The sequence below is a fragment of the Sorex fumeus genome, unplaced genomic scaffold, assembly GCF_029834395.1.
Source record: "Sorex fumeus unplaced genomic scaffold, SorFum_2.1 ptg000072l, whole genome shotgun sequence".
Lineage (NCBI taxonomy): Eukaryota > Metazoa > Chordata > Mammalia > Eulipotyphla > Soricidae > Sorex > Sorex fumeus.
The window spans coordinates 29,897,300-30,041,478 of record NW_026606129.1 but is presented as its reverse complement, the minus strand read 5'-3'; positions in this window follow the sequence as shown (position 1 = coordinate 30,041,478).

Sequence of the window (144,179 nt, the reverse complement as noted above, 5' to 3'; positions counted from 1 at the left end):
GCTATCGCTCCAGCCCCATAGGAATTATATACTTTAAAAAATCATAGTATAGGTAATGTAGTTACAGTTGTGTTAAAGTTTGTAGTCTTGTACAAACTCACAGCACCACACCCCCACAACCAAAGGGCTATGACCCTCCACCATTATTACTCCATTACCTCTAGTTCAATCTTCATTCCCCTTTCGCTTTTATCCCAAACTGCACTGTAATCACTTTTGTAATATAAGACCAGTGGTTTTTCATTGAGGAACACTCAACTTTTTGGATCAGGAAAACCAGTATAACTGAAGGATGATTAATGTATTTTAGCTTGTAACTGGTTCAATAGGTTTAATCTGAATGGGATAATACTGTCAGCTAACTAAATTGAAGAGGCAGGTCATACTTTTCATTCCTGCAGTGTCTTATAAGGAAAGCTCAAGCAAGCGTCTTCCTCCTGGCTGGTAGGCCTTGACTTGTCTTCAACATCCATTTCTAGGTACACCTACTGCTATTCCAAGCCTTTGGGACTCCTGATTTCCTTAGGGACAGGGCCCAAATGATTCATTGGCCTAATTCAGATAGAGGGAAAAGAAGGGCCAATTGATGTCCCTCTTGCAAGAAGACTCCTTAGTCTCAGGTGTGACTGCTGTGGATATGTTTTTTTTATGCACTGAGAGAAACAGCTACTCCACTGGAGAGGCAACAGGACAGCACACATTCCTCCTGAGCCCCAGGTTTTCTAGACTATTCAGTTCCAGAGGGTTCCCTAGGAGTGACCAACTGACCTTGCTCAGGGAGATTTAGATAAGTGTGGTGATATTAATGCTGTAGGTCCTAGGGATCCTTCCAACCTTTTCATATAACGTTCTTGTTCCTTCTTCTTGTTCTTAAGACAGTCTAAATATATTATTTACTAGGGCTGGAGCGATAGCACAGCGGGTAGGGCGTTCGCCTTACAAGCGGCCAACATGGCCGACCCGAGTTCAATTCCTCCACCCCTCTCGGAGAGCCCGGCAAGCTACCGAGAGTATTCAATATGCCAGACACAGTAACAACAAAGTCTCCAATGGAGACGTTACTGGGCCCGCTCGAGCAAATCGATGATCAACGGGAGGGCCTTTATAAGATATTATTTTCTCTTGCTCTCAAAATGCCTAGGTTCTCAAAAAGAAATCCTTTCCTTATCAAAGCAACTGTCTTCACCAAGGGCCTCAGAGCTTTGTTTTGACACTCAGAACTACCCTGCTGCTCTTTCCTTTTCTCTCTTGATTTATTTTTTTATTAAAAATATAGCACAGCGGTAGGGAGTTTGCCTTGCATGCAGCCAACATGGCCGACCCGAGTTCGATTCCTCCACCCCTCTCAGAGAGCCCGACAAGCTACCGAGAGTATCTCACCCGCACGGCAGAGCCTGGCAAGCCCCCCGTGATGTATTCAATATGCCAAGCACAGTAACAACAAAGTCTCCAATGGAGACGTTACTGGGCCCGCTCGAGCAAATCGATGATCAACAGGAGGGCCTTTACTTTACTTTACTTTTACCATGATTTTCTCTATTGGTTCACAATAGAGTATTTACTCTATTTGTCAATAGAGTAATACTCTAATAGTATTTTCTCTATTTGCTCATAATCTTACCACCAGTGCGACCTTCCTTCAGTCAGTATCCCCAAATTTCTTCCCATTCTCCAGTTCACCCTATTGGCAGACACATAACAAATTTCTTATTGCTTGCTAAAATAAATTTAAAGGACTGGTAAATGAAATAGTCAGACAATAAATCAATAAAAGTCAATTTGTGATGATTGATTGCCATATGATTTTGTATGTAAATAAATTGAAATTACTTAATGCAATATAATGCCTATTCTCATTTATATAAGTTAGTTTTCCACTCTGGGACCTAAAATATATCGCATTAAATTTTAATTTATACTCGCTCTTATTGTGTTAATTATCATGTACTCCCTGTCCTAAATAAAACTTTGTTTGTATGCTACTGTATTTTAGAATTTACTTCACTGTCACTGTCACTGTCCTCCCATTGTTCATCAATTTTCTTAAGCGGGCCCAGTAACATTGCAAGACTTGTTACTGTGTTTGGCATATTGAATACATCACGGGTAGCTTGCCAGGCTTTTCCAGGCAGGCGAGATACACTTGGTAAGTTGCCAGGCTCTCCAAGAGGGGCGGAGGAATAGAACCCGGGTCGGCCAGGTTGGCCGCATGCAAGGCAAATGCCCTACATGCTGTGCTATCGCTCCAACCCCCAGAATTTACTTAAATTAGGCAAAATCTTAGAATGTAAAATTTAGTATAAGTGAAAGTAATTAATAGAATTTTTAAAAGTGAAAATCTAAATAGGCCATAAAAAGTACAGAGTGCTTTATCCAAGAAATATATTATAGCTACTGCTTAAGTATCTGAGCTAATAAGTAAAGTATTGCAATAAAAATCTCTATGGATGTAAAAAAAAGTATAACAAAAACACCTGGCCAGACACAAAGCATTCAATATAAATTAGAAGTTAATTCTGGATGGAACAATAAAATTTCTTACCAAGCTGGAAGTATACCTTTCTTAATATAGTTGAGGGCAACTATAAGAATCATGAGGAAGAGCTATATTCAATGCCACATAGTGGGAAGTGGCATTAGAGAAGCTCCTTTAACACATTGTTCAAAACTGGTTCCTTTAAGGTCTGGCAGAGAGACAGAGAGAGGAGAGGAGAGGGGATGAATAGAATAAGTGTGGTGATATTAATGCTGTAGGTCCTAGGGATCCTTTCAACAATGAGAGGAGAGGGGATGAATAGAATTCAGCAAAAGAATTTATTAAAAACTCCCGCATGAGGTTTGAAGGTCTTCACGGAGGCCAGCAAAAGTTGCACCGTGGGCAATAAATGTTTAGGATTTATAGGATTAAAACGAGGGCTAGATCAATAACACAGCTGGTATGGTATTTGCCTTGTATGTGGCCAACCCAGGTTGGATTCCTCCACTCCTCTTGGAGAGCCTGGCAAGCTACGGAGAGTATCCCACCGCATGGCAGAGCCTGGCAAGCTACCTGTGATGTATTCAATATGCCAAACACAGTAACAAGTCTCACAATGGAGACATTACTGTACCCTCTTGAGCAAATAGATGAACCAAATCAATGGGAGGACAGTGCTATGATGCTACAGGGTTCAAACGAAAGCCAGGGTCAGGGGAGTCAAGAAGTGGATACCATTTTAATTGGTATTCTTGGGCTGCTGATGGTTATCAGCTATTATTTTACTGGGTATAGGGTACCTGTTGTAACAATTCCAGAAACTAGGACACCAATGAAATTGTTACTGAATATGGGTGCACCTGGTATAACAATTTCAGGCATTCAGCCCCCAGTGAAGTTTTTCCAGTGAACTGCAGGGTTGCTGTTGAGCGACCTCACTGTCTCAGCCTCTGCCCCAACCTTACAGTTTCAAGGCTACAAATTCCCTAAATCTTGCCTGTGCATTGAGAAAACAATAGTCAAAAAAATCTTGGATAAGAATTTCCCAGAATTGAGGAATACTGGCACAGAGATCTAAGGGGCCCAAAGGGGCCCAGCGATAACACACTCTAATAGGAAAACTCCAAGTATGTTGTACTAAAAGACAGGAATAGAATATTGGAAGTGGCAAGATTAGAATATGAATTTACTTACCAAGGAAAATCCATATAGTTCATAGCACATCTATCAAATGAGGCTCTATGAGCCAGAAGAGAATGGAAGTATATAATACATGACTCAACAAAATGAGCACCTATCAAGAATATTGCACCTATATAGATCCTTATTCAGATTAATTTAAAACTCCTTTTTTCGACTATGGAAAGAATTTAGATTAGCTATCTATTTCTGATGTTTGCAAACTGCCCAGATAATTACAGAGAGATTGGGGCCTTGTTAGATAAATTAGCCAAAGTATTGCTCATCTCAATTTCCATTTCAGACATCACTTTGTTGTGACTTGAATATAGAGATGAAATTGAGATGATTTCACCCAACAGGAGAAATGTGCAGGCAGACATTTCCTATAGGAATAATATTCTTGGAAAGCAGGACCAGAGTTTTCATCTTGTCTTTTAGAGATTGCATTATGGTGACTGTTCGTGCATCTTCTCCTTAGGGACAGAGAAATAAGGAAGGTCCTTCTGACTGGGAGAGAAAGAGAGAAAGGATACATTCAGAAACCAGGAGTGGGCTGAGTAGAAAACTGTCTGTTTTTCATGGAGATTCTAGTTATCTAGTCTTAATGGGTCTTTAAAGGAAAACGATGTTCAATTTTGACAGGGCATGGATCTTCCATCCTGAACTATTCAATTTTGTTTTCCTTTGTTGTTCCTCTTCAGTTGAACTCCAGTTTTTAAATTTAGGTTTCTATCTTTCATCTATAGAGCAACACATCTCAGGGACACTGAATTTTACTTCACAAATGGCACAGGTCCTGATTATGTTCACTCAGAGTGGGAATCACCTGATGCCCAGGTCCCCGATTCTTTTTTTTATTAGTGAAACACCGTGAGGTACAATTGAAGACTTACAAATTTTTGTGCTTGGGTTTCAGTTATACAATGATCAAGTACCCATTCCTCCACCAGTGCCCATTTTCCAACCCCACCAATTCCAGTATCCCTCCCACCCCCCGCCCATCTCCCCATCCCACCCTGCCTCTGTAGCAGGGCACGCCCTTTTGTTCTCTCTCTTTTTGGGTGCTGTGGTTTGTAAAGGAGACATTGGGTGGCAATCATGTTTGGTCTATAGTCTACTTTCAGCAAGCATCTCCCATCCTGGGAGAATCCAGGTCCTTGATTCTTAAGGGAGAGCCATGAAAAAAACCAGAGTTCTAAGGCTTAGATGTGACAGATGTGACCATCTCATTCAGCTCTGAGGATGTAGTCAACAGTGTCAAGGATGTAGTCAAGGGGTTCCACCTATTTCAACCCAAAGAATCTTAGCTTACCTGTAGAGAATTAACAATACTCAAAGAGATATACAGCCCAAGAGAAGGACCACATGGAGGGCTGGAACCACAGATCCCGGAGGAAAAAAAAAAACAGGTTCCAAAAGGAGCCGAGATCACCGGGAAGTCCCAGATGGGGTAGGTACCGCATCCCGCCTCCCCCAGATGGAACCCCGGTGACCAGAAGCCTCTACAAGCACAGCTCGAGTATGTGGGAACTAGGACTTTTTCTCAAAACATCTCTCTATATACAAAGTGATCAATGGGAAGTAAACCACCCAACCTTTCTCCCTGAAAATCAGAGTTAAGTTTGGAGCACGGCCACAGCCCCAGAAACACAAGGACTTAATGCAGAACCCAGCAGCTTCGAGCAGAAAAGTGAACGGACTATGCGTTAATCCAGGCCATCATGTCTGCCCGGAGGGGAAAGGGTGTTGCCCCATTCGCCCTCTCCTCTCTGGAACGAAGGATGGTGGCCGCATGGGAGCCTTGTGGACAGCAAGTATGAGCTGGGGGTGTGGGGGCGACTAAAACCTCATGGGAAGGGGGGCGTTCCGGTCCGTCCTTCATGCCCTACCGAGGTCACCAGTTGCCCCCCACGAGCGGCTCTCCAGCACGGCCACGACTCCAGAACACAGAAACCAATTTCTTAACTATCTGACTTTCAGTAGAAATACTTCCAGGGTCAATAGGTAAAATAGCAGAAATCCAAAACCAACATTTAATTCTTGAACCCAGCTGTAGAAAGCAAATCACTTCACAATACTTTTTCAGCATGTCTGATTTGGGGGGGGGGGTAAACTCTAAATAATAGTGGTGAATCTTTTATTGAAACAGTGAATCTAATCAAAGCAGATAGAGTGTTAACTAGAATTCATCTGCCTCACAGGGACTGGGAGGGGTGGGGTGGGGTTTTATTGGGGTTCTTCATAGTAAAGGTAAGGTAAAGGTATTGGTAAAGGGAAATGTGTTTGATATTTGCATGACTGAGACCTAAACCTGAAAGCTTTGTAACCTTTCCCACAGTGATTCAATAAATAATTTAAAAAAATCAATACTCAAAGATAATAAGCCTTTGAAGCATTAAGCACAGAGCATGCATTACTGTCTTTTGGGAATATCATGTTTTCTTTATGACTAACCCTAGTAAACCTGCCTTTAGGGCTGGGTCCATATTCCTGTACCTGTTCCCATCTAGCATGTGTGTTCATAAATCTCTTGCTGCCTTATTACTAGTATGTTCCAGTCCCAATCTTTTCTGAGCCATAATCTCCAGGAGTGGGAAGAATGTGTACGTGCATAGATCTCATGTGCTCATATATGAGTATAGGTTTATTTCCTAATTCAGGAAGTAATATATAGTTCCTCATATAAGTTATATAAGATACATGCGAATATAATTTATAATAGTTATATCTATTTATATTCATACAATATATTACAAGTAATATAACATGGATCGTCTATACTTAAATCTATAGCTATATCCATGTACTATATATTACCATACAACTTCATGTATATATACATATGTCTTCACCTATAGGTATATTTAATCCTTATCTATTATATTCATTGGGACCATTAGAGCTTGTGTTCAGGAACACCTGTGTATGGAATAAATTGAGCCAAAATATTGACTTCATTTGGGACGAGAGCAGTAGTACAGTGGGTAGGGCATTTGCCTTGCACTATGGCTGACCCGGCTTCGATCCCCAGCATCCCATAATGGTCCCCCAAGGACTTCCAGGAGTAAGTCCTGAGTGCGGAACCAGGAATAGCCCTTTGAGCATTACTGGTATGACTCAAAAAGGAAAAACATAAGATTAGTGTTATTTGTTGAATCTGCAGGCACAGGGTAGATTTTATTTTGGGCTCTTGGGTGTATATATCTTACGTCCAGAACCCTTAAATAATTTCTCTTCTTGAACCTGATTTTCTTGAACCTCTTGAATCTCACTCTCTGGCTGCTTCCCTTGCTTTTCTAATGGTTCTCTTTTGGATGGACATAATTTGTATCTTTCTGGTTTATGGACCCACAGTGAGGTCCTTTGTTTTTAATTCCTTAAAAATCCAGAAGTCATTTCTTACCAGCATTCCCTTTGTGCTTTGTCCTCCCTACTATCACCATACACATGCAGTCCTGGGGTGTTGTTTGTGAAATGTACCTATCTTGGAGGTCTCACCACAGATAATTTATTATAGAGAATTGGGTAGATGCCCATTTATAATTATCAAAAGCAATGTAGTTCATTTGATTGAAAAAAAGTGCATTGAAAATCCTTACAGCTTAAATGATGCATCACATTTTTTAAATAAATACGTGACTAATGCTGTTTTAAGGCTGAACCTATTCACAGCTGAGTTTTAAAGATTACATTCATTTTTCATTTCAGGTTACCACTGACAATTTATTATATACTCTCTGTTGAGAGCAGGAGGTCAGAATACTGTTGGTTACCTTAATGCCTTGATGTTTGGGTTACATTTTGGGGGTTTGTTTTATTATTCAAAATGAGCAGAAAGTTCATAGAAAACCAAGAATTTGGGAATCAAACATTGTTGTAGCCTAGAAGAGAAAATAAGGAGTTTCATGCATCAGCTGTGAAAGCAGAAATAATATTTTAAGCTCTACTAGGATATAATTATAGGAGCAGTTATTCTAACCTAAAGAATATTGTATTTGGCTCCTAGAAAGCCGGTTTTCTCCCCTGATCTGCGCGGGACGGGCACAGAGGCCCAGCTCTGGGCAACCAAGCTGAATGGCTCCTATTACAACCAGGTACAGCCCGCCCCCAAGGGCCTGGGACCCTCTGTGTGCATGCACAGCTAGCTCCACCTCCTAGAAAGCCGGTTTTCTCCCCTGATCTGCGCGGGACGGGCACGGAGGCCCAGGTCTGGGAAACCAAGCTGAACGGCTCCTATTCCAACCAGGTACAGCCCGCCACCAAGGGCCTGGGACCCTCTCTGCGCATGCACAGCCAGCTCCATCGACATACCCAACTCCTCGCTCAGTACCAGGGATTCTTTCTGGAGAAATATTTTCCCACTACATATGCCATAGGAACCATAAGCTACCTTCTTCGATGGAAACTTCTCTAGTTTAGCTCAGTCATGGGAACAGAGTAGCCAATAACTCATAAGCCTATCTTAACTCACATTGCATATCAAGCAGAATAGTAACAGTGAACGTGAAGGACTAAACCACACTTTTCACAATGGTAAAGCAACGCAAAAGCCCACCAAAATTTCTTATTGAAGAGTCTAGCCCAGATGACACCAACAGTACTGCAGTGTTAGACATCCTCTCTGACAAGGAATTCAGAAGGGAGCCACTTAGGATACTTAGGGAACTAAAAGAAACAATGGAAAGCAATGCCAATAGAAGACAAGAGGATTTGAAGGCAGAAATGAGGAAAATGCAATCAGAAATGTCAGACCTGAAAAATCTCGTAGGCGAATTGAAAAACTCAGTGGAAGGCCTCAGCAGCAGAATAACAGCTGCTGAGAAAAGAATCAGTGAGCTCGAAGATGAAGTTCAGAGACTCTCCAGAAAAGAGCAGAAAATGGAAAAGAGACTCACAATTAGGGAACAGATGGCAAGAGAAGATCGTGATGAAGCCAAGAGGGGTAACATAAGAATTATTGGAGTCCCAGAGGGACAGGAAGAAAACCTTGATGAAAAAGAAACTGTCAAAGACATTATTGATACAATGTTTCCAGAGCTGAAGAAAACTTGTGACCATATTCAGGAGGCCCGAAGGGTACCAGCTAGAAGAAATCCGAATAAAAATACCCCAAGACACATCCTGATCAAAATGACCAAAACCTTAGACAGAGACAAAATTCTGAAAGCAGCAAGATCGAAGAAAGAAATCTCTTACAAAGGAGCATCCTTAAAATTCACAGCTGATTTTTCTGATGAAACCCTCAGGGCCTGAAAACAGTGGTGGAACATAGTGAAATAACTCAATGAAATAAATGCCTCCCCAAAAATACTTTACCCAGCGAGACTCTCATTCATAATAGAAGGAACAACACACAGTTTCACAGACAACAGCAGCTCAGGAAGTTCAAAGACTCAAGACCATGGTTACAAGTACAACTAAATGGGCTACTTTAAGGCAAGAAAGGCCCCTCAAATACACCAAATTTCAACAGAACAATGGGACAAAATCCTATAACAATAATCTCTCTCAATGTCAATGGGCTAAACGCACCAATTAAAAGACATAGAGTGGCAGGATGGATTAGAAAATTGAACCCAACATTCTGCTGCCTGCAAGAAACACATCTCAATCGTCAAAGCAAACACAGACTCAGAGTCAAAGGCTGGAAAACAATCCTACAGGCAAACAGCTCCCATAAAAAAGCTGGGGTAGCCATCCTAATATCAGACCACATCGATTTCAGAGTGAGGAAGGTCATAAGAGACAGTGAAGGCCATTTCTTATTGATCAAAGGATCTGTACAACAGGAAGAACTTACAATAATAAATGTATATGCACCTAATGAGAGACCAGCAAAGTACTTAAAACAACTACTCATAGATTTGGAAAAAGACATCAATAGCAACACAATACTAGTGGGAGACTTCAACACTGCTTTGTCACCTCTTTATAGATCAACCAAACTCAAGCTTAGCAAGGACATACTTCATCTGAGGGAAACAATGGAAGAAAGGGACTTAGTAGATAAATACAGGACACTTCAGCCACAAAAAGCTGAATACACATTCTTCTCAACCGTACATGGAACATTCTCCAAGATAGACCACATGCTTAGCCTCAAAAAATGCCTCCAAAAAATTAAGAAGATAGAGATTGTTTCGACAATCTTCTCAGACCATAATGCGCTGAAATTAGAAGTAAATCACATACAAAAACAGAAAACTAAATCAAACACCTGGAAATTAAACAGTGCTCTACTGAACAACGAGTGGCTTAGACAGGAAATCAAAGAGGAAATCAAAAGATTCCCAGAAACGAATGAAAATGAGAACACGAGTTACCAAAACTTATGGGACACAGCAAAAGCTGTCTTAAGAGGAAAGTTTATAGCTCTACAAGCATTCCTCAGGAAGGAGGAGCGAGTACACATAAGTAACCTAACCTCACAGTTTAAGAGCTTGGAGAAGGACCAAAAAAAGGAGCACAAACCGAACAGGAGAAAGGAAATAATAAAACTCAGAGCAGAGATTAACGAGATGGAAACCCAAAAAACAATCCAAAAGATCAATGAAACCAAGAGCTGGTTCTTCGAGAAAATTAACAAGATTGATAAGCCTCTAGCAAAACTCACAAAGAAAGGGAGAGAGAAAACCCTAATAAACCGAATCAGAAATGAAAAGGGGGTCATTACAACAGAAACTACAGAAATTCAAAGGATCCTCAGGGAGTACTTTGAGAAGCTTTATGCCACGGAACATCAAAAGCTCGAGGAAATGGATAAATTCCTAGACTCCTACAGACTCCCAAGGCTGAACCAAGAAGACCTGGAATACCTGAACAGACCTATCACCATCAAGGAAATTGAAATGGTAATAAAAAGTCTCCCCAAGCACAAAAGTCCTGGCCCGGTTGGATTCAATAGTGAATTCTTCCAAATCTTTAAAGAGGACTTACTCCCAATCCTCTTTAAGCTTTTCCACGAAATTGAAATATCAAAAACACTTCCAAACAGTTTCTACGAAGCAAATATCACACTGATACTGAAAGCGAGAGAGATACCACCACAAAGAAAGAGAATTACAGACCGATATCCCTGATGAACACAGATGCAAAGATCCTCAACAAACTACTAGGAAATAGAATCCAACTACTCATTAAAAAGATCATACAGCATGACCAAGTAGGATTCATCCCAGGGATGCAAGGATGGTTTAACATTTGGAAATCAATCAACATAATCCATCATATCAACAAAAGAAAAGATAAAAAGCATATGATTATATCAAAAGATGCAGAGAAAGCATTTGACAAGATCCAGCACCCCTTTATGATGAAAACCCTAGCCAAAATGGGTATAGAGGGGACCTTCCTCAACATAATTAAAGCCATCTACCACAAGCCTACAGCAAGCATCATCCTCGATGGGGAAAAACTGAGAGCCTTCCCTCTAAGATCAGGGACGAGACAAGGATGCCCACTCTCTCCACTGCTGTTCAATATAGTACTGGAAGTACTTGCAATAGCGATTAGGCAAGAAAAAGATATTAAGGGCATTCAGGTAGGAAAGGAAGAAATCAAGCTCTCACTATTCGCAGATGATATGATACTATACTTAGAGAACCCAATAACCTCCAACAAAAAACTCCTAGAAACAATAGACTCGTATAGTAAAGTTGCAGGCTATAAAATCAATACCCAAAAGTCCATGGCTTTCCTATATGCAAACAGTGAGAGAGAAGAAATCAACATGAAAAAAACAATCCCGTTCACAATTGTGCCCCAGAAAATCAAGTACTTAAGAATCAGCTTAACTAAGGAAGTAAAGGACCTGTACAAAGAAAACTACAAAACGCTACTTCAGGAAATAAAAGAGGACATGAGGAAATGGAAAGATATCCCCTGCTCATGGGTCGGGAGACTTAACATTGTCAAAATGGCAATACTACCGAAAGCATTGTATAAATTCAATGCAATCCCTATAAGGATACCCATGACATTCTTCAAAGAAATGGAGCAAACACTCCTGAAATTTATATGGAACAATAAGCCCCCACGAATAGCTAAAGCAATTCTTGGGAAAAAGAAAATGGGAGGAATCAACCTCCCGAACTTCAAACTGTACTACAAAGCAGTAATAATTAAAACAGCATGGTACTGGAACAAAGGCAGAACTGCAGACCATTGGAACAGGGTTGAATACACTGACATCTCCTCTCAATCATATGATCATCTAATCTTTCATAAAGGTGCAAGTAATGTGAAGTGGAGTAAGGAAAGCCTCTTTAGCAAATTGTGCTGGCATCACTGGACGGCTACATGCAAAAAAATGGGCTCAGAACTCTGCCTAACACCATGTACAAAAGTAAGATCAAAATGGATTAAAGACCTCAACATCAGACCAGAAACCATAAGGTACGTTGAAGACAAAGTTGGCAAAACCCTCCACGACATTGAAGCTAATGGTATCTTCATAGATGCCACGCCACTGTCTGTGCAAGTGAAAACAGAGATAGATAAATGGGACGATCTTAAACTACGAAGCTTCTGCACCTCCAAAGAAACAGTGACCAAAATACAAAGACAGTCTACAGAATGGTAAAGGATATTCGCCAAATACACATCTGACAAGGGGTTGATATCCAGGATATACAAAATACTGGTTAAACTCCACAAGAAGAAAACATCCAACCCCATCAAAAAATGGGGCAATGAAATGAACAGAAACTTTCTCAAAGAAGAAACCAGAATGGCAAAAAAGCACATGAGAAAATGCTCTACATCATTAATCATCAGGGAGATGCAGATCAAAACCACAATGAGATACCATCTCACACCTCAGAGACTGACCCACATTCAAAAGGACAAAAGGAACCAATGCTGGCACGGATGTGGCGAGAAAGGGACACTCCTTCACTGTTGGTGGGAATGTCGACTGGTTCAGCCCTTCTGGAAAACAGTATGGACGATTCTCAAAAAATTAGAAATTGAGCTCCCATTTGACCCAGCAATACCACTCCTGGGAATATATCCCAGAGAGGCAAAAATGTGTAGCCAAAGTGACATCTGCACTTGTTTGTTCATTGCAGCACTCTTTACAATAGCCAGAAACTGGAAGAAACCTGAATGCCCAAGAACAGATGACTGGTTAAAGAATCTTTGGTACATCTACACAATGGATTACTATGTAGCTGTTAGAAAAGATGAAGTCATGAAATTTACATACAAGTGGTACAACATGGAAAGTATCATGCTAAGCGAAATGAGTCAGAAAGAGAGGGATAGACATAGAAAGATTGCATTCATCTGGGGGACATAAAGTAACAAAATATGAGATTAATACTCAAGAATAGCTGAGATCAGCACCAGGAGGATTACTCCATAGCTTCGTGGCCAGTCGGGCATTCTAGAGGAAAAGGCAGCTCAGATAGAGAAGGGAACACCAAATAAAGGGTGTTTGGAGGATCCTCCCAAGAGGGGAGATGCATGTCGAAAGTGGACTATGGACTGAACATGTTTGCCACTCAATGCCTCTTTTGCAGACCACAACACCCAAAAGGAGAGAGAGAACACAGGGGATTGCCCTGCCACAGAGGCAGTGGGGGATGGGGGAATGGGGGGGCGGGATATTATCCATGGTGGTGGAAAATGGGCACTGGTGGAGGGATGGGTATCTGATCATTGTATAATCAAACCCAAGCACAAAAAATTGTAAATCTAATAAAAAATATAAAAATAAAAAAATGAATATTGCATTTGAATTATATCAGCTGGAAGATGGGTTAAGTAAGTAGTTATCATGACTGAATTTAAACTTATCTTTAAAGATAATTCAATAATCTAATTTTAGAGACATTATTTTGCAAAATTCTCACAAGGTGAAAAACACATCCCCTATTTCTTACTAGGTCTAATAATAATTTAGTGCATGTGTATCATCCTCTAACATTATTGTTCTGATATCACCTTAAAGTTCAATAACATACTGTCTTGCTGAAGATAGTAATTGCCTGTTGTCTGTCATAAGATATAGTGATGACCTAGACAAAAATGTCAAGCTATAGCTAATCCTTCATGTCCTCTTGGCCAGCAGTTTTAATTTAATTATTTTAGAATATGGAATAACAGCATATTAGATGATTAGACAGTTATGGTGTATCTGTTTTCTCTGAGTTTTTTCTCTTATGGAAGAGATGACAAGCAGTAGAAAATCAATTATGGAGACCTTTATACTTTTTCAACAGTCATCAGGGTTTTATATCCATAATGTTATTTGTGTGGCTCTTAATCAACAATACTTAAACTCTATTGCATAGAGAATTGCCTGCCAAAGTTTTTGACAAATTGCCATCTTTAGGCGACACCCCAGCTCAAGATCTCAGCATTTCTTTTGTGAGCTCCCCAGGGAAGAACTATTGATCATTGTGATCTCTAGGGCACAGCGTTTGAGATGCAGTAAACACACTCTCATGGTCATAAGGCAGGAGTGAATTTTGAGAAATCTTTGAATGCACGCCTACTAATACCCAAATTTAGTACTCTGTGTCATCTTGGTCTCTCAGGATATTGGAGTGCACCACAAAACAACTAATATTTCTAAACTGCCCTGCACTCTCTGTTAACAGCTTTTATTTTACTTTTACTTTGGAATTTCCAGAATCTGTACCAGGACAAAGACCAACTATGGTACTATTTTGGTTGGGGCCCAGTACTTGTAGGATACATATTCCTGGGTTATTGGGTGTTTACAAATCCCCTAGGACCCCAACTGGATAATGAGCTGTTTATTGAATCAGGTTTTCTTGGGGGCGGGGGACTTTCCCAGAAACTGATACTGGTTGGATCATCTGTAATGCTGAGTCCTACTCCTTGCTGAGTCCTGAGGTAGCCCAGGCCTCCTACCTGCCTTCCTGGTCTGCTGGGCTGTGGTCATTAGCATTTAGATAAATAAAGGGATTAGGTTCCTGGGTCTGTGCAGCCAATTTCCTTTTGCCATTTTTAAACCTTAGAAGATTGCCTGATGTGACAGAAAACATTCCGAGTGAGACTGAATTTTAAGGAGGAAATGAAGCAGGTGGCTTGTGTGAGAGCAACAGAGTAGAACGTGAACTTTATTTGTCCTCTGGTTATTGAATCTGCAGGGACGGCCATGCCAATTAAGCTGCTTCTTGCAACTACAATCCACCCAGAGCCTAGCCTGCTGCTGAATAAAAGGTGCCGATATGGCGGAGAGAGAAAAAGGGCAGGGTGGGATGGGGGAGATGGGGAGTGGGAGGGATACTGGGATCCGTGGCGGCGAGAAATGGGCACTGGTGGAGGGTTGGGTATTTGATCATTGTATAATTGAAACCCAAGCACAAAATTTGTAAGTCTACAGCTGCACCTCAAGGTGTCATACTAATAAAAATTTTAAAAAAAAGGTTCAGCAAAGAAAGTGGGAGACAGGTCTAGGAGCTGGGAAAGGGCCCCCAAAAGAGGCATCATGCTCTCCGCTGGCTAGTGGGAGACTGCAGACAGTACAGTAGAGGGATGATGCCCTCATTGGAAAATATTGGAAAATGCTTTCCAATAGCATTTTGCAGGTAATCTCAGCAGCAACTTCTCTCTGGGCCGACAGCTAGCACTGAAGGCTGACAGCTGCGATAGGAAGAGACTGGAGGTTGGGGATCCGCTTCACCACACAGGTCTTTCAAGTTCGCAGAGCTCAGTTGATTTGCTTCCCCTAACAATCCATTTCCAGGTGGCAATGGAGGTTGCGCTTGGCTGGTGATGAGGACTGCCAGAATAGATGCCCCTACAGAGCTGAAGGGTGGTGACTTTCCGCTGCTTGATTTAAAGTACGGAGCGGTCTTGGGGATGTGGACCAGAGTTCCAAGAAATCACTGTACTTCCAGGAAGGCAGTTTGTGACAAGGTCTTACCCTTTGCTTGATCCTGCCATCTATTTGAAAGATTGTACTGAGCCTCCAGAGTACAAACGAGTGCTGGTGAGCCATTTCTAAGAAAGGAAAGAGGAACATTGTGAGAATAAACCTCTCAAGTGCCACTATCCTAGGATCGTGGTTAAGTGGCTAGCCTCAGGAACCAGACCCACCTGTGATTATAATTCAGGTGTCTCACTCCAGGGAGTAACTTTGTCTCTTGACTATTGGCTATTATAAATATAGGAGATAAAGTGTTAGCAAGAGTAGTAGTTCTTAGACTTTATTTGTGTCAGAGTTAACTGAAGGTCTTATTCAATATAATTCCCTCCCTACCCAGAACTTCTGATTCAGTTGGTCAAGGAACGGCTTGACAAACTGTTTCCAAATAGTCTCCTAGTGATGCTGATGTTGTCTGTCTGAAGAACATTTGTTAAGTCATGTTTACAGTACTTGTCTGAACGTCGTCATGTTATAACACAGAACAATATCCTTGTTCTCACGATGGTATCCAGTTGAGAGTGGTAGTGATAAATAAGTAAAGTTAGAGTAAAATAAGAATTTCAATTATCATTAAATGATTAAAACTGGTCAATTATTTGCCATGTTTATTAATTTTATTATACATGCAATGGTCAGTATAGAATTTACCAATATAGTGGTATTTGAGCACAAGTGTGAATGAGGTAAGTGACATCCTTGGAATTCTAGGGAAGCATATTTTAGGCAGTGAAATAGCCTGACCAAAGACCCTGAAGTAGGTGTGTGGTATGTGTTTGAAGATGAGTGCAGCATAGTGAAGACCATTAGAATATGATGAAAGGTGACAATGGAACGGAGTGGGACTCTCCTGACATCAGCAATGTGACTGCAGGAATAGGAGATCCCCAGAATATCAGAATGGGTGATATAAATGAAAAGTCAGTGGGATATTTGATCACATATGGCACATATTGTTGACCCATTATAAAATATTTTGTCAACTGTGCTTACAATGGAAGTGGAGAGATTATGTAAAAGGCTATTTCAATATCCTGAGTAATACATAATGTTCTTTTGGACCGTGGTTGAGAGAAGAGGTTAGAATTCTGGATAAATTACGTAGGAAGAGCTAAGAAGATTAATAAAATTGATGTGGATAAATGTCATACAGAAAGGGATAGCACTGTCCTGCCTTGTCCTGTTCTCCCTTTGTTCATCGATTTGCTTGAGCAGGCACCAGTACAATGTCTCCATTGTGAGACTTGTTACCGGTTTTGGCATATAGAATACAACACGAGGAGCTTGCCAGGCTCTGCTGTGTGAGTCGGATACTCTGGGTAGCTTGTTGGGCTCTCCAAGAGGGACAGAAGAATCGAACCCAGGTCAGCCACATGCAAGACAACTCCCTACCTGCTGTGCTATCGCTCCAGTCCAAAGGGATAATAAAAATTATTCTAAGGGGGCCAAAAAGATAGTACAAGGGTTAAGTTACTTGTTTTGTACAGGGCTGACACTGTTCAATTTGAAGCACCGTGTTTCCCTGAGCACTGAACACCACTGTGAGTGATCCCTGAGCACTGCCAAATGGGGCCCCAAACCAAAACAGAACCAAAAAGAATTTCTCAATTTTTTTATTCGAATCACTGTGAGATACAGTTACAATGCTTTCATGTTTGAGTTTCAGTCATACAATGATCAAACACCCATCCCTCCACCAGTGCACATTTTCCACCACCAATGTCCCCAGTATACACCCCTCCTCCCAACCTTCCCCCTCCCTCTGTGGCAGACAATTTCCCCCATACTCTCTCTCTACTTTTGGGGATTGTGATTTGCAATATAGATAACAAGAGGTTATCACATTTGGTCCTTTATCTACTTTCAGCACAATCTCCCATCCCAAATGATTTCTCCATCCATTATTGACTTAATGATCTTTTCTCTATCCCTGCTGCCTTCTCCCCCAGCTCATGAGACAGGCTTCCAACTATGGATCAATCTTCCTGGCCCTTGTGTCTATTGTCCTCGGGTGTCAGTTTCATAAAAGGTAAAGGCCCTCCCGTTGATCGTCAATTTGCTCGAGCGGGCCCAGTAACGTCTCCATTGGAGACTTTGTTGTTACTGTGTTTGGCATATCGAATACTCTCGGTAGCTTGCCGGGCTCTCCGAGAGGGGTGGAGGAATCAAACTCGGGTCGGCCATGTTGGCCGCTTGTAAGGCGAACGCCCTACTGCTGTGCTATAGCTCCGGGTCAGTTTCATATTAAGTTATTTTATATTCCACAAATGAGTACAGTCCTTCTATGTCTGTCTCTCTCTTTCTGACTCTTTTTACTTAGCATGATACTTTCCATGACCATCCACTTATAAGCAAATTTTATGACTTCATCTTTCCTAACAGCTGCATAGTATTCTACTGTGTAGATAGACCAAAGTTTCTTTAACCAGTTGTCTGTTCTCAGTGCACTCAGTTGTTTCCAGATTCTGGCTATTATGAACAATGCTGCAATGAACATACAGGTGCAGATGTCATTTCTACTTTGCGTTTTTTGCACCCTCAGGATGTATTCCCAAAAGTGGTATTGTGGGGTCATATGAAAGCTCAGTTTCTGAATTACTCAAACTTCGGCTTGGATATTTGCAAGGATGACATTGTTGTTGTCAAGGTAGAAACAAAGTGTTCAGGAAAAAGTTAACTCAGCAAGCATAAGATGTGCCACCTCTACATATTATAGAGGCTAGTTTAAATTCTGGCTCTTGGACAGCTCCTGGGAGATAACTTCTGACTTCTTGGAGCAGTTTACTAGATATGAGTACTTTTATGTATCTCAGATCTCAGGCCATGCTGTACCAATGACCAGATAAGTTTATGTGATTTATGGTGAATGCCTGTTTTTGCTCTGGGGAGCTGAAGTCTGAGTCTGTGAAGTGAGTTATGTGGTGAAAGCATCTCTGTACAAATGACCCCACAATAAAATCCAGCAGCACCAAGGTTTAGGTGACCAACTCTGATAATTCTGATTGATAACACTAGAAATGTTATCATACATCATTTATGGGCAGCTGAAGTATTTTGTTTTCCACTGGGAGGTAGAAATGGTAGTTTACATCTGTTTTCCATGAACTGTATGAACCTGTTCACCTTACTGAACTTATTCTGTCTCTTTTCAGTGTAATAAGCCATAGCCATAAATATCCAGATTTTCTGTTTTTGGGAGTCCTTTTGGTGAATAAGATCAAAATGTTATGCGGGACTCCTGACATTCTTTATCCAAGGGAAAACTGAGAATTTTATTTTGAACATTTGTTAATTTTGAGATGCTTATTTGAGATATTAATGATGTCTACTAAAGAGTAGTTTGTGATTCAGGAAAAAGATTTGAACAAGAGGTAAAAGTGTAAGAAAAGATTGTAGTGAGATTCTGTTTATCATGACTTATTAATGTCTTTTTCATCTTTTCACCTGAGAAATGCAGCATTGAGCACTGTCAGAAACACTGCATTTTCATAGCTTGCTTAAATTTTGTTTGTTTGGGGGCCATATCTGGCAGTGCTCAGGGCTTACTCCTGTCGTAGTTCTACTATCTGGGATCACTCCTGACAGGACTCAGGGGTCCATATGGCATGCCAGGAATTGAACTTGGTCAATGTGCAAGGCAAGTGCATGATCTGCTATATTATCTCTCCAGTCTCTGTATTTGATTTTTATTCAATTTTGTTTGTTGCACATTCATAAATCTTTTATTATTGCCTTTTTTTTTATCAAGGTGTTGAATGTTTTTAATTTTCTTTGGATATTTTCCCTTTGTCAGATCTATAGTGTGCAAATATTTTCTCCCCCTCAGAAAGATGCTATTTTTGTGATCATTTTTTTTCAAACTTTTAGTTTGAGGTAACGCCTTCTGTCATTGAAGTCAAATCCCCAAATCCATCATAGAAACTAATATTGTGGAACACATTATTTGATCTCTTCAATGTGTTTGGTGGTGTCAGATTTAGCGTCATTTGTTTTAATTTCTAAGAAGCACGTTCCCATTTGGTTAAAGTAAAAGGTGTGACATTTTCCTGAATTTCTGGGAAGTATGGAAATAAGTGGATCTGAGAGGGGCAATGGCCATAAGAAACTGAATTTATTTCAAGTCATTCTCTTTTTTCCGCCCCCTCTCTCCGGTCATTATCTGTTACAGCTGCTAACAGTTATTGCTCGAGGTCTTTCTTTGAGGGGTAACTCAGTGGCAGGAGGGTTAATCCTACTTATGCCACCAATGACACTGGAAAATACATAAGATAGGTTTCTCTGATGACCCCTACATTGTTGTACTTTATTTTTTTTCACTTTTTAAAATTTTTTTTATTTACATCGTGCTTTTTTAAAAAATTTATTTATTTTTTAATAGTGAGGCACCATGAGGTACAGTTGTAGACTTACACATTTTTGTGCTTGGGTTTCAATTATACAATGATCAAACACCCATCCCTCCACCAGTGCGCATTTCCCACCACCACGGATCCCAGCATCCCCTCCCCCCCCAGCCCCCATCCCACCCTGCCTCTGTGGCAGGGCATTTCCCTCTCTCTCCTTTTGAATGCCATGGTCTGCAAAAGAGGCATTGAGTGGCAATCATGCTTGGTCAACAGTCTACCCTCAGCATGCTCTCCCATCGTGGGCGGATCCTCCCAACACCATTTATTGGTGTTCCCTTCTCTTTCTGAACTCCCCCTTCCCCTAACATGTGTGGTTGTCCTCCGGGTCATTGAGTAAAATTCCTGGTACTAATCTCTGCCATACTTGGGTGTTAGTTTCCTATTTTGTTACTTTATGTTCCCCAGATGAATGCAATCTTTCTATGCCTATCCCTTTCTTTCTGAGTCATTTCGCTTAACATGATACTTTCCATGTAGTACCACTTGTATGTAAACTTCATGACTTCGTCTTTTCTAACAGCTACATAGTATTCCATTGTGTAAATATGCCAGAGGTTCTTCAACCATATACTTTGTTGTACTTTAACATTGTGAAAAAAATCTTTTATTTTACTTGCCAAGAATGTCATCATATGGGCAAGTAGGCTCAGGAGCACTGACTGTAGGCTCCAATGTGGACATTCTCAACACTAGATGTTGATGCTTAGCACTGCTGGAAGTCTGCCTCTTCTGTTTATGCCCAAAGTCACTCAGTATTATGTTTTTCTTTGTACTAAAAGATTTTTTAAGATATGAAACTTTCCATACAAAAAATTTCCAGAAAAACTAGGTCAAGTTGGTCACTGTAGTTAACCTTGAGACACATATTTAACTTTTATTTTCTCATCTATGAGGCAGGAGGCATAATGATATCTACTTTATGATATTAATTATGAGGTGGTAATAATGATTTAATGTGACACTAAATTAAAAAGAAATAGAGTTGATGCCCTTTTTTTGTTCTTTTCCTATATGTTTTTAGGAATGGATTTTGCCATGGTCTAGAACTCTACTGAAGTTTTGGATTGGATTGTAATTAAGCAATCAGTTGAGCTGTTGAGTGATGATTTCTCAAAATAGCATACAATTTATATTGTGTCTAGCAACTTTGAAAAGCCCTTTAACACTTTTGCCATATTCTATACCAATAAAGGTTCTACATTTTGTTGAGAAGAGGTAGAAAATTCTGACAAGCCCACCACTGTAGAGGAAGAATCAGAACCTCAATTAGATATCTTGCCTTAAAATTTGGGGTAGAACTGTTTATCGATATTTTAGGATGAAAATGATTATCTCTGAAATGATACCTTACATAGTTGTAATAAGTAACACCCTGGAATATGCATTTTTACTTGAAGGTTTTGTCATCCATAGTCAACCCATAAAATATCTTCTCAGGTATTCAAACAGAGCTCTTGAAGGGACAATAATCAATGGGATGGAATATGAAGAGATAGAAGCATATATATATATATACATATATATATAAACAGTACCAAAAGTGGTGCAAATAATTTCAATTAGGATCTGTAAAAATAATCTCCAGCATCTAAAATGATTTTGACATATAATAGTGGTGAAAGAGAAAAATGAACCAGGCTTCCAAAAGAAGAGTCTGATTAATCATTGCTACTTAAGCATGGCTTATGTTGGGCATTATTGATCTAGCATAATGTGAAGTGAAATCTTGGCTCATAATTAAGTCCACATTCTTTCATCTGAATAGGTCTTCTCACCTTCTAATGGTATCTTGTTCACTCTCTTCCTGTGTTTTATCATCTATTAAAAATACTGAACCTAAATAAAATGTCTAGAGAGCATTTTCCTCACACTTACCTTTGAAGCTTTTGACTGCACACCCACTTGTCTTCTTTTGCCTGAAACATTCTCTCTAGTCCCGATTTCAAAAAGGTCCCACTTTTCCAGTATTGGCTTCTTAACCCTCACTTATCCTGAAGATGTGGGGTTTAGAATTTCCTTTCTTCAGGATAGTCTTCTCTGCTCTTCTGAAACTGAGTCAAATTCCTCTTCTCCATTCTCTTAGAACATCTTTACCTTCCTTATCCTAGTGCCAGTCATATGTACATCACAAGCCTGTTGATTTATCTGCCTTGCTAACCATATAGAACATTCTGTGATGCCAGGTGTGCTCCCTCCCTCTGCTCACACCTTAGCACAGAGTTGACACGCTTAGGAAATCTTGTTAATTGAATGAATGACTAGATGAATGAATGAAGAGTTTCTGTAGAAGAAAGGGCTGCCACTTTGAATGTGAAAATGAGTCTGGCTACAGTCTGGTGCTGGGGCCAGGAGCCTGTGCTGCAGGTGCACCCATAGTACAACCTGAGCAAATGAAACCTGCTTCCTGGTTCTGGGTCCCTGCTGGGACTTGAGGTTAGCTATGGAGCTGAAAACAGAAAAATCCAAATAATTCAAAGTGAGTGAGCCAAAGTGAATTTTAAATAGTTCTTATTAGGGTCTGCCTTCTGTATGCTCAGTGACCACAATGAGCTAATTGGAAAGCTAACAAGCCCCTGCTTTCGGCTAATATCTGGCTTGATTGCAGTTCATCATCATTATTGCAGACAAGAGGAGAATTCAAATGAAAGTTTCCACATTAATACGGCATTAGGACGTGCAGGCTGGAAACTGAAATCTTCCGATGCCCCTCCCAAGCACTTGCCACTCTTTTTTTAAAGGGGAGGATTGAGGATGAAGAACGGGGTTTGGCATCCATCTTTTTTATTTTTTTCCCCAGAAATTCAGGATGGCCTAAGTTCTGACAAACTACATTGTCGATTTCTAGTCAGGATGGCCGAGCGGTGTCAGGATGGCCGAGCAGTCTAAGAGAAAAATATTGCCATAGAAAACTTACCGATCCCGGAAACTTTTATTTAGCAATTCATGAATCGGGCTGCTACTCGGATTGGGGCCCAGCATCCTACACCCAGATCCTCCAAATTCCAGTAGGCAGGGGTCACACCCACCAATTGGCCCCCTGGCGCCATGTAATCCCATCAACGGCCAAGACCCAGAGACTATAAAAACCAGTTCCTGGAACCGACCAGGGCTCCGGCAGCTGAAGACCTCCAGGACCAGCCACCACCATGCTGAGACCACTCTCCGCACACATGAAGGTACTGGCAGAGGGACAAAGCCACGCGGGTTCCGGGGCCGAGATCTCCAAGCCTACTCGGATTGGGGCCGAGCATCCTATGCCCAGATCCTCCAAATTCCAGTAGGCGGGGGTCACACCCACCAACTGGCCCCCTGGCGCTGTGTAATCCCATCAACGGCCAAGACCCAGAGACTATAAAAACCAGTTCCTGGAACCGCGTGGCCGCATTTGTGACATCTTATTATGACATCTTATTATCTCATTCCTACTTTGGACAAACTGGCAGGCTATCGAATGTAGCCTGCCCACACGGCAGAGTCTGGCAAACTCCCTGTGGCGTACCCAATATGCCAAATACCATTAACAATGATGGGTCTCAAAGAGCCTTGAATATAATCTCAGGGCTAGGATGAAAGAGACGTTACTGGGGCCTGCTGGAGGCAATCGATGAATAACAGGATGATTTGTGATTTGTGATTTGTGAATCAGGCTGCAGCCAATCTAGCCGATAAAAAAGAAGTTCTAAGAATTGGATCAAATGAGGGATTTTTATAAATCAAAGTGAGCAGAAATAAGGAACTATGCTAGGTACTTGATGTTTTGTTAAGGCAGGATTAGTTTCTTCCTATGCTACAAAGGTAAGGCAGCTTGTGTTGTGTGGGTCAGTGCTGGCTGGTTCATCTAGGCCATCTTTAAATTACCTTTTTAATTTTCCAACTTGGCATCAGTATTCGGTCCTTGATTTTGGACTTAATCTGGTTGCTATAACAAGAGTTAAACTTTGATGCATCATGAAGCCTCCTGCAAAGTAGACTGAGTGAGTTTTATCTGAGGGCATTTTTTTCTTTGTATCTAATTTTTGAGAGTAGGGCTTCCCAGTTTGTTACAAGAATGAAGGAGTAAGTGAATGACTGGAGTCTTCTATGTTGAGTGGACACAGTGAAATGAAGGGAAGGCTGTGGTCAGTTCTCACATAGCTAGTCCTGTGTCAGTGATACCCAGTAAAAGAAGACTTTTACTTCTTTTTGCAACATGTTTGTGAAATGTTCTGTGTTTTTCCATAAGAATGTACAACTTTTACCAGATGGCTGACCTTAAGTGAGGTCTCAAGGGCCCATACTTCTCCTCATCAATAGAATGGAAATAAAATTATGCATTTTACCAGGTTATTATGAAAGGTAATAAGGCATGTAAAGTATTTTTCAAATAGCAGACAATCACTATTAATTTCCCTTTCATTGATAAATGTTTCTAGGTACTTGAATGGAATTTTTAAAGACAATAGCTAATCTTTTCATGAAACTTTTTGGTTAGTTCTTATTTCCTGAATCAAAATGTGGGATACTTATACATGAACTTTCACCAGAAATTCAGAATCCAGTCAGAGTAACCACTAGGCTATAGCCCAACTAGAGAGGGAAAGAGGATGGAAGTGGGGGGAGAAATTTTCAGAAGGAGGAACTTATCACACACCAAGTGCTGAAACTTGGTGAACCAGTGTTCTGCAGTCTGAGGCTTCCTGCAGTCTGAGGTGTATGGAGAAGAGACCATACACCCAGCAGGAATGAGAAGCCTCTTTCATCTCATTCTACTTTCAGGAAGAAAGGAACACCTAGATGGATGTCTTTGTGTGGAAGTGATGCTAGTAGGTGACAGTGGAGGAATAGGGTTCCCCTGGTGGCTTATGTGAAGTGGGAAGGAGAGGGGTGGCAGTCTTGAAATGGAAATCTACTGCTTCCTTCTCAACCCACCTCTGTCACCTGGGGAATAGTGCCTGGAAAACTTAGGACCGAAGAGAGTTTGCAGCGAGTCCCTTTTTTTGTACAGGGTCACAGTAGAAAGATTCATGTCCCTCCAGTCCCAGGAGGCAACTGTCAAGCTGTGACTAAAGTCCACTTGTTCTGCCCAGTGTGGGAGGATCCCTGCTACCTGATTTCTTGGGTAACAGAGCGTGTGGACTCAGGCTGGAATGAGGAATTGCTCTTTGTAGGAGAGAAAAGTCTTAAATATTACCAGGGATTTCAGGTCTATCAATTTTCTCTCACAAAAAAATTATTTCAGGAGGAGATGAAGAGTGAAGGATAACAAGCTTGTTGGGATAAGTAAATGGAAGGAAAGAGAGGGGTAGATGCAGAGACAGAGTTAGTTTATAAAGAATTTTGCCACTCCTGCCCCCAACCGTGGTTTCAAGGGGGAAGGTCTAGGAGCAGTTCATCATCTTCTTTAGATATTCTTTTCCTAGCCTTTGTCCCATCTGTGGAGCTTCTTCTCCCAGAGATTTATCTGTGCTTGGGTCTGGAATTCTGCATCTTAATGATTTGCAAGGCTCCTAATACGGGTCTTTTGTGTAAAAAGTTGCCATGCCTTCAGGCAGGTTAGGTTTCTGACACTGTTTTCCCCAACATGCAATGCCAGTAGCCCTTCCCTGCCACTGCTCAGTGCACTGACACCCCACACCCCAATCCCATCCCACATTCCTCCTACCTGCAACAGAAGGTTGTTACCTGTAGAAGGACCTTTGGAAATTTCACAGCTTTGCAATGTGCCTGGGTGGGGATGAAGCTCCAGTTTTATCTTTATGTGGATCATCTTTATTGACTGGCATATTTCTTTGCAGTGTCTTAAAATTGCAACATTGAGAATGACAAAACATGCAAAAATGAATCATAGGTAAAAATGATAGTTCAGAAATGACAAAATGGGCTGTAGGTGGGATGCTGTTTAAAACGGAACATGAACAGTAACAAGCTTTTTTAAATTTTTTTCCTCCACTCCACCTGATACCCAATTTTTTTTTCTAGGAATAGAGGCAAAAATTGATGTGGGAATAACATGCTCTCCAATCACATAGGCCAAGTGAGGAATGAAATTATAAAATTGTGAGAAAAGAAAAGGAAAGTCGGTAAGGCCAGGGATGTGGTTACAGTGAATACCAGGAATTTTAGTGCTGAAGCATGCACTGTATTATCTTTTCTTCCAAAGAGCCTGTGATTGGGAAGGAGGAAGCATGCAAAATCTGGAGGAGAATGAGAAATGCTATATAGTTGACTTTTACTTACATAGAGTCAGCCAAAGGCAGACATTCTGGAGAAGATATTGGTCAGAGATTTCACTAGTATAGTTGATGTATTTCACTAGTATATTTATGTAGTAATCAGTTCTAATTTAGGGATTTATTATTATTTGAGTGTTGGGTTTGACCACACCTGGTGCTCAGGGTTTAGTCCTAGCTCTGTGTTCAAAGATCGTTCCTGGGGACCATATATGGTTAGGGGGTTCAAACCAGGTTCTGTCATGAGCAAGGCAAGTGCCTTACCCACTGAACTATCTCTCTAAACCCCATCCTCCCTTTCACCCACAAATGCAGGGATTCAGAATAATAATCATTTGGGTTAAAGAGGGATATATGAGTAGAATGCTAGCCAAAGGCCCAGGTTCAATCCTTAGCATTGCACACTGTTCCCTGAGTACCACCAGGAATGACTATGAGCACCAAACTTGGCGTAGCCTCCAAGCATAGCTAGGTATGGCTCCCAAACCAAAAATAAAAATCTAAACAGCAATTATTTACCTTTTTAAGTATCTTTTAGTCAATCAGTTAAGATGGAGTCTGCTTCAAGTTGTGTTACTGGGCTTAGCTTTTTACTGCATTTTGAGGTTAGGCCTCTTTCATATGTGTTCATTCTGGGATAGAGAATAAGAGGGCAGTAATAAACCTCAGAAACTCTTCTCACTTTGATACAGTGCTGGGAAGAGGCAACTGATGCCCTTTATTGGTATCATTGGTACTTGGTACTTGTTATTTCTCTGTGTACTAGTCTTGGCCATTTTCATGATTAAGGTCAGTCCTTTATTGGTATCATTGGTACTTGGTACTTGTTATTTCTCTGTGTACTAGTCTTGGCCATTTTCATGATTAAGGTCAGTCCAAAAAGGGTGGAAAAGTATACTGTGCTTCTATTAAAACTGTTCAGTGGTGTGATAAAGGGTTTGGGCACAGGATGGATCAAATGGTATCATCAATCCAATCTACCACAATTACCCTTGTCTAATCTCATCTCATGCTTTATGAAATATCCAGGAAGAAAGGCTGGATAGATGTTTTATTTTTCTATTAGGGACAGACTCTTGCAGTGTCCGGAATGCCATGTCACATCTTATCTCCCTAGGAGTCCACCCAGGGTTTACCTACTCACCGAGGTGATAATCTGTTTTATCAACTAGAGGTATGTTCAGTCCCTGGCATCATATATGATACCCTAAGCATTATCAAGAGTGAGCACAGAGCCAGAAATAATCCCTGAGCACAGCTGAGTGTGGAACAAAACCAAAAATTGAAAATAAAATCACTTCCCTAAAGTCATGCAGGTACAATGCCAGAAAACAATCCTAGTGTAATCTTAAAGACACGACAACCTCATTAATAGTTTATGCATATAAACTGCATCTTATGCATCTAATTAAAACCAAAGTGTGGGGACTACCATTTCATGTTGCAACAAGAAGCAAAAGCTTTCTTTTGCTTGGTATCATTGACGTGTGGTAAGCTATGCAAGAACTGACTGCAGAAACTAGGTGAAAGAGTCTTTTAATTTTCAAGAGTCTGAAAATGCCAAATGCCACTTATGTGACATAGTTACTCTGATGTCAACATACAAAAGATAATAAGATACCAGGAGTTTACAAAGTGTGGAACTTCTAAGACCTCTTGCTTGAGCTTGCTGCTGCTTTTTATTTATAACCATATTATTATTATTACTTAAAATTTTCCTAATAAGTGATGCAGAGTACTTTTTTCCACATGCTCTTTGGCAATCTGCATATCTTGAGGAAGTTTCTGTTCATCTCTTTACCCCATTTTTTTATATTTTTATCTTGTGACATTAATATTTTAATTGACTAGTGTTTTTAATATTTCAGATATTACCCTTTATCAGATGAGTGATTGGAAATATTTTCTTGGAGTCTGTGGGTCTTTTTATTTTGCTCATGATTTATTTTGCAGTGTAGAAACTTCAAGTGTATGTAGTACTATTTGTTTATCTTTGCTTCCACTTGCTTGGTCAATGGCATTGAATCCATGAGGATACCTCTACCTAGCTTCAATGTCATGAAGTGTATTGCCTATGTTTTCTTCAGTATACCTTGTCAACTCAGGTGTCATATCAAAGTCTCAAAATTACTATGATTTCATTTTGTGCATGGTGTTCAATAGGGGTCTGAATATCCTGCTTTATCTATAAATGTGTCACTTTCTGCTTTCTACTTGGGGTTTGTTTCTGTGTTTGTTTCCACAGCTGACTGCCTATTGGTTACTAGATAGCAATTTTGTGTAGAGGAGAAAAAGAACCAACACCATTCTCAACATTTCCAACTGGGGCTAAAATTCAAGAGTTACTCCTTTACTGATTTAGTGTGAGGAGAAACTTACTTAAGAAAGGTGGTATATATAAAAAGAAAGATGGCGGCCGCACGGGAGCCTTGTGGACAGCCGGTTTGAGACGGGCTCGGCGGGAGCGGCGGGGACCTCATGGGAAGGGGGGCTTTGTGGGCCGTCCCCCACGCCCCACCGAGGTCGCCGGCTGCCCCCCACGAGCGGCTCTCTGGCACGGCCACGGCCCCGGAGGCACAAGGACTTAGCACAGAGAACCAGCCGCTTGGAGCAGAAAAGCAAATGGACAATGTGTTAAACACCGCCACCAAGCCTGCCCGGAGGGGAAAGGGTGTTGACCGGCCCGCCCGCTCCTCTCTGGAAAGAAAGATGGCGGCCGCACGGGCACAGAAACCAATCTCGTAACTATCTAACTTTTAATAGAAATTCTTCCAGGGTCAATAAGTAAAATAGCAGAAATTCAAATTCATTTTATCCTTAAACCAAGTTGTAGAAAGCAAATCATTTCACAACGCTGTTTCAGCATATCTGATTGTGGGGGGTGGGTCATAAACTCTAAACAATAATTGTGCATCTTCTATCGAAACAATCTATCTAGTCAAAGTAGATAGAGTATTAACTAGAACTCATCTGCCTCACAAGAATTGGGAGGGGTGGGGGGAGGTGGGGGTCTATTGGGGTTGGGGGTTAAAAATAAGTATTGGTAAAGGGAAATGTGTTTGATATTTACATGACTGAGACCTAAACCCGAAAGCTCTGTAACTTTTCCCACAGTGATTCAATAAATAAATAAATTATAAAAAAAAAAGAAAGGTGGTATATAAGCTTCTATCCTGGAGGACCTTACGATAGACAGATTGAATTGTCCATCTATGTTTCACAGTTTAAATTGCTTCACTAGAGCAGTCACTATCGTTCACTTTAGGAGAGTGGTTTATTGCAAAACTTGGTGAGCATCTATAAGAGAATTGACAAGATGCAGTTCAGGGTTGTGTGAGGAAAGCGCATTTGCATGTAATGACTTCTAGTTCCCATTTTATGAATATGGATATGTTTAGTGAGAGGGAAATTCTCATATACTTGATTAAATTCATCAGTAGTTAATTTTAAAAAGTATCCTTACAATTACTTTCTCTTTGAGGATCAGAATATCAGTGTATTTTGCTTCAGGAAAGTGGTAGATTCTAAACAGCTTTTTCCTCTAACACTTGCCACCTCTAGTGTCTTTGCCAATGGCTAAGACTCTGTTGACCTTTTTCCCTTTTTCTTTTCCTTTCTGGTTTCTTAGCCCACACTTTGTCTTGGTCAGTGCTTACTCCTGACTGTTCTTTCATGGGTAATTCCTGGTGGGTTTCTGAGTATCATATGGGGTGCTTGAAGATAGGAGGTCAACTGCCTTCAAGCAGAGCTCTACTTGCTGTATTATTATTCTGGCCAAGGTTCCCTTTTTTAAAATTTGCCCTTATTATTGCCTTTAGTGTCCCAAATAAAAGATTGCCTTAACTTTAAGGTAACTATACTAACTAATTTTTCATTTCTGTTTTGTCCCTCATTAACTTTTTATTAACATTTTATTAACATTTAAGAAAATATAACTAAATGGAGTCAAGATAAAAAATGAGATGAATTATTATACAACTACTCCCCATATAAAGCAGAGGATTTTGCTTGTGCTTAGTTTCACAGTGCCCCAACTCAATTGTAGCACTACACGATAGCACTGTCATCCCATTGGTTGTTCATCGATTTGCTCCAGCGGGCACCAGTAACATCTCCATTGTGAGACTTGTTGTTACTGTTTTGGGCATATCGAATATGCCATGAGGAGCTTGTCAGACTCTGCAGTGTGAGTGGGATACTCTCGGTAGCTTGCCGGGCTCTCCAAGAGGGATGGAGGAATAGAACCAGGTCAGCTGCATGCAAGGCAAATGCCCTACCTGCTGTATATCGCTTTGCCATCTCAATTGTATATTTAAAATGAAAGCGCCATCTCAACTTTCAAATAACAATCATACAATGATGCAGACTTTTATATTACCTAATAATAAGACATTTTTATTATGCCCATCTGTATTTTCTAAAGATTTAAAATAGGATAGAGTTTTATCCGGCCCAGTTTTCCACCATTGGACAGATACTAAATGAGGGTTTTTTATCTTCTGTTAACAGAAGGTGTCTAATGTCTTGATAACATTTATAATATTTGTTTTTTTCTTTTAATCAGGAATTGGAACCTAGATTTATAAGCCAGGCATCAATTGATACTAATAGATATTGGTAAGTGATTATTTTCTATTCTATCATTTATGTGCATTAATTAGTTGGTCTAATTTTATATACAATTCTTCTCTTCCTTTACTGTGGTTACCAAGTGATACTGTTCATAGAGGAAAGATAGAATAGTGTTTGATTTGTTCATTTTATTTTTTAGTTCTTAAACTAATGAATTTGTTTCTGTCATCCTTTGAAGTAGGCAGTATTTTTGACATTCGTTCATGACCTTAGATATTTGATGAACTTGCAATTTGTTTTTATTTATGTATTTTTGGGGGCAGCCATACCTGGTAGTATTGGGGACCACCAGAGTCACCCCTGCTGGTGCTAGATTTAGGGTTAAATCCAGAGCCTTAGACATGGATTTAACCATGTGCTCTACCACTTGAGTCACATCCTCATTGAACAGTTCTTGTCTTTACTGAAGCTCATACAATAGAAAATTTATCAAGTTGGAAGTTCTTTAAATTGACTTAGGAATCGTTTTCAGTTTGAATCTACTGGCCTCTGGTTTCTTCCTTATTATCTGGCAGTAGTGATTGAGCTTGTCTTATATTTCTTCTGGCGTTGATGGCATTGTTTACCAGGTTTCTTCATTGCCTTTCATAAGACCAGACTATACTTATGGGATAGTTTTCCACTTGCTTTTATTGTAAATATTGCTCATGGTTTATAGATATTGTTACTAGTTGCTCTATTTCTATGTGAGGATTTGGTAACAAAAACTACCCTGTCTTTCTTATGGTTATATACAGCAGTTCTTGCTATTTAAAATAAAGAAATATTAAAGAACATAAAAACATAGCCTCTCATTTTAAGTAGTAAATGAGAGAAGACATGCGAAAGGTATGGAAAGCTCTTTTATTAAGTGTGATTATTTCTGTTTTTTTCAATGACTTTCTCTAAATAAATTAGAGCGTGTGCTGGAGCGATAGCACAGCGGTAGGGCGTTTGCCTTGCACGCAGCCAACATGGCCGACCCGAGTTCGATTCCTCCGCCCCTCTCGGAGAGCCCGGCAAGCTACCGAGAGTATTCGATATGCCAGACACAGTAACAACAAAGTCTCCAATGGAGACGTTACTGGGCCCGCTCGAGCAAATCGACGATCAACGGGAGGGCCTTTACTTTACTTAAATTAGAGCGTGTAAGCATTATGACCAAATTATCAAAAGTTTATCTTGATCCACTTGTTTTTAATGAACCCTTAGGAAAGTCATGTTAAAAATCAAATAAAAACAACAACAACAGTGAAGAAATAGTCTTTTCAAATCATTACTCATTTCCTCTGCTCTTTATATTCTTCTTTTTCATTATCATTTTTTCTTTTTAAAAACCTTTAATAAAAATTTTCATCCATGGAGCTTAAGACAATCAGATATAGGAACTGAGAAAAAGAGTGTCCTAATCTCTGCATTATTAGTAATCACCCAGCAGGATCCGTTATATTTAGTATGGGAATAATATAGAGCCAAACAAAGTATGTCTGTAGTTTTAATATGTTTCAGTAAATTGACTGAAGGCCTTTGATTTGGTTGAGACTGAAGCAGTCATTGAAGCCCTAGCCAAAAAGGGCGTTCAAACTCAATACATCAGGATCCTCCGTGAGCTGTATTACGGATTCACCACCAGGATCTCACCATTCTGCAAGGAAGTGATCATCGACCTAAAGAGAAAGGTTCAGCAGGGTGTTGCCATTTCATTGAAACTCTTCAGTGCTACCCTCAAGAACATCATGTGATGAATGGAATGGGAATGAATGGGAGTGAAGATAGACGGTTGGCAACTGCACCACCTCCCCTTCACTGATGACATTGTTCTAATAACACCACACATTAGTGGCACAAATGCTGGTGACTTTGACCATGAGTGTGGAAAGATTGAACTGCAGCAGAATCTCACAAAGACAATGTTTATTAAAAATGGACTAGTTCCTGACATTTCATTTGCTCTCAATGAAACGAACATCTCCAAATGCAGCAGTTATATGTACCTAGGTCAAGAACTCAACATGATGAACAACCTGGCACCTGAGCTGCACAGGAGGAAGAGAGCAGTGTGGAATGCCTTCAAGAGCATCAGAGAAATAGCTAAGAGGACAAAGAACCTATGGCTCCAGGCACATCTCTTTACTCCACTGTTCTCCCTGCACTAACATACGCCTCAGAGACCTGTGCCTTATGAAAACAGGATGAGAATGTTATTTGGGTCACCCAAAGAGGAATCGAAAGAGCTATGCTTGGAGTATCACGCTTCACTCAAGTGAGGGAAGGAATTCAGAGTTCCAACCTCCGTCGACGATCAAGAATCAGGGACGCTCTCTCGTTTGCCAAGGCATCAAAAATCAGATGGGCTGGACATGTAATGCAATTTGGAGATGGCTGACTGGATTCCACGTGACATCAAAAGAATGTGTGGCTGCCCACGTATGAGATGGTCAGACTTCTTCATCAAGACTCTGAATAAATGGTTTGAGGCTCTTCATGTTCCTGTAGCAAGCAGATGCCATTGGGCTACACTAGCACGTGACAGGGACAAATGGAGACGTTACTGGTGCCTGCTCGAGCAAATTGATGAGTAACGGGATATCAAGTGATCAATAACTTGATTAAGTTTTGTCTATGTAAGTTGTTTCTCTAATTTTCTTCTCTTGGATAATGAATAGTTTTTTATTCTGTGTGATTCTTTTCCCCTCTCGGAGAGCCTGGCAAGCTACCGAGAGTATCTTGCCCACATGACAAAGCCTGGAAAGCTACCCGTGACGTATTCAATATGCCAACACAGTAACAACAAGTCTCAAAAATGGAGATGTTACTGGGCCTGCTCAAGCAAATCGATGAACAACGGGAGGACAGTGTGATTCTTTTGGGACCTTAATAATAGAACACCTACCACCTTTAAGAAGTGTGAATATGTGATTTGGAATTACCAATAATATTATTCTTTGTCTTAACTACAGTGATAAATGAAAATGTGAATAATTGACCCTCAAATAACTAAATTAGAAACATCGCAGGGGTAATGTGCTCTGATTGTAGGACATTGAGTTTTTGTGAATATCTTGTATCTTACATGAAAGAAAACTATGGAAAGTATAATGATACTCAGAGAGAAGCAGAGCTTCACATAAAGAGTTATATTATTTTTTTTCTAAAGTGAAATATGCACCTGATCTTTTAAGGTACTAAATATAACACTATTTTTCTCAGAACTCTAGATAAGATTTATTTGAGAAGATTCCTGAAAAAGAATAGGATGAGAGCGTAAAACTTAATTTTTATTTAAAAAGAGAGGTCTAGGAAGAAAAAATGGCATTAGAGAGAATGGGAATGAAAGATTTAAATCTAAGGGTACTAGGAACAGAACACAAGCAATTCTAAGACTAAACCCTTACAAACCTAGTATGGTAGATTGTATTCTGGTTACCAATTATTTATTTTACCATTTTTTTCATGTCCTTTGCCATGTAAGTTTATGGTACACTCTCATCTCCCTTCTCCTCCTCCCTCCCACCCCTGCAATGTGAAAAGGACTACTTTGTCTCTTAGCTTTGGGTTTGGGCATATGTTTCAATTTAGTCAATGGAATAAGAAATAAGTGATGATTTCTAGACCAAGGCTAGGCATTAATCTGATTTGTTTTGCGTTTTTCTCTTCTTTGTATCTCATCTATATAAGAACATGTCTCCTAAGTTTTAGAAGAAGAGTGTGAAGCATGCAGAGTCGTACTGGACTCAGGATAGATAAGTTGACTTCCATTGAGGATAAATGGATGAGCCTAGCCAAGCAACTAAAACCAGCCAGTTAGCCGATCTGTAAGAATACATCATTCTTGCTGGAACCCAGTGAGCCTTGGTATGGTTTATTTCATCACATTGTTATAATCATGATTAACTAATATGCATATCAACATATAACTTACAGATAACTTGGTTTGTCATAGTGGATGCTTGTGGGACCAATAGAGATAGGGTAGGAGACTTGGGAATTCTTTGAAGAATAGGGCATGAAGCAAAATCTGACTTTCTGCCTAAGGTGGAACTGAATAGAACTAATAAGAAATTTTTTATGGTTAGACAGAGATGTATAAATTGGATCAAATCTAGTGGATAGAAATGAGGGAATAAGACTACAGTGTATAAAAATAGAGTATGTCTTATTTAATTTTGTCTATAAAATGTGTATTTTATTTGTGCTATCCCTTGCTTGGATAACTGTAGAGTCAACTCCTTAAATATTGTTGGTGACCAGTCTTCGTTCTCTCTTGATACTTTGGCTCTAATAATCTTGTTTTCTCTTGCTAATGTCAAAGACAGAAAAGCATGAAGTTCTTAAGGACCTCCAAGTGATGGGCTACATAGATATGTGGGATTTTATTATTCCATAAATGGAAAAGCCAAGTACTTTTTCAGAATGATTAAGCTCAGCAACTAATCCATTATTAAGGTAATTACTTTTTAATTTGCTGAAATGTTAGAGCACAGCTGGCTGTGACATGAAAAAAAAAAGATGGCTTGTGGGTATTAGAGGTAAAGGAATTAAACCAAGTATGACAACAGCAAAATGTTCTGTTCCGTTATTATAACAGGCCTGGAGGTATTCACTGTTCATTCTCAAAAGAGAGTAATCTACCTTTAGTGTGTTAAACCTATACAATTTTCATAGCTGCACTCCTGGGAACTTCTCCCAGCCTCTTAGAGTAACCAGAAACAGTGGGTTTCCCTTTATTATTGACTCAGATCACAAGGTGTGACCTTGAGTCACTTCCTCTATCAGAGTTCATTGTGCTCATCTGTGAAAGGTAATATTATGAAATGATCTTTTAGGTCGCTTCTGTACACTCAAAAGATGCAAAAGAGGACACCAAACTGGAACTTTGTGGTGGTTAATGAGAAGATAATCTTGTTCACTCTTTCTGGGCAGGGAATTATGAAGCTCTTCAGACCCCATTTCACAAATCTCTGCCTTCACAAGAAGGTCTTTAATAGGTGCACACTATAGAAAGGGAAATATTAGAGTTAGGGCAAGGCAGAAACATTTAGAACCTCAAGGAGGTTGTTATACCTCTAGAGAGGTATAATCTCTCTGAACTGCAAACTTCTTGATTGTTCCTCCATACTACTATGCTTTAGTTTAGGACTGATTTTGGACTTAACATGACACATATAGTGTCTGCCTAGATTTAGATAAAATTGGATGTCAATCCATGATTTGCCACTTCTACACTGTGTTACTTTTAGTCCAATTATTTAACCTCTGAGCTTTTACTTTTATATCATTCAAGTCATAAATATAATACTTGCACCAAAATGTTATGTTTCAGTTTTAATACATCTAGCAAGAAGTCATTGGTTAAAATCTAGACCGATTCACCTATGGTGGGGAAGTGGGTAGGGATATATGTTTTGGAATCTGGAAAACTTACAGGCTGGTAAAAGTATAGTTAAAGACTTTAAGGGACACCAAACATGATGACCTCTCAGTGTCTGTATTGCAAATAATAATAATGCCTAAAAGTAGAGAGAGAGTATGGGGAATATTGTCAGCTATGGAGGCGGAGGAGGGTGGGAAAGGAAGATATACCGGGGATATTGGTGATGGGAACATGTGCACTGGTGGAGGAAGGGGTGTTTGATCATTTTGTGATTGTAACCCAATCATGAAAGCTTGTAACTATTCACGGTGATAAAATAAAATAAAAGACTCTAAGGGATATTTAAGACAAAAATTTATCTTATGGTAACAAAGGAGTCGTTTGATCATTGGTATCAAATATGTACCAATCTCTGGAAAGAAAACACATGATAAATTCCAAGGGATGAGGCCTTAGGCAATCTTAGAAGCTATTATGAATTCTATGAAGGGCTTGAGTGAGATTTTGTTTGTTCCTGGACAAACTTATGAGAAACCAAGACCAAACTGAAACCTGCAATTTAGAACTGTTCCTCATTCCTGCCCTTTGCTTCATGTCATTCCAATAATGAGAGAACCTAGAGAAGATCTGATGCCATTCTCATAGAGTAGAAAAGATACTGAGCTCAGAACTAGAGGAACAAAACAAGCTGAAGACCCAGTCTTTGCCCTTCATCATCCATTTGAGCAAGAGGACTTGTGACAATGTGCATGAACTGCAACAGTTCCTGGCTCCATACTTATCTTTAGGGCTTAAAAATTGCTGTAGATACATTAACACTTTCCAAATAGAAAATTTCTCTGTGGTCATTCCTAACATAGATGCATATTAAAAAAGAAAGTTTTGGGAAATGTGCCAACATAGATAAGTTGATTCAGTATAAAGCCATTGCCAGCATTAATAAAGCCTTAGGAGACTTCTGAGCATAGCAAAGCAGTTGTTAATTGACTCTATCTCTGACCTAATTATTGGAGAACACTGAAATAGCAAATTTAGTGCACTTTGTTACACAATGACATGCAAACATTACTGCTTAAGGGAGAGGGTATTTATTCTCTACCCACTTTCCCATATTAAATATATGAAAATTGGTCACGATCACGATCATGATCATGATTATCCTGTTGTTCGTCGATTGTCTCGAGCAGGCACCAATAACGTCTCCTTCGTCATAGCTAGCCCTGAGATTTCAGAAGTGTAATCAAGTAGGTGTCCTATCAAGAGTATAAAAATTACCCTTAAATGGAATATTCTTCCTGCCCTGAGATTTTAAAGTGCCATATTCAAGGCTCTTTCAGGGTTAGGAGAAAGAGACCCATCATTGTTACAGGTATTTGGCATATTGGGCACGCCACGGGGAGTTTGCCAGGCTCTGCCATGTGGGCAGGCTACATTCGGTAGCCTGCCAGGTTGTCCAAAGTAAGAACGAGATAATAAGATTCCAGGAGCTGGGTTTTATAGTCTCTAGGTCTTGGCCATTGATGGGATTAACTGGCGCTGGGGGCAGTTGGTGGGTGTGACCCCTGCCTACTGGAAGATGGAGGATCTGGGTGGAGGATGCTCAGCCTCGATCTGAGCAGGCTTGGAGATCTCAGCCCTGGGACCCGCATGCCTTTGTTCCTCTGCTGGTACCTTCAGGTGTGTGGAGAGTGGTCTCAGCATGGTCGTGGCTGGTTCTGGAGGTCTTCAGCTGCCGGAGCCCTGGTCGAGGTGGGGAAGGAAACTCAACCCACTCCCCTCCAAGGGGCCCCGGCGAGAACAGCCAGGCGCTGGGGCAGGAGACTTTGCTGAAAATTGGTGTTTTGGTAAAATTAAAGTAACCTGGAAATTAATTTCAGAAGTGTAATCAAGTAGGTGTCCTATCAAGAGTATAAAAATTACCCTTAAATGGAATATTCTTCCTTAATTCAGTAGGGATAAATTATTAGGATAAAAAGGGCAACCAAAATCCACCATCACTTGAAGACTGTTCTAGTTAAAAAAACAATTAAAATTATGATAATTAAATACAGAATTTTGTGACAAAACTGTGAAACTTGGGATAAAGTATGTGATAAGCAAAAGAATTTTTCCATAATCAAAGCTGATATCAAAGAAAAAGAAAAATCAGAGTAGACCAATTATTAATGACATAGTGGAATGTTATCAAGGAGCTACAGACTTGGTAAGCACTCATCTAATTTTCTTACTATAAATTAAAAATCACTGATAAAACACTTGGATAGAAGGATGGCAAGAAAAAAAGAGACAAATCTCACAAATTATTATTCAGAAATTGCAATAAAATAACTAAAAAGAGGAATTGCAATGGCTTAAAATTAACTTTTACCAATAGTAATAGTTTAAACACTAAAAGTTATGATGCTATAATAACATACAGACTGAAAAAAACCTTTTTATTTTAAATTTGTTATAATTCTAAATTAAATAACAGTACCTCAAGAAGGCTATTGAAAATCAGCATGATGTGCCAATTTCTGAAGTATGGTGCCATTTGGAATGTAGACAGTGTATCGTAGAGAGGAGAAAACAAACTTAATAGAGGAAACTAGGGAAGGATAATGTTTTGCCTAATGTATAGGTTCTCCTTTCTTGATTTACTACCACTTTTAAAAGTTGTAATGTTCTTTTATTGCAAGTACCCTGGAATAGAAGGACACTGCAAAATGACTTTAGAGAGGAAAAAGTGCAAAATGACTTTAGAGAGGACAATAGTTGAATATATAAATGAAAGAAGCTTTTCCAAGGCTTGAAGACCTAGAAGTAGTGACTTACAGTATACCAAGATGTGACAGAAATGCCATTTAGTTTGAACATAGCTATTATTTCACAATGTCTGCAAACATCAAAATATCATTTGTACACCTTAAATATATACAATTTTTGTTTGTCCATTACATATCAAATTTGAAGAAAATACTATCATCCTCCAGTGCCAAATTGATTTCTAGAAACTTTATGCCAAGTTATTTTTTGCAACAGCAGTAAAATTAATTCTGTTTTAAAATGATGCCAATGAAAGGATTTCCATAATCTCTCATGGTAAGCAGACATTAGTATTTATCACTTATAAAATCAAATCCATTCATTTCACTATTAATATTCAGCAGGGAAATTAGAATTTCAGTTAGGATAGAGACATTGAAGTTCAGAGCTGATGAGCACATTGCAGAATTGCAAGCATTTGGATCTTGATAGTAACTCATTATGGAGATAATTTTACTCAAACTTAAATGAATTTGACTAAACACTTTACTTTTCCTGGTATTTTATTAACTCATTTAAGAACTGTGTTACCTCATCTAGTGGAAATAAATGGAGACAATGACATATACCATAGGGTTGTCAGAAATTAAACAATTTATATAAGGTGTACAACACTGAGTCTGTCATAACATGCTTAAAAGTGGTATTTTAGTCAATTACATTACAAATCTAGGATCAAGTTTATTATGTAGCTTTAACTAATAAAAATTGTAATTGTGATAAACATGACAAATATAAATAGCTCTCTAACCATCCTATTTACATAGATTAGGCATTCAAAGATATTTTCAGAATGAAATTGAATTGGGTGTGTGTGTGGTGGTAGGTGGGTGCATGCTAAGTCAATGGAACTGATATTTTTTTGAATGCAAGACCTAATTCTGTTCCAGATCAATGCCTGAGTCCTATCATTACCCTTCTCAAGTGGAAAAATGAAAAAAAGCAAGCACAGGCAAATATTGGGCCAACCAAAGTTTATTTTTCATGTTCAGCAGGAAGAGAAAGAGCCCGGAGGGAAGCTGCTCATTGTCTTTTACAGGGGTCTCACTTTTAAGCATAGCAAGACGTAAGATCTCTGCCCCCAAGTTTCTCATAGTGTGTAAAGGAGGTGTTTTCCTTGGCACATACCTCACGTGGCATCATGCCTTCACATATGTTGCATGTTTCATTAAGCACACAAAATATGCACTCCTGGATGTGATTTTTCAGTACTAAAATATGGGAAAAAATTACAAGGAGCCAATACCTGAGTTTTCCCTTAAGACACAGGTTTTGAGTCAAAGCCTCCTCTAATTCCCCAGCGGGCAATGGTTCCATTGAAATGTGGGAGGAGATAGGAAGAAGACTAGGTGTGGTCTTGCCTTCAAATGATTTACATGTTAGCTCTGGAGATAAAAGGAACCAGAACACAAGTCATCATCCCAAGGAAGGGAGTGGAGAGTATTATGAAAAAATAGAAGGAAGGGAATGTTAATGCTATCCACCTCCAAGTAAGGGAACTGTAAGAGATCTCTATATAAAACAGAAATTTGTAGCTACCTATTGTGTTGGGAGAGTATTCCTGGAGGAGATGACATCCAGTGGGTGGAAAAAGTATAGGCTAACAGTAAACGAGACACCAAAGGAAGAATGGACCATTGTAGGAAAGATATGGGGAGCATCAGGGAAACTATGGGTCTTAGGTGGGATAATAGTTAGTATTAGTACTCACCAGATCCCCTTGTCTGCAGTTGATCCTGTCACTTGTGACTTTCTCAGGATAACTACTCTGGCTGAATGAGTCACGTCACCAGAAGAAGCTGGGGGTTAACACTTGCACTCTTAGTGCCTCAAAGTGCCCCACATAGCCACAAAATCCTGGCTTCCCTGCCAGAGTAGGGGTATCTCTGACAAACAGTATCTGCTCTTTTGAGAGCTTTTCCTATATAGTTTGGAGGCAGTTATTCCAAGGCTCAAATTTCCTCAGGGCCCTTGTTTAAATCTCTCCCTTTCCTAATTCTGCTTCTGCTACTGCTTTTCCCTGAAGAATTCTTCCTTAGTTAATCAATCATTTGCGACTGAATAGCCCTCTCAGCCTCTGCTCCAAGAAGCAGACCTAAAACACATCCTACTAAAAATGAAGGTTAATCATTGTAATTGCTGTGTAACTCAGCACCACTGCCAAGAGAAAATTTGCAGATATTGTATTTAATTCAGAATCATTAAAGACCACTCATTTCAAACCCAAGCTGTTTTCTTATAGTTGGCATTATAAAACTGAACACATACCCCAGGATTCTAAAAAACATTAGTGTTTGTAGTATGTTTATTATTACTTGATTAGGCAACCAAAGAATTGTTCCCATTCCGTCAAGCTGGGCATCACTCTGACAGTGTGGAGAACCAGACTAGTTCCTTAAATATTTGAATTTTTGTCAATAAAATCGGGTGGCGGGGGTGGCAGATCTCTTGATGGTTGCTATGGTTGCAACAACTGGGAGTATTAGAGGTTGCAAGAACTGGGAGTTTTACATTAAAATGTTCTCTGGTCCCATCCAGGGAGTTCCTTATGAAGGAAACCGCATATATTTATGTTTTTCTCACCTGAGTTTGTATCTGTGCAGTTGTGGGCTCAACTATTAATTTAGCAGTTTAGGACCATCCATCAGGAAAATAATGAGAGGCCTGAGTGATAATACAGCAGGTAGAACATTTACCTTGCATGCAGATGACCTGGGTTCAATCCCTGGGACCCCATATTGTTCCCCAAGCACTGCCAGGAATGATTCCTGAGAGCATAGCCAAGAGTAGCCCCTGAGCACCACTGGGTGTGATTCAAAAAAAACAAAAAAGAAGCAGAATATAATATAAGAACTGTTGGAATATTAGTAATAGATTCAAATTAGGTAGATAAGCCTATATTAGTTTACATATAGACAAAACAGGTTGGAATTGAGGGAGTTGAGGTTAGAGATAATCTTACCATTTCAAATCTGGGCTATTGTGACCTTTTTCTTTATGGAATGTTATATTCAAAGTTTGGCTATTTTTTAAATTTATTTACTTATTTTTGTTCAACATCTGGCAGTGCTCAGGGATTACTCCTCTCTCTGTGCTCAGGGACCCAGATGTGGGGCTGTGGATCAACCAGACCAGTCATGTGCAGTCATATACTATTTCTCTGGTCCCCAATCTCCACACAGGAGTGTTTCCCCTAAAAATGGACTTCTAGAATGTTGTTAAGGGAAAGAAAAAAATTGAGAAAAATATAATACCTCATGGTTGAGAAAGTTATATAATCACAAATTTCGTCATGATCATCTTCATGAACATCATTAAATTTAGGAGAGACCATTTAAAAATATTTATTTTATTTATTTTACAAAGCTCTTCATGATTGGATTTCAGTCATACAATGTTCCAACACCCATCCCTCCACCAGTGTACATTCCCAGTGCTAGTGTCCCCAAGATCCCTCCCATCACCCCCCACTCCCCTACCCCCTGCTTGCCTCTATGGTACTTTTCTTTTCTCTCTCTCTCTCTCTCTCACTTTTTAGAGAAGACCATCTTTTTCCAGACAAAATAAATAAATAACCAAAGGAAATTTAGGAGACAAAGAAGGAATTCGCTGAGAACTGTTAGTGTTTTGTGGAGTTGGCTCCCTGACTCAGGACTTTTTTGAGTGTCCCTTTCCCTAAGTTGAGTTTTCAGGGCCTGTGGTCATCCTCAGGGGTATTCAGAGTCTGTGGTTCACATTCTTTTGAGAGTGTGTTTGTGGGGAACTGACCAGGGATAATTACCTTTCATGCAACTGGTGTGTTTTTTCCTCCCTGACAAGAACATGGACGAGAAAAAAATTTTTCATTCTTCTTTGAAATCAGGATGCATGTCGAAAGTAAACTATGGACTGAACATGTTTGCCACTCAATGCCTCTTTTGCAGACCACAACACCCAAAAGGAGAGAGAGAACACAGGGGATTGCCCTGCCACAGAGACGGGGGGATGGGGGGATGGGGGTGGGAGGGATATTATCCATGGTGGTGGAAAATGGGCACTGGTGGAGGGATGGGTATCTGATCATTGTATAATTGAAACCAAAGCACAAAAAATTGTAAATCTACAACTTAAAAAAAAATAAAATAAAATAAAGGGGGAAAAAAAAAAAAGAATCTGAAAGAAGTGATTTTCTTTTCAAAATGAAGTGTTCTGGCTCCGCCTCTGGTTCTTGAGTTCTTGGGAACCAAAACTGATAAAATACAGGCTTAGAACTAGGTCTACGTCCAGAAGTTGCTTCCTCAAGAAAAAATTTATTTTTTATGGGTCGCTTGACGCCCTTATACAGGACTTTGCTTGTCTTGATGATAAATATGACCAGTTCTGTCATATTAACAGGGATCTATTGAAGATGGGGAATCATGAGGGTGATGCAGTAAAAATGGGAAATAGAGGCCCTCCAGTGACTTTCTTGTCATTGAGATAGCATATAATATAGATTAGATTGAATCAGGAGCTAAGGTTCAAGTTTGTATGTCAGGCAAAGCTGTTGAACACTGACAATGTTCTGGGATTTCATCTAACATATTCTAAGCAAAGTGACTGAAAATTTCTTTAAAACTTCTTGTGTTGGCAATGGCAAAAAACTGAGAGCCTTCCCTCTAAGATCAGGGATGAGACAAGGATGCCCACTCTCTCCACTGCTGTTCAATATAGTATTGGAAGTACTTGCAGTAGCGATTAGGCAAGAAAAGGATATTAGGGGCATCCAGGTAGGAAAGGAAGAAATCAAGCTCTCACTATTCGCAGATGATATGATACTATACTTAGAAAACCCTAAAACCTCTATCAAGAAACTTCTAGAAACAATAGGCTTGTTTATAAAGTGGCAGGTTATAAAATCAATGCCCAAAAGTCCATGGCTTTCCTATATGCAAATAAAGAGAAGAAAAAGACATGAAGAAAACAATCCCATTCACAATTGTGCCCCAGAAAATCAAGTACCTAGGAATCACCTTAACTAAGGAAGTAAAGGACCTGTACAAAGAAAACTACAAAACTCTACTTCAGGAAATAAAAGAGGATATGAGGAAATGGAAAAATATCCCCTGTTCATGGATCGGGAGAATTAACATTGTCAAAATGGCAATACTTCGCAAAGCACTGTATAAATTCAATGCAATCCCTATTAGGATACCCATGACATTCTTCAAAGAATTGGAGCAAACACTCCTGAAATTCATATGGAACAATAAGCCCCCACGAATAGCTAAAGCAATTCTTGGGAAAAAGAAAATGGGAGGAATTAACCTCCCTAACTTCAAACTCTACTACAAGGCAGTAATAATTAAAACAGCATGGTACTGGAACAAAGGCAGAGCTGTTGACCAATGGAACAGGGTTGAATATACTGACATCCCCCCCCCCCAAGTATACGAGCATCTAATCTTCGATAAGGGGGCAAGAAAAGTGAAGTGGAGCAGGAAAAGCCTCTTTAACAAATTATGCTGGTAAAACTGGACGGCTATATGCAAAAAAATGGGCTCAGATCTCTGCCTAAACTCCATGTACAAAAGTAAGATCTGAGTGGATTAAAGACCTCAACATCAGACCGGAATCTATAAGATACATTGAGGAAAATGTTGGCAAAACCCTTCATGACATAGAAGCTATAGTGTCTTCAAAGATGTCACACCACTGGCCAAGCAAGTGAAAACAGAGATAGATAAATGGGACTATCTTAAACTAAGAAGCTTCTGCACCTCAAAAGAAACAGTGACCAAAATACAAAGACAGTCAACTGAATGGGAAAGGATATTCGCCAACTACACATCTGATAAGGGGTTAATTTCAAGGATATACAAAATACTGGTTCAACTCCACAAAAAGAAAACATTCAAACCCATCAAAAAATGGGGAGATGAAATGAATAGAAACTTTGACAAAGAAGAAATCCGAATGGCTAAAAGACACATGAGAAAATGTTCCACATCATTAATCATCAGGGAGATGCAGATCAAAACCACAATGAGGTATCACCTCACACCACAGAGACTGGCCCATATCCACAAGAACAAAAGCAACCGGTGCTGGCGCAGATGTGGTGAGAAAGGGACACTCCTTCACTGTTGGTGGGAATGCCGACTGGTTCAGCCCTTCTGGAAAACAGTATGGATGATTCTCCAAAAACTAGAAATTGAGCTCCCATTTGACCCAGCAATACCACTCCTGGGAATATATCCCAGAGAGGCAAAAAAGTATAGCCGAAGTGACATCTGCAATTGTCTGTTTATTGCAGCACTCTTTACAATAGCCAGAATCTGGAATAAACCTGAGTGCCCGAGAACAGATGACTGGTTGAAGAAACTCTGGCACATTTACACAATGGAGTACTATGTAGCTGTTAGAAAAGACGAAGTCATGAAGTTTACATACAAATGATACTACATGGAAAGTATCATGTTAAGCGAAATGACTCAGAAAGAAAGGGATAGACATAGAAAGATTGCATTCATCTGGGGAACATAAAGTAACAAAATAGGAAACTAACACCCAAGTATGGCAGAGATTAGTACCAGGAATTTTACTCAATGACCCGGAGGACAACCACACATGTTAGGGGAAGGGCGAGCTCAGAAAGAGAAAGGGACACCAAATAAAGGGTGTTGGGAGGATCTGCCAACGATGGGAGAGCATGCTGAGGGTAGACTGTTGACCAAGCATGATTGCCACTCAATGCCTCTTTTGCAGACCATGGCACTCAAAAGGAGAGAGAGGGAAATGCCCTGCCACAGAGGCAGGGTGGGATAGGGGCTGGGGGGGGGGGGAGGGGATGCTGGTGGTGGTGGGAAATGCGCACTGGTGGAGGGATGGGTTTTTGATCATTGTATAATCGAAACCCAAGCACAAAAATGTGTAAGTCTACAACTGTACCTCATGGTGCCTCACTATTAAAAAATAAATAAATATAAAAAAATAGAATTTAAAAAAAAAACTTGTGTTGGAACAGAATCTTGAGCATGCTCTTTTGCCCATGCATTGGCAGTTGCTGCATCCTGCCAGCTGGGGGATGAACCACACCCAGAGGAGGATCCCCCATGATTATGAATGGTCTCCCTTCCTCACCTCCTGCCTGGGAGAGTCAGCTTGCAGGCCAACATCAGAGGGACTCTTCAGTTATTTTAATTAGTAAAATGACCCAGTCATTTTGGGGTTAGTTGTAAAACCAGCAGAATTTGGAAAGGAAATAGAAGAGAACTTGACTTTCCACCCATTTTACTTGGACGATGGCTATGTTGGAGCTCTCATTTTCTTGTGTTCATCTCTTCCTTTGGTGAAGCGAGAATCCTGAACAAAGTCCATCATCCTGCCCCTAGTTCACCTAATTGAGACATCCTGACTTTGTCATGTTTCTAAGAACTTCTGTTAAATAGTTTATTCCTTGGGCCACCACATTTCTCTTCCAATGTAGTCTTGTTTTTCTTGATGGCAAAAATCATAGTATAAGTGCATCTGCTAATAAAAGGCATTTCCTCTCCCTGGAGTATCTTGTTGGATATGACTCGATTCACTACTTAAATGTAATGGCCTAAAAAATAAGACTTCAGAAAAAAAATAAAATGAAATTGATGGAAATACCTTTTCAGTGCACAAAATGCAAGGCATCTGGTGGAATTCTATTAGCCATTTTTTCAACTGGGGAGAAAGATTAGTTTCTTCTGCTTTCTCTGAGTGCAGTGAAGGGAAGGTTGTGGTTTTGGTTGAGAAAGCACTCTTGTTAACCAACCATATTTTTAGAATTTTTAGATATCTAACTTACTGACTTGAGTTTATAATTTAAGCATGTAACCTTTAGGAAAAAATAGTCCTTATTTCTTTAAATTTCTCATGCATAATTTTAGCCTAGAGGAAAAATTTTTGGGAAGTTTATCAAATTCTGCCTCATCATCAGTTATAGAGCTATTCAAAGAGGAAAGAGTGATGTTTTATTCTTAATATTCTGATATTTATGTCTAGATTTATACCCCTAAATTATATTTAAAAATCCTTAATTACATACAAATGAAAATTTTTGAATTCTACATATTTAACAGTAATTCATCCAATATATATTACTTAAAGTCTATTTTCTTTTTTGAGAATTTATTTAGACTGTATGCTAGGGTATGAGGCAATTATCTGAGATATTGCAGAGACAGTACTTTGAAACAAGCTAAAGTAGTTTTAGCAGATTGGTCCCATTTATAGAATGAAATAGCTGTACCCAAGCTGTTCTGAGTGTTGTCTGATAAAGCCTGTAGTATATATCCTTTCCAAGGAAATAGCTCCTCCATGAATGGAACCTATGCTTTCAGAGTTTATGACCTCTTCATAAGAGGTAAACACAACTGATAACTAACTGGAATGATATACAACTCTGGTCATATGGACTCAGAACCTTTCTGCGGATCATCATGTAGAGCTCCTCATGGGTTCAGATGGAGACTGCATTTCAGCTGAGATCACATATTTGTTCAGCGCTTTACCTGTTTATTCTGCTCTTCTTAGGTCTTCATGATTGATTTTTATCTTAAGTGCACTAAATCACTTGTACTAGAACCCCATCCTTGATTTTTCTTCTAGAAGACACAATGCAAGATCATACTATTTCTATACAAAAATTATGGCTTTGTCTGCATTATAAAAATTGTGGCTATGGCTGGTTCCGGAGGTCTTCAGCTGTTGGGGCTCTGCTTGGGGTGGGGAGGGAAACTCACCCGCCCCCTCCAAGGGGCTTCTGGGAGGACAGACAGGCATGGGGGCAGGAGACCTCTGGAACCAGCCACAGCCATGCTTTAAGATCACTCTCCAAACTCTCGAATGAGCCTCATGCATGAACTAACCAGCAGAACAACCCAGGTGTGTGGGACCAGGGCTGAAAGCTCCAAGGCTGCTTGAATTGGGATGGGGCCTCCTCCACCCAGATCCCCCATCTTCCAGTTGCTAGGCGTTACACCTGCCAACTGCCCCTGGCACCATTTAATCCCACCAATGACCAAGATCCAGAGACTATTAAACCATGCTCCCAGCACTAGACCTCTAACTAGACCACTAACCAACTAGACTTCTTATTATCAAGTTCTTGCTCTCAGAGAACCTGGCAGGCTACCAAGAGTATCCTGCTCACATGGCAGAGTCTGACAAGCTCCCTGTAGTTTATTTGATATGCCAAAAATAAGAATGATGGGTCTCATTCCGCTGACCCTGAAAGAGCCTCCAATGTGGCATTTGTTAAAATCTCAGGACTAGGATGAATGGAGACATTACTGGTGCTTGCTCGAGGAAATTGATGAACAATGGGATGACAGTGATACAGTGATAAAAATTGTGCATATTGTTTCTGAAAAATATTCATGGGTAAAATGACAATATTAATAAATGTAATTTCCACACATACCCATTATTGACATTGACAAATATTCTTTCATTCAAAAATTTATTAAGTAACTAGTAAATTTATGGTCTTTAATGGATAGAATCTTCTACCTTCATAATGTTGTTTATCCTTCTATATTATTTTTGTGTGATTATTTGATATGATTTTGTTAATTAGATCACAGCAAACATGATGCAAGCAGTAGTTTGGCAACACTTTATATTTCCTTATTCTCTATCTTGTATATACGCTTGCATTTAGGGCTTAGAATGTGGAGATACTACTATGCCAAGCTACCCAAAGTCTAGAAATAACAAGTTCTTCCTGTGAGAACAACTTTGATTAAAAACCAACTGTCCAGATCCCAATGATCTTCTTTAATTCTCACCCGCCAAGCAAGTAATTCCCTCATCTATTTTTTTAGGGGTTGTGAACATAAATAATTTGCTTCGTAACTAGAAAGTATATATATATATGTGTGTATATATATATATGTATATATATATATTTAATTCCAGGCTCTTACCATATTTGATTAAAATAATTGCTAGGCCAATTTTAAAAAACAGAATTTTTTTAAATTATTTTTTTCTTTAAAGCTGTTCACTGTGCATAAAGAGTTCAGGTGGCATGCTGAGTGCTTAATGAGACTTTGGAGGTTAGATGCCATTGTGAGTGATTTACTAATACTGGGGTGGTCCAAGATGCTTGAGTAACCTCAGCTAGTCCACATGAGTCAGAGCAGTGTAACCAAACCCAATGAACCCATAGAATCATGAGAAATTATGTCACTGATGTTTTAAGTAATCGAGTTTTGGAATCGTTTGATATGTAGCTGAATATTACTGGAACTGTTGTATGGGCTCTGGACCTATTATTCATCTCAATTCTACTGCACACTTTAAAGTAAAATTCTATGCTCTTACAGGGACCATGCTGATCCCTGGGTCTAGTCATTGTCATTGAAAGTTGGTGCCAAGATCATTTCCTTTAATTGGCTCTCATAATTTGATATATAGTGAGGTCCATGAGCTAAGTCAGGCCTGACTCTCCTCTGTATGTGTAAACCTAACCATACTCCCTGTTCTGACTATGGTGGGGATGCTCCCACTCTCTTAGAACAGATAAATCTGAAAGATATCTCAGCACTGACTTGCTAATACACTGGTGGTCTATTTTGATTTGTCCCTTGCATTTATTTCCTTTGAGAAAAATGAAAGAAACAGAATTTTTCAGGACAAAAGCCAGGCATTCCTGAGTTCTCCTGCCCAACCATCAAAACCCAATCTACATTTTTACCTTTCTCATTGGATGGTACATTAAATTTTTTTGTTAATTTGTTTTTTGCTCCACACACTGCTTTATTTTATTTATAAACACTTCTTTGTGGAAGAGTAGTTTTGCTTATTCTTTCTTTTTACTTTGAATGTTTTTTTTGTGTTGTTGCTGATTGGGTTCCCTAAGTGACTTCTGAGAAGTGGGGAGGAGAGAGGTAGCAAATTCCAAAAGGAGATCTATCCACCTCTGCCACCAGGCAATGACTAGGGAAATCTAGGACTGTGAGCCTTACTCTTTGCAAGAAAGGAAAGTCTGAGAACTTACCCAGACTTTTCAGGCCCTTCCCTCACAGAAAAAAATTTCAGGAGAAGATGAGCAGTGAAGTATAATGTATTTTATTTGGAAGTTTTGAGGAAGAGTGGGTGGGGAGAGAGAGAGAAATATATACATATGTACATATTTGTATGTATAAGAATGAGAATATATACATATTTATATATAAGATATTCATAATATATACATTTACAAAGTATTTTATATTACATATAAATTTATAGAATTATATATACATAAAGATGCATATATTATACGGGACCCATGGTGGTGGAGGATGGGCGCTGGTGGAGGGATGGGTACTTGATCATTGTATAACTGAAACCTAAGCACAAAAATGTATAAATCTATAACTGTACCTCATGGTGTTTCACTAATAAAAAAAGATGCATATATTATGTACTTGAAATATTAACACATAATTATATGTAATTATGCATATTATTACATATAAAGTCATATAAAACTTATATATAATAAAATTTATGTTATTATATATAAATATATACTCATATATAGATCATACTAAAGAGGGGAAGAGAGATCGAGAACTCACAGGCTTCTCTAGAGTGAAGAGGGAGCCCCAGTACACATCCCTACATTAGTTCTGAAAGTGCACATCTCAAGAAGGGCGATGCAGGTGGCACATGTGCTCAGACACTTGTGCTGAGCAGCAACACATGGACATGGGCAGCACATAGGCTCAGGACAGCAGATGCCTGCACTCTCTTTGTTCATGTTGGCTTTGACAGGGTTCATCCCAAGCTGCACTACATGGACTTTCTACCTAGGTAAGAATACATTGCTAGATTGCCAAGGCGTAGAGCTGGCAGCCGTTGATAAGTCTCCTTAGATATTCTTTTCCTGGCCTTTGTTCTGTAGTAGCTTCTCTCCAAGCACATCCAGCCTTCTGTGGGTTTCTGCTAGCACAAAGTAAAAGTCTTATCAGGCTTTAGTTCTTATACTCACAAGGTGAATTTTTACAGCCTTGGGACTAGTTGGTTTTATTATTTCCCAAGAATTCTTTGCCAACAGGGGCCCTGCTCTACCTATCTGCCTGCCTGCTTCACTCTGATGACTTGTGTTCACACACTTGATTGCAAAGATCCCAATGTCTGTGCTACCTGCTTCTCACTTGCTATCTGGCTTGGTGCTGAGGATCAAGATTCCTGCAGAGAAGACACCTTGCCTTTGAGCTATCCTGGGTCCTGTGCCAAATAGCCTAGAAGTTGAAATGTTTGTGCATATCCTTAGTTACTTCAATGAATAAGGTGAAATTTTGGATTAAAAATGAGAGTTTTAAAAGATCTGGTAAATAATTCCAACTTCCCCATTCTTTCCACCCCCACCACCCAAGATGGTACCACTTTGTACTTTCATCAGCAGTGAATGACTATGATAATTGTCTTTGATGGTCACCATGACTGATATTTTTACTTTTAACAATAAAATAAGGTTCTATCACAATATCCAAATTTATACTTTATTTTCTAAAAGATACTGAATAATTATTATAGGTTCACATCTCATTTTTTTATTTTGAAATTGACTATTACAATAATTGTTAAAATCTGGAAAAACTTTAGATCATTGCGGGGATTTTTCTCCCTAATAAAAATCCCTAAGAATGGGATATGCCCCTAGATAAGATAGTTTAGGTATTAGAATACAAGGGGTTTGTAAAAATGCCCCCAGGATAGAATAATCATAATCAGGACCATCCTTTTGTTCATCGATTGCCTCAAGCAGGCCCCAGTAATGTCTCCTTTGTCCTAGCCCTGAGATTTTTTAATCACTTAATCACTTAACTTCCCATTAGTCATCGATTTGCTCGAGCAGGCGCCAGTAACGTCTCCATTTGTCCCTGTCGTGTGCTAGTGTAGCCCAATGGCATCTGTTCGCTCTGGGATCATGAAGAGCCTCAAACCGATCGTTCATGATCTTGACGAAGAAGTCTGACCATCTGGTAGGTGGGCGGCCACGCAGTCTTTTGACATCCCGTGGAATCCAGTCAGTAACAGCTCTAGTCCAGCAGTTGTCTTTAAATCTCATTACGTGACCAGCCCATCTGATTTTTGACACCTTGGCAAATGAGACAGCATCCCTGATTCTTGATCGTCGATGAATGTCGGAACTCTGGATTTTTTCGCTCATTTGAGTGAAACGTCACATTCCAAGCATAGCTCTTTCTATTCTTCTTTGGGAGACCTGAATAGCATTCTCATCCTGTTTGCGTAGGGCTCAGGTCTCTGAGGCATATGTTAATGCAGGAAGAAAAGTGGAATCAAAGAGATGTGCCCGGAGCCGGAGGTTCTTCGTCCTCTTAGCTATTTCTTCAACGTTCTTGAAGGCGTTCCAAGCCGCTCTCTTCCTCCTGCGCAGCTCGGGTGCCAGGTCATTTGTCATGTTGACCTCTCGACCTAGGTACACATAGCTGTTGCATTCGAAGATGGTCGTTCCGTTGAGAGCGAATGGGGCATCAGGAACGAGGCTGTTTCTCATAAACATTGTCTTCGTAAGATTCAGCTGTAGTCCTACCTTTCCACACTCATGGTCAAAGTCAGCCAGCCTTTGTGCTGCTTGGCTGATGTTTGGTGTTATTAAAACAATATCATCAGCAAAGCGGAGGTGGTGTAATTGCCGACCATCTATCTTCACTCCCATTCCTTCCCATTCCAGTCGTCGCATGATGTTCTCGAGGGTGGCACTGAAGAGTTTTGGTGAAATGGTATCACCCTGCCGCACCCCTCTCTTGACATCAACAATCACTTCTTTGTAGAATGGTGAGATCCTGGTAGTGAATCCGCAATACAGCTCATGGAGGATCTTGATGTATTGGGCTTGAATGCCCTGATTGGCTAGAGCTTCAATGACCACTCCTGTCTCAACAGAATCAAAGGCCTTCTTTAAGTCAATGAACGTTAAACAGAGCGGCATCTTGAACTCCCGAGAAACCTCAATGAGCTTGGTTATCGTGTGGATAAGGTCGATGGTGCTGAATCCTTTGCGGAACCCGGCTTGCTCACATGGTTGTCCTTCATCTAGTGTTCTGCCAATCCTATTTAGGATGACTCGAGTGAACAACTTGTAGATGACAGACAATAGGCAGATCGGGTGATAGTTGCCAATGTCATGGATGTCTCCCTTCTTGAACAGTAGTACGGTCCTGCTGGTTTTCCATTGGGACAGAACCTTGCATTCAGACAGGTAGCGAGTGAAGAGCCGAGCCAGTGTATTGATGAGTACTGACGGCAGGTTCTTCAGGTGTTCAGGTCTGACCTTGTCTGGGTGGGGTACTGTTTGTTTCTTTACAGAGGAAATGGCGTGTCGGATTTCGGAAGGGAGAACGTTGGGAACGACATATCCATCCTGTAGAATTTGGTATGTCGGCAAGTGGACATGGTTATCGAAGTGATTTGAGTAGAAGTCATGGATAATCTTCTCCATTGCCGTTCTGGAGGATGTGATGGATCCATCAGGACGTCGGAGGGCAGTCATCTTGGTTTTGTAGTTGGCGAAGGACAGGCGGGCGTTTCGAATACTTTTCCCAGCTTCTGCCGCATCTACCAGTACTTCTGCTCTTCTCTCTTTGAAGTCTTCCTTGATCGCATCTCTGCACTGCTTTGCGAGCTGGGATGTTAGCTTGCGGTTGCCTGAGGCATGCGCCAAACCACGCTGGCGAATTAGCTCAAGAGTTTTCGAAGACAGGCGTTTTTTTGTGGCTATCTCTCTCTTGGAGTTCCTCGCACATTCATGGAGGTGCTGAACCAGTCGATCAATGTTGTCAACAATGGCATCTTCCCATGTTGCTGCAATAGTGCCAAAGAGTTCCCAGTTGGTGGTCGTTCTGGGAGTTCTCTTTTTGAACTTTGCAGCCCTTTCTCCCCGCTCTGTGAAGTAGAATTTTGCACAAAGGAGACGGTGGTCCAATCCCGTTCGAAATTTTGGGACAACAGCGACATCGGTCAGGCAAAACCGTCGATTGAATATGATGTGGTCTATTTCGTTGTGGAATCGTCCACCGGGAGACTCCCATGTCCAACGTTTAGATTCTGCCTTCTGAAACTGTGAGTTACCATGGCTGGTCTTGGTCGACATGATGAACTCAGACAGATTTTTTAAAAAGTGCCATATTCAAGGCTCTTTCAGGGTTAGGAGAATGGGACCCATCATTGTTACTGGTATTTGGCATATTGGGTACGCCACAGGGAGTTTGCCAGACTCTGCCATGTGGGCAGGTTACATTGGTAGCCTGCCAGTTTGTACAAAGTAGCAATAAGATGATATGATGTCGCGGCCACGCGCTTCCGGGAGCTATAAAGTCTCTGAGTCTTGGCCGTTGATGGGATTACACGGCGCCAGGGGGCCAGTTGGTGGGTGTGACCCCTGCCTACTGGAATTTGGAGGATCTGGGTGGGGGATGCTCAGCCCCGATTCAAGCAGGCTTGGAGATCTCAGCCCCCGAACCTGCATGCCTTTGTTCCTCTGCCGGTACCTTCATGTGTGTGGAGAGTGGTCTCAGCATGGTGGTAGCTGGTTCTGGAGGTCTTCAGCTGCCGGAACCCTGGTCGGGGCAGGGACGGAAACTCAACCCGCTCCCCCCCAAGGAGCCCCGGTGAGGACAGCCAGGCACAGGGGCAGGAGACTCTGCAGTGTTCTCTTCCGGGAGCTGGGTTTTATAGGATAGAATAATATAGCAGGAAAAATAGATAAAAATAGGCAACACATATCTGCTGGCTACAAAAATGCACCAGGCAAGCATACCATAAGATTGTTTATGGTCATTTAGATGTAGGAACAACATAAGCAAAACCAGAATAAGATATTGTCATGTTTTTACTCTGTACTTTTTAAGTACAGAGCTATGTGAAATAACCCAGCTTCTGGTCTTCAAGTAGCTATTGAATGTTAATGTCTCTGTCAACTTAAACAGTGTCAGCCCTGGTAGGGGAGTGATGTGGCATTGAATAAATGGCCAGCCTGTGAGACCACTACGGCTGCCCAGGAGACCCTAAAACTTGGGCAGTACCTGTGAGTTGTCTCTTTCCTGTTTGTTTATCTCATTCTCTGTGACCAGCCTCGCTGACTGAGGCTGCAGTACTGACTTGGCAGGATTCATTACATATAATCAAAGATCCAGAGAAGCATACTCAATTGAATACCAGTTTTGTGAATTATGGGGGGATCTTATGAACAAGCCTCATTTGACCTGGTTGAAAGGGGAACATAGATTCTCAAGTTCATTTCTTCAAAACACATTTTTTTTGCATTTGTCAAAAACACATTTGTCTTTGGATTCCTCCTGACAGTAGGAACCCAATGCAAATAAGTTGGAGTGCCTACCCTTAAGTCCCCTCCCACTGAGAAACGAAATGTACATTTATGTTGCTTTTTAAAATACAGTTTTTATTCTAAAAGTCTTCACAAGTTTTCACAAACAATTTTCTAACTTCTTGGAGAAGTGTCAGACCCAGAGGATGTTCCTAAAAAAGAGAGAGGGAAAGAGAGAGAAAATTATTGCTATTTTCCTGAATTGCTCTGAGAACATTCTGAACACCAGGAAAGCTCTTTTCCTAACTTCACTGCACCTGGAGTCTCTTGATTTAGTCTTTTGAACTCATCCTAGTGTGGAGAGATTTCTCTTGTGAGATTTGTAGGGTGTGTGCTAAGTTCAAAAACTCATTTTTCATTCCATGATCTGCCAACAGCAGGACATGACAAGAGGACATTTAGAGCACAATTCCCAAATTGTTTCTCCTTTCATCTTTTTAAATGCTCTCCTTAATTTTCTAGGCAGCCCTATTTTCAGCCTTGCGTTTGCAGAGCACATTAGGAAGACCTCTGGTGGCCTGCAGTTATGTTCTATTTTGTGGGAGACAGGACTCCTTGTACTTCTGAACATGGTTCTCATGGGATACTTGATGCTGATTTTAATTGCAAAGCTTCCAGTGATTAAAGTAACTTAAAGCACATTTTATTTAAATTTCTTCTTAAATACACTGACACTGACACTGTCCACCCGTTGTACATCACAGGTAGCTTACCAAGCTTTGCTGTGCAAGCAAGTACCTTGCCAGGCTCTCCGAGAGGGGTGGAGGAATCAGACCTGTCTCAGCCAATAGGGCAGCTTGCAAGGCAAATGCTCCGCCACTGTGTTCTCTCTCTCTCTCTCTCTCTCTCTCTCTCTCTCTCTCTCTCTCTCTCTCTCTCTCTCTCACACACACACACACACACACATATGTACACACATCGTGTACATCATGGTATTGAAATTAGTTATGCTTTAGGTAAAAGCATTTTAAAAAGTCCCATCTTTATCTTCTCAAATTCCTTTCTATATTCAAGAGAATAAGAACGCAACCCGGTAGTGATCTGCGACAAATTACTTTTCTGATCGTACCACTACGAGACCCTTTGCGGGGTGGTATACTTGATGCTTTTGACCTGTATTTTAGACTCTGAATACCTCCAGGACTCTTGAAGCTGATCAATTCAAAAGGTCCTTACATCCTGAGTTCATCTAAATCTCTATTTTTTGCTGGTAACAAGTTTCTGATAATGAATTTGATTTCCTATTCTTTTCTTTCAGTACAAAGTTACATCTTTATTACCAAGCATCTAAGAACTCTGTGGCTTGGTTGAGAATTTACCTATTTTTAAACGTTATTTTCCTCACTTCGAAAGCAATATACGCTGCCAAATAAATGTGAGTTCTGGAGATTGTTAGGCAATTGAAAAGAAAATCTCTTTTCAGTCAAATAGAAATTCTCTCTTGGGACCCAGCTTTATTGTTTGCATCTCCACAATTATTGTGAGACTCTAAAAAGAAAATACTGGAATTTATCTTTTTACCTCTTTGCTTGAGCCAAAAGTATGTTTTGGTCATCATCTTCTTGGATGGAGCAGCTCAGAGACAATCATTTTTGAACTCTTTTTAGGGCTGTCAAACAACTGCTCTCATTTTCTGACTTCAAAAGAACTATATCTGGTCTCTAAAGTAGTTCAGAATAATAGTGCCTGAAAAATGTTGGCATTATACATGAAAAGGAAAGACTATATGACAGGCAATTTAAAGAATGGGGAAAATCATGTTTTCGTTCCTTAGCCAAGATAATTTAGGAGTACACTGTTAATCTCTGTCAGTTCATCCTGTAGTATCAGCCCCCTTGCTGTTGAAATTTGCTTCATGAAAAAGAAAGGGGCCTAGAGCTTGCTTTTACTTGCTGTGCTGGTTTGGGGACAGAACACGACCCTCCTCTGTAAACTTTGTTGTACTGTAGCAGTCTCCTACCTTCACATTTCCAATGTCTAATGAACTTTCTGTTTTCTGTATAAAGCTCTAGAAAGAATCATAATAGGTGTTGTGTATTAACAAAACTATTCCTAACTTTATCCAAGAGCTTGTAACTAAAACAATGGCCAATGCTACCATTTTGTGTCATAACCATAGAGTATTGCATTTAATATAACCTATTATGGCCATTAAATTTTATCATAAACCAACCAGCAAATGCTAGAAAATTAGAGAAAATTTTACTCCCATTTTATGAGGAAAATAAAGTTTAGCAGGTAAGATAAATCTCTTAGCCAAAGTCCTGTAACTTATAAGCAGTAGGGTAAGAAATTAAACTCAGGTTTAATTAAATTTAGATTAAATTCAAACCGATTGTCTTTATTCATTATGCTTATATATTTCCTATGCTAAGAACATAGGATCATAGAATTTTATAATTGAATGGGAACTTTTATATCCATCTCATTGTTTTGTTTGTTTTTGAGCCACACCTGGTTACATTTTGGGTTAACTCTTGGCTCTGCCTTGATCACTCCCTTGATAAATTTTGATCACTCCTGCTGTCTACCACCTCATTTAAAAAGTTGGAGATACCACGCCAAATTATGGGAAGAATAAAACTGTAAATTGCTTAGACTGGGGTTTTTCTCTTCTCTCCTCTCCTCAGATTTTCTCCCACTTCATTCTCTCTCATCTCTTTCTCGTCAGGTAATCTTACTTCTTTTCAGTGTCCAGTGTTTTTCTTTTTCTTTTGTTCTGGATGTTAATCAATTTTATATTCTTAGATATCATAAAATGAAATCACCGAATACTTCTCTTTTTATTTCTGATTTATTTCACCTAGAGCTCCTTGCATATTGTATGATTGGTAAAATTTCACTTCAAAAAGAATTGGGGACCACAGCCAACAATGCACAGGTCTTACTTTGACTCTGTACTCAGGGATTCAGGAATCATTCCTGGTGAAGCTTGGGAAAAAATTTCACTTTTTATGACTAAATAATAGTCCCTTGCATAAATGTATCTCATTTTCTTTATTCAAACATCTATGGATGGGCACTTTGGTTGCTTCCTTATTTAGTTATTATAAATCATAATTCAATAAACATTGTGGACTAACATTTTTGGTTAATATTTCGATATTCTTTGTAAGGATACCCAGAAGAGGGATTTATGGGTCCTGTGTCAGAAATATATAAACTATATTATAATATATAATAATATATAAATATATTATATAATATATTCAGATACCTGAAGAATCTTCATACCTTTTTCAAAACTGGACGCTCTAATTTATAGCCCCACCAACAGTAACCAAGAATTCCTTTATTTTTTTATTTTTTATTTTTATTAGTGAGACACCTTGAGGTGACCCAGCAATACCACTCCTGGGAATATATCCCAGAGAGACAAAAAAGTATAGTCGAAGTGACATCTGCACTTGTTTGTTCATTGCAGTACTCTTTAGAATAGCCAGAATCTGGAAAAAACCTGAGGGAAGAATTTCTTTTTCTCTACAACCTCTCCAACTCCTATTATTATTACAGTCTGATATGCAATTTACTCTTGTAGGTATGATTGTGGTCTTAACTTGCATTTGCTTGATAATTAGTCATTATAATCATTTTTATAAGTGTGTTGAACATCTCTACTTCCTCCTTGGAATCCTGTTAACATACCTTGCCCATTTTAAAAATTGTATTTTTGTTGTTCTTAAGCTTATGAATTCTTTATTTAAGTTGTATATTAACTTATTTTCATATTTATGCTCTCTATGCATCTTTGCCTATTCTGTAGGCTACATTTTATTCTGTTGCTCTATTTTTTTCTATACACAAACTTTTCAATTAAATATAGGCACAGTTGTATATATTTACATTCTTTTCACTTTATGTTGGGTCAGAGTCTCCCAAAACATCTTCAACACTAATCTAGTGGAACATTTGCCATATGTACTATATGGTTTAGATCATATGATGAGATTGTTATTCCATCATATATAGTTTCTATATAGGGTCACTCTCATATCCTGGAGACACTATAAGTCCTGTCCATGTGACTTTTCTTCGTTTGTAGTGGTGGGAATTGAACTCAGGGCCTCACACATGCAGGGCACATTTTCTTCTTCGTGGCATGGTTAGATTATCTTAACTCATTCTTACTGCTATAATAAAGTGCCGTGGTCTGGGTTATCTAGGCACAACAAGAATTTATTTGGCATATTCTGGAGTCTAGAAGACTAAGATCAGGATGCCAGTGTGGTGGAGTAAGGACCCTTTTCTGTTTAAAAATGCCAACCTCCCATTGTCTCCTAACAGGGCATAGAAGCCAGATTTCCTCAACTGTTAGCCTTTTTGTCTCTTATAAGAGCTCTTAATTTCATTTATGCGGGCTTCCCATACCCTCATGATATGGTTCCCCATCAGCACTCCTACATTAAATACCATTCTTTTGGGTATTAGACGTCTATCTACATCAGAATTTTAGCAATTGCAAGCAGTAAGTCTATAAAGGAAACCTCACAGCTTGGCAGCTTTGCTTCTACAAAGTCTACAGTACAGTTTCTCACTTCAATCTGTTATAAATAATATGACATAATTGTGGAAGGCATTATCTAGGTAAGTACAACTGACATTCTTAAATTCACTCAGATGAGTAGAAATAAATTTGTAATCTTCTCTATATGATTCTCTAGACGTTTTAAGCCATTTTATATTTACATAAACCTAGTCCAACTGCTTGCTATTTGGTACCTTCCTCATATTCCCATCAAAACACCAGCAACTATTTTTGAAAAGTTTTTCAAGTTTGAACCCCAAAACCAATTTCTCTTAGCTAGGAGATGCCTCGAGTAGGAATAGGAGATTTTGCCTCTCATGGCAAAATCCTTTGGTCCTGTCAAGGATCCCTGTCTATAATATCTAAGTAAATCTGACTTTAATACAGTGTTGTAGCAATTTGAAGAGGAGAGAGAAAGAGAGAGAAGTAATTGAGATGGTTTTTGAATTTCTTGCACCCTTAAGATCTAAAAGTTAAGAGCCTCTGATCTCCCTCTACTCAGAGAGAGAATACACTATTAGTGTCATGTTTGGTAAAAATCATAATGGAAGGATATAAAGTCATAATTGTCCCATATCTATGTGATTTGTAGAATGTGAGTACTTCTTCTGAGATAGTCCCAATATTCCTTTTAAATCTGGGCTGTAGAATTAGTAAGGTTATTTGTTTATATTCTCATTTTTATTAATTAAAAAATAGTCACTGTGGTTTACAATACCCTAAAAATATTGTTTACAATACCTTTTTAATAAAAAGTAAAAAAAAGTAAAAGGCCCACTCGTTGATCATCGATTTGCTCAAGCGGGCCCAGTAACGTCTCCATTGGAGACTTTGTTGTTACTGTGTTTGGCATATCGAATACATCACGGGGAGCTTGCGAGGCTCTGTCGTGCGGGCGAGATAATCTCAGTAGCTTGCCGGGCTCTCCGAGAGGGGCGAGGAATCGAACTTGGGTCGGCCATGTTGGCTGCATGCAAGGCAAACGCCCTACCGCTGTGCTATTGCTCCACCTTTTTAATCACTTATCTTAATCACTTAATCCCCGTTATTCATTGATTAACTCGAGCGGGCACCAGTAACGTCTCCATTCATCCCGGTTGCGTGATAGCATAGCCCAATGGTACCTGTTCGTTCTAAGAACATGCAGAGCCTCAAACCGATCATTCAGGGTCTTGACGAAGAAGTCTGACCATCTTGTAGGTGGGCGTCCACGTTATCTTTTGATGTCCCGTGGAATCCAATCAGTAATGGCTCTAGTCCAGCGGTTGTCTGTAAACCTCATTACATGTCCAGCCCATCTGATTTTTGATGTCTTGGCAAATGAGACAGTGTCCCTGATTCTTGAGCATTGACGAAGATCAGAACTCCGGATTCTATCTCTCATTTGAGTGAATCGTGATATTCCAAGCATATCTCTTTGGATTCCTCTTTGAGAGACCCGAATAGCGTTCTCATCCTGTTTTCGTAGTGTCCAGGTCTCTGAGGCATATGTTAATGCAGGAAGAACAGTGGAATCAAAGAGATGTACTTGTAGCTGGAGGTTCTTTGTCCTTTTAATTATTTCTTCAACGTTCTTGAAGGCATTCCAAGCCGCTGTCTTCCTCCTGCGCAACTCAGGTGCCAGGTCATTCATCATGTTGATTTCTCGACCTAGGTATATATAACTGTTGCATTCGGAGATGCTGGTTCCGTTGAGAGCGAATGGAGCGTCAGGAAAAAGGTTGTTTCTCATAAACATTGTCTTCGTAAGATTCAGCTGTAGTCCGACCTTTCCACATTCACGGTCAAAGTCGTTCAGCATTTGTGCCGCTTGGCTGATGCTTGGTGTTATTAGAATGGTGTCATCAGTAAAGCGGAGGTGGTGTAGTTGCCAACCATCTATCTTCACTCCCACGCTTTCCCATTCCAGTTGTCGCATGATGTTCTCGAGGGTGGCACTGAAGAGTTTTGGTGAAATAGTATCACCCTGCCGAACCCCTCTCTTGATATGGATGATTACTTCTTTGTAGAATGGTGAGATCCTGGTAGTGAATCCGCAATAGAGCTCACGAAGGATCCTGATGTATTGAGTTTGTACGCCCTGATTGGCTAGGGCTTCCATGACCGCTTCCATCTCAACAGAATCAAAGGCCTTCTTTAAATCAATGAACGTTAGACAGAGCGGCATTTTGAACACCCGAGAAACCTCAATGAGCTTAGTAATTGTGTGTATATGGTCGATGGTACTGAATCCTTTTCAGAATCAGGCTTGTTCATATGGTTGTCCTTCATCTAGTGTTCTGCTAATCCTATTCAGGATGACTCGAGTGAACAGGTTGTAGATGACAGACAATAGGCAGATCAAGCGATAGCTGCCAATGTCGTGGATGTCTCCCTTCTTGTATAGTAGTACAGTCCTGCTGGTTTTCCATTGGGATGGAACCTTGCATTCAGACAGGTAGCGTGTGAAGAGCCGAGCCAATGTATTGATGAGTATTGATGGTAAGTTCTTCAGGTGTTCAGGTCTGATCTTGTCTGGGCCAGGTGCTCTTTGTTTCTTTACCGACGATATGGCATGTTGGATTTCGGAAGGGAGATCATTTGGAACGACATATCCATCAGGTGGTATGTGGTATGTGGGCAAGTGGACGTGGCTATTAAAGAGATCTGAGTAGAAGTCATGGCTAATCTTCTCCATTGCCCTTCTGGAAGATGTGATAGATCCATCATGATGTCGGAGGGCAGTCATCTTGGTTTTGTAGTTGGTGAAGGACAGGCGGGCATTACGAATGCTTTTCCCAGCTTCTGCCGCATCTGCCAGTACTGCTGCTCTCCTGTTTTTGAGGTCATCCTTGATGGCTTCTCTGCACTGCTTTGCCCGTTCGGATGTTAGCTTGTGGTTGCCTGAGGCATGTGCCAAGCGACATTGGTGAATAAGTTCAAGAGTGTTCAAAGAAAGGCAGTTTTTTGTGGTTATCTCTCTCTTGGCATTCCTCACACAATCATGGAGGTGCTGAATCATTCGATCGTATTCCTCATCAATGTTGTCAATGACGGCATCTTCCCTGAAGACCTCCAGGCCCCAGTCAAGGCTATACTGAGACCACTCTCCACACACTCGGATAAGCCTCAGGCATAACAGAACTGGCAGAGGAACCCAGGTGTGTGGGACCCAGGGCTGAGATCTCCAAGCCTGCACAGTTTGGGACTGGACCTGTCAGTAGCTAGACAGTTACACCCTCCAACTGCCGTGTAACCCCAATAACGGCCAGGATCCAGAGATTATCACAACAAGCTCCCGGGAGAGCACAAGGCAGAGTCTCCTACCCTGTGCCTGACTATCCTCGCCAGGGCCCAACAGCTGAAGACCTCCAGGCCCCAGCCAAGGCCATACTGGGGCCACTCTCCACACACTTGGATAAGCCTCAGGCATAACAGAACTGGCAGAGGAACCCAGGTGTGTGGGACCTGGGGCTGAGATCTCCAAGCCTGCGTGGTTTGGGACTGGACCTGTCAGTAGCTAGACAGTTACACCCTCCAACTGCCGTGTAACCCCAACAATGGCCAGGATCCAGATTATCACAACAAGCTCCCGGGACCGCACGACTATTTATTTAATTTTCTCTAAAGTTTTCAGGGTACCTTTAAATATCCCACCCGCACGGCAGAACCTGGCAAGCTATCTGTGGTCTATGCCAAATAGACCAAATTGATATGCCAAATCCAGTAATAAATGGATCTCATTCCCCTAACCCTGAATACGGCAGAGTCGAGAAGGATATGGAAGGAGAGGCTGATAAAATACTAAGGCAGAAATAGGCTGCCAAAACGAAGAAAAACAAAAATGATTGTCTGTACTTTTAATGCTCGTACACTGGCATCTGCTGCATCCATTGAAGACCTTATGGTACAAGCGCGAAAGATCAAGTACGACATCATTGGTCTGACCGAAACGAGAGGACATCAATCACATCATGCCGTTTTTGACACTGGAGAAGAAATGTTCCTTGGAACATGTGATAAAAGAGGCGTCGGTGGTGTCGGTATCCTTGTCAACACAAACTTAGCCACGAGCATTGATTCATTTGAATGCCTAACAACCCGAATCGGACGATTACACTTGAATAGATGTGGCTCACTACCGGCAGTTTCTATCTTTGTTGTCTATGCATCAACATCCAGTTATGGTGAAAGAGAAACTGAGAAGTTCTACATGGAGCTGGAGAAGTTCTATAAAGAAGATCACACCTTCTACAAGATCATTGTCGGTGATTTTAATGCCAAGATAGGACCAAGAAGATCAGTCGATGAACTCCAAATCGGGACCCATGGCCTAGAATGGAACGAACAGGGTGACAGACTGAGTTCATCATGTCAACCCAAACCTTCCTTGGTAACTCACAGTTCCAAAAGGCTGAATCTAAACGTTGGACATGGGAGTCTCCCGATGGATGGTTCCACAATGAAATAGACCACATCATATTCAATCGGCGGTTTTGCCTAACCGATGTTGCTGTTGTCCCAAGATTCCAAACGGGATCAGACCACCATCTTCTTTGTGCAAAATTCTACCTCACAGAACGAGGAGAAAAGAAAGCAAGGTTTAAGAAGTGGACTTCCAGAACGACCACCAACTGGGAGCTCTTTGGCTCTGTTGCGGCAACCTTTTTAATATTGTTTATAAATCAGAATTTTCTGCATAAAACAATCTAACACCACACCCTTCACTAGAGTTTCTGCTACCTCCACCATTGGTCCAGTGATTCCCTGCCCTTACTATCCTATAGTCCCTATCCTTCCCATTCTCCTCCCTGCCCCCATTTAACCCTATTCTTTTTAATCCTTTTCTTGTTTGTGCTTCTGTTATTGACTTTCTCTTGTTCCCATCTTATTCATTTTTTTCAACTTTTTTGCTTTTTTTAATTTTTTATCAACATCCTGATCTGGTGGTTGCTTAAGGCTTACTCTTGGTCTTGTGTGCTCAAAGATCATTCTTTGTGGTACTCAGGGGACTATATGTGGTGCCAATGATTCAACATTTGTTGGTTGCATGCAAGGTAAATCCTTTACACACTGTTCTATCTCTCCAACAGTGTTTACAACTTTTTGATATTGTTTATAAATCTCTTAATTCTTCCTTTTCTCATTGCTTGCATAAATATCAGTGGAATTGTTCTTACTTGTCACACTGGTAGTCAGTTTGAGGGAATTGAGATAAATGTGATGGTTGCAAACCTCGAGATTCCAGTTAGTGATAGAGGGTAGGATGAAAAATGCTCAAGAAAAGTAAAGGGTAGTCACTGTGTAGGCAGAGAGATAAACCAAAGAAATCTGCAAGAAAAGGCCTATTATGCCATGTATAATGGTTTGAGCAATAAAAACTAAGCATAACTAATTTTATTTGATCTAAAAAAATCCAGTCATCCTTTTATCTACTTTTTCATAATACCGTGATAGAAAATGCAATTCTTGGGCCAGAAAGATATTAGAGATTAAAGTGCTTGTCCTTTATATTGCTAACCCAGGTTCAATCCTTGGTAGCATAGTGTACCAGAGTACAGGCAAGAGCAATCCCTGAGCACATTGGACTAGTCACTGAGCATTACTGAATATTGTCCAAGACCAAAACAAAATAAAATATAAATTCAAATTAGCTATTCAGGAAGTAAGTATATTATGCCTGGAAAGTAGAAGAGGTTTACTGATTCAAGTATACAACTTAAAAAGCCAAACATGATAAGCTCAAATTGAATTTGCAGCTCACCTTGAATTTCTTCTATGGAAAAAGCTTTTCTCCCTACATATTAATTATTTGTATAAAAATATCTTTGGGTTGAAAACAAAATCAGCCAAGTTTTCATCTTCTCTCTTCAATGGAGTTCTCTGATACATTTTATAATTTATTTACTTTTTTCCCTTCGCCATATCCTCACCTGACCAAACAGATAAGTAAAACATGATTTCCAATGCTGTTAAATTTTATAATTTCATAATTTAATAATTCAATTATACAAAACAAAATACCTAGGAAGGTTGGAGCAAATGGGCAAATAAGAACAGTTGAGTGTTTCAGAACATTGCTTATTTTGAATTCTAAATCAGTACTAAATAAAATACTCTTTCCAACAAGAAATACAGACAGTAATAAGGGAATTTAATTATGTTGCAGACATGAAGTAATGTCATTAGAGAGGATGGGAGGAAAGGTGCTGACCCAAGGATCTTTGGAAAGAATTGTAGTTTATAAGACTAAAGATAAAAAGAGCTGCATGTAAAACCTGTCATAGAGTTACAAACATTGTTCTCCATGGGGATCTAGGTCAGCATACCTGTATACTGGAATGACAGTCAATTAAATAGCAAATGGTGTGAGCCAGTTTTTTTACTCTTAGTGGGCGACTTCTGGTAATCAAAGACAGTGCTTGAATGATTGATGTACCAATGATTTGAGTTAGAGACTTAAAGTAGAACTGATGTTAACTTAACTCGTAGATGCTTCTCTATAAAATATGCTTACTTAAGAGTGTACACATGGGCACATATGTATGTCTTTTATTCACTCTGTAAGCTATGTGGACCTATATCATTCTAATAGCAATGAATGCACTGAACTCAGATCTTATCTTATATCATTCTCCACCAAAACAAGCAAGGTTGCTTGGAGAAATATCTGATTCTATGACTGAGGGAGGAAATTCACAAGAAGAGTCTGAATCATCTTATAACATCAGAAAATAATAAATTACCTAGAAAAAATAAAAAGGAAAAGAAGACTACACAAACACACAGTGACATGGATATACCAAAGGGAACTATATAAAAGAACTCCTTGTGGCCAAAAGTTTGGAAAAAATGGAAAATTTTCATTTTCATTTTTCATTTCATCATCCTGTTAATCGTCGATTGCCTCGAGCAGGCCCCAGTAACGTCTCTTTCATCCTAGCCCTGAGATTATATTCAGGGCTCTTTAGGAGAATGAGACCCATCATTGTTACTGGTATTTGGCATATTGGGTATGCCACGGGGAGTTTGCCAGACTCTGCCCTGTGGGCAGGCTACATTCGATAGCCTGCAAGTTTGTCCAAAGTAGGAATGAGATAATAAGATGTCATAAAAAGATGTCCTGATAAGATGTCTCGCTGCCGCGAATGCGGGCGTGGTTCCGGGATCTGGATTTTATAGTCTCTGAGTCTTGGCCGCTGATGGGATTACACGGCGCCAGGGGGCCAGGTGGTGGGTGTGACCCCCGCCTACTGGAAGAGTACTGAAGGTACTGGCAGAGGGACAAAGCCACGCGGGTTCCGGGGCCGAGACCTCCAAGCCTACTCGAATTGGAGTCGAGCATCTTCCACCCAGATCCTCCAAATTCCAGTAGGCGGGGGTCACACCCACCACCTGGCCCCCTGGCGCCGTGTAATCCCATCAGCGGCCAAGACTCAGAGACTATAAAATCCAGATCCCGGACGAGAGCAGTGCAGTCTCTGCCCCCGCGCCTCGGTGTTCCTTCCCGGAGTCCCTTGGAGGGGAGCGGGTTGAGCTTTCCTCCCCGCCCCGGCCAGGGCTACGGCAGCCGGAGACCTCCAGGACCAGCCACCACCATGCTGAGACCACTCTCCGCACACCTGAAGGTACTGGCAGAGGGACAAAGCCACGCGGGTTCCGGGGCCGAGACCTCCAAGCCTACTCGAATTGGAGTCGAGCATCTTCCACCCAGATCCTCCAAATTCCAGGAAAATTTTCATATAAATTAAATTTGTATTAAATTTTAACACAATGTATAATAAAATAAGAAAGACCTGAGTTCAAAAATATATAAATAAATGATTGTAGAGATTAATAAATGGAAGACAATTAACAAATGTCCCACTCAAAAGAAATCTGAATGTTTGTAGGTAACTGTGTTGCAAGAGCTGGAGAATATATCCTTCACTATTCATTAGGTGCAGTCTTCCTCTAGAAGCTTCTTTCCAAAGTATATGGCCTCAAAGGGGGACAAGAAACATAGCTTTACAGTGAGAAGCTGATAGATGGTGCCTCAGCCAGGTGGTCAAAGCTAATGTCAATAGTTATGAATCACATTAAAAATACATATGTATAATGACAAGTAATGAAAACAGCTCTCGCTCTCTCTCTCTCTCTGTCATCAGTAATCTGTAATTTTGTCCTATCCCGATAAAAACACCTAGTTTTTTTAATGGGACATCTTATTAAACAACTATCTCTTTTGAAAATTCTCCAAGTCATCTAAACAAAGGCTGAGAAGTAGCCACTATCAGGAGGAACAGAAAGGGATTCAAGTCCTAAGTCTAATATAAAATCTAGATCAGGAAGTCACCATAAGTCAAAAACAAAAAAATTGAAATAAACCATTGTCTTTCATTTATTACTAATGCATCCCAGGAAACTAGGGATCATTTAGTGGCAAAATATACCTGTATTGCAGCCTGAGGCCAGTGAGGCTGCAACTTCATTCCCTGGTACCATCTCACATACTTGAGTGTGGTCTCTGGGTCTCTGCTGTTTGGGATTCCTGGTGCTACAAGAAAGTGGGAGTTCTAGCGTTTAGCAGTCACAAACAACACAAACCAGTGTGTGACTCCCAATGAGCACTGCAACCAAAATACAGAAACTCCATAACTAGAGTATGTCACCCTGCCAGGCATAAGATGGCAAGGGCTGCAACTAGTGGGCAAACCCAGACAAACCTCACAAGCCAGTGCATGTGATCTCTCTTGAGCGCATCCACAGCACCAATGTTTAGAAAGGGTCAACATTTCTGGAACATAAGGAAGGAATGCTGACACACACATCTTAGATAAAAGGGTATATGAAAAGGGATGGCTTTCTCTGGAATCATTTGGGAGATCCATCATGTAATTTGGAAAGCTGCTTTCTTTTCCCTGCCTTTTCTTTGTTTTAAAGATCTTTTCTGCAGGTCATGTTGCATAGTTCAGTTTATTGAGTTATACATGAATAATTCCTCATCATTGAAATACTTGTTCATGGAGTTATTAAATAGCAGTTATTCTCATAAGAAGATTGCTTTACTCATACTGTATCCAAGGAGTTGTGAAAATTTGGCAATTTACAAAACCAGCTATATGAATGGAGTATATGCAAACTTATCTTAAAATTGTATAAATGAACCTTGTGAACCCACATAGTTACAAATTAATAATTTCTTTACATTGTATTAATATGTTAAATCTTTTATGCTATGGAAAATGTGTTGCACATACATTTGAAGTGTGAATGTTAATTATTAAAAAATGTTAATTATTAAAAAAGTGAATGTTAATTATTTAAAAAAAAGTATCATAATTGGTTTGTTATTTACCATGTAGCACTGTAGCACTGTAGCCCTATCATCCTGTTGTTCATCGATTTGCCCGAGTGGGCACCAGTAACATCTCCATTGTGACATTTGTTGTTACTGTTTTTGGCATATTGAATATGCCACGGGGAGCTTGCCAGGCTCTGCTGTGCGGGTGGGATACTCTCAGTAGCTTGCCGGACTCTCTGAGAGGGATGGAGGAATCGAACCCAGGTCGGGTACGTGTAAAGCAAATGCCCTACCCACTGTGGTATATTTATATTATTTATAACAAATAACAATCTAAGACATTACAAGTAAGGGAGAACTGATGCTGATATGAGACAAATAAGTACTCTCTTCTCAAATTTTCCTTAAAATCAATTCTATAAAAGAAGACAGAAAGAGAACAAAAATAAGAAAGATGCTTTCTTCTTTCCATTCGCGTAGAGCAGAGTTATTGCACTTCATTCCATCCTGGTGCACAGCCTGACTTGGTAAAGGAAATGGGGTGTCAGAAAGTCTCATTTGAAAGGTAGTGTGGAAGAGTAGGTTATTTTTTCCTCTGGCTGTCTATCTGGAGGTCAGCAATGCGGGAAGGCGAGAAAGAACATGTGCATGAGAAAGCAGCCAGACTCGTGTTGGATGGAGAAGTTTGTGAGAGGACACACACCCGGGGTGCCAAAGTGCAGTCATTTTTGCAGGCAGATGGGGTTTTGTAATTAAAATAACCACCTTCATTCTACACTCACTTTGAGACGAGGATGGAGCAGTGAAGAGGATGGATGGCTCTAGATCTTTTCAAATCTTTATTAATTGAATTTCTGATTAGGACACACATTATTCATAATGTTTCCAAGGAGCAGCTGCAAAGGCAGCTTAGTTTAACATTCTGTTCTCATGATATTTTTGTGTATATGAGACTGTTGGATAGCCATGGAAATAAGCAAGGCCTAAGTGTCGTTGTCCTGGATGTCACTTGTATTGAGGAATGAGATTAATTATCATTAGGTTGAAGGGTTAGAAATTATAGCATGTAGACTTCTTAACTTCACTTTTTTTCTTTTTTTCATTTCGGTTTTTTTGGGCTACACCTCATAGTGCTTAGGGTGTAGTCCTGGTTCTCTGCTCAGGGATCACTTCTGTCAGGGCTCAAGGAATCACATGGCATGCTAGGGATTAAATTTGGGTCAACTGCATGCAAGACAATCACTCTACCTGCTATACTATCTTTCCTTCCTTCCTATTTTATTCATGTATATCTTCATTTGTAGTGGAAATAAATGTGTAGTCTTCCGATAATATTTAGAATCATAAGTTATAGGTGCCTTAGAGGAACGTGAGGTTTAGAGAAGTGATATGACTGGAAAATTTTAAATGCAGTAGTTATGGATTAGTATCTGCTACTCAGAGTGGAATGTAGATCCTCCTGGGCAAAGGAGAATATCAGCTGCCTGTTAGAGATGGAGAATTTTACACCCCATCTTAGACTTACTGCATCAGATAAATACATTTAAAAATCTTTCCCTGTGATTCATAGGTACACAAAGCATAAGATATGTTAGTCTGGAATAAACAACTGTTTATACTAGAACACTGTACTATATAAGGGTTATTTAGGCTGAAAATAACCAAAGCAAAGAAAAACATCATAAATCAAAATTCTGAAAGCAGCAAGATCGAAGAAAGAAATCTCTTACAAAGGAGCATCCTTAAAATTCACAGCTGATTTTTCTGATGAAACCCTCATGGCCCGAAAACAGTGGTGGGACATAGTAAAAAAACTCAATGAAATAAATGCCTCCCCCAAAATACTTTTCCCAGCAAGACTCTCATTCATAATAGAAGGAACAACACACAGTTTCACAGACAAACAACAGCTCAGGAACTTCATAGACTCAAAACCATGGTTACAAGAACAACTAAATGGGCTACTTTAAGGCAAGAAAGGCCCCTCAAATACACCCAATTTTAACAGAACAATGGGACAAAATCCCATAACAATAATCTCTCTCAATGTCAATGGGCTAAACGCACCAATTAAAAGACATAGAGTGGCAGGATGGATTAGAAAATTGAACCCAACATTCTGCTGCCTGCAAGAAACGCATCTCAATAGTCAAAGCAAACACAGACTCAGAGTCAAAGGCTGGAAAACAATCCTACAGGCAAACAGCTCCCATAAAAAAGCTGGGGTAGCCATCCTTATATCAGACCACATTGATTTCAGAGTGAGGAAGGTCATAAGAGACAGTGAAGGCCATTACTTATTGATCAGAGGATCTGTACAACAGGAAGAACTTACAATAATAAATGTATATGCACCTAATGAGAGACCAGCAAAGTACTTAAAACAACTACTCATAGATTTGGAAAAAGACATCAATAGCAACACAATACTAGTGGGAGACTTCAACACTGCTTTGACACCTCTTGATAGATCAACCAGACTCAAGCTTAGCAAGGACATACTTCATTTGAGGGAAACAATGGAAGAAAGGGACTTAGTAGATATATACAGGACACTTCATCCACAAAAAGCTGAATACACATTCTTCTCAAGCGTACATGGAACATTCTCCAAGATAGACCACATGCTGAGCCACAAAACATGCCTCCATAAAATTAAGAAGGTAGAGATTGTATCAACAATCTTCTCAGACCATAATGCGCTGAAATTAGAAGTAAATCACACACAAAAACAGAAAACTAAATCAAACACCTGGAAATTAAACAGTGCACTATTGAACAACGAGTGGATTAGACAGGAAATCAAAGAGGAAATCAAAAGATTCCTAGAAACGAATGAAAATGAGAACACGAGTTACCAAAACTTATGGGACACAGCAAAGGCTGTGTTAAGAGGAAAGTTTATAGCTCTACAAGCATTCCTCAGGAAGGAGGAGCGAGCACACATAAGTAACCTAACCTCACAGCTTAAGAGCTTGGAGAAGGACCAAAAAAAGGAGCACAACCCGAACAGGAGAAAGGAAATAATAAAACTCAGAGCAGAGATTAACGAGATGGAAACCCAAAAAACAATCCGAAAGATCAATGAAACCAAGAGCTGGTTCTTTGAGAAAATTAACAAGATCGATAAGCCTCTAGCAAAACTCACAAAGAAAGGGAGAGAGAAAACCCTAATAAACCGAATCAGAAATGAAAAGGGGGTCATTACAACAGAAACCACAGAAATTCAGAGGATCCTCAGGGAGTACTTTGAGAAGCTTTATGCCACGGAACATCAAAAGCTCGAGGAAATGGATAAATTCCTAGACTACTACAGACTCCCAAGGCTGAACCAAGAAGACCTGGAATACCTGAACAGACCTATCACCATCAAGGAAATTGAAATGGTAATAAAAAGTCTCCCCAAGCACAAAAGTCCTGGCCCGGATGGATTCACTAGTGAATTCTTCCAAATCTTTAAAGCGGACTTACTCCCAATGCTCTTTAAGCTTTTCCACGAAATTGAAATATCAAAAACACTTCCAAACAGTTTCTACGAAGCAAATATCACACTGATTCCAAAAGCAGACAGAGATACCACAAAGAAAGAGAATTACAGGCCGATATCCCTGATGAACACAGATGCAAAGATCCTCAACAAACTACTAGCAAATAGAATCCAACTACTCATCAAAAAGATCATACACCATGACCAAGTAGGATTCATCCCAGGGATGCAAGGATGGTTCAACATTCGGAAATCAATCAACATAATCCACCATATCAACAAAAGAAAAGATAAAAAGCATATGATCATATCAATAGATGCAGAGAAAGCATTTGATAAGATCCAGCACCCCTTTATGATGAAAACCCTAGCCAAAATGGGTATAGAGGGGACCTTCCTCAACATAATTAAAGCCATCTACCACAAGCCTACAGCAAGCATCATCCTCAATGGGGAAAAACTGAGAGCCTTCCCTCTAAGATCAGGGACGAGACAGGGATGCCCACTCTCTCCACTGCTGTTCAATATAGTACTGGAAGTACTTGCAATAGCGATTAGGCAGGAAAAAGATATTAAGGGCATTCAGGTAGGAAAGGAAGAAATCAAGCTCTCATATTTCGCAGATGATATGATACTCTACTTAGAGAACCCAATAACTTCCATCAAAAAACTCTTAGAAACAATAGACTCGTATAGTAAAGTTGCAGGTTATAAAATCAATACCCAAAAGTCCATGGCTTTCCTATATGCAAACAGTGAGAGAGAAGAAAGCAACATGAAAAAAACAATCCCATTCACAATTGTGCCCCAGAAAATCAAGTACCTAGGAATCAGCTTAACTAAGGAAGTAAAGGACCTGTACAAAGAAAACTACAAAACGCTACTTCAGGAAATAAAAGAGGACATGAGGAAATGGAAAGATATCCCCTGCTCATGGGTCGGGAGACTTAACATTGTCAAAATGGCAATACTACCGAAAGCATTGTATAAATTCAATGCAATCCCTATAAGGATACCCATGACATTCTTCAAAGAAATGGAGCAAACACTCTTGAAATTTATATGGAACAATAAGCCCCCACGAATAGCTAAAGCAATTCTTGGGAAAAAGAAAATGGGAGGAATCAACCTCCCGAACTTCAAACTGTACTACAAAGCAGTAATAATTAAAACAGCATGGTACTGGAACAAAGGCAGAACTGCAGACCAATGGAACAGGGTTGAATACACTGACATCTCTCCTCAATCATATGCTCATCTAATCTTTGATAAAGGTGCAAGTAATGTGAAGTGGAGTAAGGAAAGCCTCTTTAATAAATTGTGTTGGCATCACTGGACGGCTACATGCAAAAAAATAGGCTCAGAACTCTGCCTAACACCATGTACAAAAGTAAGATCAAAATGGATTAAAGACCTCAACATCAGACCAGAAACCATAAGGTACATTGAAGATAAAGTTGGCAAAACCCTCCATGACATTGAAGCTAATGGTATCTTCAAAGATGCCACGCCACTGGCCGAGCAAGTGAAAACAGAGATAGATAAATGGGACTATCTTAAACTAAGAAGCTTCTGCACCTCCAAAGAAACAGTGACCAAAGTACAAAGACAGTCTACAGAATGGGAAAGGATATTCACCGAATACACATCTGACAAGGGGTTGATATCCAGGATATACAAAATACTGGTTAAACTCCACAAGAAGAAAACATCCAACCCCATCCAAAAATGGGGCAATGAAATGAACAGAAACTTTCTCAAAGAAGAAATCCGAATGGCAAAAAAGCACATGAGAAAATGCTCTACATCATTAATCATCAGGGAGATGCAGATCAAAACCACAATGAGATACCATCTCACACCTCAGAGACTGGCCCACATTCAAAAGAACAAAAGCAACCGATGCTGGCGTGGATGTGGCGAGAAAGGGACACTCCTTCACTGTTGGTGGGAATGTCCACTGGTTCAGCCCTTCTGGAAAACAGTATGGATGATTCTCAAAAAATTAGAAATTGAGCTCCCATTTGACCCAGCAATACCACTCCTGGGAATATATCCCAGAGAGGCAAAAATGTATAGTCGAAGTGACATCTGCACTTGTTTGTTCATTGCAGCCCTCTTTACAATAGCCAGAAACTGGAAGAAACCTGAATGCCCAAGAACAGATGACTGGTTAAAGAAACTTTGGTACATCTACACAATGGAGTACTATGTAGCTCTTAGAAAAGATGAAGTCATGAAATTTACATACAAGTGGTACAATATGGAAAGTATCATGCTAAGCGAAATGAGTCAGAAAGAGAGGGATAGACATAGAAAGATTGCATTCATCTGGGGGATATAAAGTAACAAAGTATGAGATTAATACCCAAGAATAGCTGAGATCAGCACCAGGAGGATTACTCCATAACTTAGAGGCCAGCCGGGTATCCTAGAGGAAAGGGCTATTCAGATAGAGAAGGGAGCACCAAATAAAGGATGTTTGGAGGATCCTCCCAGGAGGGGAGATGCATGTCGAAAGTAGACTATGGACTGAACATGTTTGCCACTCAATGCCTCTTTTGCAGACCACAACACCCAAAAGGAGAGAGAGAACACAGGGGATTGCCCTGCCACAGAGACGGGGGGATGGGGGGATGGGGGTGGGAGGGATATTATCCATGGTGGTGGAAAATGGGCACTGGTGGAGGGATGGGTATCTGATCATTGTATAATTGAAACCAAAGCACAAAAAATTGTAAATCTACAACTTTAAAAAAAATAAAATAAAATAAAGGGAAAAAAAAAAAAAAGAAAAAAAAAAAAGAAAAACATCATAAATCAACAGGTTCGTATTGTTGTAAAAGTCAGGGAAAGATTCTCTCATGACTGATTTCATCAGTGACTGCAGTTCGTGATCATCCTTCCTTTTCATCATTTTCATTGTATTGCATTTGTTGTCTCCTTGGTACCAAATGGCTGCAAACACCCACATATAGACAAGAGTAATCAGAGAAGGGAGAAAGGGCAGAAAAGGGAGCTTGAAGACTTCTAACTTATTTATCTTAGAGTCAGTTGGAAAAAAATTCCCAGATGCTTCTGGTTTGTAGCCTCAGAAGGGATCCAAAGATATACAGTCTGATTAAGATAATTGTATAATAAGGGCAAGGAGATATGGAAGAAAAACAATTCCCCCTGCCCTCTACCTCCCACACCCCCCTGCCCGCCACTGGCAAGTGACAGTATTAACTGTTAAATCAACTCATGAGATTTTGTCTTAGGTTCGAGGAAGAGAGTTTTCTGCTCCAGTCTCCTAATCTTGAAGACTTATTTCCAAGCTTTACCTGAAATTTGACATTTGCATTGTCCAGATGGTAACAAAAACACACTTAACCTCAGGAGTATGTTCTTGGCTGACTTCAGGAAGAAGTGCCAATAGAATAGAAGGAGTGCAATAGAATAGAAGGTAATGGTCATGATGGGCTTGAAGCCATTAAGTGAAGTTCCCAGGTCCAATTTTGTGGGTCAACAGCCAGCTATGGTCTCTTGATTGCCTTCCCCAGTAAATGCCATTGCATTTCCTTGACTCCTTTTGGCCAAATTCTTGTTTCTTAGTCATGCTTAAGCAGTAAGAAAGACTTAAAAAACCCCACCAACCCCACCAAGCTTTTTTATGGCAATTGATGTCTGCCAGTAAGAAGGAAGAGAAAGAATGTCTATTGGGCAGGTACTCAGTAGTTTCTGCCCAACCAAAAATTCCTGGATATGGAAAGTATAGACTATTTGACGTATTCTTTTCATTAGCCAATTTTTGGGTTAGAAAGCTGGGGCACTGAAGATTAAAGCATTCCTTTAACTAATAAATGTTTAAATCAGAAGAGTAATTAGAAGTCAATCCTCCCAGTTTCATTTGTTGTGAATATGTTACAGCTCTAGCTTAAAAAGATATTGACAGAACAATAAGAAGTGTTTCATTTTTTATCATATAAAGACACATTTTCATAGAGAGATGGCTTTAATGCTTCTCTGCCTTTTCTGACCTGGAATTGTGTGTGTGATTAATGACTGGAGCAATAGTAGCAGCCATTTTGCTATCATATGGATAAAATTCATTCCCTAAATTGTCAGAGAGGAAGACAGAATCCTTTAATATAAACCATCTTGAGACTTTATATTATGTGAGAAAAAAACTCTAGAAATTGTTCTTTAGATATGTGATTCCATGTTACAGAATGTAAACTAGTACATCTCAAACATGTTCTCTCAAGGAAAATTAATTTTTATTCATAAAAAATATAACTTTCAAAAGACAACTTTTCATGGTAAAGGGCCCTAGGTTGAAAATTTTCCTTGTACAGTGCTTTAAATGTATTATTCCACTCTCCTCTCTCTTGTGTGGTGACAGCTGAGTGTTTTGTCGTGAGTTTTATATTGTTCCTCCTGTATTTGACTTCACTTGCTGTTTTAAGTATTCTGTTAATTGATTATTACTCTTTTGGTCACAATGTGTATTGGTGCTGTTCTATTTGAGGATATTTTATTTGGTTGTCTTTGGACCCCTTGAATCTGGCATATGTGTCGCTACAATGATTTGTGATGTTTCTCTCTATTTCACTTTCTTCTCCTTTTTCATTTTTTATTTCTTCCAGGATTCCTATCATTTGGAGGTTATTCCTCTTGTGGTTTTCTTTTAAATATCTTCCATTTTCTTCCACTTTTTTTAGTATCTATTTTTTATTGACTTTTGTTTTGTGGTATGGCTTCAAGATCACTGATATTTTTGTTTGCTTTTGTTTTCAAGATCACTGGTATAGTACTGTGATTTACTTTTGTACTCATCTCTTTCAATTCTGTTCCAGTGAATTCTTTTATATTTTCTATCACTTTTCTTTTGAGTTGGTTGAATTTATCCTCCAGAGATTTCTTTATTTCCTCTATTATTATGGAAGCTGTTGTTTCGAAGCCTTGCAAAAACGGCTTCAAGTTTTGATTTCTGTTTTTTTTTTTTTTGGGAGGGCTCTCCTGATCATCTATCTTGTGCTTTAGAACAGAGTTCCTTGCATTTCTCATTGTTTACATGGTTTATGGGTGGTAACAACAGAGACTTAAATGGAAAAAGGTATTATGCTGCTATTTATCCTTCCATTTGCTGACCTGTGGCTGCAGCACAAATGGGATGGGCTGAATGAAGAGACTTCAGTGTCAGTGCTGGCTGGTTCTGCCAAGGGCTCAGGCTCAAAATGTTTCCAGGGCTCAGGGGTGAGTAGAAGAGGTCATTGGCAATGCTGCTCAACTGTGGGGAGTCCCAGCAAGTCATAAACAAGTGCCTTTTATAACTATCATTTGCTTATTATTTACTATATTCCAACATTATGTATCCATTCATGGTATATTATTTATACCTTGGAGAAATTATAATAAAATAGTTTTTAGGCATCTATAGTGAGTAACATGATAATAAGTTATAATAATCAAACAGCACATACATAATATCTATTATTTGAAACAAATACATAGTCCTCTGAAAAGTTAACTTATATTGTTTTCACTTTCCACCTGACTTGGATTATTAAATAAAATGTGTTTCTATAAAGTATTTCACTTAAAAATACTTAGTGTTTTTTTTTAAAGTGCCTTGGGGATGAAAAGTAAATGATAATGGTCAAAATATGCCCTAAAAAAAGTATGATCTTCCTTGGATGACAATTCAGTTTCACTAAAGAATTGGCTGAGATGATGACTCAGAGGAGACCACAGGTGTCTGAGGGCCTGGTTCTGTCTGGTTCTGTTTTTGTTTGATTTTGGTCACACCCCAGCTATATTTGAAGCTTACTCCTGGCTCTGTGCTCACGGATCACTGCTTGTGGGTTCAAGGACTATATGGGATGCGAAGATTAAACCTGGATTAGACATATGCAAGGTAAGTGGGTAAACCCTACTTGCTGTATTATCTCTCTGAAAAGATTTGACTCTTTTTTTTTAATTTGTATTAGTGAGACACTATGAGGAACAGTTGTAGACTTACAAATTTTTGTGCTTGGGTTTCAATTATACAATGATCTAATACCCATCCCTTAACCAGTGCCCATTTCCCAACACCACGGATTCCAGTATCCCTCCCACCCCCATTCTCCCCCCCACACTGCCTCTGTGGCAGGGCATTCTCTTTTGTTCTCTCTCTCTCCTTTTGAGTGTTATGGTTTGCAAAAGAGGGATTGAGTGGCAATCATGTTTGGTCTATAGTCTACTTTCAGTATGCTTCTCCCATCCTGGGAGGATCCTCCCAACACCCTTTATTTGGTGCTCCCTTCTCTATCTGAGCTCCCTTTTACCCTAGCATGTGTGGCTGGCCTCCAAGCCATGGAGCAGAATTCCTGGTACGCCATGGAGCAAAATTCCTCAACATCTGGGGAACATAAAGTGACAAAATAGAAGACTTGACTCTTTTTAAGTTCTTTAGAGATGAAAGCTACTGGTGAAGTTACAAGTAGAGGACTCAGGATAATTTTACTCTTGATTGTTTTCTTGTCTCTTGTTATTCAGTATACATCTTGAGTAAATTAGTTAACTAGTCACAGACATAGCCCTTGGTTACTAAATAAAGTTGTTTTCGCTTATTTGAGTAGGGGAAGAGCACATGCTAAGATGTGTGTAGTTTTTTCAAGCTATAACTTAGTAGCACTGTAGCACTGTCCTCCCATTGTTCATTGATTTTCTTGACACCAGTTATAGCTCACAACAAATTGTGAGACTTGCTGTTACTGTTTTTGGCTTATCGAATACGTCATGGGTAGTTTGCCAGGCTTTGCCTTGCGGGCGAGATACTCTTGGTAGCTTTCCAGTGTCTGGTTTTATTTGCATTTATTCATAAATTATTTTAGTATCTGCTTTACTAATCAGGAAACTATAGCTGAGGACATTCATTCCTAGACTGTTTCTTCAAATTAGAACTCATTTTGAAGCAGATAACTTTTTGGCTGATTAAGTGTATTCTAAGATTGAATTCATAGAACATGTGCTTTTCCCCTCTCAGTGAAGAACTGGGGTGATCAAGGTCGAACATCTACATTCTGTGGTGTGTGAATTTTCAGATCAGCTCACCAGGAAGGAAGGTGTATTTCCTTTGTACCCTGATTCTAGATTCAGTTCTGTGACCTGATGTTGGTCCACAGTTGTTTTCAGAACTAATTACTTTATAAAATACTTGTACAGTTGAGTTTAAACTTCTAAATTACTTATAAAGACCTGAAAAAATTCTCTGGCCTGCTTGTTAGACTTGGGGAAAGATAACAGAGATACAGAGGATGGTTACTTAATAGCCAAATCCATCTTGGATTGGTAATCTCCCAGTCATGTGAAGACTCAAGAGAAAGAATAAAGAAATTTTAAATACTGAATTCTGGAATCGCTTGTAACATAGTAACCTAGTAGTTCTAAGTAATATATGTCTATCATATGTTAGAAATCATGTGGACTATATAATTAAGTGGACATGAGAGATACTCTTACAGGGATTTCCTTTCAAGCATTTTCTGGTTCCTTTGCATATTTTAGTAGTTTCTTAAAATGAATCTTGCCATTTGGTTACTTGTCTTCCCAAATCACTTATGCTTGCTCTCTGCCTACTCTCAAGTATAAAAAACAGACAGAAAAAATTATGGAGGAAATAATTGTATGTAACGAATTTTTCAAATACAATTTCCTAGGAGGATAATTAGAAAGAAAAGGGACATTTTTTATTTGAAAATCACTGATAAATGCTGTGAGTGAGTTTCTGCCTCTCTGAGGCAAATAAGTACTCTTATCAAGTAGTCCATTTTGGTAATCAATCATTTTTTTTCTCAGTATATGATTCATTGTTTTAAGGTTAAATTTTGGGGAGAATAAGCAGGGAATAAATAGATATAAGCTTTTTCTTTCCCGTTACTTCTTCCTAGAAATTGTCTATTTTATCTCTTTAATACAAATTAATTTGGGATTGTGGGGGAGGAAGCAGAAAGGCACATTTGAAGACAATTCATCATGACAGATAAACTCAAGATGTGAATTGATAGTGCACTTTACATGGTAGAGAATTGCCAGCACAATTTTCTCAATCTATTTGTGGGATGTGACCTGTGTTCTATTTTGACAGGAAGATTTTACTGCCTTGGGTTTGTTTTTACTCACTGGATACATATTCAGCTTTAGGAAACATTCTGCTTAAGGTGAATTGAGTAGCTTGCTTTCCTGTGGTCTCCTCATTATCATGCTTTTGAAGGAGGACCGATATATTATTGATCCTTTGTGACAATTTGGAACCTAGCCACACATATCAGAGCACTATTTGTATGCATATTAATTTAGATGCTATGTGAACTGTCAAAGCATAATATGAAAATTTTCCATAGTAGTGAAGGAACAAAAAATTTTGGTTCTTCATTTTTAACGTGAGAAAAGCTGCTACTGTAGACCAACAAATTCTCTTGATAACAAATGAAACAATTTCAGTTAGCACCTGAACAAGGCACTGACTGGTATTTAATCATCTACTGAATGGGGTTTTCTCTTCAATACTATAAAGTTGTTCTGATTATGGTAAGCAGGTTGATGTTAGTATGTATTGATCACTTGTCAAATTCTTATTACTCTCCATTTTCACGGTAAAAGGAAATATGTTCTTGCTAGAGCCTCATGATACTTTTCAGTTTTATTATTTTTATGAATATCTTTTATTTGTGGGGGTCAGTAATAGTGGTTCCTTAGTAGCATTGTTCAGAAGTAGCAAATTTCTTGAAAGAGACACCCAAATGAGTGAAAATTTGGCATAGCTGAGTAGTTCCATGCATATGAAGTCTGCCTCCTAAAACGAGGAGAACATTTCAGCTGATTTAATACAGTGCAATTATATAGATAATACATGAAATACTTTTACTAGATTCTGAAGTGTCTAATGAAAGAATATAACAAAATTTCACAAATAACTCATGCATACTATTTATGGTCATGACAGGTAACTTGTGAAGATGTTTATATTTTTGTGTGTAACTTTATTTTAACCTAACTGCTCTCACCTGGACGAAACTCGTCAGAGGACAGCCACTTTTCATGGCTTCTTGTTGCTACCTTCCTTTGCTTCTCTGCAGTGTCTACTGGTTCCTAGTTCGTGTTTTACACTAATGTAGGTTAGTTTTCTTATTGTTGCTGATTTTGCTGCATGAAGGCAAGTGCCCTACCTATTATACCATTGCACTGGCCCTCAATGTTGATTTTTTTAACTAAAATTTTGTTAAATGGCTGCTTTTAATACAATGGTTTGTGTCAATATTCTGGAATATCTCACACCTGTCATTCTCACACTACAGCTGTATCATGTTTGTTCAGCAGACTGCTGGGCCCAATCCATGAGTTTCTGGTTCAATGCGCCTGGGCTGATGCCTAATCATTCAATTACTAACCAACAGCCAGATGATGCTGATACTGTTGGTCTGAATATCCTTCTTTGAAAACAATTGCATTGAACTGAAATTTTAGACATTTCCATCTAAAAGGGAATTCAAAACAAATGGGATTTAGATGATACTTAGTGGTACAAAAATCAACATTTTATATGGAAAGAAAATTATATTTAAGTGGACCTGGGTCTAGATGATATTCATACCTGTGTGTTTATATCTTCTAGAAAACATATTTTTATCAGTCTACTCCCTGACTCTGACTTAAGATGATCTCAGTGGTTTTGAGTGATGAAAGTGGTATTTGAAATATACAGAGCATCTGATTTTTAAGTTCAGATATCAAAGGCATTTTTTAATTACCCATGCTTCTTTAAGTTGATTTGGAAGAGATAGTATTTTTTTCTTTTCTTTCCTGAATAGAACTTTAATATGTTTCTCTGAATTTCTATTCACTCAAGGTAACAGAATGACAATAAGATAGTTTTATTTCTTGCTTATTTTTAATAAACAGTGTTCCTCTGTAGTTCAAAATCCTGAACGGTATGTGAAAAACATCTCTCTCCTGCTCTTCCAGCCTTGGCTTCAAGTGCAAAGTCTGTGAAGGAGGAAATGAGGTGGGGTAAACACCTGTGATTCTCTTTTGTCTTCACTGGCTAATGTTTGGGATTCCAGTAGGGGATAATGGAGCAGGATGGAAGGAGATGGGAGGAGATTAAAATATGGTGGTCATAAGGGATACCAGCCTGTAGTTTTCTTTTCTTCTGGTGTCTTTGTTTCCTTTTGGTATTAGAGAGATATGGGCTTCAAACTCTACTACAAAGCAGTAATAATTAAAACAGCATGGTACTGGAACAAAGGCAGAGCCGCAGACCAATGGAACAGGGTTGAATATACTGACATTGCCCCCCAAACATATGATCATCTAATCTCTGATAAAGGAACAAGAAATGTGAAGTGGAGTAAGGAAAGTCTCTTACTCTTAAGCCTCTGGCAAAACTATACAGCTACATGCAAAACAATGGGCTCAGATTTCTACCTAACACCATATACAAAAGTAAGATCAAAATGGATTAAAGACCTCAACATCAGACCAGAATCCATAGGGTACATTGAAGACAAGGTTGACAAAACCCTTCATGACATTAAAGCTAAAAGTATCTTCAAAGATGACACGGTACTAGCCAAGCAAGTGAAAACAGAGATAGAAAAATGGGACTATCTTAAACTAAGAAACTTCTGTACCACAAAAGAAACAGTGACCAAAATACAGAGACAATCTACAGAATTGGAAAGGATATTTGCCCAATACCCATCTGACAAGGGGTTGATATCAAGGATATACAAAGCACTGGTTGAACTCCACAAGAAGAAAACATCCAACCCCATCAAAAATGGGGTGATAAAATGAACAGAAACTTTCTCAAAGAAGAAATCCAAACGGAAAAAATGCTCTACATCACTAATCATCAGGGAGATTCAGATCAAAACAACAATGAGATTTCCTTTCACACCACAGAGACTAGCCCACACCCAAAAGAACAAAAGCAACTGGTGTTGGTGCAGATGTAGTGAGAAAGGAGCCCTCCTTCACTGCTGGTGGGAATGCCGACTGGTTCAGCCCTTTTGGAAAACAGTATGGACAATTCTCAAAAAATTAGAAATTGAGCTCTCATTTGACCCAGCAATACCACTCCTGGGAATATATCCCAGAGAGGGGAAAAGAGTACAGTCGAAATGACATCTGCACTTGTTATTCATTGCTGCACTGTTCACAATAGCCAACATTTGGAAAAAACCTGAATTACTGAGAACAGATGACTGGTAAAAGAAACTTTGGTACATCTACACAGTGGAATACTATGCAGCTGTAAGAAAAGATGAAGTCATGATATTTACATATAGTTGGTTCTACATAGAAAATATTATGCTAAGTGAAATGTGCCAGAAAGAGAGGGACAGACATAGAAAGACAGCACTCATCTGGGGAATATAAAGTAACAGAATAGGAGTCTAACACCCAAGAATAATTGAGAGAAGTACCAGGAGGTCTGCTACAGGGCTTGGAAGCTGGCCTCACATGCTGGAGGAATAGACAGCTTCGATAGAGAAGGGAAGACCAAGTAAAGGATGTTTGGAGGATTCGCTCGGGATGCGAGATGCATGCTGAAAGTAGACTATAGAACTCGATGGCCACTCAAAACCTCTATTGCAAACTACAACACCCTTAGGGAAAGAGTGAGCAAAAGGGCATGCCCTGCCACAGAGGTGGGGTGGGTGTGGGAGGGCTACTAGGATCATTGGTGTTGTAAAATGGGCACTTGCGGAGGGATGGATACTCGATCATTGTATAACTGAAACTCAAGCATAAAAGTTTGTAAGTCTACAACTGTATCTTACGGTGTTTCACTAATAAAAAAAGGTGGTTCCAGACAAAGTGGACATAAGAGAAGTTGACATAAGAGAAGACAAAAAAGAACTGACATAAGAGAAGTCTCTTAATCAACTGACTTCCTGTTTTTTTAAATTTAATTTAAAAAAAATACTGACTGAGGTTCTGTGATTACTCACTTTTAATGGTGTTTTCCTATCTATGCACACATGCTTTTCTATCACACGAATCACCAGTATACCCAATTCCTCTGGCAAGGATCCTAGTGACTGTCCCTTTAATCTCCCCCGTCACCAACTCAGTTGTTTGGATCACTTCTCCTGTTGTGTTGCCTTTGGCCCTTTATTGCTACCTTGTTGTGCATCTTTCAGTCTCATTATGAGAGTGATAACTCTGTATCTACTCCTTTCTTTCATTCTGAATACTTTCAACATGATATCCTATGGTTCTATCCATGTTGCTGCAAATTGCATGTTTTTATTTCTTCTTAGAGTTGTACAGTATTAAATTGTCCATATATGCCACAGCATCTTGGTTTATTCACTTCTAGTCAGGCATTTCATTATTGTACAAAATGCTGCAGTGAACATAGGTGTGCATATGTCCTTTTGAATCAAAGGTTTTGTGTGTGTGTGTGTGTGGGTGTGTGTGATAGAGATACCAAGAAGTGGTATTGCTGGGTTGTAAGGGAGTTCTTTTTTGTCTTCTCTTATGTCAAACAGATGTCAGAATATTATTAATTTTTATAGTCAAAAGTTTGTTTTTATTTTACTTAGTTGTATTTCATTTTTTTACTAATTCACATATTTTTCTCTAAATCAGATGTCCAAAGCATACTCTCTTGGGCCAGAGTGATAGTACAGTGGTTAGGACATTTGCTTTGCATATTCAATCCACAACAACACAGAAAGTCCCCTGAGCTAGCCAGGAGTAATTTCTGAGTTGAGATCCAGGAGCAAATCCTGAGGACTGCCAGGTCCAAACTAAAGTCAAAACTAAAAGAACAACAAAACATGCTCTCTCCTCTGTAGAACCTTTCAATTGCTCTTTGAAGAATTTTTGCTGTATCCTATACTCTGGTAGTTGCCATGATATGGATGAACAGATCTGTATAAAAGATAATTTTATAGGACTTCCTTTGTCAATTTTTTCAGGAACTGGCAGTTCACCAATTTATTTGCACTGGCTTCTTGAACAAATTCTAATTCAAAGACCACCCCACTCTAGTAACTATATGCTATATCTGTACCCACCCCATCCTTAGCCCTAGCCCTTTTCTGGCTCACAGGAAGAATTCAAATATATTTTCCCCAGCTGAGTCTGGAAGTATCTCTATCATTAACTGTCTTCCTGTGTCTATAAAAAAAGGACATTGCTCTGAAGTAGCACTGTAGCACTGTAGCACTGTCCTCCCATTGTTCATCGATTTGCTCGAGCTGGCCCAGTAACATCTGCATTTTTTGAGACTTGCTGTTACTGTGTTTGGCATATTGAATACGTCATGGGCAGCTTGCCAGGCTTTGCCATGCGGGCGAGATATTCTCAGTATCTTGCAGGGCTCTCCAAGAGGGGAGGAGGAATCAAAACCTGCTCGGCCGGGCTGGCTGCACGCAAGTAAACTATTCAAAAGGACACAAGGGAAGGAGAAAAGCAATATCTAACTTACAAATACAAATCAAAAGTCTGATTGGGGATAAAGGTGATTGACTGGTTGGGGAAGCAGAGCACAGAGTAGAGGTTAAAGATAAACACACAGGAATGGTAGTGCCTCAGGAGCACTGTGATGGGTGTAATCCAATAGACCTAATCTCCAGGCAGCCAGGGAGAAACAACAAACTAATGTTTTCTACACTCTAGGAAGAAAAAAATTGCTTATTAATTTTTTCAAAGACTTTCATAGAAACTTCTCTGACCTTTCAGTAGCATTTTTCACCTTTCTAGAGGGAAGACTCAATTTACAATAGTTATAATTCTCTTCAAAGACATTTCTTTACAAGTCTTTCTCCTCCATATTCTAACTCTTTCATATGACTGTGATATCAGGACTGATAGAACTGGTCTCATAATTTTTTTAAACTTTTATAAAGTCTTCAAGCGATAGCACAGCGGGTAGGGCGTCTGCCTTGCACGCAGCCAACATGGCCGACCCGAGTTCGATTCCTCCGCCCCTCTCGGAGAGCCCGGCAAGCTACCGAGAGTATTCGATATGCCAGACACAGTAACAACAAAGTCTCCAATGGAGACGTTACTGGGCCCGCTCGAGCAAATCGACGATCAACGGGAGGGCCTTTACTTACTTTACTTTACTTATAAAGTCTTGGCAATTTCAAAATTTTAAGTCAACTGAAATATTGATGCCTAATTGAAACTTCACTTGAAATATTTTTGCATTCAATTCATGCACCCCAATTAAATTTTTTCCACAGGTAACTTCATTATCTCATTCAGACTTCATGAAGATAAACTCAACACAGTCCAGCAGGATATTTTTGGTCTATTCTAGGCATAAAAATGGTAATAGCACTGTAGCACTGTCCTCCTGTTGTTCATCAATTTGCTGGAGTGGGCACCAGTAACATCTCCATTGTGATACTTGTTGTTACCGTGTTTGGTATTGAATACTCCACGGGAAACTTGACAGGCTCTGCTGTGCAGGGAAGATATTCTTGGTAGCTTGTCAGGCTATCGAGAGGGATGGAGGAATCGAACCCGGGTCGGCCATGTGCAAGGCAAACGCCTTACCCACTGTGCTATCACTCCAGCTCCCCCAAATACTAATACAAATAATACCAAAAATTGGTAATAGAAATAGGGCTGGAGTGATAGCACAGCGATAGGGCGTTTGTCTTGCAAGCAGCCAGTCCGGCTGAGCTGGGTTCGATTCCTCCGCCCCTCTTGGAGAGCCCAGCATGCTACCGAGAATATCTCACCCGCACGGTAAAGCCTGGCAAGCTACCCATGACGTATTCAATATGCCAAACACAGTATCAGCAAGTCTCAAAAAAATGGTGATGTTACTGGGCCAGCTTGAGCAAATCGATGAACAACAGGAGAACAGCGTTTGTTTGGTTGTGTTTGGTAATACAAATAAAAAACATAAAAAACCCACAGTGAAGGTGTTTATTTAGTCAAAAGGGAAAGCAAATCTTTTATTTTAAAGGGGAGCAGCAGAAGAAGACATTTTGTAGACAAATATTGTGGATAAACTTTCAAGGATGAAAAGTGTTGGCCCTGGGTTAGGTTTTGAAAGTGCAAAAATCAGGCATCGGAAATGGTTAATATGTAAAAAAATTGAGAAGTTATTCAATATTCCCAAGCCTCAACTTAGTCATTTGTGCACTAATAGTGCTTGTCTCAGAAGATTTTATGAGGACTAAATAATTTTACAAAATTCTTGGCATAATACCTTATATGTAAACTCAGGTTTTTGCAAAGCAGGCAACAAGGCAAAATTAAACATGACAGAATTTTATTAGGGTGAATACCTGAGAGCTGGAGTTGAGGGATGCTGGGAAGAAGAAGACCAAGATATTTATCTGTCCCAAGTGAAGGAGAGAAGCAAGGAAGGTTGGTAGAATGACGCAGTCTAAGGAGGTTTCAACAAAATTGTCAAGGAGTCCTTGAGTCAAAGTTGGGTGTTGCAAGAACACTATGTTCCTAGTGAACTGATCTTCCTTATTGTTGCTGCAATAGTAGAAGTGACTTGTGGAAGATGTAATATTACTGAAAATATTCTGTGGATTTGAGAGCAGTGACTGGGGCTCTAGAGGCAGAAGTCTTTGTAGTTGGAGATTCACTTTCATGGCCAGAATATATTGCATAGGAATTGCACCTTTATATAATTGAGAGATAGCAGGGGCCAGATCCTTTGTATTAACTAAAGAAGACTGAACTAATATACTAAATAGATCCAAAATCTTTAATTGACAAGCCACACAAGAATTTTATTTTTCAGAATGGAACCATTTAAGGTAGGTGTACCTGATTTGCAGGAATCCTGATTCCATGTGATGAATCAGGATCCAGGACTCTTCCACTGGGTGACCTATCTTTTGTCATCTGGCCCTACCTAAAGGCAAGGAAATCTGCAAAATTAATGTCCTTCTAGACAACTGCCTCCAAGCTGGAGCTGGAGCGATAGCACAGAGGTAGGGCATTTGCCTTGCATGCAGCCAACATGGTCGACCCGAGTTTGATTCCTCCACCCCTCTTGGAGAGCCCGGCAAGCTACCGAGAGTATCTCGCCTGCACGGCAGACCCTGGCAAGTTCCCCGTGAAGTATTCGATATGCCAAACTCAGTAACAACAAAGTCTCCAATGGAGAAGTTACTGGGCCCACTTGAGCCTCCAAGCTAAAAATCCACATTACAAAAATAAGTACAGTCTAATGATCATTTGCCCATCTCTCTACATCTTAGTTGCTTAGATAAATTATAAATGGTGGAGAATTATCAAACAATTCTAAGAATATACTGATTCAGTATATTCGCAATTTAAAGATCATTAATATGATTTTAAAGAGAGATTTCATGTGTTAATGGATTGTGAATGATGGAGGACAGGGAACCAGAATTAAGGTTTTTTTTTCAGTCCTTCGGTGAGAGATGATGATGCTTTAGGTAAGAGAAATGAGATACACACAAAATCTGATGGAACTTATGTGGTCGAACTCAGAGACTGCATGGATATGCCAAAAATTGAGAAAATATGGTCAATTGATATCCTAATATAGATAAGAGAGTGAATTTTGTATTTTCAACCCAGTTTAAGATTAATCAAGCAGCATCACATCCATTTATATGGTGGACCTTAAGGGACCTTAAGCTTTTCTTTCAAAACTCCTTTCCAAAGAAAGCAAGGTAAATGCATTTTTTGGAAAGCATATTGTCCCAATTTACCATGAAACTAGAAAAAATTCTTTGAACTATCATGCTTAATTTTGAAAATTAATGGAAATTTTACATTCTGTTCCATTGTATATCTAAACTTCTTACAGAGTAATATTTTAATTTTTTTCGTAAAAGAAAAATCATTATTAAACATGTACTTGTGAATCTATTCTCAATCTTGAAAATGTTTAGGACACAATATGACTCAAATGATCTTTGCATGCCTCCATTATTACATCTCTTCCCTTCATTTCCAAGAGGTAACAGTTGCTTTTCAGATTTGCCCTCATTAATATACACTGTACATAATGGAAACTACAAATCTGTACCTTAAAAAATATTACATTGTACATAATTCTGGATCTTTTTTCCCTTATATGCCACAATTTAAACATCTATCCATGTTGATTCCTATAGGCGAGTTTATTCATTTAAATTGCTTCTTAGGTGTCAGAATGATAATCTACGAAGACAAACTACATTTATTTTACAATTCTAGGTACTTCTGAGATGTTATTATATATCCCCACTATAACATTAGACAAATTAGAAAGCCAGATATAGTAGCTAAACTCTCTCTGATATGCTATCCATGTCATGATAATCACACATATTTACTGACACTGTGTAAGGCTCTGTTCCAGGTATACTCTATGTTCATAAGCCCATGAGTAGATACTGTAATACACAGTAGTTGAAGATTGGAAAATGAAGCATACAAAGTTTAATAAATGGCCCAAGTTATTTAGATTTTGAAGAGAAAACACTGGACTCTTCTTAGGCAGTCTGATTCCAGATTCTGTGTTCCTGGCTACTTTACCAAACTATTTGGATAAATGTGTGTTGTCTATTTAATAATCTTCGCTAATTTTTACATGTTTCACTATTATTGAGTTATTTTATGAGATATATACTAATAATATTGACTTACATCAAACAGCTGCACATAACTGGTATCACAAATTTCTTAGGTTAAATCTTGGACTATGTATAGACTAGGTACCTATTAGCCTTTGAGGTGAACTGAAGCAGAGTAGACATTTCTTTTTTATTTTATTAAATCACCGTGAGATATAGTTATAAGATTTCATGTTTGAGTTACAATCAAACAATGATCAAACACCCATCCCTCTACCACTGCACATTCTCACCACTAATATTCCCAGTAGACTCCCCCCCCCAACTTCTCACCCTCCTTCTGGCTCCATGACAGATAATATTCCCCGCAAATCTCTCTCTACTTTTGGGTTTTATGGTTTGCAATACAGGTTCTGAGAGATTATCATATTTGGTCTGTTATCTACTTTCAGCACACATCTCCCATCCTGACTGATTCCTCCAACCAGAGTAGACATTTTGTCTGCCCATATGTGGAGTGTGCACAATAAAGTGCTAAAATTATTGACCAAAAAAGCTTAATTTTGTGTGATTGACCAAAACTTTGGGGGAGCATCTTTTCACTGAATTACAGTACTTTCCAAGAGAACTTTTACTGCTTTTTATCTGACACTAAAGAACAGAACCAAGTTAATGGTTAATGGTTTCCATTTCCTGTTGCTGCCCTAAGACAAGATTGCAATGACACAATTCAAAGGTCTCAAAATGTAAATGACATTTTGTCTTCTCTATTCTCCTTTCCCGAACTAAATTTTTAGTCTTGACACCTTTGGGGGAGGCAGTGGGGAAGAAATCTTAGGTTCTTTCACTGATATATAAAGCCTGAATTTCAAATGAGTTGTGGCTTCTGAAAGTTTTATCTCTAATAGTATTTAAATATAAAGTGACTTCAAGTTCTTTTGCTGAATCCCCTTATTTCATTTGGCACTATATTTTGGGCATCCTGGCAAATGCAGTATGGTAAAAAATAGAACTGTTTAAATAGCTGGCAGCAGAGTTTTTCTCAGGAGAGAGCAACACCAACTTAGACCAGTGCTTTGATGTAGCACTTTAAATGTAGTCGGTGAAACAGGAGAAATGGCAAGAAAAGCAGCAATACCATGAATGAGAATTCTATTACATAAGTAGAGGGTTTTACGTAAGAATTAAACAAGATTTTGGGAAAGGGAAAGTATGATGTGGACGAGCAAGTTAGGAGAAAGATGGTAACCAATTGAAGTATAAATCAAGGATGCTGGAGGAATAAGATGTCCAATTTTAAAATTCTCCCTCCAATATATCATTGTCAAGGAGTATGCTATAAATAAACAATCATATGGTACAGTTGAGGGGCTGGAGCGATAGCACAGCGGGTAGGGCGTCTGCCTTGCACGCAGCCAACATGGCCGACCCGAGTTCGATTCCTCCGCTCCTCTCGGAGAGCCCGGCAAGCTACCGAGAGTATTCGACATGCCAGACACAGTAACAACAAAGTCTCCAATGGACACGTTACTGGGCCCGCTCGAGCAAATCGATGATCAACAGGAGGGCCTTTACTTACTTACTTTACTATGGTACAGTTAGAGTGAAATCAATGAAAGGGACTAAATACCTGACTGGGAAAACATGAATAAAAAAATTAAACAGTCTAATCACAAAACTGGAGGAGAAAGACACAAGATTAGAATATAATAGGACCAAGGATCTGTCTCTGAGAAGATACTTAATTTCCCAAAATATATGTACACTGGTCTTGAGCCAAAACCTGAACGATGGTCTCAGCAGTCACTTGAGTAACAGAAAGAGGAAAGAAAACAACCAATCATAGAGCACTCTCAATGATCCATGTAGAAAATCACTACTAGGTTGTAAGTTAACATAGGCTAATCTACCATCTCATATCTTTTTGTATTTTCAAGCTAGTGCATTATTTGAAAATACCTTAGTTCTTTAGCTTGATTTATGAGGGTGTCAGATCAGCTCGCATAAACTACTAAACACTTGAATCATAGGCTGAACTAGGTGAATTCCACTCACTGGCTCTTCCTATGTAGAAAACATGTTTAGTTCCTTCCCCTGTTTTCCTCATAAAGTTTGATAATGCATTTAACTCAGGTATCGAAGCTTTGTAACAGCTTGATGCTCTGTTCCCAATGAATAGGGCATATTTTATATTCAATATTCCTTGGAGATGTGGGGAAACATGAATCTTCCATTTCCCCAAGAATGACAAGAAGCAGAACAGTGCACATTTCTTATTAAGGCTCTCTAAAAATAGAAACAACCTTGTTGCCACATTGGATATCTGTGAGGCCTATTTCTGGGTCTCCCATACCATAATTTTAAAGCATAGGGTAATAGAATTTTGCTTTAGGCTTTATTATTACTAATTATGTCAATGAATTATTTGGATATGTATCTATAAAAACTTTAGTACTCCAAGAGCAGAGATAAATGATTCACAGTATGTAATCTAAATCTTAATAAGTATTGTCTAGTAAATTTATGACACCAACTTTCTTTGCATTATAATTTAGAAAAATGAAGCAGCGTCTTAGAAAAATCATATCTAAATATAATGCTTAAGATATTTTGATGTATAAATGAATTAGAACAAAAATTCTTTATTACTTTCCAGTATATATCTCAGGAATTATTGGAAGGGGTTTGCATGGGCAAATGAGTTAGCTTAAAATGACAAGAAACTATAATCGATGTTTCAGACTTTGAGAGCCATAGCAAACAACAGAGACTGTCCTCTCATGGAGAGTGACATTTGCTTTCATAACTCAGTCTGTTTAATCAGATTTCATTATGCTACTTGGATTATGACAGGCATTACCATATGAGTTTGTTCTGTCAACTAAAATGTTCCAGAAACATCTATGAATCATTCTAAACTGGCCAGTCTAGAATCTAGGATTAGAGTATCTGATATAGTGCTTTATGTATGGTTAGATTAGAAGAGCTTAATTTTCATTCATTTATTCATATTTCCTTCATCTGTCCTTCCATTATTGGGCATTCATTATGAACCAGGCATTATGATAGGTTAGAAAAGATTCTTAAGTACTTCTATTTGGAAATCAAAGCTAAAGAAAAGAGTTGGAAACATTTTCATTATAGTGTCAGATGATACTGACCAATTGATGGCATCACCTATTTATGCATCAATTTATTATTGATTTATACACTTGAAAGTTTTTTTTCTTTTTTGAGAGGAGTAATTTCTGTGAGCAGTAGTCTGGGATTTATTTCATGTCCCCTAGTGACAGGAAGGGTTTGCCACTAGGGGACATGAAAGAGTCTTCAAGCTGTTCCTGAGAAGAGGTAGAAAGCCCCAGGGGAAAAGGAGGCCTCCCCACTTTCTCTTTATATCCTAAACTCACAGAAATAACATTTAGGACTCCACATGGGGCTCACATTTCCCCAGGCTCCTCTTTGCTATTATCATCTCAGCATATTCTTAGGAGATTTCAATGCTGTTCTAATGTAATGCAAAACTGATTAATAATCTAAGCAGACTCTCTCAAGGGAAGCACTCAGATGAAACTACCTAAATCGTGCCTGCTTAAAATCAAAACAATTAAGCTAGAAAGATACATACTCATGATTTTAATTGCTGATCAATTTTAATTCTTGGGAGAGATTCAAGAAATTTATTTTATATTTATTTTTATGTTTCTACAGCCACACCCTGTGGTGCTCAGGGCTTACTTTTGCTTGGCTCTCTGGTGTCGTTCTCAAGGGTGTTCATGGAACACATATAATTGCTGGGGAATGAATGAGAGATCAGTCACGGCAAGGCAAGTGTCTTAATCAATGTTCTATTTCTCTAGCTCCTGGAGTTTATAATTTTTATCCATGATATTTCCCATTTGTATTTCTTTTCCCTCAAGGTCAGGTAGTTTTAGACCTAGTGGTAGGGGTCTTGATAAATATATTCATGACTGTTCTGAATGTATTTATTTTATGAAAAGTCTTAGAAATTTTTCAAAAAAAGGGGTTAGACTCAAATTTCGTGATCACAGAAAGATTATGTGCTCCATCTGAAGATGAGAATAAAAGAATAAGAGGTTATTGTAAAAGGAGCAGATTTCATTATGGGCAGATGATACTCTAAGGTGTGGTATATATGCTGTTACAGACTTTATTTTGGGGGAGGATGACCATGAATCACAAAGTACTTCAACTGCATCGCTTGTTATGAATCTAAACTCAGTCTGGGAGGGAAGAATGGTATTAGATACATTAGATCTTCCTATGAAGAAGGAGAAAGATGAAGAAAGTGGAAGAAGCCCTTGTGAGATCATATTGGTCTTGCTTAGACAGAATTCTTTGGGTATTCCCCCAAATAATGAGCATCACCTCCAACTCATCTTTCTCTAGGAGAAGAATTCTGAATTAATTTGTGCCTCCTAGGCTAGCAGAGGGGTGTTTCAGGGTCCTTGGATTTCCAGGATGAAGCAACAGGAGCAAAGATTTAGAGGAAGTGCCAAGTAGAAGAAAAATACTCTAACTCCATCTCTTGTGGGGGTCCCTAACCTGTTAGAAGGATCCTAGAGTTCATTCTCTTATTCCTGCTTCCAGATTCTCTGATATTTGAACTTATGTCATCCCAGTACTACCAGCCCATGGAGAATATTCTGTGTCTCGATCAGACCATGAGAAGAGAACATTGTTTCACAAACATTTCCATGTCAGTTCTTCCAACAATACAATTCTTCTTGGTAGTTAAGACTGATTATTCTGGATTATAACTAGTTTGGGTCAACTTCTAGGTATGTCATTGACTTTTTTTTTCTATTTTCTTTTTGACTCGGGGAGGCATATCTGACTGTACTTAGGGCTTAGTTCTGGCTCTGCTCTCAGTGACAACTCCTGATGGTTCTCAGAAGACCATATCAGGTGCTGAGTATAGAATCAGAGTTTGCTATATGCAAGGAAAGGATCTTCTTACTGGATCTACTATCTCCCTGACTCTGTTACTTTATCTTTTAGATCTTAGTTGTCTTGATTCTTCATGAGGATAGTAATGTCCAAGATATAGTACTATTAAAGGATAATGATTCATATAAATGGGCTAACCCAATATTTGATTCATGGAAAGGATTCTATACACTACAATTAATAATACATTTAAAGTATCTTCTTCCTTTGATCTTTCTCCTCTACACAAATCTTGGCAATTGACGAACTGCTTGGACATCACAAGGAAAAATATTTGCAGAGTCACCTAGAGTAATTTCCACAAGAGTGGAGTCTATTGTTTCCTTTGACTTGTCCTTTAGTTAGAGATCTCCTTTACCAATTTAGAATTTTATAGTTGAATTATTTGATAGTCGTCTTGAAATTTCCCTTGAGATGAAGTTCTGGCTTATCCCCAGTAATTGTAGGGTATTTTTAGCCTCTGCATTTGCAATCTTTCTTCCTGGATTGTGTTTCTCTACTCTCTTGCTACTGTTTCCTGTAGCTTTCAAATTCATGACTTATAATTAATTCCTTGTTTCAGTATCTGTTTGGGGGAAGGTCAATTTGAAAGAGGAAGATTGAATTCATGGAAGACAGATCACCAGAGTGTTTTATGTACTGCTGTGATCCTAGTTCTTAGGTTATCATCTGACTCAGGTTGGTATCACTTCAAGTGAAAGATAAACAGGAATAATATTATAGTTCTTACTTTCTTACCTGTAACTAAAGTACTCTAACTATATCTTAACTATAATAATACTCTAACTATATATTAACTCTAAAACTATAGCTCTTACCTTTCAAGGTAAGAATGATAAACAGGGATAATACTATAGCTCTTAGGAAATAAATAGAAAATTCAGAACTATTTAAAGAAAAGTGATAAAAGGACAGTGAAGGAGGATCTTGGGCACTTTGGAGGTAATGGAGTTATAGTAACTTTGTAAACTAAAACCAAAATAAATAACACTATTGTACAAACTAATAAAATTAAACAAATTTACAAACAATATTTTAATTCCCCAAATAAAAATGAATAGTTATCATTAGCTAAATTGCAACTGACCATTAAGAATTTTAGAAAGCGTATGTGTAGATATACATGTATATATGCATATATACATATGTACACATACATATGTATATATATTTATTGCAGATAGAAAGATATGCAATCAGAAAGGTACTCCTTGGCAATGAGTTTTAGGAAGTCTTAAAATCAAGTTCTAATATTGAGTTAACCTTATCTGCTGCAGCTCTAGATTCAAGACTTAAGACTGTCTACCCCATATTTAAGACCAGTTGGAGGCTTCAGATCTAAGGATTGATATCTCCAGGAGACAATTCAGCAGAAACAAAAGCCTCATAAGACTCTGAATGGACACCACCAGAGTTTGAAATCATTGACAATATGTTAGCAATAAACTCTTTGGTGCACAGAGATTTCCAGGCTAAGGCAGCTTGGAAAAGGTTTATATTATGAGCTACCTGGAGTAACGTGGTGGTATTCCCTTCTGGAGTCAACCACAACTCTGTTTATGGTGCATAATTTCTTTTCCTTTACCTTATGAGACTTTTTACTCCCACCCCATATTTTTTTATCATTCTTCTCATAGTGGCTAAGTGAAACCACTTGATTTCACTATCTGTCTTCTCCAGAAATTTTCTATGTCAAAAGTCAGAGTCTAAATATAGGTGGACATTGGGATTGACTTCTTTTCCTATAAAGAGCATAACTGCAACAGCCAGGGAACACAGCTCTCTGAAAACTAGGAGGTAGGGACCAGCAGGTATGCCATACAGATCAAATGGGTCTCAGGTGCAGCCTGACTGCCTTGGTGAGGCTGACAAAGTCACATGCAGACATTTACTAGTCCTGAAACCCCCAGACACCTCTCCACTGGAAACAATCGTCTTATCTCCCTCTTACAGAAAAAGGAACAGAGTCACAAAGCAGTTCACTAACTTGTCCATGGCCATATTATGGATTGTAGTTGTGGAAAGTCCTTGTGATACCAATATCCTATTGTAATTCTCAGTTTGCTGCAGTATGTTTCCTCTGTGGAATAGGAAGAGTTATTTCACTGTTAGATTTCAACCAGAATCTTTAGAGTTCCTTGGACTCAGGATTTTATGGATTGATAGAGGTTTTAGCATTTATATTCACTTTTAAGTTTTTAATTTCTTTTAAAAAATCCTTTAATTTATGTCATAAATTAAATTTTTAAAAGACCTGTCAGTCACATAAATTGCTGCCCCTAACAATCTTTTACTCTTTGATCATACTTCCAATGACAAATGACAATGAAAATCTCACTTTCCCACTCTCCACCTTTAACAGTATCTGCTTCTTTAATGATTCAACAATTATTATTATTATTATTATTATATATATTTTTTCTCTCAGAAAGTAAATTGGCAAGGGAAAGGAGGATTAGTCCCTGGTTGGAAGCCTGCCTCAAATGCTGGGGAAGAAAGCAATTGGGATAGAGAAAGGACTGTTATGACAAAGATAGTTGGGAGTGAACTGTGTCTGAAAGTAAAGGAACAAATATGACAACCTCTCAGTATCAGTATTGCAAGACATAATGCCCAAAAGGAGGGAGGGAGAGAAGGAGAGAGAAAGAGAGAGAGTGAGCAGAGTGCAGATGGGGTGGTGGGAGGGAAACTGGGGGGTCATTGGTTGTGGGAAATGGACACTGGTGAAGGGATGGGTGTTAGATCATTGTATGACTGAAACCTGATCATGTACAGCTCTGTAACTATGTATTTCACAGTGACTCAATTAAAAAAAAAGAATTGGGACAAATCACTCAATTTTCTTAATATGCCTGTTAATTCTCTATATACATGGCTGTCATTCAAGTTTTAGACTTAAATTTTTTTTTTCAGATTTTTAAAGTAGTTTATACAAAAATACCTCTGAACCTTTTCACCCTATATCTAATATTTAATTGGACACATTCCAATAATGAGCAGCAACCAATTTTTGCCACTTACCAAACATTAAATTATATCTATTTTCCTGGCTGTCCAGTGAAAATAGACATGACCAGTTTGACTAGCTGAACCTCTTCCTCTATCTAGACTTTCACACCTTATAAATCTCATTTGAAATGCTGTCCCCAGGACCTATTACCTGTTGAAATCCTACAGCAGCTCAAGCATAACTCAAATGCCCTTTCTTCAGGCAAGACTTTTTGTTTTTGTTCTGCTATCCATGATATTTATAGTGATAGCTAACATTTATTGAGGGTTTGCTATGTTACCAGACAAAATGCTAAGAAGTTTTTTGGTAAATATTGAAACCCAAACCTTTTAAGTTTTAGAAAGCTAGAGCAATGTCAGCTACTATTACAAACAAAACAAACAAAAATAATTTCAGCAGTATAATAGATATGAAACTTATTTCTTTTTGTAGGTAAAAAAATCTATATAAATAAGGGTCTCTGATGAGCAGGAAGGAAGGGGATTTAGGTACTTGGATCTTTACATCTTGTGGCTCTGCCATTTCAACAAATGCCCTCTACAAGTGCTTCCTGAAATTTATTGGACTCCTAATAGCTACTTCCCTGGGACTGATTGCTGCAACCACTCCTAATGCTATTACAAGAACAACTCTTCAGTTTTGATCCAGACACTTCATTTCTTCAGAATGGTACTAAATGACTCTCATCATTGGTGACTCTTATCACCCCTGGACAGTGCAGGACAATTGGACGTTTCACTAAAGCAACTGCTCTGAGTCCAGGGTTAGACTGAAATCTTAGTACAACTAATGAGACTGTTTTATACTGGAATTGTTCCTCTGTTTCAAATTTTGTGTTTTTGTAAAAAGAAAAAGGGGGAGATGTAGGATAATACTCTTTTGTCCTTCCTCAGGTAGCTTAGTTTTGTCAGCTCACACCCATCTAAGGACACTGAACTTGTATTGTAAGCAATGTTCTTTCTGTGTGGACACAGGAAGACAGTTAATATTATGCTTTGTAACTTGGGAGTTGATTGACTCTGAATAATATTTACTCCTGTGCATCTGATTTCTTGACTCAGTTGCCCTTAGTTCCTAGCACCCCAAAAGCAGGGTCCCGACGAGGGACTGAATGGACCCAGGGCAAGCAGTGAACTACCCTGGCATCGAAATGGGCCAGGTCAAAGAGCCACGATACTCAACTATAAGTTGAGGGCATGATCATGGACAAATGCTGTCATGATCCAAAAGTAAGTAACAACGAGACTAGGACCCTGCTGGAGCTAGGAAGATTAACCTGGTCTGAGGACTGAGAAATGTATAGTGAGATGTTCTCAGGAAGAACCAAACTAAATTTATATCTCTTACTGTGCTCATACAGAATGACATTGCTAGAAATATTAGAAGTAGATTTATTACAACTATTTAAGTAGATTACTAACTGAGGGAAGAACACACCCTTGTTGGGATCCCACCCTTGGGTGGATCTCCTAGTAATCTGAAGTAATCTCTGTAGATGAGATTTTATCCTTGAGTTAATCTCCTGGAAGAGTGGTCTTACCTCTCTTTGTTGATTCGTCAGTATTCAACCCACCTTTATGTCATCGCCTTATGTGACTGCTATATAAACTAAGATGTAAGCTCGGAAGGGGGTCAGAAGCAAGAGAGCTTGGGCTCCAGAGATCCAGAGTCAGAGCCAGAAGGAGAGAGGTTCCAAGATTGGGGCCCAGGAGAGAAGGAGGCAGAGAAAGACAGGAGTGAAGAGGATTGGAATAAACTACTATTGATATAGACCGGCCTGGCCCTCGTTTCTTCTTCCGTCTGCCCTTGGCCAACAGCCATTCCGATCCAGGCCACACACAGATGCTCAAGAGCACTGAACATGGGCGGTGAGATAGTGCCATCCAGTGAGCCCATGAACACACAACCTTTGGCGTGATAAGATTTTACAGCTGTGATTTTACAGGCGTGATAAGATTTTACAGTTTCTGGCTGGGAAAGAAAGGATAAATGATGATAGATATATAGTAGACTTTAATATGTCACTCCAACTTCTACTCCGTTGTCTAAAATTTAGTCATGTGACTTGAAAATAATGTTTATATCCAGAGGAATAAGAAAGCAATTTGGTGGAAATTTAAAAGTGTTTGCCACATGGAAAACTGCAATCATTATTTGTGTGGGAACAATAATTTTGCTCAAGAGTTTTACCTCAGTTACACTCCCAGAAAACAGTAACAGTTGAAAAGTAGAAATGACTTACTACCAAGAAACACCTTGCCTCGTTTGGCTTAGATTAACCTCACAGAGAGCCCTCTTGTTTACTCTGGAAAAACCATAGACTCTCAAAATAAACTTCCAATGTTTTCAATGTTTAACATCAATAATTAACTGAAATTTTGGTACTCACTGATCAATCAGAAAAAAAGCATGTTTATCACACTTTTGTTAGCTTTCTTTATCCAGCTTTCTGAACTTTGATTCATTCTAAGCCTGCGCTAGCATACCACCTTCTCTTAATGTGATCTCTCTCTCCCAGAAGCAGGATGGATGCAGGATAAAACAAACAACTCTGATTGTTTTATCCTGATCTACTGTCTAGTCCCTGGGCTGGAGCAATAGCACAGTGTTTGCGTTGTGTGCAGCTGGCTGGTTGAGCCAGGTTCAATTCCTCCACCCCTCTTGGAGAGCCCAGCAAGCTACCGAGAGTATCTTGCCTGCACGGCAAAGTCTGGCAAGCTACCTGTGATGTATTCGATACGCCAAACAAAGTAACAACAAGTCTCACAATGTAGACATAACTGGGTCCGCTCAAGCAAATCGATGAACAACGGGAGGGCAATGCTACTGTCCAGTCCAAGTCTGCTCCACCTGTCCATTTCATTCAATCCACTTCTTCGTGTCTGATTCTTTGGAGAATTTTTGGATTCTCCTTATGCAGAAAAAGACTTCTTGTGCTTAGCTAAAGCATTTGCAGACTTCATGGTGGGTCATTTTCCACCCTGCTAGAGCCTCTGTATCAGTGACTTCTAAGTAGAAGATTACTTTATTATTTCAAACCTCATTTAAATTTTATACTTATAATTTCATACATCCTGCTATATATTGCAAATATAACATGGATTTTTCACTGACATAGTTCTTGATAATTTTTAATTTTGTATAAAAATGATAGAAGCTCTAGAACTCTTCAGCTCTACTTATTTTATTCTGCTTCATATACTATTATTGTTCATTAATTTCACTTATGGAGTGTGGTTATATCATTTAGTCTAGTCAATAGAATGTAAGTGGGTTTGGTGTACTATGTTCAGTAGAAGTGGTTGAGTATGTTTTTGAGTCTTATCCTAGTTCTTTTTCTCAACTCAGGAAAACTCAGAAGAAGGCAACATCCAAAACATTTGCAAATCACCTTGAGTCATTGCTTAGAGGATAAACTCTCACAAGATTAAAAAACATCTCTCTTGGATTTAAAACCTAGCAACATATAACATAACTACTGTGACTAACATACTTTGAAATGTTAGCAACATATTGAGTGCAACAAATGATTCTATGGTAGGGGACTGACTAAACATTATTTCTCACGTAGATGCTTCTGGATATTGTGTGCCCTTGCAGTCCTTATCACACCCTTCTTTGCATTGTGTTTAGATTTATTTTCTTTCTATACACACTATTGAGATATTTAAGATAATCATGGGTATATTCACTCAAAATTTGGCAGGTTCTGATATAAAGCAGGGGCTTAATGTAGGAAGATCAAATAAATAAAGGTTTCTTCCATATATATTTAAAATCACCTTCTTTAGGTAGGACAGGAAGTAATAAAATGAAACTTTTTAATATATTCATTTTATTTTTAAATGTAATATGGCCATATCAAATGGCCATATTATTTGACTGTTGTTGACATGTTATGTCTGAGGCTTATAACATGTAATAAATGGATCTCATTTCCCTAACCCTGAATATGCAGAGTCGAGAAGGATATGGAAGGAGAGGCTGATAAAACACCAAGGCAGACATAGGCTGCCAAAACGCAGAAAAACAAAAATGATTGTCTGTACTTTTAATGCGCGTACGCTGGCATCAGCTGCATCCATTGAAGACCTTATGGTACAAGCACGAAAGATCAAGTACGACATCATTGGTCTGACCGAAACGAGAAGACATCAATCCCATCATGCTGTTTTCGACACTGGAGAAGAACTGTTCCTTGGAACATGTGATAAAAGAGGCGTCGGTGGTGTCGGTATCCTTGTCAACACAAACTTAGTCACGAGCATTGATTCATTCGAATGTCTAACAACCCGAATTGGACGATTACACTTGAATAAATGTGGCTCACTACCGGCAGTTTCTATCTTTGTTGTCTATGCACCAACACCCAGTTATGGTGAAAGAGAAACTGAGAAATTCTACATGGAGCTGGAGAAATTCTATAAAGAAGATCACACCTTCTACAAGATCATTGTCGGTGATTTTAATGCCAAGATAGGACCAAGAAGATCAGTCGATGAACTCCACATTGGAACCCATGGCCTGGAATGGAATGAACAGGGTGACAGACTGTCTGAGTTCATCATGTCAACCAAAACCTTCCATGGTAACTCACAATTCCAAAAGGCTGAATCTAAACGTTGAACATGGGAGTCTCCCGATGGACAGTTCCACAACGAAATAGACCACATCATATTCAATCGGCGGTTTTGCCCAACCGATGTTGCTGTTGTCCCAAAATTCCAAACGGGATCAGACCACCGTCTTCTTCGTGCAAAATTCTACCTCACAGAACGAGGAGAAAAGAATGCAAGGTTTAAGAAGAGGACTCCCAGAACAACCACCAACTGGGAACTCTTTGGCTCTGTTGCAGCAACATGGGAAGATGCCGTCATTGACAACATTGATGAGGAATACGATCGAATGATTCAGCACCTCCATGATTGTGCAAGGAATGCCAAGAGAGAGATAACCACAAAAAACCGTCTTTCTTCGAACACTCTTGAACTTATTCGCCAACGTGGCTTGGCACGTGCCTCAGGCAACCACAAGCAAATGTCCGAACTGGCAAAACAGTGCAGAGAAGCCATCAAGGATGACCTCAAAAACAGGAGAGCAGCAGTACTGGTAGATGCAGCAGAAGCTGGGAAAAACATTCGTAATGCCCGCCTGTCCTTCACCAACTACAAAACCAAGATGACTGCCCTCCGACATCACGATGGATCTATCACATCTTCCAGAAGGGCAATGGAGAAGATTATTCATGACTTCTACTAAGATCTCTTTAATAGCCACATCCACTTGCCCACATACCACATGATGGATATGTCGTTCCCAATGTTCTCCCTTCCGAAATCCAACATGCCATCTCGTCGGTAAAGAAACAAAGAGCACCTGGCCCAAACAAGATCAGACCTGAACACCTGAAGAACTTACCACCAGTACTCATCAATACATTGGCTCGACTCTTCACACGCTACCTGTCTGAATGCAAGGTTCCATCCCAATGGAAAACCAGCAGGACTGTACTACTATACAAGAAAGGAGACATCCACGACATTGGCAACTATCGCCCAATCTGCATATTGTCTGTCATCTACAAACTATTCACTTGAGTCATCCTGAATAGGATTAGCAGAACACTAGATGAAGGACAACCATGTGAACAAGCTGGATTCCGAAAAGGATTCAGTACCATCGACCATATCCACACAATAACCAAGTTCATTGAGGTATCTCGGGAGTTCAAGATGCCGCTCTGTCTAACGTTCATTGATTTAAAGAAGGCCTTTGATTCTGTTGAGACGGAAGCGGTCATGGAAGCCCTAGCCAATCAGGGTGTACAAACTCAATACATCAGGATCCTTCGTGAGCTCTATTGCGGATTCACTACCAAGATCTCACCATTCTACAAAGAAGTAATCATCCATATCAAGAGAGGAGTTCGGCAGGGTGATACCATTTCACCAAAACTCTTCAGTGCCACCCTCGAGAACATCATGCGACGACTGGAATGGGAAAACATGGGAGTGAAGATAGATGGTCGGCAACTACACCACCTCCGCTTTGCTGATGACATTGTTCTAATAACACCAAACATCAACCAAGCGGCACAAATGCTGAACGATTTTGACCGTGAATGTGGAAAGGTCGGACTACAGCTGAATCTTACGAAGACAATGTTTATGAGAAACAGCCTTGTTCCTGACGCTCCATTCGCTCTCAACGGAACCACCATCTCCGAATGCAACAGTTATATATACATACCTAGGTCGAGAAATCAACATGATGAATGACCTGGCACCTGAGTTGTGCAGGAGGAAGAGAGCGGCTTGGAATGCCTTCAAGAGCATTGAAGAAATAACTAAAAGGACAAAGAACCTCCAGCTACGAGCACATCTCTTTGATTCCACTATTCTTCCTACATTAACATATGCCTCAGAGACCTGGGCCCTACGAAAACAGGATGAGAACACTATTTGGGTCTCTCAAAGAGGAATCGAAAGAACTATGCTTGGAATATCACGATTCACTCAAATGAGAGATAGAATCCGGAGTTCTGATCTTCGTCAACGCTCAAGAATCAGGGACGCTGTCTCATTTGCCAAGACATCAAAAATCAGATGGGCTGGACATGTAATGAGGTTTACAGACAACCGCTGGACTAGAGCCATTACTGATTGGATTCCACAAGACATCAAAAGATAACGTGGACGCCCACCTATTAGATGGTCAGACTTCTTCGTCAAGACCCTAAATGATCGGTTTGAGGCTCTACATGTTCCTAAAACGAACAGATACCATTGGGCTACGCTAGCACGCAACCGAGATGAAAGGAGACGTTACTGGCACCCGCTCGAATAAATCGATGAATAACGGGGATTAAGTGATTAAGTGATTAAGTGTTGCCATGTATTGCTAAAATTCTTTCTGGAGGCAATAAGACTTAAATTCAGTTTTAATGTTACTGCTGCTCTCTGCTATATTTATACATTTAATTTATATGTATTTTAATGTTTGCAGTCAGAGTAACATGCATTTTTGCATCCTATTCAGTTAAATTTTATAGGACAATTATTTTTTTGCTATTTTTTGCTCCATAACATAGTCTTTATTTATACAAGTAATACAGTGTGTTTGTATTTTATTTTTGTATAGTATGCAAATAAACCTCAGTATTTTTCTTTTATTTTTTATGAAGATACTATGATTTACAGAGTTATTTGTAATTTATTTTTATTATGTACAAGTGGCTATATTTATCTTTATACAGAGATTTTTTCACATATTTATATCATTTACTTTGTATACATTTTGTATTACTGTAAAACCATGTTAACATTTTAACTATTGTTGATTATATATAAAAAAATTGCTTTCTAGAAAATTTGTACTAGCTTGCAGGGAATTATTTTACCCTCACTTACATGATTAAGAATGAAATGTATTTGGAATTATTCTATAAATATATTTTATTTAAAGTGACACTAATTTGGTTACTTAAAAAAGGTTATACTTACAGAATATTTAGTTATGTTACTTGTTTCTCTTTTGTAAATTGCTTCTACTTATTCATTTAAATTATTCATTTATATTATTTTTAAAATTCAGAAACCATTTATGGTGTTAAGCAGTAACAAGTGCTTCTGGGTATAATTGAAAACAAGAAGTTTTGACCTTAACACCTTCAAATTAGTAGGAAAATATAGAAAATTAACAAGAAAGAAATAAAGTAATTTGTATCATAATACAATGGTGGATAAAATTCATGAAACTGGCAAGTTCTTTATTTCAGATGGACCAGAAATTTCTCTCTAAAAATGAGTTTTAGTTGAACCTGAAAAAAAATGTGAAGAGACAATTATATAAAGAACTTGTCCAAGTGTTTAAAAGATCAGAATTCAAGGCAAAGAGTATAAAAGTAAGTATAAAACCATTGAGATAGATAAAGTCTTGGCATGTTTATATAAGAAAGAAGGTTATAAGTATTCAGAACACAGCAAGGTGTGAGGAATGGTATAATATAAGGTTGAACTGGATTAAAAAGTAAAATTCAGGGTTAAGGATATAGCTGAGAGTGTAGACCCGGCATTGTTTGTGTGATTAGATCCCTGGGAAAGAAGGAAAAAAGGAAGGAAGGATAGACAGAAGATAGGAGGGAGGGAGGGAAGAAGGGAGGGAGGAAGAGGGAGGGAGGGAATTGATATACTAAGCTTAGAGAATGTTTGACTTTATAAACGATTCATGGATTGCATAGCATCCCATTTAGCAAGTTCAGGTTCTGAAAATTGCTTGCATAAAATACAAGTTTTCATAGTCAGAAAGATGGTGAGACAAGGTTATTACAAAAGAGAAGATTATTTCAGGCAAAGCTGTCTTTTCTTTTCTTAAGGAAGACAGGAGATTTTTGTTTTGTTTGGTTTGGTTTTGGGGACACACATGGTGGCACTCATGGCTTACTCCTCACTTTGTGCTCAGAGATCACCCCTCATGGTGCTTAGAGGACCAATATGGTCCCAGGAATTGAATCAGGTCAGCTTCATGCAAGGTAAGTGTATTACCCTCTGGCCCCCCAGGGAGTCTTTATTTTGGCAGCAGTAGTAAATAGGTTGGTACCTAGCAGTGTGTAGAAGATGCTCTTGGGCTCGGGGTGGTGGGGATGGAACCTGTGCTCCTGCGTATGAAGTCATTTGTGCACTTTCCTGATACAAGAAGGTCTTATGCCAGTTATCTCCCTAGCACTAATCAGGAAATTTCGAAGTAACTGGTTTAGATATCTGTGTGATCGCAAAATAGAATTGTGAACAGCAGTGGTGTGGTCTCTCTCACCTGCCATGTGCATTTGGTGGCCATGAGTCACTTCTCCACCCCGGCCTGCCAAAATATGCATGAAGGAGAGAACAGGGCCGCCAGGTTGGTTGGTGATCAGTTGACGTTTATTCCAATCTTGTCTCTCTCTTTCTCCTTCCAGTCTCACCCACTTCCAAATTCCTCCTGTCCCCCATGCCAGTCTCTCTGCGATCTGTCTAGTCTCACAGCCTTGAACTAGCTCCCAAACTCCAAGCATTGGGGGCAGCAATTATACTTAGGTCAGATAGCACAATCAACATATGAAAGCCCTTTCTTCTGAGGAAAGCTAAATTAGACAAAGGTCTCCTGCAGCTAGGAGATCTGCTCAAGGATTTAATACCACCTAGGGGTATGTTTCTCCTTTCCTAATCCAACAATTTAAACATTCATCTTAATTCTGCTTCTTAATATTAGTCATTTTGTATGGACACAGTAAGAGATACATTAAGTTTGTAGGGTGGCTATTCTGGGGACATCTCCCTATAAATTCCAACTACAATACTCAAACCAGATTAGATTTTCCTAATTCTAAACAGTGTCCTAATCCCATTGTTACTCTATGGATCATGACAGAATTTGTCCATGACCATGCTCTTAATTTATAGTCAAGTATTATGGCACTTGGTCTGGCCTGTTTTGATGCCAGTGTAGTTGACAGCTTGTCCCAGGTCCTCCCAGGGACCCTGATTTTTGGGTGCTAGGAATTAAGGACAACTGAAGCTTAAATCGAGAAAACAGATGCCCAGGAATGAATATTATTCATTTAATATTCATTCATTTAATATGCTTGTGTAACGTGGGAGTCAATTAACTCCCACGTTACACAAGCATAGCATTAATTGTCTTCCTGTGCCTATACAAAAAAGGACATTGCTCTGAGGTAAGCTATGCAAAAGGACATAAGAGAAAGAGAAAAGCAATATTTCACTTACAAATACAAATCAATAGTCTGGTTTGGGGATAAAGGTGATTGACTGGCTGGGGAAGCAGAGCACAGAGAAGAGGTTAAAGATAAACTCACAGAAATGGAAATGCCTGAGGAGCACTGTGATGGGTGTAATTTAATAAACCTAAGCTCAATGTGGCCAGGGAAAAATGACAAACCAATCTTATCCTACAGATGTCAACTTTTGAGAGAGGATAAAACTGTAATTAAGCACCAATATTCCTGGGGTATGCTTTTACCATTTCTCTTAAGACAAGTTATTTCTTTAAAGAAAAATACTTAAATAAACTTTAGTTTGGGTTTAGAATAATTCTGGCCATAGCAAGCAGTTTGTTTTTTTTTTTTTAAGGTAAAAGAAGGAACCTTGGGAGGGTCTTAAAAATGACAATGATGTAATATGACTTTAAAAATCATTAGACAATTGGAAGAAAAATAAATTTAGGGAAAATAGGCAAATGTGTTAGATTATGGCAGAATACTAAGCAAGAGAAAATGATATTTGGACTAGTATAATGACAGGGGAGGAAAAGAATTTAGCTTCTTTGCTGTTATTCCCAAAGCAGAAACTGTAAGAGTAATTCTCAAGTACAGATAATTTATTAATGTGGGGATTCCGGGAAAAGGAAGTGAACAAAAAGAATGAGCCAAAAAGGAATAAAAGTGAAAGAAAAGTTTCATCAAGTTCATTGGATGGACATGAGACATCTGACAACAGGATGGCTGCCAGAATTGTTCAAATATTAAAGGCTGTAACACCAATCCACTAACTCCGGAGGTCATTTCATTATTTAATGAGGATTGTCCCTGATCCTGAACTTGTAGTTGTAATCCCATTGAATAGACAGATTTCCATGTAACTCGTGGTTATAATCCCACTAAATAGAGAAGTGCCTAGAGCATTGGAAGTAGATTGCTCAGAATGAAGGGTCAAAAAGAGAAATGATACAGCTGAATCTTGGGTGAGATGCTGTCAGCATACACAGAAGTGTCCACTAAAGTGGTCGCAGAAATCAATCATTACCAGAAGCCATTTGTTATTGAGTATAAAAAAGATATACTACACATATGAATGGATAGCACTGTAGCACTGCACTGTCCTCCCATTGTTCATCGATTTAATTGCAAGGGCACCAGTAACGTCTTCTTTGTGAGACTTGTTCTTACTGTTTTTATCATATTGAATATGCTCCGGGTTGCTTGCCAAGCTCTGCTGTGCGGATGGGATATTCTCGGTAGATTGCCGGGCCCTCTGAAAGGGACAGAAGAATTGAACCTGGATTAGCCACGTGCAAGGCAAAACCCCTACCTGCTGTGCTATCACTCCAACCATAAGAATGGATACAAGGGATTAATTTTCAGAGCATAAACATTATATAAGTGGGATATGGTTTGAGAGAATATGAGGAATACTAGGTTCCTTAGCTATTCCATTATATTCTGGGACTGAAATACAGATCTTTGATCTAAAAATGTCAGTAGATAAATTGTTTGCACTGAATTTTTTACCAGCGCCTATAACTGATGTATTCCATTCTCTTTAGAAATAAAAAGAAAGAAAAAAAAACAAAAAAAATACAAGTCTTTGTGTGTGTGTGTGTGTGTGTGACACCCGGCAATGCACAGGGGTTACTCCTGGCTCATGCACTCAGGAATTACTCCTGGTGGTGCTCGGGGACCATATGGGATGCTGGGAATCGAACCTGTTGATTTGTGCAAGGCAAATGCCCTACCCGCAGTGCTATTGTTCCAGCCTCAAAACAAGTCTTTTTTGCCATTTCGTTAACAGCAAAAAAGACTTGCTCACAGAAATAACTCAAAATATTTTCTTCCAGGAAATCAAGAAGTAAGTAATAACTTTTTCTCTATGCCTCTGTCTCATTTTTGAAATTTCAATTTTCCTCTTCCTGTGATCAGAATCTATAATTTTTGTTTGTTTGGAGACTATACCAGGTGGTGCTCAGAAGTTGCTCCTGGCAGTGCTTGGGGGACTTTTGGGGTGCTGGAGATTGAATCCAGGTCAGCCAAGTGCAAGGCAAATTGCCCTAACCTTTGTACTGTCTTTTCAGCCTTCGGAACTTTAAAAACATTTTATGTGTAGGAAATCATATCAAATTGCTTGAACAAGAAGGAAATAGAGTAGAATTGCCTGATCAGGTTTTTCAAAATTTGGTTTTCTTTCTCCTTTGATCAAATTCATTTTTATACGTAAAATAATATGATAAGGATACTACTATACTGTAGCATGGTGTAGTAGGATGATAGTATCCATGAAGAAGTGAAAGCACAATGTGAACCTTTCTTAGGCACCTAATAATTCATCTCAGACTTTTACTGCATTAAGAAATATTTCCACTTTATGGATATAAACCAACCTTGGACTTGTTATATGAAATATCAAAATCAGACAGCTGTTAAACATAAAATTTAGGTTTATCTGCCTTTCAGGCTGTTTTCAAGTGTTTTTTTCCTCACTCAAACTGTGTGCTCATCTACATATGAATGAAGCGGTACATTGAATAAGGACTCACTCAGGGGTATAATCCAAGAACAGCTTTAACATTTTCTTAGGGGAACTTTATTCTCCCTCTGCTTTTCTGTTATGCCCCACCATCTCTGTAGAAGGCTCAAACTCTTCTTGGAAGGAAAGATTAAATGTTAGACAATAGTTAGACCATTTAGATTATTTTATATTGATGTTTATTTTAGGTCAACCCTATGGACTGAAGTACATAACTCACTGTATAAATTTTCATGATTCTTTAGAAAAAAGACTCAGCTAAGCCACATGGGAAGCTAGTAAAAACCCAACACTCAGACCTCATAGGGAGTTTTTGATTGTGGGAGACCCTGGTTTAAACTGTGAGCAGGAAGGACATTCAGTGAGCAGGGTCTCTCTAGGGTATACATACCAATGAAAGTAGGAGCTTGTACACCATTAATGGGACTTAACTTCACTTGGGAAAATGGGAGCAGAAGGGCTGAGCAATACATCTGGTTGTCCTCAGAGGATACTTCTGGTTCAGTGCTCATGGGTTACTCCTGGAGGTACTCAGTAGGCTATGTAGTACAAGATATCAAACCTGAAGTTCTTAAATTTCAAAGCATGCACTCTAATCTTCATAGCCCACAACTTAATATTTTTACATATTTGCTTCATTCTGATTCCACTAGAATTTTTTTATGAATACTTATACTAGGACCACGGTGATAGGCACAACTATGCCAGAATGAATGCTGTTTGAAGAGCATCCCCGGTTTTACATTCCATCTCCCTCTCTTCCAGGACAAGTTGTAAGGCACAGCCAGACCTACTGGTTCCTCACTTTTCGTGTTTCTTTATTCCCTGTTAGCTTTTTGCTACTCCAAGGCTCTGCTCCTTATAATTCTTATTGTTTATACTTTCAGTTCACATATTCCCCCATGAGGCTCCTGTAGGCTTTTCTGTATGAATCCAATTTAGCTTTACTGCCAACTGCTTGATTTTTCTCATTGATCCCCAGTTTAATTCCTGGGAATGAGAAGTCTGATTGGGCAAACAGATCTCTATCTGGCAAGAGCTTTTCACTTGCTATCTTATTAGCTTGGAGCTGCTTTTGGATCAGTTTCCCATGCCCACTCTGGTTAATAAAATTTTTTGAATAGTGTATCAAGTCAATCAAAACACAAAGGGTTTACTTAAATTTGCCCCTTTGGAAGCAACTTTGGAATAATATGCCAATAATTTACATGCTGGGTTCAAGTTTCAACAGTAGTGAATATTCTTCATATTTGTATTTTTGCCCCTTTCTTTTATGAGAAATTCAAGAAGCTGGAATAAATGCATTGCATGTTTAATGATATAGTTAGCAGAAAATATAAGCAGAAGATAGAAATTAGGGGATTAGAACACAAATATTTTGATAGTATGATCAACATATGGTCATATGGCTAAATGAGCTTCATATTGTATATGTGAGTTTCTTCTCTTTTTGTTAATATTATATTGTTTTACATCATTGCATGTTGCAGGAGTGATTTTTCAAGTGCTTCTTCAAAAGCTGCTCAGCACACAAACAACCTGAATGCTTGAAACCCCTCCATCACTGTTGGGTCTTTCCCTCCCCTTTGCATCTCTGCACCCTCTGTGTTGTTGCAGACTGTTCTGAAGCAGGAGTCACCTCTGTCATTGATATCCTAGCATCTAGGGGTGAAAGTTCTTTTTAATATTTAGACAGTGTTTTTGGTTCCCTTTGTTTCCTTGATTTTTACCAGGGAAGAGCAAGATCACCATTTGTCCTTTTTTTCTAATTTCACTTAGTTTAACATAATCTATTTCCATTCATATTCATATTCCATTCATATTCAAGAGTGCAATTACTGGATTGTCACTTCACTTAACTTCCCGTTAGTCGTCGATTTGCTCGAACGGGCGCCAGTAACGTCTCCATTTGTCCCTGTCGCGTGCTAGTGTAGCCCAATGGCATCTGTTCGCTCTGGGAACATGAAGAGCCTCAAACCGATCATTCATGATCTTGATGAAGAAGTCTGACCATCTGGTAGGTGGGCGGCCACGTGGTCTTTTGACATCCCGTGGAATCCAGTCGGTAACAGCTCTAGTCCAGCGGTCGTCTTTAAATCTCATTACGTGACCAGCCCATCTGATTTTTGACACCTTGGCAAAAGAGACAGCGTCCCTGATTCTTGATCATCGAAGGATGTCGGAACTCTGGATTCTTTCTCTCATTTGAGTGAAACGTGATATTCCAAGCATAGCTCTTTCAATTCTTCTTTGGGAGACACGAATAGCGTTCTCATCCTGTTTGCATAGGGCCCAGGTCTCTGAGGCATATGTTAATGCAGGAAGAACAGTGGAATCAAAGAGATGTGCCCAGAGCCGGAGGTTCTTCGTCCTCTTAGCTATTTCTTCGACATTCTTGAAGGCATTCCAAGCCGCTCTCTTCCTCCTGCGCAGCTCGGGTGCCAGGTCATTTGTCATGTTGACTTCTCGACCTAGGTACACATAGCTGTTGCACTTGGAGATGGTCATTCTGTTGAGAGCAGATGGGGCATCAGGAACAAGGCTGTTTCTCATAAACATTGTCTTCCTAAGATTCAGCTGTAGTCTTACCTTTCCACACTCACGGTAAAAGTCGGCCAGCATTTGTGCGGCTTGGCTGATGTTTGGTGTTATTAATGTCATCAGCATAGCGGAGGTTGTGTAGTTGCTGATCATCTATCTTCACTCCCATTCCTTCACATTCCAGTTGTCGCATGATCTTCTCGAGGGTGGCAATGAAGAGTTTCGGTGAAATGTATCACCCTGCCGAACCCCTCTCCTGACATCAACGATCACTTCTTTGTAGAATGGTGAGGTCCTGGTAGTGAATCCGCAATACAGCTCATGGAGGATCTTAATGTATTGGGCTTGAATGCCTTGATTGGCTAGGGCTTCAATGACCACTTCCGTCTCAACAGAATCAAAGGCCTTCTTTAAATCAATGAACGTTAAACAGAGCGGCATCTTGAACTCCTGAGAAACCTCAATGAGCTTGGTTATCGTGTGGATATGGTCGATGGTGCTGAATCCTTTGCGGAACCTGGCTTGCTCACATGGTTGTCCTTCATCTAGTGTTCTACCAATCCTATTTAGGATGACTCGGGTGAACAATTTTTAGATGACAGACAATAGGCAGATCGGGCGATAGTTGCCAATGTCATGAATGTCTCCCTTCTTGAACAGTAGTACGGTCCTGCTGGTTTTCCATTGGGACAGAACCTTGCATTCAGACCGGTCGCATGTGAAGAGCCGAGCCAGTGTATTGATGAGTAATGATGGCAGGTTATTCAGGTGTTCAGGTCTGACCTTGTCTGGGCCTGGTGCTGTTCGAGAGGCTGATAAAATCTCGAGGCTGAACTAGGCTGCCACAACAAAGGAAGACAAAAATGATTGTTTGTACTTTCAATGCACGTACGCTAGCATCAGATGCATCCATCGAGGACCTGATGGTACAAGCATGAATGATCAAGTACCATATCATTGGTCTGACCGAGATGAGAAGGCATCAATCACATCACGTCGTTTTAGAAACTGGAGAAGAACTGTTCCTCGGAACATGCGATAAAAGAGGTGTTGGAGGCGTCGGTGTCCTTGTCAACACAAACTTGGCCATGAGCATTGATTCATTCGAATGCCTAACAACCTGAATCGGACATTTACATTTGAATAGATGTGGCTCACTGCCGGCAGTTTCTATCTTCGTTGTATTCTGTTGGTACATCTCTTTATGATGAAAGAGAAATCGAGAAATTCTACATGGAGCTGGAGTAGTTCTATAAAGAAGACCACACCTTCTACAAGATCATTGTGGGTGATTTTAATGCCAAGATAGGACTGAGAAGATCAGCTGAAGAACTTCACATTGGGACCCATGGCCTAGAATGGAACGAACAGGGTGAGAGACTGTCTGAGTTTATCATGTCGACCAAGACCATCCATGGTAACTCACAGTTCCAGAAGGCAGAATCTAAACGTTGGACATGGGAGTCCCTGGTGGATGATTCCACAACGAATAGACCCATCATATTCAATCGATGGTTTTGCCTGACCGATGTCGCTGTTGTCCCAAAATTCCGAACGGGATCGGACCACCATCTCCTTCGTGCAAAGTTCTACTTCACAGAGCGGGGAGAAAGGGCTGCAAAGTTTAAAAAAGAGAACTCCCAGAACGACCACCAACTGGGAGCTCTTTGGCACTATTGTGGCAACATGGGAAGATGCCATTGTTGACAACATTGACAAGGAATACGATCGACTGGTTCAGCACCTCCATGAATGTGCGAGGAACGCCAAGAGAGAGATAGCCACAAAAAAAAAAAAAAGCCTGTCTTCGAAAACTCTTGAGCTTATTTGCCAGCGTGGTTTGGTGCATGCCTCAGGCAACCGCAAGCTAATGTCCAAGCTCGCAAAGCAGTGCAGAGATGCTATCAAGGAAGACCTCAAAGAGAGAAGAGCAGAAGTGTTGGTAGATGCGGCAGAAGCCGGGAAAAGTATTCGAAACGCCCGCCTGTCCTTCGCCAACTACAAGACCAAGATGATTGCCCTCCGACATCCTGATGGATCCATCACATCCTTCAGAATGGCAATGGAGAAGATTATCCATGAATTCTACTCCAATCTCTTCGATAACCATGTCCACTTGCCGACATACCAAATTCCACAGGATGGATATGTCATTCCCAGCGTTCTCCCTTCTGAAATCCGACACTGGATTGTAGCCTGTCTATATTAACCATATTTGCTTCTGAAATTTCCAATATCCAAGGGAGAAAAGGTAGTTCAATATTTTATAATTATTTTTTATTAAAAATAGTTGCTTTTTAGTTTATTGGGTGGTGGCAATCTTAAGTTTCTTCAACATGGGTGGCTGAAAGAAATTAGGATTTGGGAAAAGAACCATGTTGAGAGATTCTGGGAAGAACATATACCTAAATGTATACAGTTCATTTTTCTTACTGAACAATTCTTTATTAAGCAAACTTCATTGTATCAAGCTAGTTATTGACTTCTTTCAAAATTCAGAGCAGAAACCTCAGGATAACAAGACTGCATTTTTATAGATAAAAGTTTTCACAGATAACAAATAGAGATACTCCCTTTACTGAGTATCTCTAAGCTTAACATGTAGTAAAAGATTATATCAAGTCAAGCAACATTATAAGGAGTGAAGGCAAATTCAGGTTTGCTTCTTTTGTTGAGGTCTTTTGTTTCAAGATCCCAGATAACTTTGCTTATCCCAGCCCTCCATGTTCACTTGTTTTTCTGACTGAAGAGCTCAAGAAACTTTTGTTTTTGTTAGCACCTTGCAAGTGAAGGTCATGGAAAGTGTGGATTGAATATCAAGAGTTAAATTCCAGCTCAGATTCTACAATTGATTTACCACAGAAGTCCTTTTTTACCTCTTTCTGTATGACTCTGTAAGGACTGTGAACTATGATCAGTATTGCTCAAGGTTTGGTCACAAACCATTATTTATGAAAATTTTGACTCTAAGATCACACTGCAGACTTCCTGAATCAGAAATATTATAGATAAGACTTGGAGTTATGCATTTTAATAATTTTCCAGATACTTCTAATGCATAGTCAAGCTTTAGACTCATTATATTTGGGGATCACTTGTATTTTTTTAAATTCAATATTGATTTAATCCCATATTCCTGAGGAAGTAATCATGTCCTTCCTCCAGGTGGAATTATTTTTTAACCAACAAGGACTAGAAAAGGATATGCAAACACAGTGAAGGCAAGACTAGGCTTTTTTAAAACATGTGTAGGAACACAGTAGATCACTTCTTTTATAGCATGATTCTCCTCAATTTTCCAGGTAATTTCTTCATTGTTCTGCTTAATAGGTAGCATAAGTTTAAAGCTTGTCTTTTGAAATAAAGGCCCTCCCATTGATCGTCGATTTGCTCGAGCGGGCCCAGTAACGTCTCCATTGGAGACTTTGTTGTTACTGTGTCTGGCATATCGAATACTCTCGGTAGCTTGCCGGGCTCTCCGAGAGGGGCGGAGGAATCGAACTCGGGTCGGCCATGTTGGCCACTTGCAAGGCGAACGCCCTACCCGCTGTGCTATCGCTCCAGTAGAGACTTATTATCAGACAGCTGTAAAATGATAGAAAAGATGGTTCTGCCAAAAAAGATATTCAGAATGAAAATTAAAAATGAGCTTCAAATATTAGTCTGCAGATCTGTGAGATAGTCATTCTGATTATTCATAGGTAGTTAGCTTCCATGCCCATTAAATTTCAGATACAATTGTATCTGAATTACAATTGTAATTCCTTCTGCTAGCTGATGTTCATTTTCTTTAGCTAATGCTGCATATTGTGTATAATCAGTTGGGAATTATTTCTCATTTTGCCCTTGGATAGCAAATTATGACTCAACTTTGTTTGGGCTAGTTTTGTTCTTAAGTGGTAACAAACATATGTACCAAGCCTCTTCATATATTTATTAACTCAATCCTCACAGCGACTCTATGATTCCATTCAACTGATAGGGAAATCCAGGTCAAGCAATCTTATACAATGTGCTAAGGGCACAGAGCTAGTTTTGTGAAGGAGCTGGAATGGGAGATTTACTTGATTTTTTGTTTTGAGAAAGCACTCACTGAGAAGAAAGGTCCCATGTAAGTCAGATTGAGGTGTAAGAAATCAAATTGTCATTTTGCAAAATGGTTTGGTCTCTACAGTGAATAATAATTGTGATGGACTAACATTGTCCTTACTTTAGCTTCTACCTAAAGACCTGGTACACTTTCATTATTTCATTATTTTTTTTATCTTATAGAGGGCCATGCCCAGCAGTGCTCAGGGGTATTTCTGGATTTATGACCAAGAGTAGTCCCTGGCAGTGCTTGGGAAACTGTATGCTGGTCCTCACTGGGTTGACTGCATACAAGGCAAGTAATTTGTCTCTTATAAATCCCTCATTTTCAACCCATTACTTTTTCGGTTTCTTTTGTTTTGGGGTCACACACAGATATAGTCAGGACTTACTTCTGGCTCTGTGCTCAAGCATTACACCTGATGGACTTGTCGGATCATGTGAAGTAAAGGGATGAAATCCTGGTCAGCCACATACAAGGCCAGCACACTATCTGCTATACTACTTCTCCCACCCAACCCAACCCTATATTTTAAAAAAATGTTTTCTTATTGAACACTGTGAGATAGACCATTACAACGCTGTTTATGGTTGGATTTCAATCATACAGTATTCCAACACCCATCCCTCTACTAGTGTATATTTCCTAGCACCAGTGCCCCCAGGTTCCCTCCCATCACTCCCCACCCTCCACCCCCTGCTGCCTCTATGCCCTATGGCTTTTTTGGGCATTGTGCCAACTCCATACTTTTAAAGAAAATTTTTTTCCTTATGGCATAGTTTGACTTACCTATAAGAAAAAATAATATTTGTGGTCCTCTGAAATTTAGTTATAGTAAAACAAAAACCCAGTGATCAATGTTTAAGCTTTTAGATGACATTATCAAGTGTCAGTTCTTGTTATTACTTGTGCACCAAGTAGGAAGAATTGATCTGACAGGGTATCATGAAATGGTGAGCTTAGATAATGTTTAGCAATATCTAAGCTCAGTTTTTCAAGTTCTTAGAAAAACAAATTCCCTATTGTTGGTCCCATTATCTCTAAAATAAAAGTTTGAAATTGAATCAGAGTTTCACTTAAAGTATTTTTTCTTTAAAAGAAAGAGGTGTAAGAGCAAATAAAATTGAGAAAAAGCATGATCTCTTCCTCTTTTAGGAATTTATTTGTCACAGTAAGATACTAAATGCTTTGACATGCCCCGTGATAAATAAGAACTACTTTTGTTTAATTAAGTTTCCTCAATTTGTTTGAATGTTTTTCCCTCTACTTCCAAACTAAAAGCAATAAACATCTTATGGGAAATACTTGGGAGAATGCTAGATTACATGATTCTATATTTTCAAAGATAAGCACCTAAATTCTTTTCTTTTTTTACTCTCTGGTAATGGTAAACACAGAAAACCCTAACCCTGTCAGACTGAAATTGTTGTGTATGTAAAGAATAAAAATTAAATAAAAACAAAAGTATTTCATTTATAGATTTTGCCCTCTTGAGATATGTTGAGTTGAGATCGGTGTGGTATAAACTAACTGCCGACACAATTTTCCACATCTTATAAACCTACCTAATTGCCACAAGAGAGTTACTACTTGCAGCCTAGTTTTGGAAAAGCAATAGAAGTAATCAGATAGCAACAATTAACTGCCTCTGAGTGTGAACGTAATCCCTTAAGAATGTTGTCTTAACTATTTCTCCTCTAGGCAAGACCATGCATCCTGATGGGTCTGTCTCTTCCCTTTTTGTGTGGCCTAGTAGATTTAATGTCCACGTTTTAAAAAACCCAATTTCTTCTCTTACCATAAGGAAATGGAATGAATCACAATGTCCTTATTAAACAGTTGAGATTTCAGGCAAGAAAATGAGATGAGGAATAGAGTCCAGAATTGAAAGTGTTTTCCAATTATCCGTTGGAACTCTCTTCAGTATATTCAAATATGAATTAAAGAGTGAGATTTTATAAGAACAGATGCAGACACTCCACATCCATCACTGATCACCTGCAGAAGTGAAGTGTCCACATAGAAATGAACATTTTCTTTTGCCAGACATATAATTTAACTTGTCTCTTGCTTGATCCAAGAGCACTTATTGCTATTGCTGTGCAAGCTAAATAAATGAAACCATATATTGCCCACTGGAAAAGTTTTAATAAAGGACTTCAGTTGATCCATTTTATTATCCATATTCTAATAACATTTACCAACTCTGTTTATTCTTTTATCTTGATTAGAAAGGCATCTATTTTTTCATTTTACTTTTGCTCAGAAACAAAGCTATTCTAGTTATATCTCAATTGGCTACTGCTAAAGCTGCTTTAAGATTTTATTTTAAAATATTAATAGGTGCAGTCAAAACAGGCTCTATTTGCTTATTCTCTATTTTCAACCATGACCAGATCTAGTCAGTGTTATTTTTTTCTGTATCTTGTTTCCTCAGTCTCTACTACTTGATTGTTTTAAAAAATTTCTCAGACACCATGAAGTTTTATCTGCAAACCCATTAGTGCATAATACAAAAATACAATATTCTTTTTGAAAAGAATCATGACAATATTGAACACTTGATAAATGAATCACTAGCCTTAATATTAGCAAATTACTGATCAACACGCAACATTTTTAATAGTCTTGTGGTTAATTTTTCTATATTTCAGAAGACAAGGTCTATTTAATACACCAAGTAGATTTATCTTTAGTTTTTGAAAGGTCTATAGGATGTCTAATTTCTTTTCTTTACTTATAAATTTTATGATTCTTTCTTTTAAGAAAATTTTATTATTTTTATTTTAGGTAAATTTTATGACTTTTTTCTGAAATATTTTCTACAGCCCATATTTTTCTAATTGCACACTTTTGATTACCTGTTTTGTGTTATCCTATCACTAGCACCTATAAACTTATACTTATATATAAACACTATGATTCAGGATATGGACATTTTATTTTTATGAGGAGAAATAGTCCATGGGAGGTACTTCTTACTGTGCTATTGATTAAGCATGGAGTCCTTTTTTTAAATTTTATTGAATCACTGTGTGATAGTTACAAGTTTTCATGTTTGAGTTACAATCACACAATGATCAAACACCCATCCCTCCACTGGTGCATATTCCCCACCACCAATATTCCCGGTATACCCCCCCTTTCCCATCCTCCCCCTGCCTCCATGGCAGACAATATTTCCCAGACTCTTTCTCTACTTTGGGGCATTATGGTTTGCAATACAGTCTTTAATTTTTTTCTTATGATGTGAAGATCAATGAATGGATTTGTGTTGTCAGCCTAATTCATTAACTATAAAATTTCCCATATGGTTTCTACTTTGTGGCTTTATTTTTAAAATTTTTATTATTTTTAAAATGTAGGAGTACTTTCTGGGTTTAGCAATCACTGGTGGTCATTTAGAGTCGTCATTTCTGTAGAAATTACAAAAATGGAGCATTTTAATTCATTATTATTTCTATATTATTTAGTTGTATTTCTATAAATTTATGATGAAAATTATGCAGCTGGTGACCTCTGTTGTAGGACTTTTCTCTTAAGAACTAGGCTTGGTAAAAACATTCTGTTCTTACTGATCAAGTTCTTGAGAGAATACAGTCTCTTGCATTTTGCCCCAGTTTCTGGTATCCTATCAATCAACTTCAAATGCCTAAAGAAATTATCCTTTTTTTCTACGTTTCTCATTAAGCACTGCTATTGGCACCTGAATAATGAATATGCAAGATATGTCTGTCATTGCCTTGCCCAAAAATACGGACACAAAATAAATACAACCAACATTCATTTCTCTTTTTTTGTAATTTTTTTATTGAATCATTGTGAGATACAATTACAAATGTTCATGATTACGATTATGTTTCAGTCATTTCTATTTCAAACTTGTGGTCCATTGATATGATAGTTATTTGTATTTTGATCAATTTGAATTTCCTCCCTCATTTAGTCAACAGATAGTTTTACACAAAAATATCTATAGCATGAACTAAGGGCATGTGTAGGATGCATATTATTTTATTTTGTCACTGTCACTGTTCTCCCGTTGTTCATCGATTTGCATGAGCGGGCCCAGTAACGTCTCTATTGTGAGACTCGTTGTTACTGTGTTTGGCATATTGAATATGCCACGGGTAGCTTGACAGGCTCTCCCAGGGGGGCAGAGGAATCAAACTCACGTCGGCCATGTTGACTGTGTGCATGCAAACGCCCTACCCGCTGTGCTATTATTTTATTTTATTTTATTTTATTTTATTTTTTTAGATTTCATTCGAATGAATTTCATTCTACAAAGGTCTTTCACTCTGGGCAAATTCATGTGGTCCTCTTGATCCAGGTATATAGATCTACCAAAGCAAAGTACCGTTTGCTAACTCTGTGCCATGATGGGGTGCTTCAATCCATTCTGGGGGTTTGCAGCTCTGTGGAGATCCAGAAATCTCTGTTGTGCTCTAGGATTATACTATCTAGTCAGAGCCTGTGGAGTTGATTTATCTATAATATAAGTGCCTTTTTTCCATTTCCAATATTAATCACTTAATCACTTAATCCCCGTTATTCATCAATTTACTCGAGCGGGTGCCAGTAACGTCTCCATTCATCCCGGTTGCATGCTAGCGTAGCTCAGTGATATCTGTTCATTCTAGGAACATGCAGAGCCTCAAACTGATCATTCAGGGTCTTGACGAAGAAGTCTGACCATCTTGTAGGTGGGCGTCCACGTGATCTTTTGATGTCCCGTGGAATCCAATCAGTAATGGCTCTAGCCCAGCAGTTGTCTGTAAACCTCATTATGTGTCCAGCCCATCTGATTTTTGATGTCTAGGCAAATGAGACAGCGTCCTTGATTCTTGAGCGTTGACGAAGATCAGAACTCCGGATTCTATCTCTCATTTGAGTGAATCGTGATATTCCAAGCATAGCTCTTTCGATTCCTCTTTGAGAGACCCGAATAGCGTTCTCATCCTATTTTCGTAGGGTCCAGGTCTCTGAGGCATATGTTAATGCAGGAAGAACAGTGGAATCAAAGAAATGTGCTCTTAGCTGGAGGTTCTTTGTCCTTTTAGTTATTTCTTCAATGCTGTTGAAGGCATTCCAAGCCGCTCTCTTCCTCCTGCGCAACTCACGTGCCAGGTCATTCATCATGTTGATTTCTCGACCTAGGTATATATAACTATTGCATTCGGAGATGGTGGTTCCGTTGAGAGCGAATGGAGCGTCAGGAACAAGGCTGTTTCTCATAAACATTGTCTTCGTAAGATTCAGCTGTAGTCCAAACTTTCCACAATCACGGTCAAAGTCATTCAGCATTTGTGCCGCTTGGTTGATGTTTGGTGTTATTAGAACGATGTCATCAGCAAAGCGGAGGTGGTGTAGTTGCCGACCATCTATCTTCACTCCCATGTTTTCCGATTCCAGTCGTCGCATGATGTTCTCGAGGGTGGCACTGAAGAGTTTTGGTGAAATGGTATCACCCTGCTGAACCCCTCTCTTGATATGGATGATTACTTCTTTGTAGAATGATGAGATCCTGGTAGTGAATCCGCAATAGGGCTCACGAAGGATCCTGATGTATTGAGTTTGTATGCCCTGATTTGCTAGGGCTTCCATGACCGCTTCCATCTCAACAGAATAAAAGGCCTTCTTTAAATCAATGAACGTTAGACAGAGCAGCATCTTGAACTCCCGAGAAACCTCAATGAGCTTAGTAATTGTGTGGATATGGTCGATGGTACTGTATCCTTTTCGGAATCTGGCTTGTTCACATGGTTGTCCTTCATCTAGTGTTCTGCCAATCCTATTCAGGATGACTCGAGTGAACAGGTTGAAGATGACAGACAATAGGCAGATCAAGCGATAGCTACCAATGTCGTGGATGTCTCCCTTCTTGTATGGTAGTACAGTCCTGCTGGTTTTCCATTGGGATGGAACCTTGCATTCAGAAAGGTAGCGTGTGAAGAGCCGAGCCAATGTATCAGGTGTTCAGGTCTGATCTTGTCTGGGCCAGGTGCTCTTTGTTTCTTTACCGACGATATGGCATGTTGGATTTCAGAAGGGAGAACATTGGGAACGACATATCCACCATGTGGTATGTGGTATGTGGGCCAGTGGACGTGGCTATTAAAGAGATCTGAGTAGAAGTCATGGCTAATCTCCATTGCCCTTCTGGAAGATGTGATAGATCCATCATGATGTCGGAGGGCAGTCATCTTGATTTTGTAGTTGGTGAAGGACAGGCGGGCATTACAAATGCTTTTCCCAGCTTCTGCCGCATCTACCAGTACTGCTGCTCTCCTGTTTTTGAGGTCATCCTTGATGGCTTCTCTGCACTGTTTTGCCAGTTCGGATGTTCGCTTGTGGTTGCCTGAGGCATGTGCCAAGCCATGTTGGCGAATCAGTTCAAGAGTGTTCAAAGAAAGGCGGTTTTTTGTGGTTATCTCTCTCTTGGCATTCCTCGCACAATCATGGAGGTGCTGAATCATTCGATCTTCGATCGTATTCCTCATCGATGTTGTCAATGATGGCATCTTCCCATGTTGCCGCAACAGAGCCAAAGAGCTCCCAGTTGGTGGTCGTTCTGGGAGTCCTCTTCTTAAACCTTGCATTCTTTTCTCCTCGTTCTGTGAGGTAGAATTTTGCACGAAGAAGATGGTGGTCTGATCCCGTTTGGAATTTTGGGACAACAGCAACATCGGTTAGGCAAAACCGCTGATTGAATATGATGTGGTCTATTTCATTGTGGAACCGTCCATCGGGAGACTCCCATGTCCAACGTTTAGATTCAGCTTTTTGAAACTGTGAGTTACCATGGAAGGTTTTGGTTGACATGATGAACTCAGTCTGTCACCCTGTTCGTTCCATTCTAGGCCATGGGTCCCGATGTGGAGTTCATCGACTGATCTTCTTGGTCCTATTTTGGCATTAAAATCACCGACAATGATCTTGTAGAAGGTGTGATCTTTTTTATAGAACTTCTTCAGCTCCATGTAGAACTTCTCAGTTTCTCTTTCACCATAACTGGATGTTGATGCATAGACAACAAAGATAGAAACTGCTGGTAGTGAACCACATCTATTCAAGTGTAATCATCCGATTCGGGTTGTTAGGCATTCGAATGAATCAATGCTCGTGGCTAAGTTTGTGTTGACAAGGATACCGACACCACCGACGCCTCTTTTATCACATGTTCCAAGGAACAGTTCTTCTCCAGTGTCGAAAACGGCATGATGTGATTGATGTCTTCTCGTTTCAGTCAGACCAATGATGTCGTACTTGATCTTTCGCGCTTGTACCATAAGGTCTTCAATGGATGCAGCAGATGCCAGTGTACGAGCATTAAAAGTACAGACAATCATTTTTGTTTTTCTTCGTTTTGGCAGCCTATTTCTGCCTTGGTATTTTATCAGCCTCTCCTTGCATATCCTTCTCGACTCTGCCGTATTCAGGGTTAGGGGAATGAGATCCATTTATTACTGGATTTGGCATATCAATTTGGTCTATTTGGCATAGACCACGGATAGCTTGCCAGGCTCTGCCGTGTGGGTGGGATATTTAAATGTACCCTGAAATCTTTAGAGAAAATTCAATAAATAGTCGTGCGGCCGCTTGTGGCCGCGCACTCCCGTGAGCTTGTTGTGATAATCTGGATCCTGGCCGTTGTTGGGGTTACACGGCAGTTGGAGGGTGTAACTGTCTAGCTACTGACAGGTCCAGTCCCAAACCATCCAGGCTTGGAGATCTCAGCCCCGGGTCCCACACACCTGGGTTCCTCTGCCAGTTCTGTTATGCCTGAGGCTTATCCAAGTGTGTGGAGAGTTGCCCCAGTATGGCCTTGGCTGGGGCTTGGAGGTCTTCAGCTGTTGGGCCCTGGCGAGGATAGTCAGGCACAGGGTAGGAGACTCTGCCTTGTGCTCTCCCGGGAGCTTGTTGTGATAATCTCTTGATCTTGGCCATTGTTGGGGTTTCCAATATTATTCTTTAGAAATGAGCCTAAGGACCTCCATGCTAAATATAATTTTTAAAAAGCTTGTTTTCCCTACTTCTGTATTTTGCATTTTATGCAATCTTTGAATTCATCTTTCATGTAAGGTACTTTTATGTTAAAAGTTAATGTTCATAGTCATTTTATGTTTTCAAGAGGTATTAAGGCTAATTAATGAGGGAAAGAAAAGACTGAAATTAATGAATCTAGAAATTGGACAATAATTAACTTCTATCCCTATGTCACACCAAGCATGAAGTTAAATAGAGATGGAACATCTACCTAAATATAATACCCGGAATATAAAAATTTTAGAAGAAAATATTAAAGCCCTGAAACGTCTATGGCATTACATGCCCTCTTGAGTCTCTCTAGTACCAGTTCAGGTACTGACCTGGTGGCTCTGAAGGATCAGTGGGTGTGAATTTGGTGACTTTACACCCTTCCAGGTCCTAGTATTGAAATGTCAAGACTAGTTGGCTGGAGCGATTAGGCGTTTGCCTTGTGCGTCGCTGGCCAGGCCTAGCAGGGTTCAATTCCTTTGCTCCTCTCAGAGAGCCTGGCAAGATACTGAGAGTATCTTGTCTGCATGGCAAAGCCTGGCAATCTACCTGTGATGTATTCAATATGCCAAAAACAGTAACAGAAGTCTTACAGTGGAGACATTACTGGGCCTGCTAGAGAAAATGGATGAACAGTGGAAGGACAGGGCTACAAAGCTACAGTTGGTCAAGTATGGCTGGGAGTAGCCCACCAACCTCCTTGGAAGCTTCATCTCAAATTGAAATCTAGTTAATTATATGAATAGAAGGAAATGTACCAATAATGATATAAATTGGAGGAAATATACCAAAATAAATAAATATTAAATTATCAATGAATGATAAATCTATAAATACATTCAAAAATTATTTATAAATAAGAATTATTTACAAATTATAAATAAATTCAGATACAATTTTTTATAAAAATAATTATTATTTATAAAGGTAAAGGTAAAGGTAAAGGCCCTCCCGTTGATCGTCGATTTGCTTGAGCGGGCCCAGTAACGTCTCCATTGGAGACTTTGTTGTTACTGTGTTTGGCATATCAAATACTCTTGGTAGCTTGCCGGGCTCTCCGAGAGGGGCGGAGTAATCGAACTCGGGTTGGCCATGTTGGCCGCTTGTAAGGCAAACGCCCTACCGCTGTGCTATCACTCCAAAATTATAAATTGTACAAATGGGAGTCTTACTTTAAGAATCACCAAAAAAAGGATGAACTTTTGATTAAGAATTGGACATTAGAATAGATTACATTAAAAAGCATGAAAAAATGTAACTATAAATTTTAGCTGATAACAATTTTTAGTACTTTTTGTAGGCTTGAAAATTTTCATAATAAAATGGTAGTTGAAAAGTTAGTACTAAATGTAACAGAGTTGAATATACTGACATCTCCCCCCAAACATATGATTCTCTAATCTTTGATAAAGGAGCAAAAAATGTCAAGTGGAGTAAGGAAAGTCTTTGTAACAAATTGTGCTGGCAAATCTGGACAGCTACATGCAAAAAACTGGGCTCAGATCTCTGCTTAATACCACGTACAAAAGTAAGATCAAAGTGGATTGAAGACCTGAATATCAGATTGGAATCCAAAAGGTACATTGAAGACAAAGTCGGCAAAACCCTCCATGACATTGAAGCTAATGGTATCTTCAAAGATGTCATTCTACTGTCTAAGCAAGTGAAAACAGCTATAGACAAATGGGACTATCTTAAACTAAGAAGCTTCTGCACCTCAAAAGAAACAGTGACCAAAATGCAAAGACAATCTACAGAATGGGAAAGAATATTCGCCAAAAACTTCTCTTACAAGGGGTTGATATCAAGGATATACAAAGTGCTGGTTGAACTCCACAAGAAGAAAACATCCAACCCCATCAGAAAATGGGGCGACGAAATGAACAGAGACTTTCTCAAAGAAGAAATCTGAATGGCTAAAAGGCAAATGGAAAAATGCTCTACATCATTAATCATCAGGGAGATGCAGATCAAAACAACAAGATTTCATTTCACACCACAGAGACTGGCCCACATCCAAAAGAACAAAAGCAACTGGTGTTGGCGCAGATGTGGTGAGAAAGGGACCCTCCTTCATTGCTGGTAGGAATGCTGACTGGTTCAGCCCTTTTAGAAAACAGTATGAACAATTCTCAAAAAATTAGAAATTGAGCTCCCATTTGACCCAGCAATACCACTCCTGGGAATATATACCCCAGAGAGTCGAAACGACATCTGCATTTGTCTGTTCATTGCAGCACTGTTTACAATAGCTAGAATATGGAAAAAACCTGAGTGCCTGAGAACAGATGACTGGTTAAAGAAACTTTGATACATCTACACAATGGAGTACTATGTAGCTGTCAGAAAGGATGAAGTCATGAAATTTACATACAAGTGGTACTACATGGAAAGTATCATGCTAAGTGAAATGAGTCAGAAAGAGAGGGACAGACATAAAAAGACTGCATTCATCTGGAGAACATAAAGTAATAAAATAGGAGACTAACACCCAAGAATAGCCGAGATAAAGGCTAAGGTTTACTCCATGGCTTGGAGGTCAGCCGTACACTCAAGGGGTAAAGACAGCTCAGATAAAGAAGGGAGTACCAAATAAAGGGTGTTGGGAGGATCCTCCCAGGATGGGAGAAGCATGCTGAAAGTAGACTCTAGACTGAATATAATTGCCACTCAATGCCTCTTTTGCAAACCACAGCACCCAAAAGGAGAGAGAGAACAAAAGGGAATGCCCTGCCACAGGGGTGGGGTGGGATGGGAGGCTGAGGGGAGTGGGAGGGATACTCAGATTAGTGGTGGTGGAAAATGGGCACTGGTGGAGGGATGGGTACTCGATCATTGTACAACTGAAACCCAAACACAAAAATTTGTAAGTCTACAACTTCTGAGGTCTCTCAAGGATCTAGACTGGTTTCTTTCTGTAATTTTGCCACCTGGAGGCACTTTTCTTTCACTTCTTTCTGTTCTTAACCCTCTTAAGACCAAAGTAAATGGCACATTTTTATAGGCAAGAATTTAATTCCAGAATCTTAACCAAATTATTAGGTCTGGGAAATAAAATTTTCCTGAGTTTACAGGAAGGAGAAGTAATGTAACACCTCATTACTTCACTGCAGTTATTGTTTGGCCCTGTTTATAAACTTTGTTAATTAGATTCACTTATGTATTTATACTGCATCTATAAATTCAATATATTACCATGTCCTTTTAATTTTCTTGATGATTTGCTTCACATTAACCCAATGATTTTAAATTTATATATGGTGAACTTTAGTGTTCTAATACTCTTAGAAGTGCCTTATTAAAATCTCAAGTTAGCGTATACAAACACGATTTTAATAGGATTTTTCCTAAGCATAGAGATGCTCTATGTAGAAAATCACGGTCACGGTCCTCCCGTTGTTCATCGATTTGCTCGAGCGGGCCCAGTAACATCTCCATCATGGAACTTGTTACTGTGTTTGGCATATCGAATACATCATGGGTAGCTTGACAGGCTCTGCCGTGCGGGCGAGATACTCTTGGTAGCTTGTCGGGCTCTCCGAGAGGGGCGGAGGAATCAAACTTGGGTCGTCCAGGTTGGCCGCTTGTAAGGCAAATGCCCTACCGCTGTGCTATCGCTCCAGCCCATATAGAAAATAAAGATGGAAATTATGAGAATATTAAATATTTGTTATCATATTGCTGTATTTTCTAAGACATGGTATGTGAAATTGTGAGACTTGTTGTTACTGTTTTTTGGCATATTGAATATGTCACGAGGAGCTTGCCAGGCTTTTCCGTGCAAGCAGAATACTCTCCTTACCTTGCCAGGCTCTCCAAGAGGGGCAGAGGAATCGAGCCGAGGTCGGCCATGTCAGCTGCGTGCAAGACAGATGCCTTACCCACTGTGCTATCACTCCAGCCCTGGTATGAGTTAAAATAATCAAAAGTATAAAATAATAAATTGGTTGCACATTGATTTTTGAATTAGAATTTCAACTTTAATCTATTACTTCAATAAATAAAATTCTCCTGATCACTCTAAGTATTCAATGTACACACCGGTATATATGCATCCAAAACAACATGTTAATATTATTTGTTGGATCTCTGAAATATTTTTACACCTAATTTTGTATTTTCCCTATGTTTAAGATGCTACTAATAAATGAAACAACTATGGTTAAACCAAAATGCTTAAGGTAATGTTTTATTTATTGATTGATTTAATAATTTAGGAGCACTGCTATTTATTCAACCATTGATTAAGCTGATTGAATTGGGCATGAACTCCACATTACTTTTTAAAATATTTTTTAATTTTATAAGTTAGTTCACAATGTTTGATTACATTCAATATTCAAACACCAATCCCACCACCATTACATCTTCTCACCATCAAATTCAGGATGTTTCCATCCCAAACCCCAATCCCTGTCCCAACACACAACCAAAATAATTTATTTCATATTGTCTGTTATGGAGAACTGCTGAACATGCTTACAAGAAAGTGTTTATATAAGGAATCAGTGTAAAGACTGGGGCTGGAGCTATAGCATAGCGGGTAGGGCATCTGCCTTGCATGCGGCCAAACCTGGTTTGATTCCCAGCATCCCATATGGTCCCCTAAGCACTGCCAGGAGTGACTCCTGAGTGCAAAGCCAGTAGTAACCCTTGAGCATCTCCAGGTGTGACCCAAAAAGCAAAAAGAATGAAAAAAAACCAAGGAATCAGTGTGAAGATTGTTCTATTTTGGCAGGAGCCATTAAGACATTCTATAGGATAACACTAACATGTTGATAAAGTTTGGGTGATGTAAACTTTGGTATATATATGTCTGAAAATATGTATATATGCATATGTATATATTACCCTCTATGATTTGTTGCTTACTATCTGAACCCCATCAAATATGGTGTGATAATTAAGGAGAATGGGTAGAGATGCTTTATGATGTGTCTAAGAATATGTTTACTCATATGTGAGGCTTGGCTGAGCGCATGGGGAGCAGTCTTGAGCATGGTGGCAGTTGGGTTGTGGAAGATTTTCACTGCTGGAGCTGGATCTCTTAGGGTGGGGCTCCCAGGCTCTCACCGGGAGAAGAAGCTGTGTGATCTGGAAGGTGGCCAATGATGATTATCTGGTGCCTGCAGGAGGTCGCGTAGGGGTGTGACCCCTGGGTCGCCTGAGATTGGGGAAAGTGGGCAGAGGTGATCCATTCCTGATCCTGTTGAGCCAAGAATCCAAGGTCACAAAGTTCTGCATTAGCTGGGTTCCATAGGACTTCACTCATGCATGAGGCTCGGCCCAAGCATGTGGGGAGCAGCCTTGAGCCTGGTGGTGGTTGAGTTGTACAGGTTTCCAGCTGCCGGAGCTGGGTCCCTTGTGGTGGGGAGAGCTCTCACCTGCTCCCCCTCTGGAGCCTGGTGAAGATAGCCTGGCACAGGGTCAGGACATTCTGCGGCACTCACTTTCAGGAGTTTTAGTTTATAGTCCCTGGTCTTGGCCATTGATGAGATTACACGGTGACAGGGAGCAGTTTGGGGGTGTGATTACCAAACTACTGGAGAACCGGATCTTGGGGGTGGGGAGGAGGCCCAGTCCCTATCCATGTGGACCTGGAGCTCTCAGTCGCAGGTTTCCGCCTACCTCTGCTCTACAGGTCCTAACTGCGTCTTTTGATTTCTCAGGCTGCTGATGCACTCGCCTCACAGGTACTGGTTGATCTCCTGGTGGCACCATACCCCCACCCTTTTATTTTTTAAATTTAACTTTAAATTGGGCTACCTCCACTGCCCAGCTGCAACCATGCCCCAGGATGCTTTCCGGACAAGTGAGACTCACTCACGAGTGAAGCCCCACAAAACTAGGGAAGCGGAAATCTGTGACCTTGGACTACAGGCTCAACAGACCCAGGAACAGAGATCCTCTGCCTGCTCCCAGCAGCCCAGCAGACATCCACTACCTCCACTACTTCCACTGCCCAGCTGCCACCATGCTCCAGGACGCTTTCCGGGCAGCTGCAAAGTGGCTGCATGACACATCATAAAACACTTAATACAAGATTACAGCACCAGATATGATGGGGTTCAAATCTGGTTTGAACCATGGGAACACCTGCAATGATGATTAGAGGCTGCCCAAAAAGCGTCCATTTCTCTCAGAGAGCTTGGCAAGCTACGGAGAGTGTCCCACAGGCACTGCAGAACCAGTAAATACAATGGGTCTCCTTCCCCTGACCCTGAAAGAGCCATTAATATGGCAGCATTAAGAAGGATGAGGAAGAAGAGGCTGATAAAATCTCAGGATCGAACTGCCAAAATGAAGAAGGACAAAAATGACTGTCTGTTATTTCAATGTATGTATGCTTACATCGGATGCATCCATTCAAAGACCTGATGGCACAAGCATGAAAGATCAAGTACGACATCATTGGTCTGACCAAGACGAGAAGGCATCAATCACATCATGCTGTTTTCGACACTGGAGAAGAACTGTTCCTCAGAACATGTGACAAAAGAGGCGTCGGTGGTGTTGGTTTCGTTGTCAACAGAAACTTGATCATGAGCATTGATTAATTTGAATGCCTAAAAACCCGAATCGGATGATTACACTGGAATAGATGTAGCTCACTGCCAGCACTTTTTATCTTCGTTGTCTACACACCAACATCCAATTATGATGAAGGAGGAATTGAGAAATTCTACATGGAGCTAGAGAAATTCTATAAAGAAGACGACACCTTCTACAAGATCATTGTTGGTGACTTTAATGCCAAGATAGGACTGAGAAGATCAGCTGAAGAACTCCACACTGGGACCGATGGCCTAGAATGGAACGAATAGGATGAGAGACTGAGTTCATCACGTTGACCAAGATCATCCATAGTAACTCACAGTTCCAGAAGGCCGAATCTAAACGTTGGACATGGGAGTCTCCCAGTGGTCAGTTTCACAATGAAATTGACCACGTCATAGTCAATTGACGGCCTTGCCTGATCGATGTCACTGTTGTCCCAAAATTCCAAATGGGATCGGATCACCATCTCCTTCATGCAAAATTCTACTTCACAGAGCGGGGAGAAAGTGGAGCAAAGTTTAAGAAGGGAAATCCCTGAATGACCACCAACTGGGAGCTCTTTGGAACTATTGCAGCAACATGGGAAGATACCGTCGTTGACAACATTGACAAGGAATACGATTGACTGGTTCAGCACCTCCATGATTGTGCAAAGCACACCCAGAGAGATAACCACGAAAAGACGCCTGTCTTTGAAAACTCTTGAGTTCATTTGCCAACGTGGCTTGGTGCAAGTCTCAGGCAACCACAAGTGAACATCCGAGCTCGCAAAGCAGTGCAGAGAAGCGACAAAGGAAGACCTCAAAGAGAGAAGAGCAGCAGTGCTGGCAGATGTAGCAGAAGCTGGGAAAAGCATTAGTAACGCTTGCCTGTCCTTCGCCAACTACAAGACCAAGATGACTGCCCTCCGACGTCCTGATGGATCTATCACATCTTCCAGAGGACAATGGAGATTATCCATGACTTCTACTTGGATCTCTTTGATAAGCCACATTCACCTGCCCACATACCAAATTCCGCAGGATGGATATGTCGTTCCCAATGTTCTCCCTTCCGAAATCTGATACACCCTTTCATCGGTAATGAAGCGAACAGCACCATGCCCAGACAAGGTCAGACCTGAACACCTGAAGAACCTGCCATAGGTACTAATCAATACACTAGCTTGACTCTTCACATGCTACCTGTCTGAATGCAAGCTTCCATCCCAATGGAAAACCAGCAGGACTGTACTACCATACAAGAAGGGAGACATCTACGACATTGGCAGCTATCGCTTGATCTGCCTATTATCTGTCATCTACAACCTGTTCACTCAAGTCATCCTGAATAGGATTGGCAGAACACTAGATGAAGGACAACCATGTGAGCAAGCCAGTTTCTGAAAAGGATTCAGCACGATTGACCATATCCACACGATAACCAAGCTCATTGAGGATTCCTGGGATTTCAAGATGCTGCTCTGTCTAACGTTCATTGATTTAAAGAAGGTCTTTAATTCTGTTGAGACTGAAGTGGCCATTGAAGCCCTAGCCAAACAGGGCGTTCAAACTCAATATATCAGGATCCTCCGTGAGCTGTATTGAGGATTCACTACCAGGATCTCACCATTCTACAGGAAAGTGATCATTGATGTCAAGAGAGGGGTTTGGCAGGGTGATACCATTTCACTGAAACTCTTCAGTGCCATCCTTGAGAACGTCATGTGATGACTGGAATGGGAAGGAATGAGAGTGAAGATTCGACAGTCGTCAACTACACCACCTCCACTTTGCTGATGACATTGTTCTAATAACACCAAACATCAGCCAAGCGGCACAAATGCTGGTCGACTTCAACTGTGAGTATTGAAAGGTTGGACTACAGCTAAATCTCATGAAGACAATGTTTATGAGAAACAATCTTGTTCCTGACATTCCATTTGCTCTCAACGAAACGACCATCTCCAAATGAAACAGTTATGCATACCTAGGTCGAGAAGTCAACATGATGAACGACCTGGTACCTGAGTTGCGCAGGAGGAAGAGGGTGGCTTGGAACACCTTCAAGAGCCTTGAAGAAATAGCTAAGAGGATGAAGGACCTCCAGCTCTGGGCACATCTTTTCGATTCTACTGTTCTTCCTGCATTAATATATGCCTCAAAGACTTGGGTGCTATGAAAACAGGATGAGAACTCTCTTCAGGTCTTCCAAAGAGGAATCAAAAGAGCTATGCTTAGAGTATCACACTTCACCAAATGAGAGAAAAAATCCGGAGTTCCGACCTCCATCGACGATCAAGAATCAGGGACGCTGTCTCGTTTGCCAACGCATCAAAAATTAGATGGGCTGGACACGTAATGAGATTTGGGGATGATCGCTGGACTAGAGCCATTTCCAACTGGATTCCACGTGACATCCAAAGATTGCATGGCCATCCACCTATGAGATGGTCAGACTTCTTCATCAAGACCCTGAACGATTGTTTTGAGGCTCTTCGTGTTCCTAGAAAGAGCAGATACCATTGGACTACACTAGCACATGACAGGGACGAATGGAGACATTACTGGCTCCTGCTCGAGCAAATCAGTGAGTAACGGGATTTCAAGTGATCAAGCACTTTATTATTTTTAAAAATTTTATTTGAGGCTCAATGGCTTTTAGAGCTGTTAAAGGTAGCATTTCATGCACAAAACATTCTGAAGTGTCCACTTCTCTCCACCCTGTCCCACAGTCTCATTTCCATTCTCTACACCAAGATTTTTACTGAGAGCAAGTTCTCAGTTTCTATTGCCTCTGTGCATTGGTTATACCCAAACTATGTTTTTTTTATTCCACATCTTGAAGAGATGTTTCTCTCATATGTGGAATATAGATGTGTTGTCCCTCCTGACTAACTTTACTCATGTGATACTCTCCAGATACATTCACATAACAGCAAGTAGAATGAGTTCATCTTTTCTTAAAGCAGAGTAGTGTTCCATTGTGTATATGTACTGTAATGTTTTTATCCAGTCATCTATTCTTGGACACTTGAGTTGTTTCCAAGTTTTAACTACTGGTCTGAGTCACTATCTTTATTCAGTACCACACTATTTTGATTACTACAGTTTAATAGTGTAGTTTGAAGTCACGGAGAGAGAAACTTCTATTCTTTTTTTCCCTGGGATTGCTTTGCAGTTCAGAAGCAAGGATGGTTAGAACTCCATATAAATTTTAACATTCAAAACTGTTCTGGGGGTGGAAAGAGAGTAGAGCAGGTTTCATGCTGGCCTTTTGCGGCAACCTGGGTCCTATTGTTGGCACCATGTATGGTCTGTTGAGCCCTGCTAGAAAAGACCTTTGAGTGCAGAACCAGAAATAAGCCCTGAGCACAATTGGGATTTCTCACAAACAAACAAATAAACAAACAAACAAAACATAGTGTCTTAGGTATTTTTTTTTATTAGTGAGACATCATGAGGTACAGTTGCAGACTTAAAAATTTTTGCGCTTGGGTCTCAACCATACAATGATCAAATACCCATCCCTCCACCAGTGCCCATTTCCCACCACCATGGATCCCAGTATCCTTCCCACAACCATCCCCCCCATTCCACCCTGCCTCTGTGGCAGGGCATTCCCTTTTGTTCTCTCTCTCTTATTGGGTGTTGTGGTTTGCAAAAGAGGCAATGGGTGACAATCATGTTTGGTCTATAGACTACTACGGTCTGTGGTCTACTCTCAGCATGCTTCTCCCATCCTGGGAGGATCCTCCCAACACCTTTATTTGGTGTTCCCTTCTCTATCTGAGCTCCCCTTTCTCCCAGCGTGTGTGGTTCGCCTCCAAGCCATGGAGCAAAATTCCTGGTACTACTCTCGGCCATTCTTGAGTGTTAGTCTCCTATTTTGTTACTTTATGTTCCCCAGATGAATGCAATCTTTCTATGTCTATCCCTTTCTTTCTGAGTCATTTCGCTTAACATGATACTTTCCATGGAGTACCACTTGTATGTAAATTTCATGACTTCATCTTTTCTAACAGCTACATAGTACTCCATTGTGTAAAGGTACCAAGGTTTCTGTCTTAGGTATTTTTATAGGGACTGCATTGAATATAACGCTTTAGGCATTGTTGTCATTCTGACAATATTAATTCTTCCAAGTCTTGAACACATGTGTTTCATTTACTAGAATCCTCTCCATTAGTCCCTGTCATGTGCTAGTGTAGCCCGATGGCATATTGGGGGCTCTTCCAGGGTCTGGGGAATGAGGGGCATCATTGTTACTGTTTTTGGCATATCAAGTGTGCCACGGGTAGTTTGCCAGGCTCTGCTCTGTGGGCAGGATACTCTCAGTAGTTTGCCAGGCTCTTTGAGAGGGATGGAGGCTTTTGGGGCAGCCTCTAATCACCTTTACAGGTGTTCCCAATCAGGCATATATGTAGGCAGGATACTTTCGATAGCTGCTGGGTTCTCTGAGAGTGAGAACTAGATAATAAGAGGTCGTACGGCCACAATTGTGGTTGCACGCTTCCGGGAGCTTGGTTTTATACTCTCTAGATCTTGGCCATTGATGAGATTACATGGCAGTTGGTGGGTATAACTGTCTAGGTACTGGAAGATGGAGGATCTGGGTGGAGGAGGCACAGTCCCAAACCGAGCAAGCTTGGAGATCTCAGCCCTGGGCACCGCACACCTGGGTTCCTCTGCTAGTTTCCTCATGTGTGAGGCTTGTCTGAGCATGTGGAGAGTGGTCTCAGCATGGCTGTGGCTGGGTCCTGGAAGTGTCAGCTGCCAGGACTCTGCTCGGGTCGGAGAGGGAAACTCAACCCGCCCCCCCTTCAAGGGGCCCTGGTGACAGCCAGGCATGGGGGCAGGAGACTCTGCATTGTTCTCTTCTGAGAGCTTGGTTTTATAGTATCTGGATTTTGGCCATTGATGGGGTTACATGGCAGTATATATATATGTGTGTGTATATATACACGTTATATATTTATATATTATACATATATAAATATATAACGTGTATATGTACATATATATGCATACAGTGTATATATACATATATATGCATACACACACCCATACCCACCCCCCACCCCCACATATTTATATGTATGTATATGAATATACATATATATCTCTCTATATATATACATATATCTCACACCTGGCGATGCACAGGAATTACTCCTGAATCTGTGCTCAGGAATTACTCCTGGCAGTGCTCACAGGACCATATGAGATATAGGGGATTGAACTATATCTAATCAGTGAGGAAAACATCCCACCCACTGTACTACTTCTCCGTCCTCCACCTGATTATATTTGACTCATCTACTTTTTCTTATAAATTCTGTTCAAATCCTTCCTGTAAGCATTACTGCCTAAAACTTACAGGTCTTTCAACATTACCCAATTCATTCATTCCCATGACCTCAGTGTTAGGCAGTGTACTGTTACTCAGGACCATGAATTCTAAGCTAGACCCTGGAGCAATAGCACAGCGGGTAGGGCGTTCACCTTACATGCGGCCAACATGGCCGACCCGAGTTCAATTCCTCCGCCCCTCTCGGAGAGCCCGGCAAGCTACCGAGAGTATTCGATATGCCAGACAGAGTAACAACAAAGTCTCCAATGGAGACGTTACTGGGCCCGCTCAAGCAAATCGACGATCAACGGGAGGGCCTTTACCTTTACCTTTTACCCTGGAGTAAAGGTGGAGTCATTTCCATTCTGGTGACGTTCACTAAGTTACTGAATTGGTTTGTGTCTCAATTGTCACAGGAATAATACCTTCCTCAAGAGTTGTTGTGATGGCTCAGTGAGATAATAAATACAGAGCACTTGAGCCATGTCTGACTCATTTTAAAGTGAGCTTTAGTTATTAACATGATTATTGTTATTAAAATTATTTGTATGACTCACTGGTGACAGATCTGGGGTTATTCTAATGATACCTAAAAGGTAATGTGCAGAACCCCACTTTCTGGGGCCCTTTGATGTTTATCCTCTTGTAATTCTTTACTTTATTTTCATTCCCAGAGAATCCTTTTCTTCTTTGAGACTCAGAGGGCAGGAGGGTGACTGCCTGTCTCTTGGAATGTTTTAGATCTCCTCTTTGGGAGAATTTTGTGTCATTTTCTCTGGAATTCCAATGAAAGCGTCTGTGTGCCATTTCCAAGCCTGGGTGTGGCTCTGTATGGGAGCCTATAAAAGATACTGGTGCTGCTTTGCCTGGACTGGTAGAGAGCTAGAAGCTTATTGTTCCCTGATAGTCTTTTGCCAAGAATGGCTGGTACAGGAGTAAGAGAGCCCTGATCCTTATGTCTCAGTTTGTATAATTTTGAAAGTGAGTTTATACTCTGGAGCTCCCTGCAGGATACTGTAGAATGCACCCTCTTTTTTGGGGTGTGAAGGGTCATATGTGGTAATGCTCATGAGTTACTTCTGATTCTGCATCCAGGAATTAATCCTGGTGGTGTTTGGAGGACCACATGGGATGCTGGGAATCAAACTTTGGTCTGCCATAGGCAAGGCAAATACCCTACCCACTAGCCCCTCTTTTTTTTCCTTTTTTTGGTTTGGACAGAGATGGGGCTTGGAGCCACACAGAGTAGTGCTCAGGGGTTGTTCCTGGTGGTACTTGGGAAACCATATGCGGTGCCAGGGATGGAACTGTGGTAGGCAGAACATGCAAGGCAAGGACATTATTGCCTGTATTATAAAACTAGTCCAAGCACCTTCTTCTGATCATTCTCCTTGGGTTTGTCAGCTTTCTTTATCCTTGGAATTTTCTCTTAAATGTGACTTCTTCATAGATACCTTGAGCAGACTATATGTTGGCAGGAAATTCTGCCATCAAAGCAGAGCAAACTTGAACTGATGCTGTGAGTTCAGGGTAAAGGGAAAGGTAGAAGGGTCATGGATATAGAGAAATAATAGATACCAAGGACTATGTTTAAAAAACACCCACTATATCTTTGTCTATTCATGCATAAACTATTATTTTAAGAACTAATCTTTGGGAACTGCTCACAGGATTCTGACAAAAAAAATGTTGATTGGCTATAGTTCTCCTTATTCCCACTGTGAATTTCTTTGTGGTAGGTATGAATAGGGCTGGAGCGATAGCACAGCAGGTAGGGCGTTCACCTTACAAGTGGCCAACATGGCCGACCCGAGTTCGATTCCTCCACCCCTCTCGGAGAGCCTGGCAAGCTACCGAGAGTATTCGATATGCCAGACAAAGTAACAACAAAGTCTCCAATGGAGACGTTACTGGGCCCGCTCGAGCAAATCGATGATCAACGGGAGGGCCTTTACCTTTTTTTTAGGTATGAATCAAAATTCTTGGGACCCAAGATTGCATTTCTTGGGAATTTGACATGGTGGTGACACGGTTCATCCAGGTATTAGACTTTGAAAACCACTTCTGGAAATAAGGCCTTAAGTGTCTCCCACAAAAACAACGGCACAATAGCAAAAAACTGAGCCAAATATCCTCATAGTGAAGAACTATATAGTTAGAAAGGACATAGATATTTTGAAGGTGGGGTGAGGGAAAGGATGAAAGATTTTTGGGTATTTCCAAGTGATTTAAATAGTTATCATCATTTTATGTTTCTTTTACACTTTGATTTTTATGCCCGTTGTTATATTTTTACCCACTGAGAATCTATCAGTGCTTAGGAAAATGATACCTTATTCTTGCAAAAATTGACACATTCATTGTCTCACACTGGTGCTGGATCATACTTAGTAGGTGAGGGAGAACAAAAAATAATTCTGTATCCTTCTCACTCTCAGTCAAAGAAATATTAGAAAAATTGGTAGGAGAAAGGAAGTTTAATAATAACTCATCGACCTCTTAAATCCTTGTGAGAATCTTAGCAATATTGAGTAATTCTCCTGTTGGTCTTCATCTTAAATATTTCAACTAAAACAGAGGATATTGGCAAGTAGAAAGGGGAAGTTCACTTAGGAAGGTTCCTACAGAAGGCTACTACAGTAAAACAGATATGCAGATTCTGTTCTATCTTCTCCATTGAGAAATGGGGATGCTTGTATAAAAGTTTATATATCAATATCTGTTTCAAAAGAAATTTTCACCCAACCTTCAGAATTCTTTCAAAGAAGTTGCAGAGTTTTGCTTCCTTCTTTTTGGTTTTCATAGACAATATTTCCTAATTCCCTCTACTTCCTTGACTCCTAAACCAGGATCATCTGTTTAAATTCCCTGGAATGGATTCTTGCTATAGTTTAGAGTAAACATGATAGAATGAGGTAATGGTAGTCTATGAAATCACAAAGTCACCCTATGAAATGTTGCTGTTGGCTGAAATTTCTGAGCAGTTTTCACAGGCAAAGCATGCTAGAGATGGAATTGTACTAAGAAGACTGTTTCATCATCTGGAGCATCTGTTTAGGTTTGTGCTATCTTCTTTTTGGAACAGATACTTATTTTTAACTCAGCCATTGGAGACTGTGAACCAGTAGTGAGTTCAGTGGGGAACACAGAGAGTGCTGAGTATTAAGGCATCACCCCTGGAATCGAGGATGAAGCTTTAAGGGCCTGTGGCTCTTGAAATGTGTGGTGTTTCAGAATGGCAGTGTAGATAATGTAAATCCTTGAAATTTCACTTTTGTTTTGAACTGTTACCTATTTCATTTGGAAGTTGAGAGAGAGAGAGAGAGAGAGAGAGAGAGAGAGAGAAGAGAGAAGAGAGGAAAGAGAAGAGAGGAGAGAGAAGAGAGGAGAGAGAAAAGAGAGGAGAGAGGAGAGAAGAGAAGACAGAGAGGAGAGAGACAGAGAGACAGAGAGAGAGAGAGAAAGAGAGAGAGAGAGAAGCACTCAAGGAAGAACATGGGCTTCTCCAAAGTGGAGAGGGCCCCAGTCTACATCACAGCACTGGATTTGAAAGCATGAAAGCACACATATCAAGAGGGGAGATGTGGGTTTCACATGTGCTCACATACCACATGCAGTCAGCAGCAACACATGGGCACAGGCAGCACAGCCTACTTTTCTTGAAACATAAAAATTTTTGTTTATTTCAGATTAAACAAGACGATATCTGCTGAAAGAGGACGTAAATTTTTTTCAAGTATTTTCATATCTAATGGAATAAATATAGAGTTAATCTCTTTTATTGGATAAACATGATACATCACTTTGACTTTTTAATTGATAAACCAATGTTTCACACCCGAGGTCACTTATTATAAAACATGATAACTTTGTTTTATAATAAGACTCGGACTTAGTCAGGCTTGATATTCTGAGACCTTATAGGCTTCCTAGGATTTATGCTATTGGTGCCTGGGTTGGTGATATTGTGTTTATCACCAAGACAACCCGGGGTGCTCAGGTAGGGTAACCTGGCTAACTGAGGTCAAGTTCAGGATCTCACATAAACCAGACATGGCTACTATTACTTGAGTCATAATCCTGGAAGGATGTATGATAATTTTTAGACTTGATTCCATTCATTTGGTTAAGATTTTTATGTCATAATTATGAAGAATACTTAGCTTTAATTTTTCTTTTTAGTGAAGTCTGTCAGATTTTGAGAATGGGCCAATGCAGTTCTCATCATCTCTTTATTTTTGTAAAGAGTTTCTGTAAGATTGATGTCAGTTCTCTGATACTGCATAAATTCTCCCTGCTAAACCATAAGGACCTGAAATCTTGTTTCTGTTTTTTTTTTTCCCTGCATGTAATTGGTGATGGTGATAGTGCTTCAATAGTAAATGCAGTGGTCAAGTTGCAATATTCAAGAATGTTAATTTAATCAGATCTGACACATTTATTGGTATTAGGTATATTTCTTTTCTTTCTCTTTCTACTCCATATCTTTTCTACTTCTACTTTATTTCTAGCATTTTATTTTGCTTAGCAGATGAATTAATGTTGAAAACTGCCACTATCACTGTCCTCCTGTTGTTCATAGATTTGCTCTAGTGGGCCAGTAATGTCTCCATTGTGAGACTTGTTGTTACTGTTTTTTGCATATTGAATATGTCATGGTAGCTTGCCAGGCTTTGCTGTGTAGGCAAAATACTCTCGGTAGCTTGCCAGGCTGAAAAAAGATATAATAAAACTGATGATGATAAATTGGAATCATATCTGATCTCACAGCAGATCACTGGGAAAAGACCAAGTTAGACTTGAATGTTTGATGGCAAATTTCTCTGTCAAGAGCAATATTTGAATTCCAACAATTGTTTTTTGTGATTTCTTTTCTGCTTTTCCATGGCTGATAAAAATCCAATTATACATTCAGTCATTCACTAATTTTTAAAATCTAGCTAAAATTTACACAAAATAAAACCCATTATTTAAGTTTTATCAAAAACTGTTTTCATGTTAAAATTCCACTCTATATGTTTTGATCTCAAAAATGTCTGAAGAAAATAAAGAAGTTTTATCACCTCCCTGTTCTCCAAATTTTTTCAGATCCCTTTATAATCAACCTCTAGCTTTATCCCACAGTTTATCAGTCACTGATCTTTTTTATAATCCAATATTGTCCTTAGCAGAATGCTATAAAAATGAAATAGTTGGTTTCTCTAGTTTAAAATAAGATAAATCTGCATTGTTAAATATGTCACTATCTTGTTTTATTGGTGACTGGTGTTTTGTCCTATGAATAGACTGATTAGTTTATTCATTCACAAATATGAGGACATTTAGTTATTTTCAGTTCTTATATATTAATACCATTGCTATAATCATCTGTTGTAGGTGTTTGTGTGAATATACATTTTCATATCTTTTGAGTACATAAATACTGGTTTTAAAACATTGAAAAAAACTTCTATTCATAAGCTAAATACCAGTTGAGCAAAACACATGATCTTTTTTATGCAAATAAGTGGATTTAATTTTGTAAAATTTATGTTTTTCATAAAATTATGTACTTTGTCTAGATTTAGCATCAAAATATCCTTGCATCAGAAAGAGTGAAGAAAAGCTCACTTCATTTAGAAAAAGTTGGTGTATAATTAGTGTGAAAGAAATAATGGAATTTTCTTTATGGATTGGTTTAAAGTATTTTTATTTGTAATAGTCATCCTTTATGGGCTGGAGCGATAGCACAGCAGGTAGGGCGTTTGCCTTGGACACAGCCAACATGGTCGACCTGAGTTCGATTCCTCCGCCCCTCTCGAAGAGCCTGGCAAGCTACCGAGAGTATCTCGCCCGCACGACAGAGCCTGGAAAGCTCCCCGTGATATATTTGATATGCCAAACACAGTAACAACAAGTCTCATGATGGAGACATTACTGGGCCCGCTCGAGCAAATCGATGAACAACGGGAGGACAGTGATACAGTCCTTTCTGGCACCAAGATCCACCAACAAGGCAAACATGGGAACCAACAGTCATCCTTTAATGTTCGTAGGGTGAGTAGCAGTGAGTAGTGTTAAGTCTGTGTAGGGAGAGGAAGTACCATTATTTTTTGGTCTTTTTGGGAACATACTTTTGTTTTCATTGTTTTATTCTATTTTTAAATATTTTCAGTATCTTTCATATTTATTCTTCTTTGTTTGTTTTTAATTGGGGCCACACTTGTCAGTTTTCAGGACTTAGTCCTGGCTCTAACCCTGCTTAGCTTCTGAGATCAGACGAAATCGGGTGTGTTCAGGATGTTTTTGGGCTGGAGTGATAGCACAGCAGGTAGGGCGTTTGCCTTGCATGCGGCCGACCGGGGTTTGATTCCTCCATCCCTCTTGGAGAAATTGGCAAGCTACTGAGAGTATCCTGCCTGCATGGCAGAGCCTGGCAAGCTCCCCATGGCATATTCGATATATCAAAAATAGTAACAAGTCTCACAATAGAGACATTACTGGTGCCCATTCGAGAAAATCAGTGAACAATGGGAGGACAGTGCTACTCCTACCACTGCATCCATGGATCAGTCCTGGCATGCTCAGGGGAACATATGGGGTTCCAGAGATCAAACCTGGGTGAGTTTCATGTAAGGCAAGTACCCAACCCATTGTACTATTACCCTGGTTCCTCTGATAGCTACTCTTACCTATATTTCTCTCCATTTTCTTTGGGCTTAATGTGCTCTATAATAGTTAAAGAAGAAATAGGAATTATTTTATACTTAATTTGAAATTTGGTACCTTTTTCTTTTCTTTCTTTTCCTTATTATTTGGGGGTTGCACACTCAACTTTGTTCAAGGCTCTGTGCTCACATATTACTGCTTGCCATGCTCAAGGTACCAGGGAATAAACCCAGGTTGCCTATGTCAAAGGCAAGTGCTATACCTACAGTACTATCTTTCTAGCTCCAAATTTCTGTCTAAGCTATATATTATTAAAAAATATTTCATTTTAATTTTTTTCCATTAAAATATTCCCTAATTTTTCTTGTGAGTTCTTGTGTAATTAGAATACTTTCATTTCCAATATTCAGAAGTTTTTTTCTGATTCTGTAATTATGTGCTTCATTAATTCTCTTATGGTTAGAGAACTTGCTTTGATTTTAATTCATTTAAATTTATTATGCTATGAATTCTTGAATATTGGTTATCTTGGTTATTGCTTTATGTGCACTGGGAATGAGTGAATAGTCTGTATTT